The 116645-nt window shown below is 46.0% G+C and overlaps 1 protein-coding gene and 1 long non-coding RNA gene across 2 annotated transcripts; both read right to left on the reverse strand.

Annotated features, from left to right (window-relative positions):
* Window positions 1–31057: 31057 nt before the first annotated feature.
* Window positions 31058–43660, reverse strand: LOC142587668 (uncharacterized). The gene is made up of 5 exons (XR_012829607.1): window positions 43445–43660; window positions 41507–41717; window positions 34381–34517; window positions 33337–34317; window positions 31058–31414 (listed from the first exon to the last, which is right to left on the reverse strand). It is a non-coding gene; the product is annotated as an uncharacterized LOC142587668 (long non-coding RNA).
* A 5560-nt stretch (window positions 43661–49220) lies between these two features.
* On the reverse strand, window positions 49221–80307 carry LOC142588745 (uncharacterized). Its single transcript, XM_075700564.1, has 8 exons — window positions 80250–80307; window positions 78675–78897; window positions 71255–71405; window positions 63915–64033; window positions 62107–62218; window positions 57210–57380; window positions 53481–53597; window positions 49221–50298 (listed from the first exon to the last, which is right to left on the reverse strand). Exons 1-8 carry the CDS (start codon window positions 80305–80307, stop codon window positions 50131–50133), a joined length of 1119 nt encoding a protein of 372 aa, XP_075556679.1. The 3' UTR covers window positions 49221–50130.
* Between the last annotated feature and the right edge of the window lie 36338 nt (window positions 80308–116645).

The following is a 116645-nucleotide window of genomic DNA, read 5'->3' on the forward strand; positions in this document are numbered from 1 at the left end:
TTTGCTGCCAGATTTATCTCCGCGACGTTATATTTTAAATAGCACTATTTTCCGGTGACACGGGCTACTCTCTTGCTGTTGCTCGCATGGTTAATCCACCACAACGCTATGAGTACGAAGGACGCTTCAACAATCGCTATGGTGAGCGAGATAGGATATGAACGATAACCAGCCGCGGTGATAACGCTACACTGCGTAACATTGAAATTAGAGGAAAATGTAAAGTTGTGGAGATAAGACGAAAGTCAGGTGCGCTAGAGACGCAGATGAAAAGAAGTGCTCAACGGTATCTTAAACTATCACACAGGCGCAAAAAATAGATCCAGGAAAAGTCACACAGCGCCCGGACACTAAATCCCCTGTGTCAGACCTTCTGCTTGGGCAACACCACACCGATACATAACTAATTGCATCTAACGAATTATTTTTATCAACTTTTTTCGAGTTTTGTAAGTAGCCCGATCACGTAATAAACCAGATAATCTGCACCGTAGTGGAAATACATTTTTCAGCAAACACTAACCTGAAAATTTTTATAATCGTCGAAACGTCCTGTCATGTGTGCTGTTCTTTTTACGCTTGCGCCGAATAAACAAACCTTAGGCACATACAATAGATGTTCCTATAGCTTTATCGTGACCCTTGTGCCATGACGCTCGTAGTCTGTCAAAAGCTAAATATTCTTGTATAAAAATGTTCTTTCTCTACCCCTACTTAGGCTTCCTTACCCAACTGATATTAATGTATATGACGTAATGTCTGTAAATTATTCAAGAAAAGAGGGCCACCTATCTGCCACTATCGGTCGTAATAACCAACAATCATCAGTCCAAATAATGATATGACCAGAAGAGTGCACAGTAATGAATTGCGTTGGTTTCTGTTTCCTACGTCTAATACAGTGACACACAGAGAGGTGAGACGACACAGTTCTAAGCTACAGTGCCTCGAAAGTACCTGATGACTTGCGTAGACTGGAAACCAAGAAATGCAAATTACGGAGAAGTAGACGGTTCACCGATTTTAGGCGCATTGCGTCAGCGGGAACGCTATCGCAGAGTGAGACTATTTGCTTTGCAAACCTCGATTTTTCAAAACCAGCGGCCGTTTCCCTTCTTTCCTCTAGACACAAGCCTACTTTTCTTTGAGCACTTCAGTGTTTTGGTTGCGTCGCGAAAAACCGCTCCTCGCAACATAGTCTACACGCTCAACTTTTTTCAGTAGTTAGTAGCCTCGTGTCACTTGCTTTGAACACGGTGATAGCACTACGTACTGTCACGGAGGCTGTCGCCGAAAGTCGACGCTTTTTCCGCAAAACAGTTTACGGCACTCAAATTAAGAATGCATCACCGTAGGTTACAGCCGGTGTCCGCACTTAACGGAGTTTATTGAATGACACAGGCGCTTCGTACGCAAATCTGCCTTATTGAACAAAAAATATACATTCACGAAGAATATATCGCTGAGTGGGCTCAAATTCAGCGAAAAGCGAGAGAATATTCAGTATGACGCCTCTATAAGCAAACGACAACCTAGGTCTCCCAAATCTACAAGTGAAGGTGAGGATGTTTCAGAGAGTGAAAGTAATGGGCAAGTGCAAGGGGATAAAATATCGGACGACGAAATACATTATTTGAATGTGCAATTCACTGCCCGATGAGAGTTTCAAAACCCAAATGTCCCGAGGCACCGTTCCCCACAGCATTCTCTACACTCTTGACCAGGGAAATTTTCAACGCCACAATTATGTTACCGTCAAGGCACGGCTGCAACAAAATCAGAAAACGTGTGTTCAGCGCCAACGATTCACAAATCGCGCTTGTTGAACTTTAATCAATGTATCCACGTCCTTCAACAACAAGCATTTTCCACATAGCACGATATCTACATCACATGAGCTTCAACAAGTCGTATGCTCTCCAGAAAAGGTCAGTTTTAACATCGTATTCTGTTCTCGCAGACCTTGCTTAGAAAGCGCGTATCGCTGCGACAGGGAGGAGGCGAAAGTGTGTATTGTTTGCAAATTCTGTGGCGTAGGTTCTCCAATTGCTATTTGTAGACCCATATGAGCCTTCGAGAGACTCTAAAGGAAACAGCAGGGCCTAGTGTAGAGGCGCTGCACTGAAGTGGTTACATTTGGAGAGACATTGTATCGTGTATTTGCGACGGAGGTACCTTTACGAAGTAATTGTTTCACCACAAGAAGCTCCGGAACTCAAACAGCAAAAACAGAAAAGGTTCATAAGAAGATGTAGACCTCAGCTGATAAGCAGTTTGGGAAAAAGGAAAGCTTCTGCGGGAGCCAATGGTTCATTAAAGTGCAACCATTGATTCCAGCCTGCGAGGCTTCGCTTACTTTTAATAGGTGTGTGGAGTTTGTCGTGTTTCAAAGCTTGTGGATGAAAGCCACGAACGTGCATTGCGATTGTCAAAGTAAACTTCTTTACTACATATTTAACAAGTCACGGGCCTCTACACCACACTTCATTTTCACTTTCACTCCGTGATAAAATATCAGTTCAAACGCTGCGACTGGTATCTATCACACAGTCAAGATGCGCCATCCAAGCATGCATTTTCTTGCTGATGACTGAGTCGCCAGAGAAATTCAGAAGCAAAGCCGTAAACGTGGGGCACATGGTACTTTTACGCGATTGAGCCCAATCTGCATTAGAATTGCCAATCGCGATTGGTTCTCATCTACAGCTTCAACAGAGCAGTCAATTTGACCACTGTCCTGCCCAATCGCAATTAAAAATGTCCCGTGGGACTGGCGTATTACGCACCCGATTCCACAGACAAGCTACAGCGGATAAAGTAACGTTGATATGAGAGGGCTATCCAAAAGGTGACACTGACCTGAGTGTTTCAATTCAAAAGCAAACATAACCTAATTCCGCTCATCATAAATTGGATGTTTTAAGCTCGATCACTTTCCAGAACGCTGCTTTTTTTTAATGGTGCATACTTCTCGTTTTTTTACCAGTTCGTACCACATAGCTATATTGCTTCGTTTTGACCGATAACGTGATATCAAAAAACGCAGCACACGCAAATATATTGCACTGTAAATACAGCTAATGAACGTGTTACGCTAGCCCTTCGGAACGACTACCAACGCCTTCTCCTTCTGCTTTCGGATAAAAACAAAAAGACCTTTCCTTTTTGTTTCTATCCGAAATTTTAAACGGATCGTTGGAGGTGCAAGCACTATGCGTTCAAGACATGGCATGTTCAATATACGTACCGCGTACAAATTTAAACATCAATCGACGAGTTTAGGTGGCTCCAGCTCTCTCATGTTTGAAGGCAAAATTCTGAGAGAAATTTATTTTTTAGAAATCGCAAAGAGGTTGGCCTTAGCTTAACTCCTAAGGGCTGCTGTTCGGTGCCGGAATAATACGAAGGACTTAAAGCGGAATTTAGGCGGTGATGATTCTGGCAGAAGGCGTGAATAAATTATTTCGGGGAATTTTTAAAGAGGCACGTCAAGTCCCCTGCAGCGCGGGAATGCGCGAAGCGTATGTGTCGTTCTGCCACTGAATTTACATTTTAGTCATGATCCCAGTAAAAGTCTTTCTCCATAGGCGCTCACTCGCCTATTGTTAACAGAGAATCAGCCGGCATCCCCTGTTCCCGCGCAAACCTGGGGCATACGCAGATGATATGACGCACTGTTTCTGAAATGAACAACGCTGACGACAGGCAAAGAGCACCAACGCAGCACCGTTTCCAGCATGTCTGCGTCTACGTGCTCAGCGTGCACGTGCTGCTGAGGTCACGTATGACCGAGCCAGCGCACTAACAAATACCTACGCCTCTAAACGCCTAACAAACTTGGAAGTTCATAATGAAGGTATAATCTGAGGAATCAAGTGGTCACAGAGGTTGTTCATACAATCATATTGAGGCAAACGCGAGCTCTAGTTACTCTTTCGATCATTTATAAGAAGTAAGGAGCAAACACTTTGTTGACCTGTAGAAAATAGACTAGAGATCTTTTTGGTAGAAAATCCGATGACTTGAGAGTTCTTTTCCCCATAGTTTGCCATGCAATAGCGTGTCATCAGCAGTAGTTTTTGAATTGGCTGCAATTGTACTATGAAAGTGAAACTAAATACCTTCTGGAAAGAGTACCGCCTATATGTTGCTCCAAACTGTCCGCAGTGGTGTAAACTAATAGAAAATTTTCGTTCGTTATCAGCTTTCCTTAAATAGACGCGCAACGGAAAAGTAATTTGCAGGGTCTTGGTCCTTAAACCAAAATTTTCTGCTAAGCAGTCAAAAAATCTCAACCTCAGGACAAATTTTCTCCGCCGAAGAGCGAAACTTACTATACTTCCGTTTTCTTACTGATGTTTTGCAGCTAGACGGCGTTCATTGTTTCCATATATATTCTAGTGTCCAGCCATGTAGTTCAGATCCTACCGTCGGTAAATTTTGATAACATTTGCCTTGTTATGTCTTACGCAGCGCCTCGTTGAAAATGACGAGTTTACAAAATCGCGAAGTGGCGTGAAGCCAGAAGGGTGAAGTTTAAGGCAAATCGATGTCCCGTCCATTCTCTCGCTGGCTTGCCCATGCTCAGCTTGCAGCTCCCGTACACACTAGCGCCTGAGCTTCCTCTGGTCATTATTCTACGAAACTCTCCGATCTAGTATGGCCAAAATGGCCTCGAAAACGATGAAGCATTCATCTACCACGATCAGACATTGTCGCGCTCGTCTTTTCCCGGCGTATAGCACTTGGCTCAAGAAGCGTGACTCCTGTCGAAGAATGACGCTGCTCACTACGACAGTGCCAGCTGTAGCTGATAAGTGTGAAAAAGAGAAAGATAAATACCGATGAGTGCGTGAAAACATTCTTCTATTTATATACAGGGTGAGCCACGTAAATTGAGACAAGAATGTAAAAATTAAAGTCGCGTCGGAAGCGAATTGAACCGAGCGCATACTATTCGCACTAGCCTGCGGTAACTCAGACAATGCTTTGTTTGTCCGATAACTCTCTAAATAATTGAGTTTAATTACCCAACTATTTAATTGTTCGCTGAGGAGCCCAAGTATTAGGCGCAGATTTGTAGAGGACCTTTAAAAACACCGATCGAGTTGTTTCCTTTACGATACGTCTCAAGTATTCCTTTTTTCCGAGTTGCAAAGAGGACTCGCGAAATCTGAAGAAAGCAACGTGATGGAGTGCTTGCGCAGTGGTATCATGCTGCTCTCAAGCGTGCGTTTGTTGAACAAGGTCGGCTCCCGCCGGATGACTGCGAAAACGCATGCTGTTGGCTGAGCGCTGCCGATGAGATAAAGAACGCCCTGCCACTTCGTCGGCATGGATGATGCAGCCGACCTTTTTCACCGAGCGCATGCTTGAAAGCAGCGCAATACCACTGCGCAAACGGTCCCGCCACGTGGCTCTTTTCATATTTCGCGGGCTTTCTTTGCAACCCAGTAAAAAGAACTACGGGAGACGTACCATAAAGGAAACAACTGGGTCGGTGTTTTTTGAAGGTGCTCTACAAATCTGCGTATCATACTTGGGGCCTCAGCCAATAATTAAGAAGGTTGGTAATTAAATTCTGAGTTAATATGGTCTGAGTTAATATAGGCTATTCCAAATATTATGCGTTCGCTTTAATTCGCTCCCGACGCGCCTTTCATTTTTAAATTTTTCACTCAGGTTATGTTGAGCACCCTGTATATGCACATGCAAACTGAAATTTCGGGGGTGGGAGCCCTGTCCCCCCTCCGGCTACGCCAATGTGTCGAGCGTAGCCTGCATTAAAAAGTGCCATCTTGCTCGGGGCTTGCGAACGATTGCCGCATGTAGCTCATGATCAGCACAGAAAGAAAGCAGCTGGAACACCAGCGCGGCATTTGCCTCCTGCGCGCTCAAGGAGTGGCTTCACAGCAAAGCTATAACGCAACGGTGGACCGATGCGCGATTCCGCTCCCTGGAAGAGCACATACAGGGACACTAATCTTTCTGGACACGCCGCGCCCTCTAGTGGCGCCATCAAGAAGTACGCGCGTGGGCTCCACGACGAGGAGCGGGGCCCGCCGATGCCCGTGAACTCTTGTTCTCTCGCTTGCCTCGCCGCTACCGGCGCATACACGTTGACGCAAGTCGGCGAGAGGTTCATTCAAGGGCGACACGTACCCAGTGCATGCGGGACGCCGCTCGGTATAGCGTTGGCACGAAAGAGGTTCATTGAAACGCCCCCACATAGTACTTCGTACATTTGGGGCACAGGGGGCTAAAGCGTCGTGTTGCTCTCCCCGAGGAACCCGTGTCACGTGGGCTCGACTTGCCCCACTATTAAAGAAATTTGAGTGACGCGTTTTTCGTCGTTGTAGAGCTCCACATACCTACTGGCGTGGTGCTACAGAGTGTGAGACAGGTTGGCGTGAAAACGGTTGGATACAAACATACATCGATACAAACGTGGATAGACACATAGCCCCCCGAAAGTGCGTGAAGTACCCTGGGAATGCTAACGCATTGTTGCCTCACAACGTTCCTCTTCACATTTACAATTTATCTGACAGAAATTACATTGAGAGGGTTCATTCCTACGCATAAATATCGTAAAAAGACCGCCATACAAGCTCGTAATTGGGTAAAAATGTGTTACTTCTCATGTTCTAGGCAGAAAACTTGGGCACCATTGCACTTCAACTTTCAGAAACATTGAATTAGAGCAGCGTAGTAGTCCAGCATAAGACAGATATTAAACTGATTACTAAACACTGCTGCACAGTGGCCCCTAGATGGCAACTGCACTGGTGGTAGTTTTAACCACCTCAGAGAGCGCTTGCATTAGCTTTTTGTTTCTCCTCATACATCTCGACTCTTTTTCCCGGAATAGCAGGGGTAACCTTAAATACATGAATTAAACGTCGCATCAAAAGTGAACTTCAACCGTTACACTCAGGCGTTCGCTGTTCTTGACGTCAGTGGAGGAATCGGAGTTCTCCTTAACGTCACTCAGACAGCAGGGTTTTGACAAACAGAAAGACAAATTGGATTTCTTCGTAAGGCTTCGACTATATAGAGATAACACCAGGCGCATGAAAAAATCGTCGCGAATTTAAAGTTCAAGTGACGTCTTCACAGCGCAGTTTTGAACTCGTTTATTGCTGCAGGAGCACGTTCTCACAACGGCTTCCCGCCTCCTTAGGCACAACGTCATCTGCTTAGACGCGAGGGTTGCCGTCTTGCGGTTGATTTGAAAGGAGTGTGTTGCTGCGTCTTTTTCAAGCCTAAAAATGTAGTTTACATGCACATTTCGCGTTTTCTACTCTTGCAGTCGCTTCAGTCTACACCGTGGCCATAGCTCTAGTGCAATGAGACGAGCGCAGTACAGCGCTGGTAGTAATTACTTTTCGTGCGCCATAGAAACACCTGCTCACCAATTCTCATGTCGGAACCCTTACGTGCCCCATCGGCAGCTGATCTCTCGACATTGTTAACATTTGTCGCGATATTTCTCACCCTCCGACTTCTTACGTTCAGCCTCGCTATGCTCCCAAAAAAGTCCGCGGTTATTGAAAGTCTTGCAAATAAACTGTTTCCTCAACGCGTTCCCTCACAGGCACGCGCTAATGCACACCTACAGACAACTACAGCCTCGGCCTAGTCGAAAGCTGCAGCAGAAGTGTGCTTTTGTGCAAAAAAAAAAACAAAGACGTGTCCATGCCTTGCATCTGTGTATTTATTTTTGCAGGTTCACAGACTGCCGCGTAAGATCGCCTATTCAAGGTAAGTCCTATATAAAGACATGCCTCAACTCTTCCCGATTACTTCTTATTACAAGCTAATCAAATCCGTCATCCGAGCTGCATCACTCGCACCTTCTATGTAGAAAAAGCAAAGACCGCTCTCTGCTATTGTGCACAAGCGTCACAGTCGGTGCAGTTTCCCTAGAGGCGTTTGCAGACGCGTGTATGACTCTTACTCGTACGTAACGCACGATGTGTCGCAACAGCTTAAGTGTTGCACCTTGTCTGATGTAACTGTTGATTATCGTGCATCTTGTATTACCACGTAGGCGCACTTTAGTGATATCTATGGGATGACTATTCAAAATGTAGGTATTTCTAGAGCTTTTTTATGGAAAATTCAGCACAGGTACAGCCTCGCTTACAGTATTATATTGGCCAGTTGCCGTTTTTCCAGTCACTGTTCCAGTCACCGGCTAGGGCTTTACGAAGCCCTAGCCGGTTCAAGCGGGGCATGGGCTGTCGCACTCCGATGGAGACGGGATGAACAACGGCTGGTGTACCGTGCATTGCTTCACGTTGCAGAACGCCGGGATGTGAAACTTATTCTTAAAGCTAGCACTACGGCGTCACCCGCCGTGCAGTTTTCTCTGCGTTAACCTTTGCAGTTTTATTGTGGAACGCCCTTCTGCATAATCCGGCTCTCTACACCTTGGTCGGGTCGGTTAGTAGTGCTACTACTCTTGCGGCGGTTGCCGATAATGTTTTTCAGTGCGCACACCCTCCGGGCTACTACCCTATTCCTTCACCTTCCTCCTGGGAGACTGCGCTGACCAGCTCAGACCCGCAAGAGCAGCGACGGCTCCAATGGGGCCCGGAACTAAGGGCTCCACCCTGCGAGGAAGTGGCCCAATCTCATGACAAATAAATGTTTTCTCTCTCTCTCTCTCTTTCCGCCTGTTGAGATTGTGCGACTGATACTGAAGAGACGGCGTGACGACGGCACAATAACGTCGATGGTCACCACGGTCATGCTCAGTGAAACGCAATGAAGGGACGGTCCAGACAAACCCAGTTTCGAGCACATAAATGTCGCAGAAACTTGGCTCCAGCCCTCGAGACAGGTCATACGCAGAAATGCACTTCCGAAAGTAGGGCACGTCTTCTGAAGACCGCATGTTACTCTATAAGAAAGCAAGTTACACTTTCTACTTTTTTGTGTGTGTGTGAATAAAGGCCCTGTGGGGCACGCTCGTAATTCTTTTTATGAGGGCTACGTTCTGTGTTTCCCCTACATGGGCCAATGAGAATTCCGCAGAATGAATAAACGAATAAGAAAGTAATAAATTGCCCGTAAAAAAGAAGCGTTCTAGTGATTTAGTTCTCAATCTTGTTTCGAGGACTTTGGACCTATGTATCGGGTATATTGCTACCCTATGTTGTATGTTCTTCCGAGTTGATTATGTTGCACAGCTTTTAGCTTCAATGCATGCACTCGTATTTGCGAATATATTTTTGAAGATAATTTGTTTAGTTTGCTCGTATAAACATTCTCCTCTTTGCTGTTTAGTGTTGTTGTTGCCGTGGTGCTATCTATGTGCTATTGGAAATTTGGTTCGTTGGTAGCTCTAGAAGCTTAGCTTGCATTGTTTGCAGAAGATTTGCATGTCAGCAAGTCGTAAATTACTCTTTCAGAATGCACTCACAATTATGTTGAAGTTACCACGATAAACGTTGTTAAAGCAAATGCACGGCGCTGTAATAAATAAATTATTATCAATCTACGTTAGCATTCATGGCTCGCACTAAGGGCTCAGCTGCTCATTACATTATAAGGACAAGCTAACTTCACCGTCAGCGATAATATGAGCAGTCAGAAGTCAGAAGTCAGAATCCCGATTATGTCATTCAGTGTGCTCAGGGATACTTCGCTTCTTAACATGGCGAATGTTAGGGATGATAACTTAAATTGTTTGTACCCTCCGTCCATCGCTGCTTTTCGCGCTTCACTTGCAGAATTTAGCATTCGGATGATGAAGTATTCATAATCAATAATAAGCGCTGGGCTTCTTAGAGCGAAAAACTGCCAGAAAAGCTGCGAGATTTGCCCGCCAATGAACTGTCGACGCTGTGCGCCGAAACATTTCACACCTACCACCAACCGGGCTCAACCAAAAGAAAAAAAATATATTCAGAACCATTCCTCTCTGTGAAGACGGATGAGCAGTGGAGCTGTATATAACTATAACGAAACGAAAATAAAACCGCAACGCATCACAATACAGAGGTGCACGTCGTTGTGTTTATTTGTATTATGCGTTTATTTCATGACCCCAGTAACTTCGGCTTTACGGTTGCTATAGACAATAGACCACCATGGGCTCTGTGACGACACTGGAGATGTTCTGAGAGAACATTAGGCCTATGCACGACCGAAGGCGCGTCGTGGGGACATTGGTCTTGGCGTAACATCGAAGGTCGAGCCTTTCCAAGAGAAACCCCAACGATCCACTTTCCGTCGGGGCGAGACGCATAGATGTTAAAGTCACCCACAACTACGACGGCATCGGAGTCCGCCGGGACGATCCGCTCAAATTTCTCGATCATAAGGTCTTCGAAGCCCTACCTCGACTTTCCGAGATCAACGTATACGGTGGCGACAACGATTCTGTCTCCAGCTGTACGGCACACGCGTCGGCACATTCCACGGCAACGCTGCAAGCCGTCATCCGTCACCGGTTTTGACATATCTGGCCTCAGGCGCAGCTGTAACACGTGGGCTGATACGATTTTGCCTTATATATGCTTTAGCTATTTTAGCTCTATAGACTCCGCCATCGTTTTTGCCTAAGACGCATCACGAAATTCTGGGAACTAGCCTAAGACAGCTCCGCTGTAAAAAATTCGCCTCGTAAATTTCGTCGCTGGCAGTTTCGTCGCAAATTTCGTCGCTGGAGACGCGTTCGCTAGGCGTTGCGAGGTGCGATCGGCGTCTGACTTCCGTCGGTGCGTTGGGAGCCATCGCAGGTTTTCTTTCTTTTTTCGTTTCTAGCCGCAGGTATTAAATTGTTGTGTCAAATTGGCTGGCCACCGAGAGAAAATAATAGAAACCGCATCATTTTTACTATTTTCTTGGCTTTACGAAATACATTCATTGTGTATGGTAATGTACTTTGGTCAGGCTGTTGGCGGCTACTCTATGAATGAGTGATGTACGTGCGACATCTAAGTTGCGTTGGGAGATGTGTTCGACGACTGCAACGCAAGCAACAAGAAGAAGAAACAAGCAGCGGTCACAACAAGAGGCGTCTGGTAGCAAAAAAAAATGATACGGGTGCAAAAACGACAACGATGAAGGCGCGATGCTCCACGAAACCGGAATTCGCTAAATTTGGCCTTCGCATATCATTTGTTGTTCTGCCACGGTAGCCTGACGTACTTTAGGTCACTCTTAAATATCAAGACGTATGCTCAGCAATGCTTCAATACGTAATTCATTACACAGGCACCAACTGCCACCAAAACTTGTCATTTTGCTTACACCCAACCCTCAAAGTGACCCAATTCTTCGCCAGATATGAAGTTCCCTCTGGACACTGAGAAACATAGCGTACAATGGCAATATAATCCGTTAAGGCGTTCACTTAAGAAGCTTTTACAAAGGATGTATTCGTACCACGTGTATATTATCACAAATTTGCCATGACGCTGCCCCTGTGCTCGCTAAATGTGATCGCACTGACATATGTATTGTAGCTCCAGGGCAAGGAGCTAAATCTTGTGGGGCTCTTAACATAAGTCTCATAACCATCCGGAGCACTTGCAATTGAAACTTCTTGCAACGACCGCAATCAGCGCACGCCCTCCGAAACGCGTGCACATCACACACGTTACCTGGTCCTTACGTTCACCAACCATAAAGAAGGCGCATTTAGGTCCATCGAGGACACCTGTAAAATTTTACATAACGCATGAGGAAAAACTTAAAGACGAAGGTTCGAAACTTATTGAAAAAGGTTCTAATTGAGCCCGAAAAAATAAAATTTCGACAGACGCTGCACTCAGGGCGGCCCCGATTACGGCTGAACATGAAAATTGTGCAATGCAAACTTCTCTCGGAACGGTAGTGGGACACTCTGTACTTCTTGCTTAAAGAATTTTTTTTTCCAAAAGCTGTATTTAACCCACAGGCATGAAACTTGCACGCAAGAAATAGGTCTGTGACCTACTTCCTCTCGGCGGGTTTATTTGGTAGCATTTGCAGTGATGGCCGGGCAACATACGCAAATTCGCAGCTCTCACAAAACAAGCAAGCAATCATTAGTACCTGAGAGAGTTTATGAGCCAAAAGTTCCCGATTGGTGTCTTTTCTGATAAATGTTATGCTTCCGATTGTTGTCCTTAAGTTCTTCGTGGGCGATTACGTGGATCTGAATGTTTCGGTGGTGAGGTCCGTCAAGTGGTACTTTAACGCTGCTTCTATCTCGCCGACGTCCGCTTCTCTTCTTTTGTAACGAAGAACTGAAAAAATGAGCTTGATTGATCGATTGGCTGCTAGGTTAAATAAACACCTTAGACTTCATTGGCAGACCGAGACTTCCTTGTCCGCGCCCAATAATTTACCACCACCAGTAATCTAAGCTCGAACACAAAACTACCTTTACAATTTGTTGGGTAGCTACTGAAGTTGTAAATTGCTCTCTTTACCACTTCGTCCCAGGCGGCCACATTTTATATCAAGTAAGGTCCGTTGGAGAGCTTGAGTGTCACCAACAATTTATATTAGCGATGTGCAAGATACACGCAGCTACTTGACTATTGTTACCTGCGTAGAATTTCATGGCTAAAGGCCACAAAACTGCTTTATAAAGGAACAGAACAAACTACGAATGAACAGGCGTATGAGCACAAAACACGTCACGACCATGCTGTTCACTATTGTTATTATTTCTACAGCCATTATATTGCCACGGGGCAGAATCTGTGAATCGTAGGTGTATTTACAAGCATATACAAGTCGCAGCAACACTGCGTGCGCATTATGGCTGCCCTAACCAACCGCACGCTCTTGTCGACAAACCATTGTCTTTTTTCATAGTCATACTATGACTACGTCCCACTGCTCCGTAACAATATGTAAGGGCCCGCATAAATAAAGTACAGCAACTGCCCAACAAGAAAACGCGATGACAGCTTACTTCAAAAAAAAATTTTTTTTACACATCGTCATTTCTCAACTTCTATGAGCTAAAAACTTCAGCACGTCGCTGTTGAATTTCCAGCAGCATAGCAGTACTCCCCTAAAGTGGTATTAAGCTGATTACAAAATGGAGCTGCCTCAGTTGCTGCGTGACAGCAACTGCTTTGGTGATTAGTGTCACGATCTCAGACAGAGCTTGCATTGATTTGGTTGTTGTTGTTGTTGTTGTTGTTGTTGTTGTTGTTGTTGTTGTTGTTGTTGTTGTTGTTGTTGTTGTTGTTGTTGTTGTTGTTGTTGTTGTTGTTGTTGTTGTTGTTGTTGTTGTTGTTGTTGTTGTTGTTGTTGTTGTTGTTGTTGTTGTTGTTGTTGTTGTTGTTGTTGTTGTTGTTTCTCATCATAGCTCATAAGTTATTTCGCACAAATTGCAGGAGGAATTTCAGTAAAATAAGTATAGTCCCAATAACATGAGCCTGAGACGTGACGCTTGCGTGGCGGCTGCTTTTAACGTCAGGAGATGAATTCTGTTTAAACACATGCTGAGGGCTCGTTTCTCAGAACTGGAGAGACACAAGTAATTTCTCTGTATGGCCGTAGCGACAGAGCAGATGCCAACACCCGCGTTGCTCTAGTCGAGCATTTGTTCCCTCTTTTTACTGAGTGCTCACGAGCAGCTTCACTCGCCTTCCGCTTCGGCCTCGCCTTCCTGGTTCTGTTGCGCCATGCATGGTGTTTCCTGCCACAGATTTCCTGCGGTAGAATCAACAAGCGCTTCAAGTTCATAGAGCTAACACAGCGTGCATGACAAAAATAGGTTCGAACTACAATGTACTGTAACTCTGAATACATTCGCCGAGTACATCCTTGTCACACTATCCACAAAAAAATGAACGGATTTTCTTTAGTCCAAATTGACGGGCTCTATGAAAGGTGCTTGCAGTTCTACGGGCAAACCAGTATGCTTTCTTTTTTGGGGCTCTCCAATACATTTATTATTTCGTAGGGCATGATGTGCAATTTTCTATATGTTTTGAGCAGCATAACGTTGCTTTGTAGAAATTATAATTGACTTTGAGGGATTGCATAATACAATCATAAAACGCGGTATCATCATATAGGAAGACAACCTTGAAGTGCATATGACGCGCCGGTAGCGGCACACATGGAGCGATGAAAATTACTTAAAATATAGCGTTACCTTGCACCATTTTAGTTATGTGTGTTTGCGGGAGTTCATGCTTACGTCGCTGGTGATGACGCAGGTGCTCTGGTAAAAGTTTTGGCTTCTGACCTGCGAGGTTTCAGCATAGAAAATTTCTACCTTACATTCGTATGTTAACGCAATTTTTCAGTGCTGCAGATATAGCTCGCATGTATTCAGTGAACAGTGTGAGCTAAAACATCTGAGGCGCTGTCATTGGATATCAATGCTGAAGACGCAACGGGTGTTTTAATCGTTTTCTATCAACTGTCTATCGCAACCTTTGCCAACTGTTTATCAAGACGTTGTCAAGACGTTTTCAAGACATTCTGAGCTGTTTTCCATCAGCTGTCTTATCGGAATGTCCAGTGTCGAATTGTGCCATAGTTAAGGCTGATCATCATTCTCAGGTATGAACCGTTTTTTCCGTTAACGCTGTGTTGAAGGTCACAACGATTAATAAGTGACTGCCGAGACATCACTACATTCTAAAAAAAAGTGAGGACACCTAAGTACTTCTTATGAGTTGTGAATGCGAAAGCATTATGTCCAATTGAGCGCCGGTCAGCAGTCCTTCTAGTTATGAACTCCTCTTGGGAAAGCCAGCGCATCGAGGAGCTTAGAAAGTTTTTATTTGACCTTTCCGAGGCGCTGTTATACCGCAGGTGAGAGCTCGCGCTGACAAGGAACGCGCCGAAACGCAGCCTTCCGAAAGCGAGAGCGAGGGCGACATAGCACTGTGGCGATGCGCTCGCCCCTCACGAACAAATAACAAAAAACGCGGACGCTCCGTTTCACCCACTCTGCCGTGACATCGTAGCCAATCAAAACTCCGTTGCTGCACGCTCCTGACATGGTGTCGCACACAATGGGAATTTGGGCTCCTACAAACGCCGGAGATTGGCTTTTTCGCTCAATGAATTACCTGACGCTTTTATGAACACTTCACACGACGTAATGGTTGTATGCTCTGTATTGCCTATTATGGCCTTCAATGTACGTGCACGGACGCCAACCGCTTTTAGACTTCGTGTGTAGTGCGAAACTTTGCACTAATTGCCAGGAGCTGAAGTTGCATGATACCGCAGTTAACATGTCCAGCTCCTAAGGGCACATTATGTCTGCATCGTCAGTGGAAATTCTTGCGGCAGTCGTATTTAATTTTGTTCTGAATGGCCCTTGACAAAATGTTTTCATACCTAAATGTTCTGCCAAACATAAAGAATTATCGCTGACGGAATCCTTCCTCGCATAAATTTCAGAACCATGCGCTAAAAGAGCTGCAAGAGGTTAAACAATATTCTCTCAAACCGCTGCGTTTCCCCACAACATTTATTCTGTGTCGCAATGGCTATGTCCCGCATCCTCGGGCACAAGGTAGTGGGACGACGGGAAGTTTGTTAAGGTTTGCTATAGGAGCTTGCTTGTACGGCATATCTTATTTTGTTGTAGCGTAAGCTGTACGACAAGGATAACAGAAACGCACATTTTACACACACAGCACTATGTGTCTGTCAAATGTGCTTTTCTGTTGTCCTTGTCGTTCCGCTTGCGCTACAACAAAATATGGGAAGGTTGTCTTCTTCCAGTAAACTTGAAATCAAGTGCGTTCCTGCGTGTTTCCCACTTACCATTTTCTCGTTACTAGAGCCTTAAACGAAAGTTAACACGCAGCTTTCGCGTTTTCTACTTGTCCAGATGCTGCAGTTTACTCCCTGATGTTAGCTACAGTGCAAGGCGAGCGCAATACAGAGCACGTAGCGTTTATGTCTCAGCGCCAATGAAAATGTCCGCACACCAAAGATAATGCGACAGCCCCTAGGATTACATCGGCGACTGTTCCCCACTGTAGTGTAAACCTTTCTCGGAATATTTCTCACCTTTCGACTTCCCGTGCGCAGCCTAGCAAAGCTTCCAAGATGGTATGCTTCTTGGAAGTCTTGAAAATAAACTATTTATACCAACTCGTTCCCTCTCATCCGCGCACTAATGCACGTGTGCAGACAGCACCTGCAGTAACCGAATTGAGGGTTGAGGCAGAAGTGCGGTATCTGTTTCAAAACATGGGCCAATTTGTTGCTTTTGTTAATTGATTGTTACAGATACGCATACTACCGCGTAAAATATTTTGTTGCAGAAAAGCCTTCTTGAGCGGCATGCTTCAAGTATTTCTGGGGACATCACGCGAGACGCCAAGGGAATCTGTCCTCCCAGTGTCACCACTCACACATTCCCTATAGAACGGGCAAAGGCGGCTGAAAACACAATGAGTGAAGCCGCATCTCTCTTCAGCAATGAGTATGTTTAAAACAATAAAAATTGCAGGTTCTACCCAAAGTGACTAAATCGCTCCCTTGACGAGTAGAAGGACCTGCTGAACTGGCCCTCTACTATTGTACACAACAGTAAAAGTCTTTGCAGTGTACCTATGGATCTTCATACTGTATAAGAGTGTGTGCATGAACGCTTATGTAACACCCGATGTGTCTCAACAGCTTAAGTGTTATGCCCCTCGTACGTAACTATTGAATATCATGCAATCTTTTATGACCATGACGACGTACTCTCGATACCTATCAAATGATCATTTACCATATAAGTATAATTCTTTTTTTTCATGTATTATAAAGCACAGATATTCCCTCACAAACATCGCAACACTATGTTGGCCAAACATTTTTTAAACAGTTACTGTGGCTCATTGGATATGGGTTTGAGAGGCTCAAGACGAGGCGGCTCGTCGCACAAACGTGGCTCCAAACCACGGTGTTTATGCCCCCGAATGACCGCAAATGCAGGCTGTGCGGTGGCTGACACTTCACCGCTGCCAAGGAGTGCAAGCAGAGGTACCAGACGGCGTACGTCGTGAGACGCAGGCGCTGGGAGCAATCGTGAGCCAGTAGAAGCAAGTCTCCGGCCTTAGCTATTGGCGAGCGACAGCTACCGGCCACCGCCGGTCGCTCCGGGGCCCGCGGGAGCTCCTGATCCAGGAGCCCCTCTCCGCCGGTTACCCCTGGACCTTGCGTACGCCGTTCCAGGTCCAGGAGCAAATCCGGGTCCAGGGGCAGATCCAGGAGCCGCTCCAAGAGCCACTCCATCTCCAGGGCCCGGTCCAGATTTAGCGCTGGCCAGCAGAGGAAGAGGAAGTCGACGCTATCCTGGGCCGATATGGTCAGTGGCGGCGGCTAAGCGGGACCCTCCCGGGGCCCACGTGACCCGCTCCCAGAACAAGCAAGGGATGTCGAGGTAGCGCGCGTTCGGAAGGAAAAAGAGCACTTAAAGGAAATGTTCAGAAAGATGGCTAGAGAAATGACAGAGATTAAGAAATTCGTAATCAGTCAGAGTGATTCCGCCAAATCGTTAGCGCGACTACCACCGAAGCACCGGTTCCGGCTAGAGACTCGGCCGGGGCCGCAGTTTCCAGTAAGCAAGAATCAGGTTCGCAAACAAATGAGATCAAGGGCATGTTGGCCACGCTCACTAAGAGCGTGCAGCAGCCACAGCAATGCTTAGTCTTAGGGGACCCGAAGAGACGCCTAGGCGCGCTGGTCGATCGCGTGGGCGCCCTCGAGTGTCCGGTGATCCCATGTACACCGTCGGCAATTCCGATGCAGGTTGTTGTTCTGAACGCGTCGGGGACTATAATCAGAGCTACATCGGAAGTTCAGACTGGGGGACACTTTTGACGTGCGGCGTTCCTTACAGCGGGTGGTACAGATAATTTGTTCAATCATATATAGTTCCTACGAAGAGCTCAGAATTTAACAATTGAACTTCAGGGGGTACTCCAATAAGAGAGCTCCGTTGCAGCATTATTTTAGATCGCTACTTAACCAACCACATGTAATGGCATTACAGAAAACCATCGTTTCTGCCGCAACCCGCCCCGCTTATCGGGCTGCCTCCGGTCAGTCCAGAGATCGGGGAGTATGCACGTTAGTTTACAGGAGGCCTACGCACTTGTCTCACGACCTGGAGCTGGCGATTTGGAAGGCCAAATACGTTATGGAGGAGCTTCTGTAGCAGGCCATGTCTGTATCGACCGGGTCCCGGTCGAAGAAACCAACAGCAGGCGTGTCAAGACAACAGTGAACCCTTATGTTTATTGCGATGGGCATTTTATACCAGAGCGAGGGAAAGGGGGTAGTGGAAATAGAGGGCAAGGAAAGGCACGTGTCGTTCCAGCGTGCCAAGATAGGTTGTGCTCGTTGAACTGATACGATACAATGTCCTCGACGCAAAACAGGCTTGGTCGATGGCTGGGGACGAGGTTCCAGGCTACTGCATTCCTCAAGCACGGATAGACACGCTTTCCTTGTGTGACAGTTTCATAAGGACGTCCATGCGGCCCTTATGAGAGCAAATTTGTACCTCTTAAACAGCCGTCTCACGCTGCAACTCAGCATTAAAATTTGAAAATATCTCAAGTGACAGACACATGTCCCACATCACCGCTCATACGAGCCGCTTGCGAATTTCTTCTATACGTTTGGAAAATATATTGGTTGTAAGCGGGATACACGATTTCACTGAACTGACAAAATGTATTTCTTATTTCTTTTAATTCTTTGTGAGCAGCTACGTTTTACTGTGCTCGGTCTGCCACAAATTATAAAGAAAGGAAGCATATCGTTAAAAGTCGTAGATACCACTCTGAATTCAAACAATGTACATAACTGCAGGATTAACTATGCCACTTTCAATATAAAAGTACCGCAACTATACACGTTCTCAAATTTGGCAGCTTCCTCAAACAACTAGGTGATCACAGCCGGAAAACTGAATCCCCGCCGCGTTGCCGTAAGTACTGTTGCATGTCCCAATACAGCAGTTGTTGCCAATTCGACTCGGACCCATGCTGACACAAAAAAAAAAATTAAGAGCACTCTTTCTAAAAAGAAAGCTGCGCATGGCAGTACCCTCTCCACCGTGCTAGTACTGTCAACGCTACCAGGGCAGCCATTTTCCCGACGTGGACCCAATCATAACCGCTGGAAGCGTTCGCTCGGAGTCGGAGCTGCAGGGTGCCTTAGACCCGGACCAGACGCCCGACGCGTCCTCCTCAGACAAACCGCAGTGCGTCGTAGTCTTCTGAGCAGACCTGTTCCAAAGCTGCACGTCTTCCAGACGCCGCTTCCAAAGACAATGGTGAGACGAAGGTGAGCACCTTTTCTGGCTATGTAAATCTAACTTATTCTGTAGGAAAAAAAATGTGGGAGGGGGGGGCGAGCAAAGAACGATTGCCTTTTGTTTAAAAGCGATCTGCCATTTCGATTAACTGTGTAAGGTACCAGCTGCGTCGCTAACCAGCGACTGATTGAAATCACAGCGCTGTAATCGCTTTCAGTGTTCTTTGAGCACGCGTCATGCACGCTTCTGAAAAAACGTATCGCGTTTTCCGTTGACATAAACGCGGACGCTAAGTAGTTGTAGTGCACTGCAATAAAGAGCGATAAAGCGTGTGCTATGCAGCGCATACCAATTTACGGCAGGTAATCATCCTCGATGAAAGCTTCGGAGGCGCGAGGAACACAAATATTGTGGCTGCAGTTTATTCGAGTGGTTCTTCAATATTGATTCGTGTCCGCTCCTAGCGTGTTGTAAGTGTTGGTAAGCAGCTCCAATTGCTCAAAACAAACTCGAAACTTGGAAAGGACGTACGCAATACGTAGTAATGTGCGCCGTTTCTTTGTCTACATGCTTCTGTCGAAATATACTTTGACGAGCGTTGTTAAGGAGTAGTTCATCTATGCATGGAATCTGAACATTGGGACATATTCTAGTGTGATCACTCTCGGTGATATCAGCGAGCGCTTAGTGGCTGATTGAGCAAAATGAGACGAGCCGATTGGCTGATCGAGCACTGTGCGTCACGCTACAGCGATAGTATCGCCGAAAGTAATCGTCCCGAGAATACGACCCTTGCGGACTGTAGCCAAAAGAGGACAGTAACGTTCAGACGCTTGACATTTTATTGCGACGGCACTTGTATACGGTGACCCGAGGTGGCCGTAGACGTCGTCGTGCTGTCCTGCTATCGACTACGCGCATGCGCGGCACGTGCGCGGGGTATCCACAGACACGCAGTGCGTTTGGCTGCACAAGCGACGAAGTCAAGTGGACGTGCCATAACGCGCTGATCAATCTGCTCGGCTTCCACTGCTAGCATGAGCGTTGTGCGCCACGCGCTGGCCTTCCTCCTGAGTGTGGCTACGGTCACGTGGCGTCGTCTGAGCGGACGCGCACGTTAAACGGGATCCTTTCTTTGGACGCCGACCAGCACGCGACGGTTCTCTTTCGATCTCATCTCGGCCGCCATCGAGGTGCGATGCCTGCAACCCCGCTGGCCAGCTCATCATCACGCTTTCTCATACCGCCATAAGTTTCGCTTTTGAAAAGCGATATTAAAGCGACGTGGCGCGGGAAGTTCGATGTCGTCGACGTTGTTTGTGAGTTGACCGTGAGCGAAAGCTTTCTACCAATCACAGCCATCAAAGTAAGATCAAGGTACATAAAGTAAGCAGCAATGCGATGAGAAGCAAATGGTGCTAAGGAGTAAACAATGTCCCTGCGGTGAGAAGCAAGTGATTGTGCGAAATAAAGAAGTTGATGTGCGATGCGAAGCAGCTCCTTGTCGGCGTCGAGAGCGTGAGAAGGTTGTCGTGGTGAGAAGCGAGAACAGGAGACGCAGTCGGAGACTAATGCTATCGTGTTATACTCTTGAGGCCCCAAGCCACGTTGTGTTGGTTGCTCTTGGATTCAAAGGAGCTTCCGAGTTTTAGAATTGAGACAAGAGCATAGTTGGGTTGCGCGCTCGGGACGCCACAGTGGTGAGAATAGAAGGCGCATGAAAGCGAAAAAGCAAGAACAAGAACGAATCTTTTTACACGCGAGACCTAAATGAATGGGTTTGAAGAAATGCATTCAATAAAAGAAACAGAATGGCTTGGAATAGTATGTAATAAAAATAATGACTATATTATTATTCCTTCGACTTGTTCATGCCCCATTTAAGCCGAGGGTGATCAAATGACGCCAGCCCCAGCTCAGCTAGCGTCTCCTTGCGTTGCCCTTGAGTCTCTCGCCTCTAAATATGCTGAAGATCACCCAGAACACGGCAAGTTTGCTCTGCAACCAGCTTGGCTGAGCGATACGAGATTAGGATGGCAGCGGCTCGTATCTCTCTCTCAGATATCTCGCAGTTTCTCGTCGTAGGCGAGGACGGCACGAGACGGTTTGGGGACGCACTCTAGTTTTCGGTTTTCGGTGTATCGGGTCAACGCAAACGCAAGAACCCAATACTTTCTTGGGTTCTGTGCATGCCCACATGGGGCCCAAAATTTTCTTGGGTCCGCATTTCTGAAACAGTCTATTGTCTCGTTGCTTGCATTTTTCGCGCGTACGTTTCCCACGCACCCTCTTGCCTGCGATCTAACACCGCCCCGACAAGGCCAAATCGAAACCCACCAAGCGTCTCAACGTGCTCGTTTGCCTGCGAGAAATGCACAAGGATGTCCTATGCTGCTTTTCGATGCACGCTTCTGTGGCCTAAGTAGTTCAATATCGGGCTTGTTCATTCGACGCCCTGTGTTGAAAACGTGCCGTCTGCCTATTTCCAATCAGTGTTTATGCAATTACTTGCAAAAGAGCAGTGAGTTTAAAATGACGAATTTACGGAGCCGTTTGAAGCCAGCAGGATGTAGTTGCGGCAAATTCATGCACAACCCATCATTCCCACGCTGGCTGAACGGCTACGCTTGTAGCTACCGTAGGCAGTCGAGTTCCCACGAGCAATTACTGTACGAAACTATGGTTTGTTCATCGCGCGAATGTCGGCTGAATCCTGGTGGCTTTCTTACAAAATGTTTACGCCATAGGTCGGTACGCCCACAAGTATGTGGTGATAGGCGTACAGAAGGTTGTATTGTGTTTTCGCGGAAAAGCGCGTGATCAAACCTAGATGGCGCTACGGGTTTTTTGGAACATGAATTAGAAGGACGAACGGAACGGAACAGAAAATGACCCCGGGAAACTAGCCAATGAAAGCTACGCATTATTAAACAAGTCATTCCTCCTATGCTTTCCTCGTAGTTGTCTGTTGGCTTTATGTGGTTGTCTTACGAAAATGAGGCCTCCCGGGATTCCCTTTCAAAGGGTGTTAGCATACTTCAGATTGTTTTACCACTGCCGCGTGCACAGCGTACCAGGTCGTGGCGAAGGTTGGTTGGTTGGTTTTTCTTTTGTGTATGGTTTAATTTTCTTCAAGTAAGAAGACTAGGTCCTCACTAATCACCGTCGTGCTGCTATAATTGTTCTGTGGCATCCCCTCCCTCACCGCTAACTTTCTCGATGTGTCACGCCGCTCACGCGTGCGTCGTATGACGGTCACTGCATAATTTGGTGACTTGCCTTTCAGGAATGGAGCTCCGCCGAGGAGGGCGCTTCTTGAGAATATTGTGGCTGACTTGGAAACACTCGAGGTGAGATATTCTGGTTACGCTGCTCGCGTATCTCTGAGAGTTTTAATGAGTGCGAAAACGCATTGCAATGTCTCGAGCAAGACAACTGGGCAAAATATCCTGCCGATGAACTCTTTGGAAGTCAGACGTGCTTACTTAACGTTTGCAGCTCGTGCACCAGCCTTCGTCGCAGTACAGCCTTCCTCCGTCTAAATGCATACATAGGAGGAGGTAGAAGATCAGTGGGCCAGTTGTTAATTTTAGAGATGATGGCACAATGGGAGACGTTGTGGTAACCGGAAACTTCAAATTTATTTATGCCAACAGTTTCGAGTGTGGAACTCTCGTCGGGCTTGTCGAACTGGTCTGACGAAGAAAGTTCCACTCTCGCAAATGTTGGCATAAACTTTAACTTTTCGGTGACCACCTTCTATAAAGTTTGTGTGCGTGCGTGCGTGCGTGCGTGCGTGCGTGGGCGTGCGCGCGCGCGTGTTTGTGTGTGTGTGTGTTTACTGGGTCCTTTCTGTTCACACAAAAAGCATCAAATATGTTTCATTATTATTATTATTATTATTATTATTATTATTATTATTATTATTATTATTATTATTATTATTATTATTATTATTATTATTATTATTATTATTATTATTATTATTATTATTGTCGTTACTGCTGCTGTTCTTGTTTCTACAACTTTTTTCGGGTTTCCGTTGCAGCATATGCTCGTCTTCATCCTACAGGCTTTGTTGGACCTGGAGCGGCTCTTCCTCGATCTGTGCCACAATCTGCGGAGAACGCTTTAAACGCTGCGCTGCCACGGGGACGCCATTTCTATTGCTTTATTCAATTTTGATGAAGCAGTACATCTTGCTCACATGAATATACGCTGCATTTCTCTTTCGTTCACTATTAGTGGCCAAATTGACAACGACCGGGGAAAGTATTCTGCTGGTCCCGTAAAACAATATTCACAACAGCATTTCATAAGAAAATAGGTAACCAAAAGGTGCAGAGCGGACCCTGAATTTCACGCGAGAATGCGGCAGCAATGTCACACACGAACACTGCAATTTGCAACTAGAACGAAGCTGTTCAACAGTTTACGTTAAAACGAGAAAGGGTGAGGACGGAGGCTGGGGGTAGGGGAGGGGGGGAGTAGCGGTAAAAGCATGCCGATTGGCTGGCAGCTAGAGTTGTTTTACGTTTACCGACACCTTCAAGGTCGGGAATGAGTCTGGATGCCTCGTGACAGACAGAAACCAATCGGAGGGCAAGGCTGGCCTAGCGTCTGGCCCGCAGAGGTTGGCCACATCAGCTACACAGCTCCCCAGAGAGGTTTAACCTTTCGTAGGTTGAAATTATGTCATGTAAGCACGCTCCCACTCCCTCCTCTTTCTCTTTTTTTTATTGTTCTCTATTAGGTTGATTTTTTAACTCAACATAGAACATCAGTATAATAAATGGTTTCGAGAGCAGTTTCGAAGCAAGAACTACTCTCTATCAGGAGCGGCATCTGCCAAGTCGCTTATCCAGTGGTTAGCGGTCACTGGTGAGCGTCCTTTGCAAATACCAGCCACCATTTCGCTCGGGAAGCCCCGTGCGTATGAGTGCGTGCAGAAGTCAGCTGGAAAGCACCGGCAAGCGTACGTAATGCAGACTTGGCTTTCCATCAATACACAAGTGCCCCAAAATTATGGCCGCCAGCACATTCTTAATGTGACACTTACGGCCGCAACTGGTACATCTTGTAGTCTTTTCCTTCGTTTGATATTGTTAAAGTGATTTGCGACAAAAATAGAGTCACCAGAAAAAGCAACAATGTTGTTTAACCTTGTCATTATTTATCTTTTCTCGGTGGTTGTTTCTAGCCGTATGAAATGTTATTGGAACGAATGAATGAAAGCAAGAACGATGTATCAGGCACGCACGTCAACCTGTGTTTTGGCATTGCGTTAACCGGGGTAAAACTAGCTCGGCACTTTCTCTACACAATCAAATTCTCCCCGATGTCTTTTTGCGTTCCGTGTACGCCAATGAGTCCAGGAGAGAGCGTTACCAAGTGCTATGTGGACGTCAACCACACATTTCCCCAGAAAAACCCTTAACTTCATGAAACCAATGCAGTCGCTGTTAATAGCGACTTTGTACCTCTGTACGATTTCATTCATAGCCTACATTGCTACTGTTCAAGCTTACCGGTGTGAATAACGACACATTGTGGGCTTAGCAGGGTCGTGAATCCGGACCCATACATTGGTGCCCTTCCGTGAAGTCGGGAGTTACGAACCTTTCCCAAGGGTTGTTATATATGTTTAGCTGCACTGTCAGTCCTGTGCTCCCAAATTAGGCGTGATGTTTGCGTGATGTACATACCATCTGGCCTTGTTCTGCACCTTCGACACGCTGCTCCATTGTCTGCGCTTACAAAATGTAACAGACACGCCGTTCTTCTGGGCCGACATAATGTAAAACTACTCCAATCTGTTTTTATTGCAACCTGACCATTAGCCCTCCGTTACAGGTCAGACTGGTTAGGGCCCAGTCCATATGAAATATCAAGGAGGGCTAATGAGCAATTTCGAATATAAACAGATTGGAAAGGCTTTACGTTATACAGACCTTGGTGTCGCGAAGAGTAATGAGTATGACTCCTACGCTTCAGTGTGACATAACAGGAGTTAATGGGCCGATGCCTTGGTGTTGCTCTGCTGACTGCGATGGAGCTTGCGTGAGGGCACTGCCTTTTGATGCGGGCAGTTGGTTAGTAAAGCGACTTTTTCGTTTTTCGCGGGCTTTCCACATCAGCTGGAAAAAAAACGGGCAAAAGTACCTAGCTGAAAACATGCCATCCTTAAGTGTCACTCAATTTTCTACAATTTCTTTATTGACGGTGAGGCATTCACAGCAGTAATTTAAAAATGGTTATTGCAACAAGTATTAAAATGACTGCCATCAACAACAAACTTACTGGCGGTTGCTCTACTTGAGTCTGAATAATGCGCACTTGGTTATCTTCGCGCAGAATGGACTGCCTTTTCTAAAGAACGTCATCACGGTAGCTGCAATACCCTGTACACTTTTCGACGCTCATCAATCAGCGCTCTTTTGGCCTAGGCCCGTTCACCTTCCTGATCGCAAAGGAACCGTTATTCCAGTGCTAAATCTCTTTAACTCCTAATTAAATGGCACCCGAAAACTGACGTAACAAACGCAATCTGCCATCTGCGGACGCTGCCAGACAAATGCATGACTTGACAATAACTGCCTTTCACACATTTGTTCTGTTTTTTGCATACACATTTCTTATGATAATTCTTAACGGCTAGAAAAGTCTAACTAACGATCAAGTTCTTCAGCAAAGTGTTGGCTGTATTGCTTCTAAACTAATGCCCTGATGTTTAGGATTTTTCTTTTTCTTTTCTTTCCCGTAGAACAGCGTTCCATTCTTTCCTATTCTGTGATTTTTAAGGTATTTGCGTGGATGTTGTTGCGTTACGCTGACGTATACGGAACGCTGGCTTACACAGGAACGCATCGCTTGGCCGGATTGACGCGTTCATACTTCAGTTCTTTTTAGAGCGCAGCTCTTTGGCGTCCGTTCCTGGGTTTCGCGTCGTCGTCGGCGTTGTCGTCGGCCTCGTAACCAGCTCCGCCCCCCTTTCATCCCCCCAGCGCTAGCAGCGACCGACTGATACCGCTGGATGCCGCTGACGCCGCTAGAGAGTCAAGATAACGTGACTGCATAGAACACCGTCGCCGCCATGCAGAAAGAGGAGGAAAGGGTCCCCCCCCCCCCTGTTCTTGTGTGGCGGATAGGGTGCTCTTCAGTTGCCGACGCGCCGGTTATTTCACGTAGGCCCCGGCACGTCGACGAATACGTGACCACCTTCCCACGGCTAGACCTGGTTCTTAGCGCTGCGGAAGCGAGGGTATCATATTGTTTGTGTCGGCATCGGCGGCGTTGTCCCTGAAACCAACTCCGCAGCTGGGGTTGACTCACTATCGGCGTCAGCGGCATCAGTCAGTCGCTGCTATCTCTTCCCTCCTCCCTTTATCGTGTTGTCCGCTTGCTGCGCGCGCTTCTGCCCCCATCGTTTGCCGCTGGGTGTACACGCCGCCCCCCTCCCCCCTCTTCCTGCGAGTCTCCGGTTGTCAAAGCGCCGGCTCGAACTTAATTCCTTTCTTCGCTCCTCCTCCAATGCAACCCCGTGCGGTGGCAATCACAGAGCCAGATCGGTGGCGGCGGATCTGTATATGTGCACCGCCCGAGCCGAAATTGCCGCTGCCGTTCGCCCTGTGCGGTGGCAATCAGAGAGCCAGATCGGTGGCGGCTTGACATAAAGACAAACAGCAATTTCCTAACACTTATGCACGAGAACATCCCGTTCCTCTCGCTCGTAACGCGTCCCACGGCTGTGACAACCTCGCGAGGCACTTGTATAGATCTCGTCTTTGAGAATCAAGCATTGGTGTACCAAGTCGAACATAAAGAATAAAGGGAAAATCAGACATCCACCCGTTCGTAGCAATTGCTACAAAGGAAACCCATACGGGTTCCTCGAAAGAAAACGCCTCATTGTTGAAGAAAAATTCGTCCTGGTCCGGGACTCGAACCCGGGACCACCGCCTTTCCGGGGCAGCCGCTCTACCATCTAAGCTAACCAGGCGGCTAGCAGATGGCAGGGCGAAGTCGAATTTGTCGACAACACGAAGCAAAGGCAAGTGTTTGACGTAGTAGTTCTGCTGAAACCCGCAAGGTGGAGAGAAGTAATAAGAGAAGTAAGAGAAGAAGAGAAGAACTACTACGTCAAGTCGAACATATATCAGTCTATTTCTCCGACCACAAAGCTTCCTTCATGACTGTCAAGAACTGTTAGTGGAGTCTTTGTTAAAGGAATACGTGTGAAAAATAAAAAAAAATTCTGTGATAGCGCATACATGTGTTGCTCGATTTCTTTGCCTCAATCTATCGAAAAGGTGAAACAGCTTATTTGCTGCGCTCAAATTTCGCATTAGGAAGTAACGTAATCGTCGGTAATTTTTTTTTTCTCTCTTCTTTTTTTATATATTTTCTGTATTGCGCTTGAGTGACACCAGACTATCACGTGAGCGCATTGCACTGTGTGCGCCGAGCTCGAGATGCGCCAAAGGATCACAATGTACACCCAGTGTAGTATCTAAGGAAAGCTTCACTTTAACGGAAGATTTGCATATGTTGCGTTGATGATCTAATATTTTTGCCCCATACGTTTGACGAGTACTACACTGGCCTTCGCCTCGTTTTCGACTACATCGACAAAGGTGGCCTGGTTATTGGTATATTGCAGGATGGCGCGGCAGAGAGAATGCGGAAGCATGAAATGTGACTCAGCACAACAGCCGATGCAGTATTCACCAAAGCTGACGCGGTGCACAGTGTTGGTGAGCTTGAGATGTGGAAGTGAAAAAAAAAACAAGCAATACTAACCTATTTATTTCCGCCCTCGGAAAATAATGTAGGATGTATTGATATGTTAATACTATCCTAAAGGAAAAAAAACATTCTGTCACAGTACTGCTCTCAGAACACAGAAAGGGTGGGCGATTAAAATATGCAAAGATTGTATTGCATTGTAAAGCAAGGGCTTAAGTCCGCTGTAAAAGATACATGGCATGATAAAATAACGTATTCTAGAGCTGAATGCCCCAAGTGAAGAAACGACGTTTATAAGCTTTGGCTGAAGTTTAGCATGTACGGTTTGTAACACTGCCAATCAGTAGTACTTCTGGTCCTCAGGTGCTGCATCCGTCTTGTTACTGCTACTAGCTCGAGAGCGACAGGATGCTCCTGCCCAGCAGGTGCCGGGACGGCAGAGCGAAAGTGCTCTGATATGCGCCAGCTCTATAGGCAGCTTCGGGTCCGCGGCCGCTGCGTGATGTCAGTAGTTGAGTAGTTCAGGCTCTCCCAGCTATGAGAGTGCTCGCAGGAACCATAGCTTGAATGCGCTCCGTGTTCTTCCGTGATGGCGACGAAATGAAGACGATCCTTGTTGGTCGATAACATTGCGTAAGCCGATGACTAACAGGTCACATTTGTGAGTAATTGTAAGCGTCTTCGTACGAACGGAATCACCGACAGAAGTATCCGGCACCTTTGCAGCTCTTCGAGCATTCGTTTGCTTTTTGCTGTATTCTTGGCTGTACCTCCCCCGCTCAAGGAGGCGCAGTAGCCCAGCAGAAGGCCGTTGAAGAACGTTGGCGACGATACACCTGCAACATCAATAGATGTTCGGTGCAGTTTTCGTTGTGGTTTTTCAGTATCCTAGCGTGCGGCGTTTAGTGTTGTATGCCGAGATATTCCGCTACAGCTTAAAGTAGAGAGTGTTGCTTGCTCCAGTAAGAGAGGGAGAGCTGTGCAACTTGCAATAAAGATTGACGGCACTGTTGAGTTGCGTGATAACAGCATTGACTTCGCGATAATTGACCGAAGAGCTTTTCATGCAGATACTATGTTCCTAAATGAAATCTACGAACTCTCGCCTGTCGCGCGTTGTCGCAAACAAGCCTGTAAGGATAACCTTCATGTTCCCGCCATTCATGTTCTCAGGCCATTTAGAAAGATAGTCGTGTGTAGTGTAGTGTAGTGTAGTAGTGTGTGTGTGTGTGTGTGTGTGTGTGTGTGTGTGTGTGTGTGTGTGTGTGTGTGTGTGTGTGTGTGTGTGTGTGTGTGTGTGTGTGTGTGTGTGTGTGTGTGTGTGTGTGTGTGTGCGTGTGCGTGCGTGCGTGCGTGTGCGTGTGCGTGTGCGTGTGTGTGTGTGTGTGTGTGTGTGTGTGTGTGTGTTAATGAAATTAATGAAATTGGTTTGTTTCGTTTACTAATGTTTAGAAAATGCGTGTTCTTAACTGTTAAATTTACCATCTGAAGTTAAAGTGTATATACATTTTCCTATAATAAATCATTACGTTTTTTGTTATTGGCGAATATGCAGTATAACTGTTGGTAACTGTGACTGTCATTGGTGCTAGGGACGTGGCCAGTGTAATTACTATTGGGCTTTGCCTCGGCAACGGCAATGGCGTATTTTCAAATAAATAAATGGTTGTAGGGACAAAAATCGTCACGCGTAGTTTGCCAGGTGCGGGTTAGAATGCAGTTTGAAAGTGCAGTAAAATGTTACAGTATAATGCAATATACGGAAATCAATATGTGCAAATAAAGCTGGAAAGCCACATGAGGACGTGATCGAGGTTATTGTGGTATTTACCTGCGTAACCCTCTCCCTTCGCCAATGACGATTGAAGCGTCGAATTCCATCATACGGGTGTAAGGCAGTGATTGCTGTAAGTAGTGTGAAAAACTCGACATACCGCATGCCAAACTTGGAATTCACGAGCTGCTTTCAATATTAAACCATAAAATTATGATGTGATAATTTTTGTCATGAATGCTCCGAATTGCCCGGTGTTCTTGTCCAGAAAATAAGGCCCTTTTGTTTCGATCTCCCGAAATAAGAACACTCGAAATAATGCCCTCTACAAATAAAAAGACAAGCATAAAAAGATATTTGAAGCAATGTCTGAGAACGACATCGTGCCAATTTTTACATTTTTCTTGTGTGTCTCATCTACCTCGATGTGCCAAGAGCGCCATTTTTGGCCGTTCCAAAACAAAGAAGGCTAAATATAAGTAGCATCAGGAGGTTACACGGGAAGACCTCAGTTACATTTCCGTAAGCATAGACTTTCTTAGACCTGACATAGCACTGTACTCTTATAAAGACCACACCTCCGGACAAAAACATTTCAAGCAGCTTCTACTTCTGCCACAGCACTCAGCAGCAAAATCGTGTGAAGAGTCTTCCTGTGGCAAGAGACCTCCCATTCCAATATTATTATCCCGTTGCAGCCCTTATAAGCTTATCGCAATCAGCTGCTCACTACCATTTTGCTCCCGAATACAGAAATCCATGTGAATGTGCAGTAGCAGAGTGCTGCATTCACGACTACTGTCAGCAATATTAATAAACATTGAAGATCTTCGCTGCTCGAGATCTGAGCTCTAAAACCCCTAAACACATTTTCTGTGGAACTGAACAAGTTGAGTGCGCTTATGAGTGGCAACACTGATGGCGAAATAGCATTCAATATGTTGATAATTAAACTTCAAACGTGGGCACGAAGGAAATACAAGGTTTTACCAGCACCCGAAGGACTCATGGCATATAACATATAGCTATAGCTATAATGTCAAAAATGAAGCAAGCAATGCCTGTAAAGATTATTCGAAGTCTCAACTTTTACATCATCACTCCGGTAACTTCATCGTACTGTCTCAGCAGTGAACGTTACTGGAGTCACAAACTCGTCAATAGACTGGTTATTCTTCACCTGCGCGTGAAGATAAACCTGTTTTACAATGCTAGTTACACCACATATAAGGAACCTTTGTGTTAACGCTACGCCCCAAAAGCTGAAATAATAGACGCAAAAACTGATGCACATATAAGAAATAGTTTATTAGGAAGTGATTGTTTCTTTTTCCAAACTAGTTCTCTCAAAAAAGTCCATTTCTTTAACTTTATTCACACCAATGGCACAAAAAAAACCATATACCATATGCCCGAGTCCAACCTTGTTCATGATTTTGTCGCACTTTGGCATTCGCTGCGTTTACATCTTTCCCGGCATGCAGGCGCGTACACATATTTTTCGGGTACTGTAGGATCTTTTTCTCTCGTCAGAAGGTCCATGATCTCATTGAGACATGTTGGCACGGTCTCTGCTCTTATAACCGAATCCCACACTCGGAACTCCCGAATCACTTTCGGGCGTCTGTTTCCTGAAAGATTTCCTGAATGAAAGGCAAGAAAAAGCAGCACGTAAAAACAGCAAAAAAAGCACACACACAAGCAAGGATTGTAAAACAAAACTACAAGCATTGTCATAAGATACTGTCAACAAACGCCGCGAGATCAACTACAGAACTTGTATTCTTGGACAAGTGTTCGCCTCAGTGAACGAGCTGAATCTTGTAAACCGATGCAAAAGCTGTTCGTAAATGTCCTCGATTGATTGAGTCTAACGCGTGCATTTCCCCGCATGAAGTGACTCTACATCCTCTGAACCATTTGCGAAGGTTATCATATGCCGTCCCCTGAGTGCATTCTTGATCACTAAATCACTTGAGCACTTGAGCCTAAATTCTAAGCCAGTAACGTTCGCAGTAAATTGAGTAGCCGTCACACATGCATACATGGAACCAAGAGACGAAGACTCAGACGCTATAGCAGATACATCCAAGAGTCACCCCACTTTTTTATGTTCAACTAGCTATTCAAACGTATATTGCATGCTACAATAGTGTTGTCATTTCTATTGAAACGCTGCTGTTTAGGTGAAAGTATTTTTATGGCACTATATCAGAGGCGACGGGTGCGTACGTGTTAATCAGGGAGTAGCTAAACGACAGACTCGCTCATTAGTTTTTTTTATTATTACTGCGAAAGCATTGTATGGCTCATGAAGCGGGAAATCCGACGCTGGTGTGACCGCACGATGATCCGAAAAGGCTGCAAACTCACGACCTTTAGGGTAATTGAGCCCACGACCTTCGGCGGTAATTAAGGTGAAGCTAAGGCACCATTAATTGAGATAGAGTTAAGGCAATCGAGCCCAAGACCTTTAGCGGGAATCAGACCCTCGACCTTTGGTGTTAATTAAGGCACACTTAAGTAAGATATAGTTAATTGAGTCCTTCAAACCAATGACCTTTGTGGGACTTGAAATCACGACCTTTGCGCCTAATTAGGGCGAAGTTAGATTACGTGTTCTAAAAGAACAAAGGCATCGCGTGGTTTGGCTCATTTATACCATTTTTAAATCCACTAGATGTGAGAATTGACTGAAAATCTGTGCGAATTGACTAAAAAACAAGGTAAAGATCAAGGTATAAGTGGGAGCCAGCGTTTCGTCAAGTAGACTTCTCTTTTTCAAGGCTTAAAAAAAGAACATTGGCTCCCGCTTTTACCTTGTTCTCGTTTTGCTCATCGTCTTGAATTTCCACCTCCTACCTCGCCCTTTATGTTTTCTTCTACTTCACGCAACACATATGTTTCCTTGCCCACGCGCTATCACTGACGCGGCCGGTGTACGTCAGTTTCTCTCTCTCTCTCTCTCACTCTTTCTTTTCGCGTACGCAATTCAGGCACCTTTCGAGAAAACAGTTAAAGACATAATCCAAGCTTTCGCAGAAGAGATCTCGATTATACAGTAGAAGCGCTTCTTCTGAAGAGTTCGTGGTGCCACTTCCTTGTCGATGCGTACAGTTCAGTAAACGATAAGCACTTCTTTATCAAGCAGCTTATCTATGTTTCGCTTACAGTGAGGGTATTCTAGAGGCCCTCAATGGACCCGAGTGCCACGAAGCTGGAGAAATTAACTCTGCTCCTCGGTAATGGGCTTAACAAATGCCATCTATATATCTGAATGCCGTGAGCAAAATACCGCTCAGTTATCGCTAGTCACTGAGTCACGCCAAGTTGCTGTCACTATAGGACAGGATTGGCGGTGGCGTTCGCCGACGTGTCGAACAACTAGTGCGTTATGTGCATAGAAAACCTGCGGAAATGTAACTCCTTCCCTCATTTGTAATACATTTTTATGCAAACCAAAGCTATACGATTTTCTTGTTCCTACTGGCAGTTTTATTTTCGTACTTCAGTATACTTATTGGGCGTGACGCATGTCGATTGCGAGCGCTGAAGCACCACATACCTTTCCTCGGCTTCTTTTTGGGGTTACTGACCGGCTTTACCGAAAACAGGGCGCACTTTCGGTCTTTGCTTTCGTATTCTATCGTTTCCGTGGTGATCGTACGGCATCCTGCTGCAGAGAGAACACAAACAGTGTACTAGTAATTTTTTAAACGAAGTGTAATGCACTATCTCAATGCTTAGCATGAATCGGCACGACAGCTTGAAAGGACGTTTAAAAATGCTTTTCGCTGAAAGGTCGCCCATAATTTCCTTTATGAACGGCGTGTCCGGCTCATCGCAACGCTTAGGTGGGTGTTTCTGTTCTCACGCGCTGTGTGAACAGCCATATATGGTCACACTTCGTGCGATAGTTATTTCGGGTGGCCGAATTAGCGAAGCCATATTACTCCAATGAACGCCCCCGTCTCCAAGAATAGCAACATTCTAAATTAGCAACAATGAACCTAATTTTTTTATTAGATCTCAAAGAAAGAAGAGAGAAATGCCCAGGTCTAACACAGCATTGTGATCTGAATGACGTGAATTTTGTTAGAGCTGGCGAGCTGGCAGAACTATATGCACCCGAGCTTTCGTTTGCCTTTACACATCTTTCTCATCTCTCTCATTCGACTGCAGATGTACACTTAAGCGATGACAGGCCAGTGAACCACTAGATTCCTAAGATTAATTATCTCTCTCTCTCTCTCGGTTGTCGTTTTTTCGGGTAGTTTCACATACGTTGGGTTCACAGATTCGACCACTTTGGGAAGCTCCCTGAAAACACTTATATTCGTTGAACACTGGAGGCTTTGGTTATTTGTTATGGCTACCGGCATAGAAAAAGCTGATTGTAAGTAACATTGTGTGGTTACTAAGGAGAATGGAAAGGAAAATTCTGCACAACAACTTGCCTTGGCGGGAAACATCCATAGTATCAAGTGGGCTTCCTTCTTTGTAACGGGAAGTTCTAAAGTTTCCTTTGAGTCTGGTTTCAGGCGACCTAATGCAGTTGACGGAAGACTTTATTTCCGAACTAAATAAATCGACACAATTTAAACTGTACCTTCTTCTTTCTTGCAGATATAGCCTGTCGAACAATGTCGAGCTGTCAGATGTGTCGTAGAAGAAGTCCACTTTGCACGGTTTATTTCCCGGTTCGGTGCTCTTGTACGTCCATATAGGTTCGCTAGTATTCACAAACTGGAAAATTAAACGAGATCTCTTCAGTCAGAATGTCCCGAAAACAGTGGTAAAAGAGGGAGTCCAGCTTCTAATATTTTTCAAAATTTTGTCATCCGGTGGCTGAAGCCCCGCTGAGCCCCTTATAAGCGTAACACTGGTTCCGATACGTTATTTTGCTTGCTGACTGGGTCGAACGAAACCACACTCGACATTGGCGGAGTTTGCGCTTCGTAATTTCGCTATTACATTTTCGTATTGTATCTTCTAATGGAATCTTACTGAAGACTAAACGCGCCATCAGAAACGTACTTTTCTGCAAGAAGCATGATGGTTATACGTTTACAAAGGTGTTCACGCATAATAGCGAGAACTCGTAATAGAAAAACAGAAGGTCATGAATTACACGTCTTACCTTAACCGTCATAACACCGTCCATTGAAGCGGCACACCACATCTACGCAATTAAATAACTAGGAAGTTTGAGAACAGCTGCATCAATATTTTTAATTCAACTTTAAATGCAGTAATATATATATATATATATATATATATATGTATATATATATGATCAACGAGGTAAATACAAGAAAATATAAGAAATATGCCAGTGTTACTTCGTAAATATCGTATAATGACTCTCCTCAAGGTCGAATACATGCTTCTTTGTTTTAGTATCATACATCTTGCGAATTTCCTCCTCAACGCTATTTAAGTAGACTGTTACAGAGGAGCACGCGTAAAGTGCAAAAAAAGGATAAGCCGGGATAGAAACATTAAAACGACGCCCTTCGGGGACAAGAGCAGTGTGGGCATGGTGGCAGTGCGTCAGCAAACGTGTTGTACAATCTTAATGATTAAAGGAAAACGAGACATCCACCCAATCGTAGCGATTGCTGCGATTGGGTGGTTGTTTCATATTTCTTTAATTAATTATTTATCTCCATCTTGCGGGTTTCCGCAGAACTATTACGTCATTGCTACGATTGGGTGAATGTGTCATTTTTCTTTAACTAGTTAGTTCTCTGCAACTAGCGGGTTTTCGCCGAACTATCGCGTCACGTTGTACAAACCTCTGATATTCCTCGTGCAGGTCACGAAGAGCTTGTTTTCGAAGCGTGCGCAGTCACAAGGGAGCTGGTAGGATCACGGATCCACGTCGGCCCGGCCGGTCAGTTCCCGGCAGACAGTATCGAGGCACCGAAAAGCTGGACTACCTACAGAATCATCGAGCTACCATCTCTCAATTTCGTCGCCAATCCGCACATGCGCACCCGCGCACGTGTGACGTCATCGACCAAAGAACATTTAAACCTGCACCCTGTGCTCTGGCGCTTCAGTGGGCACGGCGGCGGCGCATCTGCACACATGCTTTACAAGCCTTTTATCTTCCCTGTGCAGGTTACTTATCTGCCAGGTACTAAATCATTCAGTAGTAACGATGTAACGATGTTTCTCTGTTGCTTCGGCCATGCCGGCGTTCTCTGAGGGATAACTTGGAGAAAGCTGTTGGTTCTTTGTGTTACTTTGTCAAACTGTTTCCACATTGTGGCGACGTGGAATAACATCCTGGTCCTAATGGTTCTGACGGACGTAATAATGGCGATCGAAATTTCACAGCGCCTAGAAATGACGTGAATGAACAGGGTTCTTTCAGAGATGGTTTATTTGATCGTGAGCTAATTCTTGCAGTTTTTGACGGTCAAAAAAGATGTTATAAGGCGTTCGAATGAGTTCGGTGTGGCTCAAACTGTCATAACCGATGTGCTAACGCAATTTCAGAGCAGGCTCGATTTCTTGGCATCGTGTCTTACACATCTAGCTTCGACCCACGAGAACAAAGAAAATACGTGAAATGACACGGGTACCAAATTCCTCTTCTGCTGATGACGTTGCTATCTTAGATATAGATTAGAGTTAGCTTATGATGAACTCCATTACAATACTCAGAACGCCTTGCGTGAAGTTAGTGTGATGTGGTTAAGATTTAAATGTACGGTGCATGCGGGTATCCTGCTTTTTGTAACATTTAATCAAGAGAAAGTAAATGACCCGAATCCTTGGATAACTCGAAAAATAATACATCTCAAAAGAAATATCAATTGCCTCAAAAAGTCAGGCAAGAAAAATTGTTGAGGGAACATACTTGAACGAATTTCCGTGCTACTCCGCCACATCAAAGATAAAACGAAAGAAGAACGGTGAAATTTTTACGACGTTCGTTTACGCACTCTTCTGATAGAATCTCCAATGCGGGTTTACCTTGCTATAACTCTTGGGACATCAAGTACTGACACCTTTAATATAAATGACACGTGCACCTCGGATGCTAGCGTTACCTGTGATGTTTTTAACGAACATTCCGAATCCGCCTACACTTGCGATGATGGAGAAAGACCGGTATTTCTTAAATATAAGACACGCACTCCCATCGAGGAGTTAGAAATCTCGGAAGCCGGTGTTCTCGATCTTCTTCTACAAATAAATGAGCCGAAGCCTGTTGGCGCTGACAACATACCCAACGCTCTTCTGAAGCGTTATGCAGAATGGACCGCAAGAATTCTGGTTCTCACATTTCACGAATCGCTTTCCTCTGGTACTTTAAGACTGGATTCAATCTAAAATGAAACATCTATTGAAACAAGGTAACAAGCAGATGATCGAGAACTACCATCCAATAGCTCTGACGTGTACATGGTGTAAATTGCTTGAACACACCATTCATAAACGTACAAAAACTTTTCTAGATAAGCAATCATTCCTGTCCCCGTCATAAAATGGCTATAGAATAGGTTTTTCTGCCACAACTCAGCTCATTGAAATATTTGATGACTTCGCTCTGACTATTAATAACAGAACGCAAATGGATGCAATCTCCTAAGACTTGGCCAAAGTCTTCGATAAGCTCATCCATTCCAAAGGGTTTGGAAGTTACGTCTTACGTCAAAAAATACACAGCTCTATAACGGGGCCAAGTCTTATACTGCTTCAAGACAGCAGTACGTCCTTTTTGTATAACACAACCTAGAAAATGCTCCAGGTGGTCTCAGCCGTACCACAGGGTTCAGTGCTTAGCCCATTGTTATTGTTGCTTTGCATTAATGACATACTTGACAATATAACAGACCCTATCTGATAGTGTGCGGACGATTGCATCGTGTATTAAGAGGTTTCTGTTAATCTTCAGCAAAAGCTCCAATAAGAAGCAGACAAATTGATGCATTGGTGTGGGGCTAAGCAGACGTTTGTTAATTACCAGAAACGTGCAATTATGCTTGTGAATAATAAGAAACAACCTTTAACTTTTTCTCACAGAGCGAATGGCAGCGTACTGCGTCGTATTGGGGATTTTAAATACCTCGAGCTGCAATTCTGTGACGATCAAATGGGATCACCAACTTACTCGCATGTGTGATAAGGCAGTGACTAAACTTTATTTCTTGAAAGGTTCTCTTCATAACGCTTCAAGCCGCACTAATCTTCTTGCATTCAAATATTTACATTATGCAAACGGGACCCCGTTACAAAAGTCGATGTAAACAAATTAGACAGCGTACAAAATAAGGCATTACTCATTTTTCATAGCTATGGACGAGCATTGTTTTCACAACTAATGGTGAAAACTCAGACGGCTATGAGAGATGAATCGCGCGGGCCATTTGACTTTTATGTTTAAGATAGTCAAGGGACTGCTGAATAGCCAGAGAATGAAATATGTTAAATTTTCTTCAGGATACACTGCTCGGCACGGACATCAATTCACATTAGCTACCTTTAAATACCAAAACAACACCCTTATGTCCTTTTTCTTTCCACAAGCAGTAATGGAGTGAAGTAATCTTAATGCTCATATAACCGAGCAAAATGAATTAAAGAAATTTGAGGATATTTGGGAAATATCAGGTGCTTTTCCTATGTGTACCAGTTTTTTGGTTTCTATTGTTATTTATATTGATTTTTTTCCTTTACGGGGATGGTATCTTATTAATATATACATATATATTTACTGTTCGAGAAAAGTTCAATTTGCATATTCCTAATGTATTCATTATGTTCTTTGTACCACCCTGCCACAACCCCTATCATTGAAGTTAGCAGCAGTTGAAATAAATAAATAAATTGCCATGAAGGTAGAGCCATCTCCGTGAGAGTAACCCTGAGAGCCTTTATAAGATCCCTCGTTACGCATACGTCACGAGCTCGTTCTTATACTTGATCTGCCTCTCTAATGCGCATTGGCATTTCCCTAGTAAGTATATCGTATAGTGTAACAGCAATAAAAAATAGAACACGAAGGCAGAAAAACCTATGGGACTTGAATATGTTGACTTGAAAAGTAGACTGAATATGTATGCGCGCAGAGCACCTGGGGCGGCGAAGGGGAACCGGTCTCTGTGGCCGGTTTCCAACGGTCCTTGTGGGAAGCTGGAAACGGGTTGGTGGGAAGTTGGTGGGAAGTGGTCCCTGCGGCCGCCCTAGGGGCTGTGCAAGCGAACATATTCAACTGCTACAGTAAAAAGTACAGCGTCGAATTACTCACACAAGGTAGCTTCGAGTTTGATCTGCACATCAAGCAACATAGTCTACTGTCTAGAATGCGCCGCTTGTAGCAAAGGAATACATACGTGAGACTGGACAGCAAATTCATACAAGACTCAACGGTCGCCACGTGAATACAACACAGAATTTACCTAAAGCAGTAGCCGGCCACTTCAATGAACATGGTGAGATATTCGACAAAGCCAAGGCGCTATACGCTACAAACAGATTTCCGTTCACCTCGCGAAAGCAAATATACGGAATCATTTCTCATACACAAGTTTAATTTCCTACACCCAACGGAAATTAATTTGGTACCTGGTGACTTAGAATCTTCAAAAGCGGTAACTTAAATCTGAAATTCTCGTATCGTCAACCAAGACACAAAATTCATTGTGCCACCAGCTAACCTTAATTCTTAACCTCACCTATTCCTCCATATCGATTTTTTTTCCTACATAGTTTTCAATTTATTATACTCTTTCATGCTTTTACGTTTATATCAACTATACGACCTCTTTTTGCCAAGTACTCCTGCCACCGCCCGCATCTGCTCACGTCACCCTCCTATTTGTTGTTCCGGTCTCGGTTCCCCCTTTTTTTGTCTGTTTTTTATTATATACTCTTTTTGAAACACCCTCACCAACACGTTCCAAAGTCCCAGACTTTTTCGGCGCCTCCGTAACGGCGCCTCCGTATACCTCCGTAACGACACCTACGTCGAGCAGCTACTGAGGATAACGTCCCTTGAAAGACCGTGCCGCTTGCCTTCCATTTACCCCCTGCATTGCACCCCAGACTCCTTGACGCCATCTTAACTCCTTCAAAATTACTCGACGCATTGCTGCTACGCTAGTAAAGTCAATTTTTTCAAATGAAGTCTTTTTGGGTATTTTTTTTTGTTACTCGCGCACTGACTGCCTGACCGGCTCTTCTGAAGCCACAGAAACATGCCACCAACGCCACCTCTGAATGCTCCCTAACTTCTCGTTTTCTCAACACCCTCCCATGTCCTCCTTTTTCTTGTTCGTCTTTTTTTCCTTTTGGTGTCTTCTTTTTTCTCTCTCTCCTTTTCTTCCTTCTTTTTCTCCCACCTTCCCACTCTCCCGCTCTTGTTCCCTCCTGTTAGGAACCACGCTCATAGACGCTAAGCGACAGTGCTCATTCTCTTTGAAGTCTTTCCCTTTTGCAAACAGCCGCCACCGACAGCAACCGAACGTGACGTCGCTGTGCTAACCCTTTAGAGCTAACATGCTGAAGAGGACGAGTCCGCCTTTGGCAAAGATAGGTCCTCCTATCGAAACGTTGGCCAGCCTTTCTGAGGCACCTTATCGCTGCTTATAACCTTTATCCTACAGTGTACTATTCCATCAGTCAGGCCCTTTCTTGATTTTAGATATTATGGATGGATATCATGGAAGCGGTGCTCTATTCTGAGTATTTCTGCTAAGCAGACAAATATTTCGCTACTGCTTGGCTTAAATTTTGCAATTGCAAAATGTGTCCTGAAGTTAATAGTATAAAAAAGGTAATTAGCTAAACTATTTACTAAGTGAACAAGACTGTGCAGTTTATCGCGAGGTTAACGTTCGCTTCTTCGGGTTACTCACCTAAACGGGCTGCATCGCGCTGCATGCTTCATGCGATATTTAAAAGAAATGTGTTCTTAAAAAACAAAAGAAAGAACACCTGCTATATCTTGATGAATCATGCGATCTCCAGACATGAAATTCTGTGTGCTGTGTTTATTCGAAAGCATTCCGTTGCAAACATGTTTTCGTATACTTATCTTAATTTAAATATGGGGCAGCAAATAGATGGCGGCACACTTTTGTTCCACCGTAAATGAAAATGACCATACGAAATTAAGAAAGGCACCCCGCAGCGCCAGGCTAGTTGACGGCTCGTCATTCAGAGTACAAGCACAAGACAACAGACCGATGATTGGCTGATTAACGACACTTAGCTAATGCAGCAAAGCAACGCAGGGTCTACGAGAGACACCGTATTGGAGGACCCCCCAGTATTATTCCGACCAGCTGGAGTTATTCAACGGGCACCTAAATGTAACCGCACGAGCATTTCTGAATTTCGCCGTTACTGAAATGCGGCCGCCGCGTCAGCGATTGAGCCCGTGACCCTGTGCACAGCAGCAGAGGGCCGTAGCCATTCCGCCGCATCAGCCGTTCACACGAAGAGGCGAATAGTCGGAGCATGTGGCTGGTTGCTTGGGCGTCGTTGGCTTCATACGCGCTCAATTCGGACGCTAAATATGAACAGGAAAAACGTGGGACGACGCACACGTACGCCGCGCTTTGTGCCTTAAAACGATAATCTTAATGCCGGCGTGCGTAAAAGGACCTGCTATACACTGCGTACCGTGCGTGTATACAGATGCTGCTGCACAATCTGATATGTCACTCGCAAACCTCTCGTTCGCGCTGTCCGAGCCAACAACAAGGCAAATTTACCGCGGCAATGTCGATGTCACTAGCTTTCGCCTCCTCCTGCGCATCACTCAAAACGCACCAGTGGCTTGCGGCGACCACCAGCAGACAGAAGGCCATAAGCGGCACGTTTCGCCTCTCCGCCATGTTTACTGTTTCAAAAGTCGTTCCCACGGTGTACGAGCAAATGAAGGCTTCCTATTGCGGGTAGCGGTTCAGGGATCGTTTTCACAATCTGCAAGAAGAATGTGCGCATACGGGTAACGAAATAAAGACTGCACTTTCTTTTGGTGGACATATTAGAAGTTATCATGTGGTTTCACTCCTAAATTACTCGTTACACTAAGGACACACGTCGTTGTGCTTCTAATGATTTCGCAGCGCTTGTATCTTACCATAGCGACAAATGAGTTTTTATCCGTGCCATATGCACTGCAAATGCCTTCGAAGCAGATGTTTGGTTGAATTTCTTTGTACCTCTTCTTACCCGGGTACACCTCCGTGCCCTAAGCGAATTTTCTCGTGTGCCCTTAACCGTGCTCTAAAAGCTAATTGTTCAAAAATAATTACCTTACAGGCGTTTCACCTTACATTTTCTAGTAAATCAACGCGTTTTTGTTGGATTAGTGCACAAATTATATTTCCGGACTTCTTCGCAGTTACATCGTCGTTGGTGGCTTTAGGAATTCTGATAATTGTCTTTGAAATTCGTCAAGTTGTTCTGGAGTATCTGAACCTTTAACCACTTTACTTTTGACGCACATAAGTTTCGGAGAGTTTAAATTACAGTACGTGCTTGTACTACGTCAAGTCAGGCTATGGAAAAGGGCACCCAGGCGCAGAGTATCAAGTTAATGACCTGCGCCTCAGGAACGAACACATTCGCAAATAAAAGAAGGTCAACACAAAGAATTAAATTAGTGCTCTTGAGTTGCTTTTTGGAAAAGATGCCCAAGTGCCTCACTTAGCATTGGAGAAATGCGTATAAACTACACATACAAAGTTAATAAACCTCACAGATTTTGAAGCATCTCTATACAAGTTACAATTTACGTCAAATACCTTTTACACTGGTACCGCACGCTTCTTTAAAGTGGTCGTGAGGATCTGCTCATTGTAACCTTCCTGCACCATGCACATTCTATCTCTCTGAAAGATTGAGTCTAGTACGCTTTTACCAAACTGGGCAAGAAATACTGAGCGAGGTGTCCCTGGAGCCTGCTGTGACCTAAAGAGTTATTACAGTTGCAATGGGAATGGAGTTACAGCAATGGGATTTATCTAACCATAATGCGCATGTCGGCTGGTTTGCAAGTTTCTTCCAGCTTCTAGTTTGGTCAGCACTCGAAAACACTTGGACAAAGCAAACTCCGAGAACCTCGACGGTTATGTCGTCTCTGGTACGCGGAATCCAAGTTCTCGAAATGAACAAATTCAATTTGCTTCCAATCTCGTTGGGGTATTTACCTTTTCTTAACTATAATTGTATATACTTCTACTACAAATATCTTTTCGCACTCCTATCTTTCTCGAGTGCCTATGTTTTCTGCAATATCTCCTTTTGTTATGTTCAGCCCTTAATGAATCTATCATTGTATTCCTTCTCTTCGAAAGCTGGCAATTCCTCGGCGCAATTCTGCATCCCCTCCCTTTTCACCATAGAGCATATGTATCTTTTTTTTTCTACCTCATCTTCTCACCTTTTCTCTTACTTCTCTTTACTTTGACCCCCCCCCCCCCCCCGGTTCGTGACCTGTCTCCCTCCGTTTAGTTTACGCCTGCGTCTCGGTACAACACCACCACCACCATCACGACTAACATGGCCCAACATTATCGCTGGTGTGAGCGTTAAGTGGTCATATATACATTAACCTTAACAACGATATACTAACATAGAGAAAGAGAGCGCAGGACACAGGGTCCAAATCCGCTTAAACGACGGCCTGTGCGCTTTCCACTCACCAATCGTCCACAGGGACCGCAGGCTTGCTGCTGCAGCCCGGCGATTCGCGCGGTCCACAAAGAACGGCGCTTTATTAAACGCACGCAAAACAAACTCGGAGTTCTCCGGGATGTACGTCTGCAGCCACGCACTTGACTCTCGAGCATTTGAGGCACCGCATTCATCCAGCTCCCACTGCAATTATCGATGTCCTGTCCGTGACTCTAGCTCCGCTGCAAGCAACAACCTTCCTGACAGCCATTCACCCACCGTTTACATTCTTGCCGCTTGTAGTTTCCCCAAGCTTATTAAAGGTCGCTTAAACTGCCGCCATATACCTCTGACAAGGATAATGCTCCTCATCGCCTTTGGTATTTCCATGACCGTGCCAATTTGTTTTAATGCGAAAGCCTTAAATCGCTACGTTTGAGGGTCGCGTTGTGAGGTACAGAAAACGTCACGGGACCCAAGGAAGGCCAGAAGCGAATCAAACCATGTCCAGTCGTGTACAAGATATGAGTAATGATTGGATAGTTAATTCATTATTGATTGGTGGTTGGATTAAGGTGTATTAGCGTGGATTAGAAGGATGAAGGTGGATTAAGGTGATCAGGGTGTATTAAGGTAGATTAACGATGATTAAGGTTGATTGAGGTTGACTAAGGTCGATTATGGTTGCTGAAGGTGGACTAAGCAGAATAAAGGTGAATTCAGGCGGATCACAGCAGGCTTTACAAGGCTTGCGCCTTCGCGTCCCTCAGTCAATGGCTAAACACAAACGAGCTTTTTTTTTCTTCTTTCGTTTCTGTGTCTTTCATTTTCCTAATTTGGTTACCTTCGGATGGAAATGTGCCTGTCTGCTGAACTTAAGCAAAAGCGCACTACTGTGACATCGCTCTGAGGCCGTTACTGACGCCATGTGCTCACGTAGCACCAGCAAGCTTACACGCTTGGAAACGATTGCAGCGAAGCAAGCCGAGATATGACCTCTTTTGTTGTCATCAATAGCCATTTGTAAAACCATGGCTTTCCCCTGTCACTGCGAATGCGTGCGAGTTCCGTTTGCTTCCTTGTCCGAGCGCCATGTGCATCGGCATTTCCTTCAGGAAATCACGGCTCCCAGCCCACGACCAACGTTATCCAAGCGACCACAAGTTACACTTTTCGCCGAGATCAGCCCAGTGTACTATTGCATATTGTATGTATGTATGTATGTATGTATGTATGTATGTATGTATGTATGTATGTATGTATGTATGTATGTACCTTATATATATATATATATATATATATATATATATATATATATATATATATATATATATATAACGATAAGAATGGCGACTGAGGGGCCCGAATCTTAATAATCGCAATTACCCACTCTATTCATACGAATTCAACAGTTATTGAAGCCGAGGAAATCATCGGAGAAATCGTTTTTGTTTTGAACTGAAGTGTAGGTAAAGGGAATTGAAAATGTCAAAAAAAAACTTGGCACTGGTGGTAGCCAATCCCACCGGCGGCAAGTTCTTTTTCTGCCAGACAAGTACCACTTTTGAGTCACTGTTGAGGTCTGAATCTATCTGCTACCGGTACCAGATTGCTCGGATGGTACGCTTCGACAAGCACTCTCATCTCTTACGTGCGCGCCGGACTCATGGCATGTGTTGGTGAAGGCTGTCCCCAGTGCGCAACAGAAATTGAACCGCCTTCTGTAATTTTCTCGCAGCTAAAAGCGTGCAAAGCGATCTATCGTTCATTTTTGTTGAAAGTTCAGATGCCTTGTATACGAAGCAAATTGAGCTTGCAGAAGCGATGCACAGTAAGCAAATTACGTTTAAGCTCAGAACTAGCATTAGAAAACATGAATTTTCCAATGAAAAAGTCAGCTTTACTGCAGTTGTATTCGACAATGAAGATTCCACTTCTGTGTTTATCGCATTGTTAGGATCTCTCTAACTTGTTCTACTGCTTGATCAGATGGAGCCCTAAACTCTAGCAGCATTGCATATGGAGACATCGAAGGAAAAGAGGCGCTAGTTTTAATAAACTCCATGAAGTTTAGTATACCCGAAGGTTCGAGGCCTGTCGATTAAAACTTGAAATGCTTACGCGTTAGCTCGATGGATAAAACCACAATAATTTGGTCTATTTTATTGGCACCTGACTACAAGAATTCACAAAAAAACTTTACAGACATGCAAGTGCGGACAGCTTGACATCACTCTTGTCAATTTCCGTCGGACAGTGTACAGGATTTGAATTTACAAGATGTGGCTCAAAAATTGACTTTCAAGTTGAAAGAGCGTGAGAATTTTTTTTGTTCGTGCGAGATGTTTGACTACATTAAAAAAGCTCGGACTTTGTACGTTGAAGTTCAAGTGTATTTCTTTCGCGCAGAAAGTTGTAGAAATGATTGCACGTGGTGTTAGCCGTCGCGAACATGGCAAACACGTCCCACCCAAGGTCAACTAGCTCTAGCTCGCAGTGCATTCTCTAACATACACCAAGCCTCAATAAGCAAAAGAGACTTGTGGATTTGGACGATTTTCTCGCATACATTTGCTTTAACTACATCTGCAAGAAAAGATGTCGCGGTTTGTTTGGCTTCTTCGCCTTGTATATTAATGTGTTTTGACAGCAGAACATTTTTTTTTCTTTACACTGACATCCAAAGTCGCTGTTGCGGCTCCTGCCTCTAGTGCAGTATTTCTTTCACATATGTCTATTTCTTTCCAAACAGTCCCTCGATGAGATAAGTCTTGAATCTTCTATTCAGTGCATAGTTGACGCCTCTCCTGAGCAGAAATTTGACTGCCTCAGCTGTGACTATTGCGGTGAGAAGCGGTGATGTGTGATGTTTCCTTGGTGATGCTTCGAACACCCTCGTCAACGAAAGCCGAATTATATATTCGGCTTTCGTTGCGCAGCTGTAAAATTCATTTTGCAGCGGCAGTACTCGGCCGTCCTGCTGCTAGATACTACGTCAGACATCAGGTCGTAGATGCGCCTCGGTGCGCAGGTTTTTTCTCACGCAGCAAACTTGTCGGTGTGATTCATACACCGCTAAAGAAAGGCGCAATCTTCAAAAACCACTCACGCGCGTTTCCGCCTCGCCGCATCATTACACGGCAGAAGATGGGGACAGCAAGGACAAGGAGAGAGGGGGAGGGGTAAATCCATAAATATACCTATGAGGAGACATTGTACGTTTGGTTTGGTTATTCTTCGTAGCTTGTTTAGCACTCAGTTTTGTTTGCAACAATGAATGTAGGAATTTTGTTTTATCAGGCGAAACAGAAATGCCATCAAGAAATACTGACCTCGCAGCAGCCAGATTCAGCAATCAACCACCAGCGAGTGGTCTATTCGACCGCATGCCCAGTGGCTCATGTTGCAGGCTAGGTAGGACGCGCTCAGGTTTTATATGTTGTTGCTGTGCGACAGAGCCGAACGCTGCTTACCTTGTGTGATCGGACGGGAACCGGCTCACTCGGCATGTTATGGTCGACGTTTAAGGCCTAAAGACGCACATATTTCTGCGACTTTCGTGTTATGGTGCAACCATGGAGACAGTCATGAAGAAAATTAAACAAATACTGCCATGCGCTCAACAATTTGAGCATCGGGCTTCTGCGCAGGGGGCAACCGGGTTCGAAACCAAGTATCAAAAATGTGATTGCTTATATATATATATATATATATATATATATACATATATATATATATATATATATATATAATGTCAAAGTTACATATGTTGTGGCAGGATTTCTTCTAGTTGGGGGATCGCGGAGAGAGAGATAATCAACTTTTGTTGCTGAGCCCTTAGTGACGGTTGGTGCGCGCTGGCACCAGATGGGGTGGAACCTTCTTCTCAGGTCCCATATGCGTCCAGCAGTTCCTGGCCCCTAGCCGCCAGCGCGAGCTGGGTCGGTAGGTCGGGGCTGGACAACAAGGTCTCCCATCGCTCGTGGGGGTTGGGGCTGGGGAGGGTGGGGGGTAGGGATGGTGGGGGGGGGGGTTTCTTGAGCTTAGTGCACTCTGCAAGGATCTTTGCTAGAGTGCCTTTTGACCGTCTGCAAAAAGGGCATGAAGTGTCATGCTCTGTTGGGAACATCTTGTGCAAGAGCACGGGATGCGCTAGCGACCCCGCTTGCGTGCGTCGCACGATCGTTTGCTGCATTCGGTTGAGTTGCGGATGCGGACGGGGAAGCCTACATCTGCCGCTTCTGTACATTTGCGTGATTTCTTTGTAGCTTGTCACGGGGTGCGGTAGCTCTGGCTCGTCCTCGGCCCGGACTGACAGTTCTCGGGCATAGTCGTCGGCGAGTGCGTTGCCTTCCACTTGTGAGTGAGCCGAGACCCACACGAGCTCAACGGCCCGTCCCCGCGACTTGCATTTGGTGAGGATCGCTAGTGCCACGGGAGAGATGTTCCCCTTGCGGTAGCTTGCGTAGGCGGTCTGGGAGTCTGTGACCACGGTCCTCACTCCCGGTTGTGCGAGTGCGAGGGCCACGGCCACTTCTTCTGCTTCGGCTGTATTCGTCGTCCGTATCGACGCGCCTGTGACCAGTTTATCGATGGTGGTGACGACCACCGTTGCTCTGGTTCCGTGCTTGGGAAGCGAGGCGTCCGCGTAGAGGACCTCGGGGTCCTCTTCCAGCTGTCGAGCCAGTGCCCTGGCCCGCGCAGAGCGTCTCTGGTTGTTTCTCCCCGGCTGCATGTTCCGGGGGAGGGGCTTGGTCTTAATGTCTCTCCACGTTGTGGGGAGTGGCTCCGTTGTCGGTAGCTGTTCAATTTGCTATCATATCTTGCGTAGGACGGCCCGACCGCGCTCTGTCCGGCTCAACCTTACTCTCTGGTGGGATAGGTGTGCTTCCACCAGCTCTTCCACCGTGTTGTGGGCACCCATTTTCAGCAGCTTCTGCGTTGACGAGTAGACTGGGATGCCCATGGCGAGTTTGACTGCTCTCCTTATCGTCGTGTTCAGCGTCTCGCGGTTCACCTTCGCAAGCTGGAGGTACGGGGTGGAGTACGTGACACGACGAATGACTGCACAAGGCGCAGTGCGTCTTCTTCTTTGATTCCTCTATTCCGGTTGGTGACTCTCCGGATCATGCTCAAGACTTGCTCGGATGTGGTCTTGATTTTGTTCACGGCTGCGTGCGCCTTGCCGTCGCTGCACAACAGCAGGCCCAGTATCCGGATCTGCTGCGTTGGTTTGATCTCTGTGCCATCGATGGTGATGATTATGTTCGGCGGCGGCTCTTTCTTTGGTCTTCCGGGCTGTACCATAAGCAGCTCCGATTTCTGTGGAGCGCAGCTCAGGCCGCAGGTCCTGGCATGCGGCGTTCTGGCTTCACTGTGCGCCCGCGCAGTCGATAGCGGTTAGGACAAACAGACATCAAAGTGGCGAGAGTGACACTAAAGATCTTTCGCTTTAAAATTCAATGTTTTATGCTTTGGTAGTCCGCCGTGATGGCAGCAACGCTTTCTCTTGAGGCACTACTATGTCTTCGCCGCAATTCAAGAAAGCAGTACTGGGAGAAGTCCTCTTGTGAGAACAGCCTCGCAGTCAGGGCCATTCGCGCTATGAAGACTGGATGAACGGGTCTGCCTTAGTCGTATTGCTGGAACAACAGTCTCATCCTTACTGACTGTTCTACAGGGCACCTCCGTGTGTCGTAAAATGGCGACTTTTAACTGCGCCTCATTGTATCGATTTCATTGTTTCCTTTGCACAGGTCGCACAAACCCGCCATAGGATATCGCCAATAATTCGATGGATTTCCCAAAGTGCGTTCGAGAGCTTTAGCAAATAACAGAAACTGATCTGCTGGGGAAAGAAGATTTAATGAACATTCAGACTATAATCGAATACCTTAGTGGAGATATCTTACTGATTTCTTACATATCGGTGTAGCATTCCCGCGTGGTCATCTAGCACGCCCGTAGCGTTAACTCGCAAGCGCGATGAAGTATTTGGTCACATGATCTAGCAACGTTGTCGCAGCCACCACTCTCAGAAATTTCAAACTTGGCGCTACAAACATTACAGGTGTTGCCTACGTGGCTTCAGTAGAGTGATGCCGCTCATAGCGAGCATGCTGTAGCTAACGAGTGCAGAAAGCGGTCTTGTGTGCGCTGTATACATTTCCTTGTACATGTATAGCCTGAAAGGTGATTCAAAGCTAGCTGTAGCACATAAGTGTTTAAAATTAGTGTCAAATATAAGCAAATGATGTGCCTTACCACGCAGCGTCCAAATTCTTAGGGGAGATTGATGCGAAAACATCTTAAGTACCTTACGACTGGGACTGTCCACTCACAGGCATTCGTTACCTAGCGGCAAGCAGCAGTAAATTCTTCATTTCCGAACGCATTTGACCGCGTCTGTAGCCTGAATCATGCCGGTAACTGCTCTTTGTCAGTCTTTAACTAAATGAACAAAAATTTTTAGGGACAAGACATACATGCACCAGATGACGCAGAACAACTGTGCGCCAAAAACTAACACCGCAAAACTGTAACACCTAGTGTTCTTGGTAGAAAACAAGAAAAATTAACGCAATATTGCTAAATTCTGCTAGTAAAATACTGCCCAGAACCGGGCACACCCCACAAAGCACAACGGGTGGAGCAACCCACAGCAATGCGGCGCTCTTGTGATCGTTCAGAGGTCGGCGATGAGGAGCGCTGGGTCTCATACTGGAGGTCGCTTGCTGATAGTATCGTATAACTTTCTGAATTTCTTGAGACGCACGAATGGTCCGTCGGTGTAGCACTTCTTCGAGATGTCCGTCAGGTGCACGTTGAACAGGAACCACGTGAACTTGGCCCGCCTGTTTTTCGCCGCCATGACGTACTCGGCCTTGTCAAGGGTGGAGGGAGAAAGAAGAGGTCCCGCAATGTTACGATAATCAGCACAAGAACGGCCGCTCCGGAATTCGTGATTTAAGCTGCACATTGATATTGTAAGCGCCAAGACACATTTTCGCAACACCGCTTATTGGGCACATCGCCGGCATACTTCATAACAACCATGACCTGTAAGTGCATTTGCAATGGCGTTCTTTTACCTACAGAGAAACTGAAGTGACAAATTTCGCCAGTGCACTCAAATCAGTGTTCAAAAAAGTTTAAGCATCCCTGATTCAGCTAAACTACGTGTTTTCGACCCGCTGCGGTAGTCGATTCGTCACGGCGTTGCGTTAGTGAGTTCAAGGTCGCGGTTTGGATCTTGACCGCGGCGGTCGCATTTTAATGGGGGCAAAATGCAAAAAGCGCCAACATTCTCTATTTCGCTGCACATTGAACAGTCCCAGGAAGTCTAAACTAATGCGAAGTCGCCAACGACGCCGTGCGTCATAATCATATCGTGGTTTTGGCATGTTAAGCCCCATAATTTTTTTTGCACGCTAATAATAATAATATTTGGGGTTTTACGTGCCAAAACCACTTTCTGATTATGAGGCACGCCGTAGTGGAGGACTCCGGAAATTTTGACCACCTGGGGTTCTTTAACGTGCACCTAAATCTAAGCACACGGGTGTTTTCGCATTTCGCCCCCATCGAAATGCGGCCGCCGTGGCCGGGATTCGATCCCGCGACCTTTTGCACGCTAAGCAACCATACTCAGCTGAGATGATGTGTCCTAGTAAAGCAGAGATTAAGTGTGACTTTGTCTACAGCTGCAATGACTTGCCGAATACAATATCACAAAGCACAACCAATAGAAGCATAGAGAAGCGAACAGAATTGCATTGTCGGACGTCCATCAATAAATATACAAGTGTTGAAATAAAAGTGTTTAATTTCAACTAAGCCACAGCCGGTCACAGTAAAGCAAATTATATGGCAAACGCAGCTCAGTATAATTGCGTATATTAATTGATCTATGATACAAACACATACAAAGAAAAATACGAAGAAATATAACAAATTGTAAATGTAACGCGAGACGAGGTATATGAAAAGCGATCCATGTCGCGTTAGGCTGCTCTGTCCTGTGGCCAAAATTTGAAAGAGCAGTCCTGAGTGGGCATGATCCAATGGGTTCCTGAAAAATTAGCATTGGGTGCGCATGAAAAAATTGCTAATGAGCGCTACCAAGTGTCATGGGTTAGAAATTCATCGAAGTGCGCGAGGTTGAAACTAAAATTTGCTGCTCAAAAGGACATAGTCATACAGCAAGAAAAATAGATGTCCAGATAGGAGTATTCATATTCCTGTATATGAAAAGAAAACGGGCTGCTCACTAGTGCAAAAAATTTTGCAAGCTATTAACCTGTACGTGTGAATGGTGATAAAAAAAGGATTCAGCGTTATGTACAGAGATTCAGGACCGCCATACTGGATATCCACCATTTAAAAGAAGACGCCAGGCCTTGAACTATATTGAACGACAGTGATTAGAATAAGCAGAGAAATGCTATATAGTCTAAAGCGCAATGCACTACTCTATGTACCCGAAGTCGAATGGCCTCTCAGTATGCGGTTTCAATCTTTTCAAAAAATGGCACGGGGCATACCCCCCCCCCCCCCCCCCCGAAAGAAAAGGTCTTTATCACAAAAAATGCTCTTCATTAGAGGCTAATAAAAGGAAGTATTGTTCCCAGCCATGAAATTAATAAAGAATCTGTACTCGCGCTTCCTACATGGCGGCAATGGGCGGGGCCGGGGAGGGGGGGGGGCACACTTCTTTGCAGGAGTGCAGACTATGTACAAAAGATTTTCCTTGAAAAACAGCCTTGCATGACAGGAGACCTACGTATTTTCGCATATGGGCTTTGCTGAATATGCGGCACTAAGTCGGCAGCATGTTCTATTTGTGCAAATTGGATTGGTAACGGGAATTTATCCATCTACGATGTACCTCGCAGGCGAACGTGCTAATAAGAGACTGTAAAGTCACCAGCTGTCTCGTCGCGATTCTCGCCAGAAGTCATTTGCAGGTTAAATAAGTATAGAAAAGAAACAAGCAATCAAGTTCGCAAACGAGAGTTCCTAAAAGAACCGTCAGCGCCGCAGATGAGAAACAAACACTTTGAAGGCCGACCGCAATGAAATCTAAATTTTACTAAGTTTATCAATGAGGGACACTAGATTTCAAATACATGCGTCAACCACAGTCTAAGGAAACTGTGCGTTCTTATGCAGGTTCACTCGCAGCAATCGCTAGGATTGGCCGGATGTCTTATTTTCCCTTTATTAGTTCTGTAAAAGTGCATCACGAGTTTATTCCCAACGCCTGAGCTTTGGTGGCGTCATTTGACCCCCATACCCGTAATCTTGATAAAAGTTGTCAGATTATTATTTTTTTGTATCATGCTTCTGACAGCTTTTTTTAAGAAAAAAAAGATATGTCAAGCAAAATAGCCTCCTCGTAAAAAGCACAAAACTTCAGGGCCGAAAAGGTTAGGTTTCCGGTTCTGAGCCGCCCCTCCCACCTGCAACCGGATAGCGTGTGTGACATAGAGAAGTGCGGGGCCAATGCTGTGTCACTTGCTGTGTCACTAGTTTCTATCGATATCGCTACCTGTCGGTCTTTACAGACTGCTGCATGGTTCAACAGCGATACTAAAAAAAGAATTACCCATGAATTTTCTACCCTCCAGCATACACTCAAAGCTTTTGGTGTCATGGCCCCTGTGATGAAGCTCCGTGGAGCTTCGTGGAGCTTTTTACAGATTCAGTAAGGAAAGCGTGTACTTCGGGGGGTACATTCTAACACGACATTGAGCACTTGCTCGTAAAATTTGACGCTGAGCCTTCCGTTGTGACTGCAGCATAACAATGCAAGTATTCCGTACAGATCGCGAAATTTCCCCGCGGTTGGCCTTTAAACGACTGAGTCCTACGCTGGGAGCGATCTTGCCGAAGCCATAGACCACGTGTCCATGAGCGTGTATTTTGTCTCCTTGCGGTTTTATATTTACCTTTAAGATGAATAAATAAACGCGCAAATAAACAAATAAATAAATCAGGCAGGAAAGTTTGTGCGCACCTGCTGTGTAATATCAGCACAGCAAAAAATAAAGAAGCGCATGTTACCTTCTTCTTCATCGTCTCCGGAGTGTCGTATGAGTAAAACAGTGTTCTTCGTTGAGCACTGTTGATTCCGATCGGTGTGACTTCGTTGGTCGGCGTGGTTTCGGGACTTTCACACGTCTAGGAAGAAAAGAGAAAGCGAGTGAGAGAATTTGTCCACCTGAATAAATGCAACCGGGCGTTCTTCTTTTAGGTGCTTCGCTACATAAGTTCCTACTTCCCTTGAATAGAGTTCAGTTGGCGGCCAGTGGTGTTCTTGCTGCTTTCTTTTCTGTAGCGCTCGTGTAAACGTTATGCTGGCCGTACCTGTCAATCTGCATTGATCTAATGTCGCATTGAGTTCTTTCAACGAGCCCTACAATGTCCGACGTGCATATGATTACGTTCTGTTCCTTTATGTCATTCCTGTCATTGGACACAGTGCACCAGACACCCTCACCTTCCTTTGTTTCTAATTTAGAAGCTCCTAAGCCGACCGTGCATCCAGTTGTTAACAGTTTCAGATGAATCACATAACGCAAACAACATTTTTGTTTAGACAGACTTTATGTTTGGTTTTCGTTAAGAATTACAAATATTCGATATTCCATTCGATATTCGAAGGTTGCCTTTGACGATAATTCATATGGATTCGATTCGAAAATTTCGCTATTCCAACACGCCTTTTAAGTGTGCTAGATCGAGCCCATTCATTCTTATTCATCGGCAATCACAGTCATATATAGCGGCGGATATTAGGCATCCTTTGAACCGCAGGCGTGAGTGAATGCTTAAAGGGCCCCTGAAACGGTTCGGACAAATTTTGTAGACGCGTAGGGTACAGCTTAAGTAGAACATTCGCACCACAATTTAAGTGAAGCGTTACGTATTAATGGAGCTACAAGCGATTAGAAGCTACCCTCCTCCCTAGCTATGCTTTTCCTCCTCAACTCGTTCGCCGAGCGAGTGGGGCTAAGCTCCGCCTTCACTGGTTCAGCGTCACGATGCCACGTCACATCGTCCACTTCCGGTTGTTTTGGAGCCCGCCCCCCCCGCGCGAGACCGCTCCGCTAGCCGCTTGGCCGTCGACCCCAAGCGAGAGCTATCGAAGCAGCGTGCGTTGCGAGCATTCTGTCGTAGCGCCAAACGTGTCTTGTATTCCGGTAACCACAGGCAAGCTGGTCATTTCGGCAAATGACTGTAGGCATAAACTCAAGCTGATGAAGGAACTTTAGCGTAGACGTACGTGAGCGGCCTGATTGGTCTGCACGGTCTATACACTTGTTGGTGCAGCGTTTAAGCAGCCAAGCAAAGCGCTAATATTGCTCTAACCAAGTGTAAAACATTTTAAACATTTATAAAAACAACGTGTTCATGATTACACTCCTGCGAAAAATACACACCAGCAGCAAAGAATAACACACTTCGTTGCTGCTGCTGTGTATGGTTGAGCTCTGTGCCACCAGGTGGCTGCACCGTGCAGACCATTCGCATTTGCCCTTCTGCTCATCTCATAGCTCATCCCGTTACGGCAAAGTCAAGCGGCCAGACTCTGTCCCCTTGTGATTGCGTTTTCCCTAATACCGGACTCGGGAAGCGCTATTGCATTAGTAATCTTCCGGTGTAAAGTGACGGCCACAAACGCGCAAATCCTGGCGCCGATCGGATAGCGGCAGTCCGATGCGCAGCAGCCAGTTCGCTCGTACGCTGCCTTGCAGAAGGACACGATGTCGCAGCTTGACACATTGCCAGTCGCTACGTTTGCAGTCCACAAGGCAACAAAGTCGAATCATAGTGCTCGCGAAAAGACTGAGACCGACGCTGACCGCGGAGCTCTCTTCAAAATGGAGTACGTTGTAACACAAGCAGACGACACATGCTGTGTGCCGGAAGTGCTTAAGTGTACTGAAAAATTATTCTTGTGCATTCTCTTTATGTTACTTTCTTTTCATAAAAACAAATTAACTAACATTCCAACTATTACGAAGATCATTTGTTTACCATAAAGTTGGAAAAATTATCGATCACGCGCCCTTGTCAGCCAATCGGATAGCTCGCCCCACTGACGTCGTATGGGTGATTTCGGTCATATGGGTAGGGGCGGCTTCATTCTTATTCATCGGCACTCACAGTCATATATAGCGGCGGATATCAGGCATCCTTTGAACTGCTGGCGTGAGTGAATGCTTAAAGTAAGTAAATGGCGAGTTATATGATGTAACTTAATTACGTAAAGTAAGTAACTGGTCGATAAGTCCTCGCATCTGACAAACACTCACAGAATTAGGTAAGGCCACATGCTCGGTTACGGTGACATGCTTTACAAGAATAGCTGCTATGGTATGCCTTAATTCTTAGTCGATTTCATAACCTCCAGGGTCAGCACAAGGGTGCTTTGGGAGAAGTTTACCAAAAAATAAATCGATAGATCCGCCATAACCCGAAATATTTTTAAGTCCAGGCTCGCAGACGATACCGCTATATACCGCTATTTGAAGAAACTCTTTTACGTCGACTTTCAGTAAAGCGTGTGCGCCACTGTTCTAAATGAACCTGTTTGATGCCAACTTGGATCCTTGGGTGTGTAATAATCGGGCAATCGCTGGTCACAGCTTTAGGTGTACACTTTTTTGAGGTGATGCTTGATGCTCATCAGCACCCTTTCGTAGATGAAACTGCAACGTTATATAACATTCAGCGTTCTTTAACCGCCGTGATCGCCTGACGCTCGAGGGAATTTTTTAATGTTGACGGGACATTGCGGGTAGCTTTGGCTTGGAGTACCCAATTAAAAGCTGCTATATTTCAGCAACCGCTTTGACTGGGCTTCCATTGTACCTCGTTTTTCCGCTATCCGTTTGGGCTTCCGCCCACGCGGTTATATGAACGGTTATAACAGCCTCCAGCAGTGACAGTTTCCTCGCACCTACTGAAAATCACGTCATGAAGTCTGCATAACTGAACACCGAACCCACTGCGATGGTCTCGTGCACCTCGCTTGCTCTCTCATAATTGTAAAAAACGCTTTTTTCTTTTTCTTGTCTTTCCTTGATGACGTGTGTATACTCATTCGGCTTTAACAAGTGGTTACTTTTTCCACATTGCCATGATGTCGCTAATCAACAACGTTCAAAGCAGAGTAGAATGGGCCTCCTGAATGCTAACCGATGAAACATTTCGACCAATTTGCAAGTGATTCAGACGATTCTTCCTTATATGCACTTACTTTATCGGCAAAGTCGTAGCGGTTTTAGATGCGGACGGCTCCGTTTTACGATAAGTTCGAAAAGACAATTGGTGGTGACAGCAACGAGCACGCACTGAGTCCGGGTGAATGCCTTCGCATTTCTTTTGCAAAATGCCTTTACAAGACGAGTATAGCGAGCGCCGGCTTAGTTTGAAGAAACGGGCAGGGCGGGGGGGGGGGGGGCGGGGTTCTTTAAGCATACTCACAGCGCGTTTCGGTAAAAAGCGCGTCTCGCACGTTATTTATCTAAAGATGAGATACACTCGCTAATAATGCCTCCACCTCTTCATTCTTTGTGAGACCTAAGTCATTAGAGCCACTTCCTTACTTTATGGAACCGTGAACGTTCGGCAGAAGAGCGTGATCCAGACAAGGCAAGTTCACGGTGACTCAATTTGCTCACCGTACTACTTAATTTGCTTTTAAGAAAGCAGCATTGTTTCTTGTTAATGCGGAAAACTCCGTTGCTTTAAAATGGGATGTAGTATTTCTTATAGGAGGCTCACTTGCGATTGGTCCCCGAGGATAAAGCTGTTGCAATTCTTGTAAAGGGCATCGGTCGCTTTGCCGTGTTTTTCCGTCATGTTGTAGATGACGGTGGCCATTTGGAACGAGAACGCCACAACAACCTTGCTCGAAACCTGCAATTTGTTGGTGGCCAGCGGCAAAGCTTTTTCCTGCATAGATTGCAGATGAAGAAGTGAAAGGAGGAAAGCGAAAGGGCAACACTCTCACTAAGGCGAAAGCCCTAGGCGTCTATCTTGGCGGTGCCCTTGTCCGCGGAACTGTGCCGTGACGAAAAATGGTCGACGCCGCAAAGAGTAAAAGCACGTCGAAAAAAATTCCTCGGATGGACGTCACATTCCTCAGGGAGATTCCTATAAACAAAGTAAATTAGTGGCTTTCAAAAGAACAAAATCGTCCATTGTGAGATCGGTGGGAATCGAACCCGGGCCTCCAATATGCGAGGTGAGCACGCCTTGCTGAAGCCACGGCGGCTTTTCATTTTTCATCATTGCCACAATGAACAGCACAAGCACCGAATCAAAAACATTTGGCGAGCCAGTCTCTAAGAACTGGCCTAATTGGGCGGAGGCGTTAATATTCGCACATGTTTAACAATGCTTCAATTCAGGCTCTGGGGTTCGAAAGTGGTGCACAGCTGTAATTGTACTGATGCTTTCCTTGAAATATAGCCGTATCGGCTTCGCGTCTATGTCAGCGATCCGAACTGCCATCCTAGACAGCGAAATTCTATGGAGGCTTTCAAGGGCATAAGGTGGTCGAACGGAATGCCATCCTAGTTTTCAACTGTTCAAAAATGTTATGCCGAAAGCGTCCGCCGGCAGGTCTTTGTTGATGGCACGTTGTAAGATATCGCAGAAGAAAAATACTTCACAACAATTCAGAAATACATGCTCGATCATTTCTGGCTTCCGATAAAAGAAACGGTGGGTCCTCGAATGGTACGAAAATTCCCTTTTCATCCAGATAAGTCTTCACATTTAATGTGTTTGTGCGCAATTTGAAGAAAAAAATGTTTTAACCCCTCCTGGTACATTAATACCTTTAACTCGTTTAAGATCATTTGCCCATGGTCCGGCACAAAACTGGGATATATACAGAGGAACGGGTAACACCACATCGTACAGATCGTTATACAGTTTCTTCCCCGACACAGTTCAATGGTAGGCCGATGAAAAACGAGCCTGCAGGAAAGTACACGAAAGGTGGATCTCTTTTAGGCATCCACCGAGGGCCTTCGGCATACGTTCGCACGTGACTACTAAACTAGGCAATGGTCTTCCCAGTCTAATTTGACAAACAGCCCGGAGAAACGTGTCTCATACATCTCGAGGAAACATGAATCTGTTCACTAGCTGTCGTATGTAGACGTGCGACAAACCCAATCCCCCGTAGCGCACACGGCGAAATATGTTGGTTCGCCGTTTGCGCTCACACGTAGATCCCCAAATAAAAACGGCGAAAACGCTATGCACCTTTGGCACATTCACACGTGAACAATGAATTATTTGCATTATATACCAGAATTTTCATATTAAAAACAAATTACACATAGTTGCTCTCGCAAAAAGAAGTCAGCAATAAAAGCATTCGAGGTTGTCTGCTTTCTCACGCACTTCAGCGACTTTGCGCCGCCAGAAAGACTCGCTATCTTTATCATTTTCCATCGGCACTCCCAAATACGTTGGCGGAGTCGTATCCAACCATATATTGCAGAAAATGTTTGGGGACGCTGGCCAGTATCCGCGCTGAAATCCCAAACACTTTTCCCACTTGATTTCACTGCCACTAGCCTCACAAAAATCTTTGACAAGTTTTACAGCGTTGAGGATGTTTTCATGATAAGCACAAGAAAAGTGCTATGTCGTCTGCATATGCAAAAAGACGTACTTCCGCTGCATGGAGACGAAATCCTCGTGTGCTGGTGCTATTGATTATGCTCAAACAAAAAGATACAATGTACAAGGAAAAAAAGGGCTACCCTAACACACCGATCATTCCACTTTGATGCGCGCGCCTACCACCTTATCCATAGTGTCGTGCAGCCTCTGCATGCCATGGCTGCAGAGGCTGCAATTTTTAAGGCGTCTACATTGACTTCAGTACACGAATATAAGGAACTGTGGTATTCATAAAACGCTCTTTGGATGCCTTCCTTTTCTGTGAGCACAGCGTGTTTTCCCTCTACTTCTGCTGTTTCGTTCAGGTGCGCGCAACTTTTTTCCAATCCTCGTGCTCGCTTGCTAGGAAACTCTCCGCCCATCAAGCGGGCGCACCGAGCTCTGATTACTGCGCCTTCGTATTTCTCCTTATATATAATTTCTAATTTCTGCTTTATGGAACGCATGTCTTCTTTATAAGTTCGAGGCTGACTGCACTCTTCCTAAACGAATGCGCTTAGGTTTGCGCAGAGAGCATTTTCTATAATTTCTTGGGCGTTATGGCGCCTGACTTTTCAATGGCTTTGAATTTAACTTGCTTAAACACCTCCCAGTGCTCCCCTGCCAACCTTTTGTCAAGTTTTACGATTGCGTCCATGACATAGCTCGTAAAAACATCGTCCTTTGAAAGATTATCATTAAGTTTCAAATTTTCCCCAAACAAATCTACACTTTTTATCTTTTCTTTTCCCGACACGATACATTACGAGACAGTGATCGCTAAATGACACTGGTTCAACCCGATACTCTCATATCAACGGTACTAAATCTGCAGATAAATAGGCGCGATCCAACCGCGCGTGACTACGACCTCGAAAATGGGTAAAGCGAATATCAGTCCAAAGCCCACAACATTCCCCGATGTCTCCCAAACAATGCTGACTGATGATATTATTTAAGGAAAGAACACTGACATCCATATGAGGAGTCGAGCCGGTTTTGTCCTTTGCCATGCATACACAGTTGAAGACACCAATCACAATTACAAATACACCCTTAACACAGTAGTTACTGACAGTTTCAAACATGTGTTTCCTCTGTTCTGCATTTGAATATGCATAAACACATATTATGCGCCAACAGCATTTAAATATCGTAACTTCACAAACTATGAAATTGGTGGAATTACATGTCACTATTTCTAGAACTGTACCCAATGTCCTACGTATCATCAACGCACACTCTGCCGATTTGCCCACTGCGTGACAAACACATACATCGTACACATATTCGTAAAGAGTCGCACCATACTTTCCGTCTCTTCTTGACCCTCTATAGTAGTTTCTCGAATTGCTACAACGTCCGAGTCTTTTTTCGGTAATTAACCTGTAACGCTGATTTTGCCTCCTCCTTGAGGCCAGCCCTCTGATGTTTAACGTCACCACAAACACGAGCTTTTCAAAGGTAGCTATCTCTAGTTCTGTTATTGTTACGAGAAAAACCGTACGGTGCCCTTCATAACATGCACGCTGACATCCCGACTGATCCTGATGAAACAGTCTTTACGACTTCTAAGTGTCGTAGCGGGGAAGGGCATCCCGTTCTGTAGACACGGTGTTTTTTCCCATCGACACGCCACGAACTCCGGCTGGCTAGTGCTTGCGTCATTGGGCGGTGGGCGTGACGGTGCGGAGGAGGTGGAACCACGTCACGAGTGTGGAAAATGAGTGCGTTGATGACGTCATGAGGTCCACAAACGGTGCAATGCTTTCGCACTCCCCCCACGTAAGCAGTCTTAAGTGTCTGCCATTTTTTTTTCACATCGCAGAATACAAGGTTTATTAATCCCAGAACAAAAGAAAGCCGAATGTCGAACCTCCCTTTCTATTATTTCGGGCCATAGAATGGGTGCTGACACGTCTTCAGTGTATCTTCTCGCACTTCGGTCGTTTGGGGTAGGTAATGTTTTGGTAACTTGACATCACCAGTGTCTTTTTTTCTGAGAGCAGTGTTATGCTTTTATTGTCTGTATGTTTACAGATGAATGATTACCTATGTAGACCCTAGTGGACGATGTCAATTATCATGAAGTGACATCTTAGTGACAGAGGAATGTTCAGGGAGGCTTCTCTCTGTACCCGTCTTTGGCCAATGTGTCTTGCACGAGAACGGAGCCTCGTGTTACGGCAAGTGTGGTCAATCTGGCGCTGCAGAGGTGTACTCTTCCATTACCACTTAACTTAAAGGAATTCCTCAGTTTGTTCTACTTGCTAGAGCGTTGATCAACACCAGCTGTCACCGGTTCGCTTCCCCCAACCAGTGGCAAACTTCCAATCGTGTGTATACAGCGGCAGGCGGTGAAGGGCTGGACCACCATGTACGTGGCCCCCACCCTCCTAAATAACACCGTCTGTGTGCCAGAAATACTTCACACAAAAAGACGTGCGCCAACATCCGCTTGCCCTGCCCCCGTCCCGTGATTGAGTACGTCTTTCCAATTGCACCTTCCTAATCACATTGTGTACGTTGCCATTTATTCTAGAGTATTGGGGTATGTATTCCCCCATCATTTCTGTAGGTATGCTTTCACTTTAACGACATCGCATGACTCTCACCGCTTCATCAACTGGCACTAACCGACGGCATAGCACCTTCATAAAAAAACTGTGCATTACACTAACTACAACGTGTTATAAAAGTTACATAAACAAAGATAAGGAGCGTCACAAAGGCTGGCCTACATTTCGACAGGTGGATCTTTGTAAAATTAAAACGTGTAGTGTATATTGCTGCTCCAATATTTATTGTAAGTACCTGCATTTGGCCATGTTCACCGTTCAGCGACGCGATCCTACTCTCACGCATCTAGATACCTTCTAATGAACAGGACGGGTTAACATTCTGGTTAACGCCACATTATAACTACGACCTGTAACGTTCCATGGCATATTGGGACAATATTTACGGTTAACGCGAAATCGCATAACCGCTCACTCACGAACGTGGGCGGATACTTGCTGGTGCTCCTCATGGCCGTGGGTGGCATTGCGATGCAGTCCTGCGAGCTGGGCACGGTCAAGACACAGGTGATGACGACCAGGATGTCCCTCCTGAATGCAGAGCGGAGTTGCGAAAAGGCCACAAGGACAATTGAAGCAGCCGCGAACAAAACAAGAAAAAAATTCGCAGCATCGCATTACGCATGCACAAGTGGAGGGGAGGATTGTGCGTTAGAGATAGAAATTGCAAACTGCACCAGGAATCATTAAAGACAACCAGGGAAACAATGTGATGTTCACGAAGAACTATTAACAACTGAAAGCCCAATTATCGAGGAGGGAGAAAAAATGCAGGCTCACAAGAAATAAATTGATCGCAATCATCATCACGAAATCCCAAAGAAAGGAAGAAAGTCACAACTAAATTATGTTCAGGTGTGGCATTGATACACGGAAGATATCCGTCGCTGTCAACATATTCGAACACACGCTGTCCCAAGGATTCCTCAACGCTTCATTCTATCCTGTTTCCATACTTTATATTTTCAGCCGATGACCGTATTTGCACAGAACGCTAGTGCTTTTTTTGTTTTCTCTATCTCTATCTCTTATCTCTATATTTCTCTATCTTGACGCGTCGCAAAGCTACGCAAGACACGAGTCCTCTGAAAGCTAGAGAAATATTGGAGGCTTCGTGCGTTAGCAACGAAGCTGATAAATGGGTGAGTAAACCTTCGGTGGCCTTGTATGCAAAATAAGATGGCGTACCTCAAGCGGCTCTGGAATATTACAGAGTGAGAACTGTGCCTTCTGCTTCTTTTTGTAGGTTTCTGCTTAAGTATGTATGTTTCTGTTGTTTTGTCTTCTTTTTTTTGTCATTAAACCTTCCTTTGACGTCAAGCGCCAGTCCAGTACATACGTATGCGTCTTCTTTGTGTTCGCATTATTTAGCGCTTCTTATGGCGTACTATTCCTCTATAACCAACTAACCCAAACTTCTGCGATGAAATAGAGCACTCCCTTTTCTTTACGTCCAACAAAGCTATCGAAGTGCTGCATCACGGACTGAGGATTTGCCCCTTTTTCGTATTTGTTATCCTCTACAGATTCGCAGGAATTTACACGTCGGAAAAACCACCCTGACGCCGCCACTTCTACTCAGCTATTCTTAATGAACTGCGTAGATTTAAGGAATGACACACGGATCTCCTTTTTTTACCGTTATCCTCGGCAGCACAGTCAAAGATTACAAATTTCGTGAGTTTCCTGAGAATTCCTGCAACAGCAGCTATAATGATTCGTGGGTACTCAGCTTCCGGAAGGCGACTGGCTTGCTCGTCAGAACTGCCTTGCAGTTTGTGAGCACTGGAGTTGAGATCCTCGTAATTCAACTCTTGTCAACTCCTGAGAATGCTGAGAATAGAACCATTCCGACTTTAGAGTGGCTGAATCAACCAATTCCGTCTCTCTAGTTCCACTAAATTATATCTTTCTCTATATTTATCGAATATGTACGGTTGTGCTTCTGGTAACGCAAAACTTATTTTTGAAGACCTAATTGTGCACAAGTAATGTTACCTACCATTTCCCGCACAAGAGCATACATGACCGGTTATCTTTACACTACGCTGCTTCTTGTAATCTTTCCAATATTAATGTTTTAAGCACTACATACATACGTTAGCTCAGCTAACGTATCCTCCCAATGAGAGTGGTTCCCTTACTGTCAAAATGGAACCTAGCAAGCCGGACCTCGGCTGTACAACTAGCTGTTACCAGTGCCAGGGCTTTGAGCTGTGAAACTTACGGATTCGCCGCAAGCACCACTTGCTCTATTGTAGACCAGGACTTGTCCTCGTGGTAGTCAAAGAAGCCTACGCCCAAAATAATCCTTGTCTTTGTTCCCGCCGTAAGATTCTCTAGTTTCTGGAACAAACAAAAATGCAGTAACCGGTTATTAGTATGGGTAAGCTTCGTTCTTCAAAAATATTCTAAGCCACAGATGGTGAGAGATCGAAGCCTGTCTCTGGTATAGGACGGCACATAATATAAGCAAAAACTATGCCAGTCTATTGCACCAATAAAATCATTCTCTCGATCGAAGGCTCCTTTGCAATACAACGTAGCTAGCGACACCGAGAGCCCTGCGACCGAGCAGGACGATATCTTCTGCTAGGATGGAGAATTCCAACAACAGGACCCCCCTCCTCAGAACGACATCCTTTACTAGGATCAAGGCTTCCAACAACAAAGCAGAATCACATCCTCTGCTAGGATGGAGAATTTCAACAACACGACACAACATCCTTTACTATGATCAAGACTTCCAAGAACAAATCAGGATGACATCCTCTGCTAAGAAAGAGAATTCCAACAACAAGACAGAACGACATCCATTACTAGGACCAAGACTCCCAACAACAAAGCAGAATGACATCCTCTGTTAGGATGGAAAATTCCAAACAGGGCAGAACGACATCCCTTACTAGGATCAAGACTTCGAACGACAAATCAGGACAACGTCCTCTGCTAAGAAAGAGAACTCCAACAACACGAAAAGAACGACATACTTTACTAGAATCATGACTTCCAACAAATGAGGATGACAACCTCTGCTAAGAAAAAGAATTTCAACAACAGGACCCCCCCCCCAGAACGACATCCATTACTAGGATCAAGACAGCCAACAACAAAGCAGAACGACATCCTCTGCTAGGATGGAGAATTCCAACAACAGGGCAGAACGACATCCTTCACTAGGATCAAGACTTCCAACAACAAAGCAGGATGACATCCTCTGCTAAGAAAGAGAAATCCAATGACAGTGCAGATGGACATACTGTGCTAGCATCGAGAATTGCAACCTCAGAGCAGGACGACCTCCTGTGCTAGGATCGTGACAATCTCGATAATTGCAGAGACGGAGAGTTTGGAACCAAACGGAACCAGGGCAACAGGGGAACAGAGGGCGGCGGACAAAAGGCACATGACGTGTGGTTAGATTTAACTACAAATAACGATTTTCTGGCTAGTTACGCGAAGCTTTCTCACATAGAGTGGTGCTCTTGCAAAACCAGTTAGCTGCTAGATAGCTAGCCAATTGGCAGAATAATACTGCCCCGGAATTTTTACCTGCGCACAAACTTAATATTGGCCTAATGGTTTTGTGCCAAGCAGCCCTAAAACGGCAATCTGTGTGGCCCATCGCGAGTAGTACCCAGACGTCACCAGAAGATTTAAAAAAGAGTTCGCCGTTTCCATTATTTGGTAAAGGAGGTGAATTTTCAAAGAGAAAATGTCAATTTATGGTGCACGTTTCCTCCATATAAACTTTGAGCGTTCTCTGTCCGGTTTAGTCATGCCGAATCCACGCTGGTTTATTCGTGAAACGAAACGCCCGCCGTTTTCGGTTGCATAAAAAAAGTGAAGATGTGTTAAAGGGAGAGAATGTAAAATGAACAGACACCGCACATACAGACGGGAACAAGCGTCAGCAGAACCAAGGGCCCATAGCCGAAAATAAGTAAAATTCTGATGCGGCTTCCTCATCTCATTCTTGATGAAGAAGTCGGAGTGACCCCGACACTGTGTTAATTACGGTAAACCTTCCTGGATGGCGAATGGTCTATTTGCATTATTTTATGTGCGCCCCAGTCAGATTAACTGTAGTCGAACTGATACGCAATTGTTTGCCCACCTTGTGCACAGCCGCCATATCTCCAAAAAAGTGGCAGGACCGTGAACTCGAAACAAATTCCGCTTCATTACATGCCACTCTTACAATCAACCGTTCCAACTTCACCTTTATATCACAAGGCCAGTTCACTCTCATCCACGAAGTCGTGCCACTGGCTCAAAATTTCGATTACCAAGGCTGGCGTGACGAAAGCCGTGATGTCAAAACTGTGACGTCACCGCGTTCGTCACCGCTTGCGTCACGCCAGCCTTGGCAATGGAAATTTCGGGCCAGGTAGCACGGACGTCGTGGGTCGGAGCGAGCAGGCCTCGTGCTATCTAGATGAGGTTGACCGTTCACGGCCGGCTCGTAGCTCATTGATAAATGCCGGAGCTGTGTCGCTCTCACCCCTGACGAAGCGCGATAAGAAACTGCGAAAAGGCGCACGTGACCTCCGCAACACGCATGCTCGTCACGTGTGCGCGGAGCGTCGTCAGTTTGCTTATTCGAGGCACCCGCTGTTTCTGGAGTTCCTGCACCCACGCGCTACGCGACGCCGAGCGATGCGCGCGACACGCCACCTGCGGCCAGTGTTTGCGATATTTTTCTTTTTTTTACAGATTCCTCAGCAAGAACTTCTGGCCGCGATTTTGTAGCAATGTCTCTTCCGATGCCGTTTCCTATAGCGCGTAGCCAGTGATCATATCGATGCTCCGTTCACGTTATCAGTGGGATAGGCCAGTCGAGAACGGCGGGAGAAAGAATTGCATATATTCGAGCAGAAAGCGTGGCTGCAAGATGGCAGCCTCAGGGGTCGCGCTACTGCGGGCTGATTACTCCTTTGGGATACAACCACTTTCGCGATATTTCGCTTGACACGGCTTCATAAAAGTGTTTTGAATGCGTGCCAGTTAAAAATGTTTTTCAAAGCACGAAAGAAGCACGCGTATATGGGCAAGGTTCCTGGCCAGTCGCGCGGCAATCTTTGCGTGTAATCGCGGGCTTCTCTCTTGCTTGGAAAAACAATCAGCATGCATTGAGCAAGAGAAAGCTGTACCGGCAGTTTTTCATGTTGCTCTGCAATTTTCTCTGTGGCACTCTTAATCTAACTATAATATTTATTAATTCGAATATATATATATATATATATATATATATATATATATATATATATATATATATATATATATATATATATATATACGGCGTGATCATTTTACTTTTACGAACTTTTTACACATCGCCTGCGGCACACGGCATAATTCTTATCCTTAAGCCGGAATATTAGGACCCGGACATTTCTAGCACACGAAATCGAAACACATATTGAAAAAATTACCAAAAATTCACTACTTGATGCCTTACGTACTAACTTTACGGATCATTGCAAAGTATGAATTCTATCCGATTAGCTCGTAAGGCGCGTACACTTGAAATGAATTGTCAGGACGACAACAGTTTCGAGATATTTCCCAAAGTGTAGAACGAAATACCTGGGCGTTCCAGTTACTTTCGTGCTTCAATGCATAAACGACACTTTTCTTTACAGAAAGATATGTAAATGGAACAAATATGCATTTTTAGGGCAAGTTTGATAGCGCATATCTCCAAACTGGCGTCATCCTTTAAATTCTAGAAATTTATGCTGAGTGGACATGCCTTGAATTCTCAGCGTCCGCAATTAGTCTGTTGCAATATGTGTCGCAAAGTAATGAATACAAAAAATAATTGGTGGCCTCTTGATAATTTGTTGAATAAAAAATTTAATTAAGGGGTTTAACGTGCCAAAACCTCTTTCTCATTATGAGGAACGCCGTAGTGGAGGACTCCGGAAATTTCGACCGCCAGGGTTTATTCAACGTGCACCTAAATCTAAGTACACGGGTGTTTTCGCATTTCGTCATCATCATCATCATCATCATCATCATCATCAGCCTGGTTACGCCCACTGTAGGGCAAAGGCCTCTCATACTTCAACTACCCCGGTCATGTACTAACTGTGGCCATGTTGTCCCTGCAAACTTCTTAATCTCATCCGCCCACCTAACTTTCTGCCACCCTATGCTGCGCTTCCCTTCCCTTGGAATCCATTCCGTAACTCTTAATGACCATCTGTTATCTTCACTCCTCATTACGTGTCCTGCCCATGCCCCCCCCCCCATTTCTTTTTCTTGATTTCAACTAAGATATCATTAACTCGCGTTTGTTCCCTCACCCAATCTGCTCTTTTCTTATCCCTTAACGTTACACCTATCATTCTTGTTTCCATAGCTCGTTGCGTCGTCCTCAATTTGAGTAGAACCCTTTTCGTAAGCCTCGAGGTTTCTGCCCCGTACGTGAGTACTGGTAAGACACAGCTGTTATAAACTTTTCTCTTGAGGGATAATGGCAACCTGCTGTTCATGATCTGAGAATGCCTGCCAAACGCACCCCAGCCCATTCTTATTCTTCTGATTGTTTCAGTCTCATGATCCGGATCCGCCGGCACTACCTGTCCTAAGTAGATGTATTCCGTTACCACTTCCAGTGCCTCACTACCTATCGTAAACTGCTGTTCTCTTCCGAGACTGTTAAACATTACTTTAGTTTTCTGCAGATTAATTTTTAGACCCACTCTCCTGCTTTGCCTCTCCAGGTCAGTGAGCATGCATTGGAATTGGTCCCCTGAGTTACTAAGCACGGCAATATCATCAGCGAGTCGTAAGTTACTAAGGTATTCTCCATTAACTCTTATCCCCAATTCTCCCCAATCCAGGTCTCTGAATACCTCCTGTAAACACGCTGTGAATGGCAATGGAGAGATCGTATCTCCCTGCCTGACGATTTCTTTATTGGGATTTTGTTGCTTTCTTTACGGTGGCTGTGGAGGCGCTATAGATATCTTCCAGTATTTTTACATATGGCTCATCTACACCCTGATTCCGTAATGCCTCCATGACTGCTGAGGTTTCGACTGAATCAAAGGCTTTCTCGTAATCAATGAAAGCTATATATAAAGGTTGGTTATATTCCGCACATTTTTCTATCACCTGATTGATAGTGTGAATATGGTCTATTGTTGAGTAGCCTTTACGGAATCGTGCCTGGTCCTTTGGTTGACTGAAGTCTAAGATGTTCCTGATTCTATTTGCAATTACCTTAGTAAATACAGTGTTGGCAACGGACACTAAGCTGATCGGTCTATAATTTTTCAAGTCTTTGGCGTCCCCTTTCTTATGGATTAGGATTACGTTAGCGTTTTTCCAAGATTCCGGTACGCTCGAAGTCATGAGGCATTGCGTATATAGGGTGGCCAGTTTCTCTAGAACAATCTGCCCACCATCCTTCAACAAATCTGCTGTAACCTGATCATCCCCAGCTGCCTTCCCCCTTTGCATAGCTCCCAAGGCTTTCTTTAGTTCTTCCGGCATTACCTGTGGGATTTCGAATTCCTCTAGACTACTCTCTCTTCCAATATCATCGTGGGTGCCACTGATACTGTATAAATCTCTATAGAACTCCTCAGCCATTGCGCTATCTCATCCATATTAGTAATGATATTGCCGGCTTTGTCACTTAACGCATACGTCTGATTCTTGCCAATTCCTAGTTTCTTCTTCACTGCTTTTAGGCTTCCTCCGTTCCTGAGAGCATGTTCAATTCTATCCATATTATACTTGCTTATGTCAGCTGTCTTACGCTTGTGGATTAACTTCGAAAGTTCTGCCAGTTCTATTCTAGCTGTAAAGTTAGAGGCTTTCATACATTGACGTTTCTTGATCAGATCTTTTGTCTCCTTCGATAGCTTACAGGTATCCTGTCTAACGGAGTTACCACCAACTTCTGTTGTACACTCCTTAATGACGCCCACAAGATTGTCGTTCATTGCTTCAACACTAAGGTCCTCGTCCTGAGTTAAAGCCGAATACCTGTTCTGTAGCTTGATCAGGAATTCTCCTACTTTCCCTCTTACCGCTAATTCATTGATCGCTTCTTATGTACCAGCTTCTTCCGTTCCCTCCTCAGGTCTAGGCTAATTCGGGTTCTTACGATCCTATGGTCACTGCAGCGCACCTTGCTGAGCACGTGCACATCTTGTATGATGCCAGGGTTAGCGCAGAGTATGAAGTCGATTTCATTTCTAGTCTCGCCGTTCGGGCTCCTCCACGTCTACTCTCGGCTATCCCGCTTGCGGAAGAAGGTATTCATTATCCGCAAATTATTCTGTTCCGCAAACTCTACTAATAACTCTTCCCTGCTATTCCTAGTGCCTATGCCATATTCCCCCACTGCCTTGTCTCCAGCCTGCTTCTTGCCTACCTTGGCATTGAAGTCGCCCATCAGCATAGTGTATTTTGTTGGGACTTTTCCCATCGCCGATTCCACGTCTTCATAGAAGCTTTCGACTTCCTGTTCATCCTGACTGGATGTGGGGGCGTAGACCTGTACAACCTTCATTTTGTACCTCTTATTAGGTTTCACAGCAAGACCTGCCACTCTCTCGTTAATGCTATGGAATTCCTGTATGTTACCAGCTATATTCTTATTAATCAGGAATCCGACTCCTAGTTCTCGTCTCTCTGCTAAGCCCCGGTAGCACAGGACGTGCCCACTTCGCATTTAGCCCCCATCGATATGCGGCCGCTGTGTCCAGGATTCAATCCCGCGACCTCGTGCTCAGCAGCCCAACAAATTTGTTGAATATGTGTTTCCATTTCTCGTGCAAGAAATAACCGCCTCTGAATAATCCAGATCAAGGAATAGAATTACGTTATCTGCAACATGCTACCCTTAAACACTCCATACGACTTAAAATTGATCGTCTTGTAACAAGCACATACATACATACATACATACATACATACATACATACATACATACATACATACATACATACATACATACATACATACATACATACATACATACATACATACATACATACATACACACACACATACATACAAACAAACATACATACATGCATACATACATACATACATGCATACATATATACATACATACATACATACATACATACACATACATACATACATACATACATACATACATACATACATACATACATACATACATACATACATACATACATACATAGATGCATGCATACATACATACATACATACATACATACATACATACATACATGCATACATACATACATTACATACATACATACATACATACATACATACATACATACATACATACATACATACATACATACATACATACATACATACATACATACATACATACATACATACATACATACATACATACATACATACATACATACATACATACATACATACATACATACATACATACATACATACATACATAGACCCTGTTCTGAGTTCCTTCATGCTGTATTGACCTCTACAAAGTGAACGGCTTCCCACACTTAACACAGTTATCTCCGCTTCGACACCCAAAGAGTTAACGCATCAATAAAAGATATTTCATACCTTGAGAACTTCGTCCACGTTGGCAGCATAGCCGCGGACGGTGCCGGGTTTGTCGTACATATTGAGGATGCCCAAATGCATGACGTTCGACTTCCGTAAGCGGACAACCTCCCTCCATAGCTCGGTCGTCAACTTCGCCGGCGTGATGAAGCTGCAAGGACAGACAGCGCTCAAGTCACCACATATCTCCAAGTCACCGCTTGAGGAGAAGTGTGAATTTCGATCGGCATCTCTCTGCACGCCCTCGTGCACTTTTTTTTGTATCTCACCTAGAAGCTGTGATAATGTATTCTAAGCAGTAGCGGCATTTCGCATAGTAGTTGAGTTACGCAGTAGGCCATCTTTAGTAAAAAAGGAATAATTCGCTTCAACAGCAAGCCTGATACAATTGTATGGAGAGATGTATTGAATGCGGTAACAACCACTATACCATTTCAGCCGCGATAGACCTTTCATTACGTACCCGCACACACATTGAACCTGGCCATATGGCCTGGAATCTGTAAAAACATAATCTAGGCAGTCGGCCATTCGTTCCAATAGTACAATTATATGTAATTTCCGTAAGTACTCGGCATCCACTGTCGGTCTATAGCCATTTTGTGAAGAGTCATTTGATATGACATGTCATTCGCAATTGCTACACCAATCACATGGTCGCTCCCGAAGCGTTCCCGCCGTCGGCGGCGCCACCGCCGTCGTAGTGGTGTCACAGTATCGAGGGTGTATGCGTGGCCCGGGTGCGTGCTGTTCGAATGGTTAGAATGTCACCACATTTTTTTTTCTTTTTTTTCCTTGCCAAGAATTCTTTTCGGCAGTGCGTCTGGAATGCAGAAGCTATTGGGTTGTCGCAACCGTCAGTCAGTCACATCATTACGGTTGAAGGAAGAGAAACACAGGTACGTGATTTCTCTCCATGGTGCAGGAGAAAGCCGCAGTCGGGAACGTTTCCTTGACCGCGACAAGAACTGTCATAGCAATCAGCCGCCCTAAGCTCAACTCTAGAAATAGTGAAACTCGCAAACTAAGACATGTTTTAGTAATCGTAAACGACACGTGACCTCAAGTGCCTTTGCTGAACATGCAAAATATACAGGCCACAATATATATATATATATATATATATATATATATATATATATATATATATATTGCATATTGTTATCTCAGTAGCTGAAAGAGCCTAGAAATGCTTCTGTGAGTTATATTTAACAGCCAGGGACCAATGTGTCTATCACACGCTGTGAACCATGGGGCGGCAAAAATTATATGAATTTGCCTTTATCTGTTGCAACTATATAAAGTCTCGAAATGATGCAGGCACAAAAGGAAATGAGTGCCTCAAAGTGCTCCTGGATCTTGCCCAGTAGCAGCAGTACAGTGCATATAAAATGCGCATTTGCTGCAAAGAATTTGAATAATTCAACAAAGCCTTCTACTCGTAAGTCTGCAGCATAAATGTATCACTCGTTTAGGTAATAGCATTGTCGAGGCTATGCGCAACGACGTAAAAAACTTGCAATATTCCCCCAAAAATATATCGAATCGCCATCCCGGCCCTTATGAAATGCATGTCCAGTGAATCTGATCAAAATCGCAACTACACTTGGTGAATGGGTTACGCAATGCTTTATTGCTTTATGACCCCCCCCCCCCCCAGCTCAATTTCCTCTTTATTTGAAAAAGCTCGATTTCGCAGTTCTTCCAGGGCAACAGGTAAATTCTTCGTTCACAAAACACATTCATAAAGTTCGGGATAGCCTACATGCGTAATTTGCTTCAAATGTCATAATTATTCCCCTATCTTCGAAGTCTATCTACATATTTCCCATAACGCGCCCTTTATTTTCACCTACTATAAGAAAAATGTCTGGTTTAGTTCACCGAGGACATCCCTGAATCTAAGCGCGAGCGTGTTATGACGCCTGAAAATACGGAAAGAAAAACGACGGCTCATTAATTATTTGCAACACATCTAACCAGACCAGAAACGTAAAAATTTTGTCGCACATTGCATTTAACCAGTCGCCTCTCCCCTTTCCACAACATATAAACCTCTTGTACACTATATATAGCTAAGACACTTGGAAGCAACGCTAATAGCGGCCATATCGCACGCTCTAACGCTTGAACAAGAAATTTTTTGAGAGACTGTGTTTTATCCGACCGCATTTAACCTCGCCCAAAAAGTTCCCATAGTGTACCTCCAATTTACGCTAAATTTGGTCTTGGCGGCTTTTATAGTTCTGCCAGGGCTGCGGGCTCAATTCTTCCCGGCATCCCGCCGTGGCCGACGCGGTATTTCGCTGTTGGCTGATCCCGTTCACGAATGCCAGGTCGTACCTCCTTTGGTAGCGCTGCCCGGTCGCCTCTGAATACACAGCTGCGTCCGTGTAGTACGTGTTGTACCTATGGTTATTAGAGTACGCTGATTTAATGTGTTGTGCGCGCGCTTTGCGCCTTTCTTTGTTGTACTCGGGATGCATACTCTCTTGAATTGGGGCCACTGTAATTGGGGCCACCCTGATGCGACAGACGGAGCGCCTCAGCTTCACAAAAACCGGTAGGGCAATATTGGCCAGACTCAATACCCCAGCATACCCCATTTATCTCACAAAGCAAGCTGCCTCCATAAGTTCAGCGAGGACACCACGCGAAACTAATATATCATGCACAAAAAAAACGAAGAAAAAAGATGAGGGTTCAATAATCATTCGTAACACTTCACAATAAACCAGAAAGGTTAAAACTACGTGACACCATTGCACTTAAAATGCTGCCTACTTCTTCAAAGTATAAAATATCTCAGACGCAGAGTTCTTCTGGGACACTGGGAAATCCAGCTAATAGGAGCAGCATGGTAATTTCGAACACTCGCTTACAATAATTTTACACTGTATTTGATGAACACGTATTTACCATATCGCACATAAACTTGGCGTATTGGTCCCTTTGTGTTCGCAAAATTTGGCCTTTGTTGTAATTATGCCAGCGTGGCCGTCTAAGTCTTACACCGCTTATAAAGACTAATAACGCGATGGGCCACTTGCATACGCATTCTATGCTGACAAATGTGTATTTAACCCATCCATTTGAAACACTGCCTACATTTTATTCCTAATAAGCCCCTGATTTTTACAAGATATAAACAAGGTACCTTGCTTAGCTCACCGGGGTCAACGGCGAGACAAACTACGAATCTTGTAATGTCCCTTCAGTCACAGCGTAGACATTTGTGAACGCGACATATTTTTGCCCTTACTGTGCAGTTGTTGCAAGCAATAGAGAAATGAACATTAAGATTTTAGTAAATTCAACATTCTTCATTCTTGAAGTACGCCCATCTCACTTCTGAGTGAAACGTGTCGCTTCAAACGACCGATTTCGTGAAGGCATTACCGTCTTTGGCGGGACGTTTGAAGGGGGGCGTTTCGGTAGTAATCGCGAAAGATTACTTCTTCCCTGGTTGTAAAGCTTGCGTTCAATAATTAACCTGTGCATGAAGTTCAGGGGTGCGACTGAATACATTTAATGAAGAAACGTAGCATGACTGACTGTAGGATAAATGAATACTTAATTACTATGTAATTATGATGTGTCACTATAGATTGCACTCGTTATTTCACCTTGACTTGCTTTCGATATGGAGTCTCGAGCACCTTGGGATAAATTATTTAAATTTCACACTCTTACGGACAGTCGATCGTAATTCAAGACTGAAAGTTTTTCACGAGAACACAAGAAAAAAACGAAGGTTTAGTAATTATCTGCGACACTTGCACATAAAGCAGGAAAGTGAAAATTTCGCAACGCATTGACCTTAACATTTTCCCATTTTCACGGAATTTCACATCGGTATCTCGTCCGTTGTTTTAGGAGTCTAGGAAACACTTAGATTACCGGCAGTATGAGGCCCTATAACACTTAAATTAGTAACTATCTACAAAGCCTGCAATAAACCTACACAGAATAATCATAGATCGTTCGTCACTCGCAAAATTTTGTACGTCGAATAAACACAAACGCCGTGCCCTGTATATATTACCGAGGATACCGGAGCAAAGCAGCCAAACACTGTGTATAACACTTAAAAAGTTCGATAAAGCGACCAGTCAGTTACTGTTTTCAGAGTATATAAGCAACCTATACAGTGGAAATTTTCGGTGCATATCACCCAAAAGTGCCCCTCATTTTCTCAAAATATGAAATATCTGCTCTGTTTGCTCCTGCCGGGAAACAACTAATAGCGCAGCTCCCATTTATAAGCAGCCTGAAAATGAAATCGTCAATCAGAAGTGACACGTGTTTAGAAATAACTCGTCATTGTTCTATAGAAATTGAAATGGCTCTGCGAGTCCGACCAAGGTCATTGTCACGAGCATTTCTACGATAAGTCGTCATTAAACAATGCAATTCGACAATTATACCTGTAGGAGGTTTGATTATATTTCTGATGGTGATAAGGTACTGCGACTTCAACGCTGCAACGGACAGATCCGATTGTTCCAGCATTTGATGATCCAACCATTTCCGGCCGTAAGGCACAGCAGTCGTTGCGCCCCATCACTGAAACTTATATCACCGGCAAACCTTTTACGACCTGGCGCAACACTGCTGTGTCGGCTGTGGGTAGGAGTAGCATTCACTAACTTCTACAGCTATCCTATGGGATGGGCGGACTCACCAATGTGCGCTAAGTGCAAATGTGAAGAGACCATCAGTCATTCTCTGTGCCACTGTTCTCGCTTTGATAACCAACGTAAGACTCTCCAGTGTGCCTTGAATAGACTGTATGACAGGCCATTTAGTGAAGCGAAGATCTTGGGAGCCTGGCCTTACAGTTCATTAGCCCAGAAAGCAGTTCGAGCGCTTCTTCACTACCTGAAGGCAACAGACTTGAGTGCCCGATTATAGACATCCTACACCTAACTTGGTGCATGTGAAAGCGCGGTATAGACTCATGTTCTCTCTCTCTCTCTCTCTCTCTCTCTCTCTCTCTCTCTCTCTCTCTCTCTCTCTCTCTCTCTCTCTCTCTCCCTCTCTCTCACTCACTCACTCCGCATTCCCCTCCCAACGTGTAGGGTGGAAAACTGGACTCAGTCGGGTTAAACTCCCTGCCTTTCTTTCTTCCCTTCTCTCTCTCTCTCTGGGCGTGGCTCATTATCATACTTTGTCCGGAGCTACCCCTCCGGCACAGATTAAACGTAACAAGCTGATTGTGTTTCAGAATACAGATATACCGGTCCTCAAAAAGTGGCCATGATGCAAGTTGCGCAAGCTGACAAGTTTGTTAGGGCGGGAAATGGCCAGCGCCAGGCGTTATCCGCAACGCGAGCTTCTACGGCGAATCCCACGCTTCGTTCGCTACAGGGCGTCCCAAGAAGGCCCAAATGACAATCGTTCTTGTTAATATTTAAATGTGGTTTAATGGCGCTAAAGTGGCGAAGGCTATGCTTCGCCAAACACGAGGTGCGTTAAAATCCCATTAAAGAAGAAAAATGCTGCGTTTATCGATATTTTATGTAAAATGCCAGTGTCATCGAGAAATCTACGCACGTCAGGTAATGGGACTATCGGATCAACTCCTAAAGTAAACGCAGAGTGTAAGGTTATGTGTAGCTTATATAAATTGTGCAAGAGGTTTTGTCTGTATACTTCAATATGTCTACGTGTCAGTGATATACGCATAACTTTTAGTGATTCTTGGCATTTCTCGCATATTGGGGCGTCTCCTTTCGTAAGTAAATAATTGTCTGTGAGGTGTGTGTGCTCAGTGGCGTAGTCGGCATAAAAGCACTTCGAAGAACCGCTCCTGGTGGTTGCACGACTTCCAGTCACCAAGTACGCGTTTAGTAAGATGTAGCTTGTCTGAACAATGGTCCCATTCGTGTTGCCATTTTTACGTTAAGGCCTTCCTAATTGCCGGGATACTATCTTTATATGGAAGTGTTGTGTTTGTTAGGCCTTTGTCAGCTGCCATCGATGCACATCTATCAGCTGCTTCATTTCCCGGTATCCCAGCATGGCTTGCGACCCAGCAGAAACGAATTGAACTCAATTTTTTTAAGAGCAACCATGTTTCAAATGCCAACTTTCAGCGGTTCACACTCGTATTTTAGATGTACAGACTAGTGTACTTGAGGAATCAGTGTATATGACGGTATTTCTGTGACTGTCAGTGATAATCTTTTTAACTACAACCCATATAGCATAAACTCCTACAAGGAAATCAGAGGCATGCTTTGGTAATCGAATACTTGTTTCCCAATTTCCTGTTACGGCCCCCAAACCCCCGTGTTGTTTTCTTTTAGAGTCGTCAGTCTAAAATTCCGTGTAATATTGATATTTGTCTTGAAGAGAGCGGAATTCTTGTATACTCGGTTAGTGTGGGGTGCCTCTTTTCTTTAGATGTGTTAATGTCCCGTCACATACCTGTGTGAAATCGTACCACGGGCGCACGAGGTTGTGGTTTTTTTGGCAACCTAGGGGAATTCATCAGGAATATCATAATCCTGACAACATTCCTCATATGGCAGGACAAGAGGCCTAATCATTTTCGGTTTATTTGTATCGTGTAATCGTCGTTGTCCCAGCAGGGATATGGGTAGTAAAAAAAGGCATTACTTATGTGTTCACTCTACTAAAAAAAAAAATATAGATTTAGCTGTAGTTTTAGTGGACTTTTGGCCGAAAGTGCCAGTACGCGCTTTCAAAAGTGTGCGTGGGGGGGGGGGGGGGGGGGGCACATATGAAATACTTGCCTCGTTTTGACAGGGGGGAGGGTTGAAGTGCCGCCCTTGCTCCCCTGCCCCTCCCCCCCCCCCCGCTAGATACGCCTATGTTAGTCGGGCTGGCACACACAAGTGAGCGCCGATTAAAGCCTACAGAGAAGCAAGCACATGTGAGCCTATTCCGTCGAGCGCAGGCTCACTTGTTGGACAGACTTTTTGAGGAAGCGAAAGCAAAGGCAATTCGCTTCGCGCAGAGTTGGCTGGGGCTGAGTGGCGTAATGCTCCCCCCCCCATTTTATTTCTTTTTTTACGATAATTTATTAACACCCCCATTGAAACGGGGGAGGGAGGGTGACAGATAGTCACCTAGCCTGCTGGAGTTAATCAAGTAAGCCATAGATATTTACCAGCCAAGCATTTTTTCTGTGTCTCCCTAACCTTTTCTACCGTATTTAAAACCTCTATAGCTACCTTGTACAGTTACCTAGGCAGGTAACGGAACCGGTCCCACCAATTTCTCTCCCGATTCTTTCCACCAATTCTCTGATCGCCTCTCGCTTATCTCAACTGCCGATCGATCGGTGCTTCCATCAACTTTAAATCCCGGTGCACTTCAGGAACGTGTACGCTTCCTCCATGGTGTTAGCGGCGCTACGCGGCTTTTGGCTTTGCCGAAATGGAGGACTCACCGCGAGTCGAACGAAAGGCCACAGGTGGTCTTCGAATATCGTGAGCGGCACACCGAGGTGAACGTTTCGAAGCTCACGATGTCGTCAACCGCCTCAACCAGGTTGTCCACGGCGTGAACGTGTGTGTACATGAGGATGTCGCACAGGTTGTCGTCCGGATACTGTATGACCAGCGTGGCCGTCTCAGACACCGAGCACATGAGAGGAGCAGGCGTGGTCGTGGCTGCGCATAGAAGCAAAGTTGTGGAAAGGGTCGCCGCGTTCTATTGCCACTCTGTCGTAGAGTGTGGGGATCCCCGTAATTCCACTACATTAAACTCCTCGGACTGGCTTAGGGTTTCAGCATTGTCACTCCTGGAATGGACCCGCTGATCCAGTACACTTCCATAGTTCAATGAAAAAAACGCTGTCTTCATAATTATTTAGTATTTCACCTCCCCTCCCCCGAAAACGCACACACACTATATACATAATTTCGAAGTCTTAACAACGCCGCAATACAATTCTTTCCCACTAGGACAAACAATGTGATCTGCGATTTGTGGAAGCCGTCGTTGCATGTAATCTCTGTAATATCGTTTTTTTTTCTACAGAAGCACTTTACAATTTCAGATTTCCCAAACATCCCTCTGCCACTCTGTGGAGACAGCCATAGCATTAGGCCTAAAATAAGCATTGCGCGAGCACTCTGATGGTAGCGCACCTGCTTGGTCAGTACAGGACCTAGACATTAGAAACTTTATTTCATTGACACGTGAACAAGATAGAGTAGACTTTCCTATTTCATGATACGTTCGATGTGCAAAATGAGTACGTTACTATACCAGTCCTTTAATTTTCTATGAAGTGTTTATTTTTCTTGAAGATGTCATTGCATTGCTCTTCAGACTGCGTCGGTGTTTTTAGAAGTCGCTTATGTAGGACGTTACTGAAAAAACACGTACAATCCCTGCAATTAAACTCTCTGCAAAACATGCCAATTTTTGGTGAAATTCATCCACGTGGTCTCCTTTTCCAAAGCCCCTCCCGAGTTTCTATATAAAGAAAAACCAAGAGACAGAACAAGATCTCTGTTTTGCTTGAAAGTCAAACGTGACGCTAACTTTAGACAACATTGTGCGTCGATTTTCCAAGCACTGGCGAACAGCCTTCTGCTCGTAACCGCTGCAGTTCGCTTCACTTCAGCTGCCCCCGCGTCAGGTGCTTCACTGAATCGCACGCTTCGATGCAAACAAGGCTTGTCTTTTCAATAAAAAAGGCCATATAAATAAACTTTATTTTTTGGAAACTATTTCTATTCCAGTAACCAAAAGCACAAAATATTCCTACATTGCTCGGCATGTCATGCATCCATTAGCTTATTCCGTCGCTTTTGTCACTAAGATAAAAACGAAACGCATTGCTCCGTTTGGAAAGGCGATCTTTTTGTTTCTCATTTAGTGACACATTTACGGGTCCATTCTTTTTTCGGGAAAACATCTCTGATCATCTGTTAACGAGTGTGCTGGACACTCGACGGTGCGAAAAAAATCAAGAACAAAGCGTGTCGCGGGCTCCATGCCCCCGGGGACTCACTCAGCAGGAAACTGTTCACGACGTTGAAATCGACGTCCATACTTGAGTCGTAGGCCATGCGCGCTCTTGCTAAATCGGAGAGTTATTTCAAAGATAGGTGGCTGCTATTAAATTTATACTTCTACCATGTAACGCGGAAAGGTTTCTGGGTCTTACAAGTAATAACGTGCGTATACCACCGTGTTATCTTCAATTACCGCAGCAGATACACTCACCGATACGTAGTTGGTCAAAGGCAAGGTATCGAGAAAAAAAATTTCGAACCCAATACAATCGCCATTTTTGTTCTAACTAGTATATTCACCGCATTTGTAGCCTCGCTTAAACTCAGAATTTACCGTTCCAGGACTGGGTGCCCGTTCCACTCCTACTTCGTTTCTCGGGCTGCCATTTTATCCCCCATTCCACTTCTCGCGGAACCGCTCACTTGGGACGATTCCGGAATATTTCCAAGTCTGATGCCGTCACTCCGCAGGTGTAGAGCACAGCAGCGTAAACACTGGTAGTGACATCTTGTGACACGAAGTTTAACCACAGAGCAGACGGCACGACACCCTAGATCGCGTGGCACACGCACTGCCCGATTCCGGAGACCAGGTGCACAAAGTAAATGGGCGATACAGCTAATATGCTCTACCAAAATAGTGGCTTAGAGTTGGTAGCGAGCTAATGGTTAGCATGCAGTCCTTTCTCGATTTCTTGTTCGACGGGAGCACTCTCGCAACACAAACATTTTGCATAAGATATCTCGCGGCGAATGTCGACGTTATTGCGATTAGGCATGAAAACACTGTAGCGACACGCCTCATTGCCACCGCTGAGAAGCGTCGTGTAGAGGCGCTTATGCCAGCGGGCTCCTCTCGTGCTTCCCTCAGGACGTCGCTGTGCCACGTAGGGACCCCACCGCGAAGACCGTGCGTAGCGCCTGCCTGAAGAAATATCAGGAAATGCGGCAGAACCCATCATACGATGACTGTCGATGCTAATGCGCTTAGCATTGAAGCAATACAGTGGGATAGCGTATAGCCACCATCGAAGTACATTCTGCATGAAGCGTGTGCTGCAGCGCGCTTCCCTAAGAACACCCGGCGCCATCTTGCGCTGCCGCTGCGAAGCCTGCGCGGGGCCTTCGAAATGTACAGCACGGTAGGTATTTGCCTCCAAGAGTGTGCCGCTCCACAATGACGAAAAAGATCGCTCAAGCCTCTCCGATTATGAACGTCATCAAACCTACGTCACAAGGCTTCCTCGGGGGCGGCAACTTGCCACATTAGCAGGCTGCGCAACAAATGTGCTGCGTTTGTGCCGCTTTTCAAAAAACGCCTTTCACGCCAACGCTCTAGCGAGCAGCGCCATGAAGGCACTAGTCTCGGCAATTTTAATTACTGAGTATTGTTGGGAGTCAGATGACGGCGACCGGCGTTGGTTGCAGGTTGCATCCCACCCCTGCCACCAGTTGTTGAGACTCGGGGTAGTGTTAGAGCAAATAATCCTTCGAGCACATGGGTGAGTATATCCGGAAGTAGGAGTAAAAGGTGTTTATTTTACCTAATTTATATATTAAAACGAGTACTCAGATTCTAGTCAGGATACAGACGTCTGCAAGCATGCGTCTCCTGACTAGAATCTGACTGCGTCTTTCAATATGTAAATATAAAATTAACCCCTCTTTCAATAATACTCCCGGACCTACTGATCCCTGTGCCCAAAGGATTCCTTGCCTAAGCGCTACCCCGAGTCCCAACAGTATGTGCCACTGAGAGGGCGGCAGCAAGGGAACAATTCTCAGCGTTTGAAGACGCCGGCGCGTCACGCTTCTTGTCTTGGAGGTCATGAGTGAATTTCGAGGCAGTGCCACTCGATGGCGCAGCGTCCCCAGAATGAAGCGCATTAGCGAAGCCTGGTTGCTACATGACGTGTTTTTCAAGTACCATGCATTTCGGGGGCCATGCGCCGTCTACTTGGTGGTGACTCTAGGTCGCGGTGCGTGTTCTTAGGGTAGCGCGAAAGACAAGTTACGCTGGAGCACACGCTGCACATCTACCGCGTCTTGACGGTGGCAATTAACCGTGTCGCTACTATTCAATGGTAACGAATAACCGTCGACAGTCATCATGAAATTGGTGCTGTCGTAATTTTTTGTAATTGAAGGGTGGCACACAACTTGTGGCACATAACCACTGACCCAAGTTGGTGTTACCAGCTGACACTGACCCAAGAGGTTTACTAAGGATAGGCGCACACGCAGCCGCACATACCTACTCACCAAAGTGGACCAGAAAGACGTTAATTGAAGAGTGGCACTTACCCAGAGGCAGTTGCCTAATAACAGAAGTTGTCATTATAGAAATTCATTCAAGAGCGGCAAATACCCAATAAAACATACCCAGTGACCCAACTTGGCATGAAATAGAGTCTTTGAGGAGCCGCACATAGCCGGTGTTGCATGCCCAGTTACCGAATTAAATTACTCCGACAGTTGGTTCCGAGCCCACGACTCTGAGCTCGGCAGCCCGATGGTCGGCCCAAGTTAACTTAGCGGGAAATAATGATTGGATGCGGATAAACAGATAAACAGACCGGCACACAAGCATTCCGCGAACTGGGGGAAGTTCCTAAAGAATGCTAATTGCAATAAATATGTTTCGAGCGCACTGTAGTTGGACCAAATGTCTCAAGATGTCGCTACCAGCTCTAATATTACCCTCCCCGTATCCGCAATCCGGTGTACCACACCGGCTAACATGTTTCCGGGGAAGCCGGAACCCTATTATAAATATCATTCGTCGCCATGTGACGCTAGCCATTATCGCGACGTTTCTTACTGGCAGAAATAGCGGGCGGGGCGGGAGGTGGCGTAGGCTGGGCCACTGGAGCTGGGGCTCGAGTGCTTTGAGTAGGAGGTGGCGTAGGTGGGGACACTGGAGCTGGGGATCGAGAGCGCTGGGTAGGACGAGGCGTGGGTTTGGCGGCTGGAGCTGGGGCTCGAGGGCTTTGAGGAGGAGGGGCCGGGGGTTGGGCCACTGGAGCTGGAGATCGAGAGCGTTGGGTAGGAGGGGGCGTGGGTTTGGCGGCTGGAGCTGGGGCTCGGGGGCTTTGAGGAGGAGGGGCCGTGGGTTGGGCCACTGGAGCTGGAGATCGAGAGCGTTGGGTAGGAGGGGGCGTGGGTTTGGCGGCTGGAGCTGGGGCTCGGGGGCTTTGGGTAGGAGGGGGCACTGGCTGAGGCACGGGGCTTGGGGCTTGTGAGCCTTCGGTAGGAAGGGGTGTGGGCTGGGCCACGGGGCCGGCGGCAGGAGGCGCGCTGGGCCTCTGGGCTTCCGGTTGGCGTGTCGGTATAATCTGTAAAAATGCCAGCACCAAAACAGACGCTAAATATAGAGGTATCTAATATTTCAAAATAAATTCAAATATTCCAATTCATTCCTTTACAAACATGACACTAACAGTGTTTTACAAACGACGATAACACTTTAGAATCACATTACAAGTGGAGGGGTGTTGGCCCCGTGTGTCGCCTGAAGGTACGGCGAATATAGATTCTCTATAGACCTTTCTGTCGACCAGGAAGAAAAGATACAAAAGGAAAATATTAGGCTGAGATAGGTTCGGCTCTATTCAAACGTAATTTACCTGCATAAATATATAGGTTGTTGATTACCTTGGAAAGAAAGCTGTCTGAAACATCTTGACGGGGCCGAGGAGCCACTTGCTGATGTAAATGTTATTTGTCTAGAAGCATGTCAGTTTTTCTGTGCACCAACATACGACCTTTTTTCGTGGGAAATTGTGACTGAATGTCCCCCTGATCCCGCCCAATTCGAATCACCCGCACCGATACGGACGAGCTTATGTAATCCCCAAGCTGCCCCTTGGGACACTGCGGGGAAGTTCGAGCTTGTAACATGATTTGAAACAAAATTCCAAGAATAAATTGTCCTATAAGCAGAGTCAGCAGAAGTGAAAGCGCCAAGAAGAGGAAATTGCAGGAGCGGAACTCGCATAAGCGACGAATCAAGGACCAGGGGTGCACAACAGAGGTTGGTGCTACTTTGAAGAAGTACCAGTAGTGCGAATGAACCACTCTCATAGTGATGGGTTGACGACGACGACGAAGTGTCCTGTGTGGAACGCTGCCTTTTTGTCTCTGAGAATTTAAAGCTACTTTGTGGGAGACGCCACTCCCTTAACTACGGCGATGGACGTGGAGTCTCCTGGAGAGGTTCCTGGTCCCTCTACGTCAACAGCGACCGCCCCGAGAAAGCGGTCTAGTCGCCCGAGTGACACCTACAGCGAGGACACTGTGATCTACTCAGGGACCAGTGATGAAACCTCGGATGACAGCGACTTCGTGCCCGTAGCGAAGCACAAAGCAAAGAGAAGGCTCGTCAGGACGTCTCCTTCCACAAGTAAGGCAACTGTGATCCCGATGCGAAAGCCATCAGACCTCACCATTTTATATGTGCCTGTGGCTGCTAGCGACAATCTGAACCGGATCAACCGCCAAGCCACATCTGTATCGCTCGAGGCACTTGTTCCGGGTCAGATCAAAGATATAAGGATCAACGGCCGTAAGAACATCCTCGCTATAGATGTCACAAACCGCAGCGCGCTAGACATTCTGAGCAACGTTAAGGTGCTGGATAGCATCAACGTACGCTGCTATAAACAAGACCATCATGACTCTACGGCCGGCGTTGTGTATGACGTAGATAATTCCATAAGCGATGCTGACCTGCATATACTCATCAAGCCGGCGACAGAGGGAATTGCCATATTGCAAGCCCGCCGCCTGGGAAACTCGCAGTGTGTCAAGTTAACTTTCAAAGGAGACAGCCTACCGTCCCACGTCAAGGTCGGTCACTTCCGACACATTGTACGGCCTTTTGTGCCAAAGCCGCTTCAGTGCAGGAAGTGTCAAAGGATAGGGCACGTTAGTGCGGTTTGCACAAACGCTGCCGTATGCTCACGGTGCTCTGGGTCGCACAGCTCCGACGCCTGTCGTGCAGAATACCAAAAGTGCGCTAATTGTCAGGGCTCTCACGATGCAACTTCGAAGAATTGCCCACATGTGAAAAATGAGGCGAAAGTCTTGAGGCAAATGGTCAGGGATGGTTCCTCGCGCAGGGAGGCTGCCGCTAAGGTGCGACGTCGACGTTCACGTCGCCGGAGATCTAGGAAACCCACTGCTATTGCTAAGGATGCACCGCGTCCACTGACAGTCCAGCAACTTCTGCATACAACTAGCAATAGCAGCAATGAGATTCCTCAGCAGAATGTCTCCCATATCATTGCCTCAAGCGAGGAGTGGCCGCCATTGCCACGGCTAGATCCACCAGCGGAGCGACAAGATGTAGCACGCTTGCCGAATCATGCTTCACCTTCTGGCAGCAACCAAGACAACGACAAACAAGTTGTCACCATGATAAGGGCCCTTATGAACACGCTACGAGCACTGCTGACCGCCATACACACTCCGGCGGCTCGAGGCGCACTTCAAATACTGGATGCCCTGTATCCGGTACTGTCCGGTCTTGAGAAGCACCATGGCTGCTCCTCTACATTCGTTCCTTAAAGAGGTCAAGGAAGCGTCTATCTTCCAATGGAATGTCAGAGGCATTAAATCGCGTATTTCGGACTTTCGTCCGTTTGTTTTTAAGAACAAATTTACAATCATCGTCATTTGTGAACCCAACGTTGAGAGCGCCATCCGCCTATCAGGATATGAAGCTTTCATTTCTGCCACCTGTACCGACCGCAACAAAGTCATCGTTTATATCAGATGCGATTTCACATATGTTTTACACCCAGTGGCACCTGATGACGACAATCAGTATGAATGTTTGACTATAAAATGCAAGAACGTCGCACTCACGCTCATAGGTGCCTACATTTCACCTAATAGTCGATTTGACAACGCACGACTAGGTGCAATTTTAACAGCGACACCTGGACCATGCGTTATTACCGGCGACTTCAATGCGCATCATCCGCTATGGGGAAGCTTAAAGATGGACTGTCGAGGCAGACGTGTACTATCCTTCGCGTCGGACCATGAGCTCTGCTGCCTAAATGATGGCAGTCCCACTTTTCTGCGGGGATTGACATACAGCAGCTGCTTGGACTTGACATTTGTTTCAAGATGCCTCAGTGCCAGTGTGAAATGGTTCACGGACAACGAAACGCATGGTAGTGACCACGTTCCAACATATGTCAAAATCGACGGCATACGCAAGTCACACTCTACTACAGTTCTTCATCACATCGACTGGCCTAAATACACATTGCTCATGGAGAAGAATTGCCAAGAGATCCAGGACTGTCTGCCTGGCAACATCGAGAAGCTAATTAACGCTGCTGCTTAAGAATCCACAAGATCTTTCAGGCCTATTCCTAAATTTTCTGAATTGGAAGCAGCATTGGAGCGGCTTCGAGCAATCCGCCGTCGCGCGGAAAGAAGGTACAGGCGCACCAAGTCCATCTACGACCTAAGGGAGGCGAGACGCATACAGAAGAAGATCCAGCGTCGGATCAACTCCCTGCAGTCTCTAAGATGGAAGACCTTCTGTGATACCCTTGATCCACGTAAACCCCTGTCACATATATGGAGAACAGTGCGTGGTCTTCGAACATCACCGCAACAACGCCACCCCTTCAAATGCCTGGCTCTCTACCAAGGTCGCAGAGAGATCGACGAAGCGGAGGACTTCTGTTTCAAAGTTGCTGGTTTACCGCCATCGTTCGCTATCCGTGATCCCCGTGATGTTCCAATCTCGCGGGATTCTCGTATGGACAATCTGTTTTCCATCGAGGAGTTGAGGCGGCGTTGGCAGCGTGCAGACGTTCCTCATCGCCTGGGCCTGACGGGGTGACATACGCAGCTCTTGGAAACCTCGGTCACACAGCCCGGCATGTACTTCTAGACGTGTACAATAATTCATGGCGTGATGGAGAAGTTCCAGCTGCATGGAAGTCCAGCCGCCTTGTGCCTTTGCTCAAGCCAGGTAAATCACCCCTAGATGTGGCGTCTTATTGTCCCATTGCTCTGGCCAGTTGTCTAGGAAAGGTGATGGAGAGGATGGTGCTGACGCGTCTAGAGTGGTATCTAGAACACTACCGGTTATATCCTGACGCTATGGCAGGCTTTCGACGCGGACGCTCTTCTATAGACAACGTTATAGATCTTGTCTCGTCTGTTCAGCACGAAAAAAGCCTCAGGAGACTGTCAGTGGCGATGTTCCTGGATGTCAAAGGCGCATATGACAACGTAACCCATCAAGCCATCCTGGACGCCTTGGGTGAGGTCGGCCTAGGCGGCCTTGTTTTTCGGTGGATATCCAGCTTCTTGAAGGACAGGTCATTCTTTGTGCAAACAGAGGACGGTGCGTCATCACAACGCAACACCTACCGAGGCGTACCACAAGGCGGAGTTTTGAGCCCCACTCTATTTAACCTGGTGCTCATCGACCTGGTCCATACCCTTCCGGAATCCGTCCATGTGTCGATCTATGCAGACGATATATGCCTTTGGTCATCAGGAGCGACGCGTCCTCAGGTGCGCGCCAGACTTCAAAACGCGGCCACACTAACATCAGGTTATCTTCGAGCACGAGGTCTGGAGCTGTCCTGCGAGAAGTGCTCTATAGTCGCTTTCACGCGTAAAGCAATGAAACCGTACGTTATCAGAATTAATGGACAGCCAATTGCCTACGAGAAGACGCACCGGTTTCTAGGAGTGATAATAGATCGCGACCTTTCCTGGAGTCCTCAAATATCCTACCTAAAAAGGAAATTAGTCATGATAACCCACGTGCTCAGATTTCTTGCGGGAAAGTCATGGGGTGCGTCCGTGAGTGCGATGCTCCAACTCTATAACGCACTGTTCCTCGGCCTCCTGCGCTATAGCTTACCTGTACTGGGTGGGACCGGCAAGACCAACCTCCGTGCCCTCTAATCTGTACAAGCGCAAGCTCTGCGAATTTGCCTTGGTCTTCCCAGATGTGCGTCCACGGCAGCAACAATAGCCATCGCGCATGACCACCCCATCAACACGTATCTTCAAGTCGACTCTTTAAGGGTGCATATCAGGCACGTCGCCCGCCTTCCATCGCATCATCTCGCCTCCCTTCCTGCCGCTCGACCTCGTTCAGCGTTTAGCAAGATTATTGCCGCCAACCATGAAATTTTACCGTCAAACTTCACGCCTGCAGCACGACCACCTCAACCGCTGTGGTGCCTCCATCCACTCCACGCTCTTCTTGCTATTCCCGGTATCAAAAGGAAAACGGAGATGTCCACTTTCGCCCTCAAACAAACCGTGCTTTCAGTGCTACATGAACAGCACAGAGGACGCATCCATGTTTACACAGACGGTTCTGTATCCTCTAATAGTTCAGCTGGAGCAGTGGTGATTCCCGCAGAGTGCGTCACCCTCAAGTTCAAGACATCTCACATTACGTCATCGACGGCTGCAGAACTCGCAGCTATCCGTGCTGCTCTGGAGTTTATAGTTCACAAATCATCACATTCATGGTCCATCTTATGTGACTCAAAGGCAGCTCTTCAGTGTCTGATGTCTCCTTTCAACCATGGACCAAATGAGCACCTAGTCGCAGACATCCGACTGCTCCACCATCACGCAATCAGCAAGGGACACAACATCATCTACCAGTGGATACCGGGACACAGTGGAATTTCAGGAAATGACAGTGCGGATGACGCTGCCCGGTCGGCTCATGATGGTGCCCAGATTATACCCATACCGCTGTCAAGAACAGATGCAGCCACAAGTCTTCGCTCCCTCGCCCGCGAGCTTACGCAGAATCTGTGGAACACCAGTGATTTCACGAACGCACGTCTCCACAAATTGGATCCACGTCTTCAACTCCGCCTACCACCAGGGTTGCCACGAGCGGAAGCAACACTTCTGTGCCGCCTGTGGCTCGGCGTGGCATTCACGAACTCATATTCATTCCGCATTGGCATGGCCGACAGCCCTACTTGTGACACCTGCGGCTGCGAGGAGACGATTCAACACCTCCTATGTGACTGTCCCCGTTACGCAGTGCGAAGAAAAGTGCTCGTGACCGCTCTCGCAAAACTGGACAATCGCCCCTTTACAGAGGAAAAAGCTCTAGGACATTGGTCCAGACGGGCTTCGGCACTCAAGGCCTTAAGGGCTTTGTTGAAGTTTTTAAGGAACTGCGAATTGTGCGACCGCCTTTGAACGGTGTAGCGCGTAGTTTCGCGTTACTGTGTGAATTTTCTCTTTTTTTTCCATTTTTTTCCCTCTTCTTCTTTCTCCTTTTATTCTCTTTCCCCCTTTCCCCAGCACAGGGTAGCCAGCCGGTACTTACACTGGCTAACCTCCCTGTCTTTCCTCTCCTTTGTCTCCTCCTCCTCATAGTGATGTCTCGGAATCGCTGACAATGATGATGACACTGGTGATGATGATTTATTGACATTTCTGTTGAAACGAGGTGGTAAGAAGTAGTCACCTAGCCTGGTTGACTGAACTTGGTGGGCTACACATGTTTTCACTCCAGCATTTTCATATGCTTCTCATTTGTTTCCGCCTCAAACATCATAGGCGCCGCTTACGGGAAGGGGGGGAGGGGGGTTTAGCCCAGCTCCCCGCTATGCCGAAGCCAACCCCTCCCCCCCCCTAACGTGTGAGAATGCCAGAGTTTTTCCACCCACATCGTCTGAGGTTTGTTTTGACTTGTTTCGACCTCGTCACTTAAAATATTATTGTGCTTAATAGCTTACTGCATCATTGTTCGTGCGATCGATGCGGTGCGAACAAAGCCGGGATTTTGAAACATGCTATGCCTATTGCATTGATTTTCGCGTTTCCTGCATGGTCAGCGCGGCGCTTTGGCCGCGTTGTCAAGGGCCTTTTGTTATTAATGTTATCAGTCTGCTTTGAGAGGTGGATAATAAGCGGGACGTAGAGAGGGAGAAATAGCTGCAAAGCCGTGAAACCTGATGTTGGTGCTCCTTCCGTACCATGGTGAAGGTGATGCGCTGACTCTTCGGGTTTCCGACCGGCAATGCAGTTGCTTTCAATCAGCTTATTTGAGGGTGGCGCTTTATAATGCGGGTGGCAGCGCAGTCACGCGGTATGTTACATATTTCAATCAATCAATCAATCAGTCTTTATTTCGGACATAAATACAATGTAGTAGGTATGTCCCCGAGGCGTGACAAAAGGAAACACGTATGTTTGCTGACAGGGCCTTTGCCTCCGGAGTACACATCAGACAGCATTTGCACTAAATGAAACACAGTGTAATCATGTAATACCAAATAAAAGAAATTGTAGGGTTTTACGTGCCAAAACCACTTTCTGATTATGAGGCACGCCCTAGTGGAGGACTCCGGAAATTTTGAGCACCTGGGTTTCTTAAGCGTGCACCTAAATCTAAGTACACGGGTGTTTTCACATTTCGCCAACATCTAAATGCGGCTGCCGTGGCCGGGAGTCGATCCCGCGACCTCGTGTTCAGGAACCTAACGCCATAGCCACTGAGCAACCACGGCGGGTTAATAGCAAATAAGTAAAACAAAACATATTGCAACGAGGTTTATTGCACAAGCCCAACAAACAGGCGGTAGCTCGGAACAGTACGTCGGGAGAACAAGATGGTGGTGTTCGAGCGCCGATCTCGTGCCCTCCGCTCTTGATGAGGATCGGGATGTCATTCTCTTCCTTTCTTCATTACAATTGCCCCCTTCGAGAAAGGTGTAGCCATCCTGGCGATCTAACAGGTGGGGACAAGAGGGTCGAAGTGCGGCTTGAGGCGGTCTACGCGAACAACGTCACGTCCACGTCGACGACGGTCGCCGTGCACCGTAAGAGGTTCAATGTCATAGTTTACGGGGGAAGTACGCTCGACGACGCGGTAGGGACCATGATAATTTGGGAGTTGTTTGGACGACAAGGCAGGGGCGCAAGGTGGTACGAGCAGCCACACGATTGATCCAGGAGCGAATGTTGTGGCAGGAAAGTGGTCATCATCGCGGGCGTTTTTCTGGCGTTGTTGGTCGGCTCTAATAAAGCGTTGGCTAGTTGTCGGCAATCTTCAGCGTAACGGGCGGCTGCTGAGACGGGCGTGCACTCTGAGGCATCTGATGCGTAAGGCAGCAACGTGTCGAGAGTGTGCGTCGGCTGGCGACCGTACAGAAGGAAGAAGGGGGAAAGCCCGGTTTTGACTTGCGTAGCGCTGTTATGCTCGCATGTCGCAAATGTAAGAACCAGGTCCCAGTTTGACTGATCAGATGCAACATGTGTCGCAAGCATGTCGCCCAGTGTCCCATTAAACTGCTCAGTGAGACCGTTCGTCTGAGGGTGGTAGGCAGTACACGTCCGATGTACAATGTTGCACTAGTGGAGAAGTGCTTGAATTACATCGGAGAGAAATACGTGGCCACCGTCACTGAGGAGTTTGCGAGGAAGACCGTGTCGAAGCACAAAACACTTGAGGACGAAAGAGGCGACGTCTTGTGCTGTCGCCGTGGGAAGAGCAGCGGTTTCGGCGTATCGTGTAAGGCGGTCAACAGCAATGATAGTCCATCGGCTTTCCGCCGTGGCCAAAGGTAAAGGTCCATAAAGGTCAATTCAAACTCGGTCGAATGGGTGGTCTGGGCATGGAAGGGGCTGTAATGAACCTGCGGCAGGATGCCGTGGTTTTTCTTTTTTTTTTGGCGCTGACACTCGCGGCAGCCGTGAATGAACTTGCGGACAAAGCGAAACATTCCGCGCCAGTAGTACCTTTTCCGTAAGCGTTCATAGGTCTTGAAGACACCGCCGTGAGCGCACTGCGGGTCGGAGTGAAAGGACGCGCAGATTGTAGAGCGCAGCGTTCTGGGGATAACTAGGACCCACTTCCTACCATCTGGCGAGTAGTTCCGCCGGTACATGAGGCCATCACGGATGCTGAAGTGCGAAGTTTGGCGTCGCAGTGTTCGAGTGGTCGAAAGGGTGGGTGCATTGGATAAAACGTCAAGAACCGAAGCGATCCAGGGCTCGTGGTGCTGTGCGGAAGAGACGGTGGTGACGTCAAGAGCTGACAGTGGGTTGTCTATAGTGGACATGGACGCAGTTTCGATGGATAGTGGTGACCGTGACAGTGCATCAGCATCGGCAGGCTTGCGTCCGGAACGATACATAACGCGGATGTCAAACTCATGAAGTCGAAGAGCCCAGCGGGCAAGGCGACCTGACGGATCCTTCAACGAAGACAACCAACATAATGCATGATGGTCCATAAATACATCAAACGTGCGGCCATATAAGTAAGGGCGGAACTTGGCAAGCCCCCAGACTATCGCCAAGCATTCTTTCTCGGTGACGCTATAGTTTGACTCAGCCTTGGTCACCGTTCTGCTGGCGTATGCGACGACATACTCTGCGAACACAAGCTTTCGTTGCGCGAGAACAGCACCGAGGCCGACACCGCTGGCGTCTGTGTACACCTCAGTTGCGGCCGTAGGATCGTAGTGGCGCAGTATAGGTGGTGACGTCAGGAGACGGCGAAGGGTGGAGAAGGCTTGGTCCCACTCAGAAGACCATGACGAGATATTGGAGGCGCTGATTAGAAGTTGGGTCAAAGGCGCAATTATAGAGGCGCAGTCGCGCACAAACCGACGAAAGCAGTAGCATAACCCTATGAAGCTTCGTAACTGCTTTAGAGTCGTCGGCTTGGGGAAGTCGGCCACGGCACGTAGTTTCGCCGGATCCGGAAGCACACCGTCCTTTGATACGACCTACCCATAATTGTAAGTTCTAGCGCAGCAAAGCGGCACTTGTTGAGATTTAGTTGCAGCTGAGAGGTCTTCAGACACGTCAGGACATTGGTGAGGTGTTCGAAATGGGTTGCAAAATCTGGCGCAAAGACAACAATTTTGTCGAGGTAGAAGGGACACATGTGCCACTTCAAACCCGGCAGTACCGAGTCCATTATGCGCTAAAAGGTGGCGGGCGCATTGCAGAGGCCGGAGGGCATGACATTGAATTCTTATAGAGTGTTAGGCGTGACGAAGGCTATCTTTGAACGGTCGTCCTCTGCTAAAGGCACCTGCCAATACCCGGAACGCAAATCTAATGACGAAAATAACTCGGCACCTTGTAGGCAATCAAGGGCATCGACAGTTCTGGGTAATGGGTACACGTCTTTTCGAGTGACCTTGTTTACGCGCCGGTAATCCACGCAGAAGCGAATTGATCCATCCTTTTTTTTAACGAGAACCACAGGGGATGCCCACGGACTTTGTGAAGGGCGAATAACGTCGCATTTAAGCATATCGTCAACCTGTTCGGCAATAACTTGACGTTCTGCGGTGGAGACACGGTAAGGGCGTTGTCGCACTGGTGAGTTGGAGCCGGTGTCGATGTATTGAACAATAGTAGAAGTTCGGCCAAGGGCACGTTGGGCAACATCGAAATAGTCGCGTAACCGTTAGAGCAGCTGGAGAAGAGCAGAGCGTTCAAATAGTGACAGTCCATCTGCGATCGACGAATCGAATAGGCCGGCAGCTGGTACATCAGAAGGATTAAGAGCACTGACGACGTCGAGGTCGCGTCGAGCTGAATCTTGCGAGCTGAAGTTGAATCTTACGGAAAAAATTACGCCGATATCAATGGGTTGCACGCATCCAAGGGATTTACCTTTAAGCAGTTTGATGGGATACGGTAGAGGATTTGTGAGGCAGAGAGCGCTTGTTCCATTCGAAATAGAGAGGGTCGAATAAGGCAGAAGAAGTGGCTTCCGACTTAGAAGGAGGCGTGATGGTTCAAAGAATGCAGCTTCATTACATATGCTGTTGCAGAACAGGGGGAGCAATACAGCTGCTGTCGGCGGAATTTCTTTGTCTTCTGTTACGACTAGTTTGTGTGCGGCTTGATTAGCGGGGTTGTAGGACTGGGCACACAACAGGAAGAGCTCAAGTTCAAATCTGGCCCAATCAATAACGGCGTGATTATACTATAGAAAGTCCCAGCCAAGTATGATGTCGTGCGAGCAGGATGAAAGGACGATAAACTCAACAATGTAGTGCCCTTTAGCGATGATAAGTCAAGCAGTGCGGGCAGCTATAGGCCGGACAAGGTCCCCGTTCGCTGTACGTAAGGGCATCATCTCAAGAGGCATGGTCACTTTCCGAAGCTTGCGGCAAAGTGTGGCGTCTATAACAGAAACGGAAGCACCGCTATCGGCAAGAGCATATACACGGGTGCCTTCTACAAAAACTTCGACAATATTTGACGGCAAAGTTCGAGGACTTGAGCATTTCGACAGCGCAGTTCTTGCCTCACGAACGGCGGAGGCTAGTTTCCCTCATTATCAGGGCTGGTCGACGACGCATGGGCGACAAGGAGCTGCGACGGGGTGAAGGTGAGCGACGAGACGTGGGTTGCGGATAGTCACGTGAAGACGTGCTTGTTTAGGGACCCGGACCTTCATAACGAGAGCGGGGACGATCCATGTAGTTCGGTGAATGGGCGTCTGAGTATCCTGGCGCGCGAGGGCGGCGGAATCGCGCGATATGACCAGGGCCACCGCATGCAAAACAGATCGGCCGGTTGTCGCGCGATCGCCAGGGGTTTGCAGTGATGGCAGCAACCCATGTCACGGACGGCTGAATCGGGGCTGCAGCATACGACACACCATGGGCCGGTGAGGGCTGTTGAAGCTGCTGCCGCTTTACTACCTCGGCGTAACTAAGAGGCGCGGCGACAGGTTGCTGCTGAATGGGCACCGGCATGGCCTCGGAAATCTGTTCTTGGATGACGTGTCGAAGCAGGGGAGCCAACGGGATTGGTCGCTGCAGTTACTGCTGCTGTGGGAGCTCTTGACGCTGAGCAAACGGCAGGAGAGACAACTGACCGGCCACCTCCTCACGCACAAATTCTTTCATTTGTGCGAGAAGGTATGTTAGTCAGGCACGATGTCCAGTGCAGTGAGTGGTTGATTGTACGTGTGAGATGAACGTCGGGTGAGAGCCCGCTGCCTTCTCAATTTGTCATAGCTGTGGCACAAAGTTACCACTTCAGACACAGTGCCAGGAGAATTCGCAAGAAGCATTTGAAAGACATCGTCGTCGATACCCTTATAATATGCTGTATTTTGGCACTTTCGCTCATTGAGGCATCGGCGCGCCTGCAGAGATAGATTATGTCCTCAAAATAGGCTGTAAAAGTTTCATTCGGTTCCTGTGCCCATGTGCACAGCCGTTGCTCGGCGCGTAACTTCCGCACGGCAGGGCGACCGAAAACGGCAAATATTGCCTCCCTGAAAGCGGACCATTTCTCAAATTCCGATTCTTGGTTCTTACACCACAGCTTCGCCGCGCCAGGCAGATAAAAGTTCGCGGTACTCAACTTAGCAGCGTCATCCCACTTGTTGAGTCCGCTAACTTTTTCGTAGGCCGACAGCCAGTCCTCGACGTCCTGGTCTACCGTACCCGAAAATAACGGGGGGTCCCACTGGCGAACCGGGTCGGGGCAAACGGCGGCCGGGTGAGGTGGCGGCGGTTGGGCAGCGTCAGCTTGCATGGTCAAGTGTAACGTGTGGGATCGGAGCTCCAGGGTGCCGGCGATGTGCGTACCCAGCACGATCCACCAAATGTAAGGAGGTTTATTGGACGAGTCCAACAAACAGGCGGTAGCTCGGAACAGTACGTCGGGAGAACAATACGGTGGTGTTCGAGCGCCGATCTCGTGCCATCCGCTTTTGATGATGATCGGGATGTCATTCTCTTCCTTTCTTCATTGCAATATTATAATACATAGGGAACACAAGCAAATGTACACTTGACATAAGTTATAATGAACGGAATAACAGACAAATAGTAACAGGTCATACAAAGTTGTCGAATACGATTGTGTTACCATATAAATATGAATATAAAGGGATGAACGCACTACATATATGCACTACACACAACGATGAATTTCATTACCTATTACACACAGGTCAAGCACCAAATAATATCAGATAGGATCGGGTATTTTCAACAACAGTATTTTTATTTTTATTTTGTAATGCGAAATAGTTCTACTGTTGAGAGCGTGATCAATTATAAAACGATGTCTGTTGCAAGGGGATATTATTTGATTATCTATTGTTTGGCTACCGCAGTTGGTCCGGGATCTATGTCCAACTGAAATATTCGTACGTAAATTATATACTACATCCTGCTTTAAATATTTTTCGAAGAAAAGTGTGTAGATATTCTTGATTTGACAATAAACAAAAATTCCTAGGAAGAAACTGTGAGGTTTTTCGTGAGGTTTATTTGACAGTCTTGTACGTCGCTGAAAACAGAGCAGTTAGATGTTATTTGGGGGTGCCTGTGGGTGCCTACAAATGCCTCATTGACACTTTGATAATTAGTACAGTAATTCTTGAATTAGATAATTAATTGCAATTGTCGAAATGAATTTCAGGAGCGGAATAATTACTGGCGGCTACTCCACTATACTGGAAACACTATGCACTAGGTTACGTTCGAGTAATGCTACTGCTCTTTCTTTAAGTCTTGGTGAAAGATAGTTGGGGAATCAATCAGTAACCGAAATGGGGCCAAGTTGGATTCACTTGAAATCAGAATCAACAGCAGTCATGCGCAAGAGCGGTTATGCTCGAACTCACAGAAAAACAAAAAAAGAGACAGAGAGAGGCAGCATTTCCGCCGGAAAGGCGAAGCAGTATTAATGATAGCGAAGTATACCACAATTACACGCAGGAAGTTTACACCACCGATACACCCCACATTCTGCGTGCTGAGCGAGGACTCAGGCTGTAAAATTGAACCGTCTCCTATTATGAGGGCTTGTAAATTCTCATATATCATGTAAGGCCGTTTGTTCAAGTGCCAGAAATGACTTTTGCTTGCCTGTATGCACTTACAATTACCCTGAACGTGGTTGCCAACTTTCTTGACCTCTTTCTCCATTTTGTGTCCACGCTTTTCAGGTACAGATATTTGTGCGATTTAGCTGCTCATTATTATGATCCATGTTCCTGAGTATTTCAGCAAAGTTAAGGTTACGCTTCTCTGACATCAAAGCAGGTTCAAATTGTTACCCTATACTGCCTCCTTCGTGGTTCTACCGTGGGCTCCCCAAGGCAGCCCTCACCGATCATTCGTTAACTTCCAACCCCGACAAGATATCTGATTCAAGCACGGAGTGGTATTTGCGAACGTTAGTGCTGGCATTATTATTCATTTCCAAATTGAACACAACACCTCATTTATTGTGGCCGCGAGGTGCACTATATTTCAGTTGCTGCGAGAACTCTAAAAGCAACGCCATCTCTCGGCAATAACAACAACGGCAGCGGATTCATTTTCCCAATACAGTGCGAACAAACGAGGCATTGTGTCCTTAATATATGTATGTACAGGCACGTACCCAGGAGGGGCCCAGGGGAAAAGGGGGCGGCCCCCCTCCCCACCCACACCACCACTCCTCACACACATTCCTAAAGCGCTGACAAATCAATCTATTCAACAGTCAACGTTTTGATGTCTTTCACAGCGAGAGCTAGTATATGCTGACCTTACATAGTTTTTTCGTCATCGGTCAACAGAGAAAATCAACACATGGGCCGATCCTAGTGATAGTGTAAAAAGGGTCCAACCTCAATGGCACAAACCACTGTGGGCTCGGGAACCTGCAACGTGCCCTTCGATATCTTCGGCACGGGCCCACGTGTGGCGAGCGCTTAACGCCTCCTTCTCCTCTGCCGCGGGTGGGCCCTGTACTGTGCTATCTTCGGGATCGGCCCACGCATGAGGAGTGCTTAAAGCCTGCTTCACCTCCACCCGGCATTGCACTACCGTAGGGTCGATCCACGGCATGCGTGAAGCAGGCATTAAGCACTCCCAATACGTGGGCAAAGCATTTTGCTTTTCGTTTGAGAGCTTTGACTGTCGTCAGCTCTTGCTGGCATTCCGTCTTCAGAGCTGAATGGGTGTGAATTTTGTAGAATAAAGCTACACTACGCAGGTTGGAGCCGAGCTTCGCGTGCTTCTGCGCCTGCCATACTGCGCATGCGCGAGAGCCGTGTGACGTCACGAGAGGCGCAGCTGCGTCGCCCTCGCTGCCGCCGACTACAGCGCATTCCAGAGGTGTGACGTCGCAGTCTCCACAGTCGCGCCGGAGCCCTGTGCGCCCGCTGCTGCATTGAAGGCCTAAATATAGTACGACGTAGAGCGAACGCGCGCCCATGTTACGTCACGTTGGCGAGAACAACAGCGCCTATTGTTCGACCCATGGTTCGATGCACTGGCGCCGCCAACGTAACCAGACGCGGCCAACTAGACGCCCACGGCGCCTAACGACGCTCGCCCGCGCGGCGATAACGTTGGACAACGCGCCTTTACGATTGCGGGACCGCAAGCCCTGCGCATGCGTGAGGAGGGCTCACCGTGCGTATAAATGTGCGGGAGCGACGGTTGATGCAGCGCGCTCGACATGGAGGTTAACGAGAGTCGAGCTGCTGCCAGTCGGCGCAAAAGACTGGAAAATTAACCAAACAGAACCGCACCTTTACGCTACGTATATATCCCTGGCATAGCTGAGCTAAGCCAAGGCCATTTTTTTTTTGCTCCTTTTAAATGGCGGCAGTTATCGGCATCTCCTGTGGCGTGAAGGCCAGTTTTCTCATCGATTCGGTGCCCTTGCGATTAACACGAGTTGAGTTCAGTTGTCACCATCTATTTAACGATCACGCGCATCGCTGTTGCTTTGTTAGTTCAACCTTCTTTGTTTAGACTGATCCAGGGACCAGGGAAGGGATACGATTCGTAGTCAGCTGGTCTGTATGCTTGAGGAACGAGTTGCGGCCGCATAAAGCGCCAGTTGAGTTTATCGTTTCGTTTGCTTACTGATTCCTTCGAGTGACGGCTCCCCGCGACGCAAGCAGATCCTCGAAAGAATATGCACGCGATATGGGTTAGATAACAGGAAAATAAAATAATGCGAGACCGCGTCCTTCATTAAACCCTGCAATAACCGGTAAAACCGTAAATACTATCACTGTCAACCATTACCTCGTCTCGCTTTCCCCTACCTGTACAGCACTTTTGGTACAAAATTGGCAACTGGAAAGCAGTGTTGCAAAGCGTTGAGAAAACAAGCGCTCTACTAAGAGAGAGAGTCGAAGCAACAGCCAAACAGGAAGGAAAAGCGAAAATTAACGAATTTAACTGTTGTTTGCGAAAATATTTAGGGATCGATATCTCTTTACTTTATAAGGAAGTAGAGAAGAGGCCGTCGGAAGTGGAGAATATTTCCACGTGTTTTGAATCACGTTTCTACAGTTATCAGTGGAGCTGCCGGACGTAGCCACTTCCCTGCTGTGCTAATGAGGGGCGGGGGGTTATAACCTTCCGCGGTGGGCGTAGCACGGCTAGAACCGCAGCGTCCTACGCTCTACGTGGTTGTACGGGACTGGTGACCACGCATCCTTACGCAACCTCGCAAATAGCAACACGGATCGGTTTTGGCACTGAAACTGGTAGAGCAGTAAACGAAGGATCCAAAAGAACTGTGATTGTTCCGCAAACATATATATATCTAATTCTTCCAGGCCTAATTCAAAAAACGCTACTAGAAATCTTTATTTTTTACTTTCGCTTGTTTACTGGTTCTTGCCAGCGTTCTCCCTCCGCTTCTGTCATGCGCGAGTCCATTTGATATGCTTCCTTGTTAGCCAAGCAAATGAGTGGTGTATCCCACAGGCGTACCTGTGAGCTACACCTTATCTCAATTCCATTTTGCGCATTTACGGGTCCTTATGGCGAATGGTGGCATTATTCACATTTGTACCAGTAAAGCTACTTCCCTTCCCCCTCATTTACATAGAAAGGGTTACCTTAGGTTGCCCCCCCCCGAAAAAAATCCTGGGAACGTGCCTGTGTATGCGTATATATATATATATATATATAAACAAGCCTGCAAACACGGACGCCTAGGTTAACAGGGGGGAAGGCAGTTGAACTACGAAATGAATACAAAAAAACCAAATAAATTGTAATGAAAGTAGATGAAAACATGGCAGCAGTTTGGATACGAACCCGTGCCTTCCGATTAACGCCTTCGATGCTCTTACCACTAGAGCTACTGCGGCGCCATTTTCCCGCCCACATTCTGGCGTGTTTATTTTTTATCTGCTAGAAATAACCGTTGTAGACAAGCACGTACGTCAAAGCCAGCCAGTAAGCCCGTGTTTATTCTAGTTACGGAGCCCTCTGAGTGGGGCCTCATGGATAGTTTACGTGAATAAAATTGAATCCCAGGCGATGGTATGCAACGGAAAACAGCCACGGAGCAAAGATATGCAATCTCCTTCAATAAATACAACTTACGTGCGGAACCTATTGTTGGGCGATTTTACTGCATTAACATGTTATGAGCTAGATATCAGGCTATCTCTGTACCATGACCTAATATGGTGTTCGAAAACATCGAGAAGGACTTAACGAGAAAAAGAAATGCTCCAGCGATCCTGATTAAAATAATTTATGTATCTCAGACACCAGACAGATTTCAATTTCACCACATAAATGATTTTATACTGCATGATTTTACTCCGCTAAGCAGTTACCAGTCTATACCACCGTGTAACATCATGCTTTAACGATTTTATCAACTTAGAAAGGAAAAAATTGTCCGCATTATTTCGGTTTGCTCCAAGAATCTGTCTTTGAAAAGGCGGTGTAACGCAATACTACATAACAGCTTTGGAGAACTACAGGTTTCAACCCATCACCGCCAACGGTAACTGTGCCTTGGTGGATGAATTTGACCGCTAGCAGAGAAAAACGATAACTATTGTATCGAGCCGTGTACAGCGGCGTTCAAGGACAAAGCAGCAGCACTTCTGTTAAAAGGATCGCTCTGTCACATGATTTGGGTTGCGAGGCCCATCGACAGTGTGAACGGCTTCAACTGGAGCTGCTTATAGCACAGTCAGTGATCCACTTCTACGTAGTCTGCGGGGACATTGCACAATTTTGTTTTGGTATTTGAGGTGCTACGATTAAGCGTCTAAGCTGACACGGGCGTCACTTGGGCACAGTGCTCGATGCAAAGATATGCGCGCATTGGAACGCTCGGAAGTACGTGGCAGCTGTGGGCATGTGGTATGTCTCTGTACACTTTGCTTTTTGCAAGTTCTTTTATTTTTTTCTCCGGGCATTTTTCTTATCGGCGTCGTTTTCCTGCGCTGGAGTTTTCCCGCTAATTGCTTATAGTACCCAATCATTTTCTTGCTGATCTTCGGCGGAACTCTATGGTAAGCTAGACCTTTCTTCGGCTCGACCCGCCAGCGTTTACATGAACTCGACGACCGCTTCTCCATTCTACAAAACATTTGACTCTACCTGAATGCTTAAGGTTCGTGTAACGTTAGCTATACAGGTGAGTAGTACTTACGGGAGTAGAGCCATTAGACGCTGGCGCTGTTGGAACAACGATGACAGGGGGATCGGAGGAGATACCGCCACCACCACCGCCGCCACCACCGCCACCAGCGCCGCCGCCGCCGCCGCCGCCTCCTCCTCCGGAGGAGACATCTCCCTCGTTCTCTTCCAAGTTCACTTGAAGGAAAGGAGACATAAAGTTGGCCATATGCCTGTTGAAGCGCGCCTTCGTTGCCATAGCGTTTCGAAAAAATTTCTTAAAAAGAACCTTCTAAAAAATGCTCCGTTGTAGCTACGGGCCCATAAAAAGACAAGATGCGGGTATAGCAAGCTTAAACGCTGGGCGCGTTGCTAAATCGACTCAGGCAGAAAGACACCGAAAACGATGCTCACAGAACATACACTAAGTACGCAGGACGAATGGCGGACGAACAAGTGTATTTTACTGTCGACACAATCCGCCAACATCCCACCAAGCGCATGCGCGAGAACACAGTCGTGGACACACAGTTCCCATGCCTTTTACAACACCCAGTGATAGGTCACGGTGTCGAATCCCGGCCAGGGCAGCGTAATGGGATGGGGACGAAATGGGGAAGCACCCGTGTACTTAGACTTAGGTTCACGTTAAGGAACCGCAGATGGTCCAAATTATCCCGGAGTCCGCCACTACGACGTGCCTCATAATCAGACAGTGGCTTTGGCACGTAAAACCCCGTAATTTGTTTTACTCAGCACACAGCAGTGAAACCTAATATCTTAACAAAGCTTACAGTGTGGAAACACTTCCTTTTAGTTAGGGCGAGTGACGATACGCTGACGCATATGTCATTTTGTATCTTGAACAGGCTGATGTGCTTATAAGACCTTGCGGGCTTATGTCAACGATAAGATTGACTTACGCCCACATTTGTCCGGCGTATTTCTTGCATCTTGCGTAGGCGACTTTTTTCTTTATTTTCATCTTAGTGTTGCGGTTGTCCTGTAGCTAGTTCTGTTTTTCTCATATAATGTTGTTCAACAAACTAGCGCAACTTTTCTAGACGAATTTTCGCGCAGCGGTCGTTCTGCTTGGATGAAAATAATTTGTAGTACTGGAATCTGTCGAGAGTCCTTCTGCTTGCGATTTCAAACTTTCTTTCGACTTTTGAACACACGTCCCATGTTCGCAGCTTACGACATGTTATGTTTAGCGGGAACAAGATGAGCAGTAGGCATGTTTGTTAGGACTTGATAGGGTTGTCTTTCATCGGGCAAATACGAACCAGTTATGATACTTGCGGGGGCACTTTAGTGGTCATCGCGAAATTATCAAGGCGACACCAGCGGTTGTACGTGATTTTAAGGACCGTGTGCGGAATGGTGACACCATGCGTATGCGTGACGTCTGGGATTGGAGTAACCACATAGTCACCATGAGGCACAGCCGGCGAGGAGCCCAAACAGACGTGTGTCACAGCTTTGGATTGCTGAAGAATGAAGTCAATGCAATTGAAGCGGCTCCGAGACGGGTCACTGGCATCAGAGACAAGAGACAAGGCGAAGATAGCCGGTCTAACAGTCTACGAGAGCAGAATGGGCGAAAAAAAAATCGAGAGCAAGTATGAGTCGGTGAGGGCATTGGGATATGATGGTAAAAACGGGCGGCAGTGTTGTCGATCATCGACGGTTACCCAGGAGCCAGGGGGCATGCCATTAGCCGCAAGTGTCGATCCTTCCTCGGTGACTCTTAGACGAGTTCTGAGCAGCTGGCGACGATGAATGGCGGTAATAATAGACAACTGTGCCCCAGTGTTGATCAACCAACTTTCACGAATCAAGTCAAAATTAGTGTCGAAGATGTTCTTCTTAGTGAGGAATGTCTAGCGACGATTCGCTGCAAAAATTATCTATCACAGCTCCGCCTTCAGAAGCTTCACTGTCTAGTTTTCCGCTTTTGGGTGGTCCGAAGAGGCCGGAGAGGCAGTTGTGCAGAACAGGGACGAACGACATTGACGGCGAAGCGGGGAACCAGACCGGACGTTGCGGTGTCAAGCCATGGGAGACTCAGCTGCAGGCTCAGCTGCAGGCGAATTCTTTGGCGTAGGGCAGGTGAACCAGAAGGAAATGCTTCAGGTACTGAAGCGGTCGGTGAAAAAAGAGCGCGTCGGAGAGGTCGAACGGCTGCGGCCGTGGCTAGTCATGTGACCTATGGGTTTGCATTGGTAGCATATGGGCTTCGTGTCGAGGGTGCGCCACTTATTCGAACAGGTTATGTTGTCGAGAAGAGTGGCAAACGGAACGGGATGCGGGCAAGGGAGTACAATTGGGTACAGCTCGGCAGAGTGGCCGTACAGACTCAAGGCCGCAGTTTACAAAATTTCGCCGGCGACGGTATGCATCAGGAAGATTGCGGCCACAGACTGATCACGTATTTGGGAGCAAGTGGGTGCCGGATATGGAGCTTCTAGCTCACGACGAACGATGCAGCTGAGGTTGTCGCTTGAACAGGGCTGGTTTGAGAGCTCGTGACGACACGATGTCACAGCTGTGTTCTTAAGGTGCGTGAAGTGCTGAGTGACTAGGTGGCTTTTCACTTGTTTCAGGTGGTGGAATTCTTTGTGGATGCTGTCAATGCTGGTAACCTTGTTGAATACCAGTAAATTGAAGGCGTCATCAGCATACCCTTTGACGAAGTAAGCAACGTGATCCTGCTCGGACATGTTCTGATCGGCCTTGCGACAAAGAGCCAATACGCCGAGAATGTAAGGGATGGTTGACATCAGTACCCGGGCAGCAAGGGCCTTCTTCGAAGCTACCCGATGACCAAACGGATTACCGAAAAGACCACGGAGCTTCTTGTTGAACACATGCTACCCAGGGATCTCTTTCTCATGAGCCTGAAAACTGAGAAAACATGGGTCTGAGTGCGGCCGAGGTAAAGAGACAACATTGGCGAGCATAAACGTCACATCCCACCTGTTATTGGTGGTGACTCGTTCATGTATGTTCAGCAAATTCTCAGCATGAAGACCGTCCACGCAGAACATTCCAGCATCCCGAGGATGTGAAACTCTGACGAAGGTAGTAGCCGCAGGCGAAGTGGCTGGCGTAGATGATGATCCGTCACGAAGGGTCAAAGGGGGATGGTCGGCGCTGCTATTGCTGTGAAGTTCGATGGCGGGGCCAAAGGACGCTTCTTCACCCATACCGTGGAGTAATATATAGATCTAAAAGCTATGTTTAACTTATATTGGCAGTGTTTGTGCAAGCGCGATGAATGTGGCGATCGACAAAGATCAGCACGACTTCGTTTGCTTCATCTTCACTGTAGCCACACACACACACACACACACACACACACACACACACACACACACATGCCGATTCGTCATCTGTGTGGTATTCGGCAGGAACGCAGCGGACGCTATCAAAGTTCGAGAGAGACGCCTGCAGTGGTGGCTTCGTGGCTATGGCATCGACACTCTGAGCACCAGACCCCGGGACCAAATCCCAGCCACGGCAGCCGCATTTTGACGGGGGCAAAATGCAAAAACACCCTTTTACCGTAAATTGGATGCACGTTAACGAATCCCAGCTGGGCAGGGCTAATCCGCAGGCGCCCACTATAAATGGCGTCTCTCATTCATATCCATATATTTAGCGTTGCGCACCAAACACGGGGTCGGAGCTGATGACTATACGACAAATGTGTTTTGTGTGCAACCAAAATGATGAACATAAACAAAGTACCAACTCGCCAGGCTTTTAGGTCCTCTTGCGTGCTTTACAATCAGATCGTGGTTTTGGCACGTAGAGCCCCGGAATTTGTTATACATTTGTTTTTTCGAAACACCAAGAGAGTGTGAAAAGAAAACATTCCTTTAAGAACGCACACTCACCATCAACGCCGGAACTGATGAAATAAATGACCAGAAGGATGAGTACTCCGGCTACAAGGCACACGCAAACGGCGACCAACAACGTGTTTTCGCTAAGAGGGTGAGGAGAAAAAGAAGAAAGCAGTGTTTATTCAGAACTCATGCAATACACAATTGTTGATAGAGCTGAAGAAAACGTAGAGAAGTCTGAACGCGCAAAAACAAATTATGAGGCATGCCAGTAATGCCAGTAATGGTAGACGTATGCTGGCTAGGTATGAAGCATAATACTATGCAGCGAACGTTTTCTGAAATGAAACAGTAAAATAGGAAAATAAAGCAGGATCCAGGGGCATCGGTACACATGTTTTCCGGGTGTACACATGTAATCGAAAACTTCCAACGCAGCTGCGATGCGATGCAATTTTTAAAATGTCCAGTTTTCCCCTGGGCTTCAAGGGTTAAAATTCAACCTAGTGTACCTATATTCACGAACATTTTGACTATGTGCACAAACGTTCGAATACGTGAGAGGAAGCTACACAAAGCACGACGCAATTGCGAAACAAATTTTTTTATTTGTCTGACGAACACACTTTCCTAACGGTGTCACCTAGTCTGAAGATGCCTGCGTCCACACCATAAGGTAGCTCGTCAGTTGATGATTCAGTTTGCACATGTGAAGACTGAGATGCCGCCAACGGTAGCTGCGTTCATTCCTTTTAGAAGCACGGTGCAGACTAACGGAGGTGGCGTTATTAAATGGTTTAGGGTTAGCGTGGCGCCTGTTTCGTTTCTGTGGTAGGTTGTATGTTATGCGCACTCGACATGCGCCTCCATTCCTTGGTAGCACAGTAGAGAAGGCGAGGGATCAGCGTCTAGGGCATTCCATTATCGCTTAATGTGCTGTGTAAAATTGGATGGGTGCATGCCGTAAGAGAAATTTGGAGGACGCTTAAGCTTCGCCTTTAAGAGTGGAAGGCGGTAACATTCAAAGACCACTGACCGCTCCTCGCGGTTCCCGTCAACTGCAGCTTATGTAAGCGTAGTGGTTACCGGGAAACGCTGGCGGCGAACGCTGTGCACTGAGGCGAGCTTTCTGGTAGTAATGCAGCCTCTTGTATGGGCCGATCCCGAAGGTTGTGCCACAAGAGTGCCAAGAAATTACATCATTTTCAGGTTTCTGTCATTGTTTCGAACTTTTAATATTTAAGTCTTAGTAGATTTAACATAAGAAGCATACGCTGTCGATGTTTGTCTCGTGACATTTGCTTGTCGGCTGTCATTCTCAAACCTCCCAGGAATAACTTTGTCAAGAATATAACGCAAGGTATGAACAACTGTAATGATAGAATGGTGCTACAATATAAGCCGTATATACCGCATCTCATATAGCAAGGTGTGCCATATACATATACTGAAACATATAGGGCAATTTTCGCTCACGGTCAACATCGCAGACGCCGACACCTCAAATTCTATGACACGGGGTCCTTCACTTCCAGAGCATTCCGCATCATCAATTAATCACCAAAGCTAATACTGTCGCGCCATCTACTATGATGAAATAAAATCACTTTCTGGGCTCAGTACCTTTTCTCCGGGCTTAGCAGCATCGAACCTAACAGTTCGTATAAATAATAACAGTAAACTAAGCGGTAGCGTGACGTGCCACCGCTACGTTTTAGAGCTTAGTGATAAAGCTTCGGTGCGTATGTATATGCGACTCAAAGCAGGCCATGGAATTGGAGCCATAACACGGTAGTACACACGCGTGAGAGAGAGTCGTCGAGCTATGAATGCACGCGCGAAGAGGTTCAGCGGTCACCATTCCGCGCCACTCGTAACGTAATAGCTGGAACGAACCGTTCTAGCAGAGTTGCCCTAACATTACACCTACCACTAAAGCATCGGTTTGAAAGCTTTAATTCTCCAGATATTCGTTGACACTTGAACGGGTCCTCGCAGGGTGCCTGCGGGACCACTTCGGGTTTTCTCAGCAGCTCAAACCTAAGGTATATTTTGTATTATGCATGTGGATGACAAAAACAGACTTTAATCCAATGCGTCTAGCTCTCCAGCGCTGTAGACAAAGAGAGATTACAAAGACGGCGCCGAATAAAAGAACACACGAAGAAGGGGGACACAAGGCAGCACGTCTTGCTCGTCTTGCTCGTCTCGAATTGCTTCAATCGTATATATATATATATATATATATATATATATATATATATATATATATATATATATTTGCTGAAACGGAGGTGCACAGTTACGAAAATTGCATCTTTAATATGTTTAACGTTTGGGCCGTGGCATGGCCTTCGTCAGAATAAACACTGATACAAGTACGCAGCCGCTTTTATGCGCATGCGCACGTGGGCATAATCAGCAGTACATGCACGTGCACACTTGAAAATATAGAAAGAAAAAAGTGCAGCAGCAAATATATCTTAAGCACGATAAATGATATGCATGAAATGTCACTAAGGTGTCACGACGATTGCACATGAAATACATAATAATATCAATTGCGACATGGCAAAACTGATTTGGCATGCTTTGTCAATTCTGTACAAGAACATACACATCAATATATGGCAGAAAGCTACCACATTTTTCCTACGCTCTCGTTGATACCGGATGACACAGTGTTACATTTATTGACGAGAAAGGATTCTCGTACTTCTTGATCATGGTGCGATTTGAAACCTGATGGGATTATGGATACACTGATATTGCCAAACGTATGGCCTGGCAGTAGAACAAGTTTAGATATTGGAAGGTGTGGCAAGCTGTTAACATGTGCTTTGTGGTTGTTGAATCTGACACGAAAAGATGTTTATGTCTGACCGATATACTGCATATGACACACTGAACATTCAAGCCGATAGATGATGCTTGTGCTGTCGCAAGTGAAGTCGCCGTTAGTTTTAACAGAAAAATTGGACGCTGTGCTTCTAGCAGTCTTTGATGTGGTCATTTGTGTACAGACTTTACAACTGGGCTTATTGCAGGGATAACAACCAGCAGGAGCAATCGTTTTAGTCTTGGAAGAGATTACTAGGTCACGCAGATTCCTGCAGCGACGATAGACAACTCTTGGCGATTCTGTGAAAATCTGTTTAAGACGGTTGCTTTCTGTCAGTAAGTTATAAAGCTTCCTGAGAATGTAGGACACGTTAGGTAAAGATGCAGAGTGTGTTAAGATAACGTTAGTTCATCAAATCGGCGCGGATCGCTTGTCCGTGCAGATGAGTTCTTTCCGGTCGAGACAGTCGGCCCGTTTAAGGGCGTCGTAAATTATTTGTAAAGGGTATTTCTGTACAGTTTGTATGTTACGAAGCTGGTTACAGTTGCGAGTGAATTCACTATTGTCCGAGCAAATTCTTTTGAATCGGATAGCTTTGGCTGTAGGGAATGCTCGTTTTGCATTGTTTGACATGGCTGCATTCGAAATGCAGATATCGCTGTCGGTCAGTCGGCTTTCTGTAAAGATTTGTCCTTAAGTTACCATTGCACAGAGATACCGAGACGTCAAGAAAGCTTATACTGAGTGATGAATAGGAATGGGAAAAGGAAATTGACAGTGCGGCGTTCTTAAAGTCGGTAATGAAGGAAACTAATACAGCTTCACCATGGTGCCAAATTAAGAAAATGTCATCGGTGAAGCGTTTGTAATAGAATGGTTTGAGGTCACGAGTAGCGAGGAAATTCTTTTCTAGCATGCCAATGAAAATGTTAGCATAATTGGGACCTATTTTTGTGCCCATGGAGGTACAACTGGTTTGAACGTAATGTTCGCCGTCGAATTCAAAGTTGTTGAGTCCAAGGATTAGTGTTAGAATTTTGTCATGGGTAGAATCGTCGATTGCTTTGTCATCTACCGTATCGTTATTGCACAGAGTAGAGATTGAATCTCATCTGTATGGGGAATGTCCGTGTACAGCGACGCCACGTCCAGTGTGACTAGAAGAGCATCGCTTGGAACAAGCAAGCCAGCGATATCAGACAGCAAGTGGTTAGTACCTTTGATATAAGAAGAAAATTTAGGAGGAATTGAACTGATAAGGTTATTTACATAGCGGGACAAATTCTCCGTGACGGTACCTATTCCTGAAACTGTTGCTCGCCCTGGGTTGTTTTCCTTATGGGTTTTAGGAAGCAGATAAAATCTACCAGCTACAAGGCTTAAGGGGGACTGATCACTTCACTACAGATTTTTCTATCTTGTTTTCATTCGCCAGATTGTCTAAGGTTTCCTTTGCCATGGTTTTGAACTGTTCGGTCGGGTCGTAACTCAGGTGGCTGTAGTGCCTCAGGTGCCTGCCTGTGACTGGTCATTATGTTGTCTGTGAGCCTCACTAATGTAACTGGCTTTGGCCATAATGACGACTGCACCACCTTTATCAGCGGGTTTAATGATGATGTCGTCACGGTTAGCCAACGTTTCAATTGCGTCCCTTTCCTTAGGGCTAAGGTTTCGACGGAATGGTAATTTCATTTTGTATGCTTCAAGTACATCTCGCTGCAGAGCTCTGATGTATATATCGAGGCATTTCTCTCTTTGAGAAGGAGAAGTCCACCGCTTAGTCGAAAATACAGATGTCTTGTTAGAGGGGAACCGATCGCGGAAGTACTCGCGTAACCTCAAGTTTCTTTGAAGAATGTGTAAATCATTTATCAGTTGAAATTTATTGTATCCGCAAGTTGCGGGATAAAAGTTTAAAACCCCGTGAGACGACACTATATTCTTCGCTCGATAATGTGCTACAAGAAATATTGACTATAATTCCCGTTTCTTCGGAGCTCAAATGTGTCGATGTCGTTGCATCTGCAGGGGTGCTAACACTAGGGTAGACCTTGTCACGTATTAACTTCATATATTTCTTCTGGTTAAGTTCGCGCGTTTTATCTTGCCTGTAATTATCCAGTGATGCCTTCTCTCCGGTGGTGAAGTAATGAGTCGCAAAATGTTGCTTCTCTTTGTTAGTTAACTGTGTCGCGGATTACACATAATCGTTAACAACTATGCGCGTTAGGTTCAGTGAAGCTTGTTTGAGGGTCATTCATATTTAAAACAGCGCCAAAAAACACAGATAAAGGAGCACACAGGACGAGCACTGTCCTGTGTCCTGTGTCCAGCGCTCGTCCTGTGTCCTCCCTTGTCCGTGTTAGCTGGTAGCTAACACGGACAAGGGTAGCTGGTAGATATATTGGTAGCTGGTAGCCGTGGTAGCTGGTAGATTTTATCTCCTTCCTAAAACCCATAAGGAAAACAACCCAGGGCGACCAATAGTTTCAGGAATAGGTACCGTCACGGAGAATTTGTCCCGCTATGTAGATAACCTTATCAGTTCAATTCCTCCTAAATTTTCTTCTTATATCAAAGGTACTAACCACTTGCTGTCTGATATCGCTGGCTTGCTTGTTCCAAGCGATGCTCTTCTAGTCACACTGGACGTGGCGTCCCTGTACACGGACATTCCCCATACAGATGGGATTCAACTCTACTCTGTGCAATAACGATACGGTAGATGACAAAGCAATCGACGATTCTACACATGGCAAAATTCTAACACTAATCCTTATACTCAACAACTTAGAATTTGACCGCGAACATTACGTTCAAACCAGTGGTACCTCCATGGGCGCAAAATAGGTCCCAATTATGCTAACATTTTCATCGCATGCTAGAAAAGAATTTCCTCGCTACTCGTGACCTCAAACCATTCTATTACAAACGCTTCATCGATGACATTTTCTGAATTTGGCACCATGGTGAAGCGGTATTACTTTCCTTGATTACCGACTTTAACAACGCCGCACCGGAAATTTCCATTTCCCATTCCTATTCATCACACAGAATAAACTTTCTTGACGTCTCGGTATCTCTGTGCAATATTAACGACAAATCTTTACAGAAAGCCCACTGACCGACAGCGATATCTGCATTTCAAATGCAGCCATGTCAAACATTGCAAAACGAGCATTCCCTACAGCCAAGCTATCCGATTCAAAATAATTTGTTCGGACAGTAGCGAATTCACTCGCAACTGTAACCAGCTTCGTAACGCATTAACCGTACAGAAATACCCTTCACAAATACTTTATGACCCCCTTCAACGGGCCGACTGTCTCGACCGGAAAGAACTCATCTGCACGGACAAGCGATCCGCGCCGATTTGATGAACTAACGTTATCTTAACACACTCTGCATCTTTTCCTAACGTGTCCTACATTCTCAGGAAGCTTTATAACTTACGGGCACAACGCGACCCTCTTAAACACATTTTCACGGAATCGCCAACAGTTGTCTATCATCGCTTTAGGAATTTGCGTGACCTAGTAACGTCTTCCAAGACTGAAGCGATTGCTCCTGCTGGTTGTCATCCCTGCAATAAGCCCCGTTGTAAAGTCTGTACACAAATGACCACATCAAAGACTGCTAGAAGCACAGCGTCCAATTTTTCTGTTAAAACTAACGGCGACTTCACTTGCGACAGCACAAGCATCATCTATCCGCTTGAATGTTCAGTGTGTCATATGCAGTATATCGGTCAGACCGAAACATCTTTTCGCGTCAGAGTCAACAACCACAAAGCACACGTTAACAGCTTGCCACACCTTCCATTATCTAAACATGTTCTACTGCCAGGCCATAAGTTTGACATTATCGGTGTAACCATAATCCGATCAGGTGTCAAATCGCTCCATGATCGAGAAGTACGAGAATCCTTTCTCGTCCATAAATTTAACACTGTGTCATCGGGTATCAACGAGAGCGTAGAAAAATTTCGTGCCTTTCCGCCAGATATTGATGTGTATGTTCTTGTACAGAATTGACAAAGCATGCCAAATCAGTTTTGCCACGTCGCAACTGATATTATGCTGTATTTCATGTGCAATCGTCGTGACACCTTAATGATATTTCATGCATATCAGTTATCGTGCTTAAGATATATTTCCAGCTGCACTTTTTTTTCTTTTAATACTTTCAAGTGCGCACGTGCATGTACTGCTGATTATGCTAACGAGCGCGTGCGCATAAAAGCGGCTGCGTGCTTTCATCTGTGTTTTGAAAAATAATAAAGATGGATGCAATTTTCGTAGGTGTGCACACCGTCGTTTCTTCAACTCCTTTTGCACCGGACCTACAGAGCATTTCATTGGATTATATATATATATATATATATATATATATATATATATATATATATATATATATATATATATATATATATATATATATATATATATATATACCAGGTGCGCGTTTTTAAGTTTTAGAGCATTCACCGAGACATCCTGTTGGAGATCACAGAATTCTAGTCCTTGAACTGGATGATTCAGAGAAGCGCAGATTAGTCGTAGGAGAAATAGAAACACATAGTGGACTAATTAACATAAATCTGCTAATTATCTTTTGCATTGATTATTTTATGGCACGTACCGTAATTTACGAATTTTAGCCGGTGAGTTTGGAAGATGTATCCACTTGGAATGATTTTCCAGAGAGACGCCAGTTTGAAGCTACTCGCCATCAAGCTTGTCGTAAAAATCCTACGTTTTATGCATTAAACGCTGTTTTATGTATTGAAGCACGAAATCAACTGAAGCGCCCATGTATTTCTTTCTACAATTTGTGAAATAATGGCTTGAAAATTTGTCGTCCTGGAAATTCAGTAGCACGGCGTAAGTATGGTCCAACCTTGACGTTTATTGCCTCACTACATCATTTTGTCTAGGTTAGTGTAACGCTTTCACCTTTGTGCCTCTATCGCGCGCTCAAGAGGACTTTGAAAGTGCCTACACAGACCGCATTTGCAGTGGAATCCACGGAAGCAGAATACAAAAACACTGCTTGCTTACCTTCTGTCTTCTGCGAAAAGAAGTGAAGAGCGAATTTTCGATAAAGCTGTTAAAGGCAGTTAGGGAGTTTTACAAGCAGCGCAATAAGGTTAGTTTATGCTATCCGCTTTGCCATCAAAAATGCAGCGTCGAGCTCCACTTACGAGTACGTCCAGTGGCGTCGACGTTACACTAACGGGCGCAAGGCGCCTGCGTGCACATTTTCTAAAAACTCGATAAGTAGGAATCACTAATAGCTATGACTCTCGTACTCGACACATGGACGGAGTTATTTGCCGGGACGTACGACCATTCGAATTTTTTCAGCACGACATAGAAACTGTCATATTGAATCGGAGCATCGCATTCTAGAAATGAGCATTAGACCTTTTCCGAGATATTCGATTAGAGTTTTATATTAGGAGCTGCTGCTCTACTGTGAGCACTGAATGGTAACGAGGAAAGTGCCAAGCTAATTTTGGCTGATTGACAAGTTGCTCAGTGTAAACGTTCTCTACGTTTGATTGCGGGTAACGACGAAGTACACGATGCTTCTTGAGCCCTAATCTCGCGATGTTCCTCTTCCTAAATTTAGGAACAGAATGATACCTAGCATTCGGAATCAACATTCGTATTCCGGATATTAAAACTATTTTTGTTGGAAAATATTCCGAAACTTCACTATATTCCTCATAATTTTTGTTGCATATGAGCAATGAGCACTATCTAGAAGCCCAGAAAAATATATGTTCGCCTTGTTTTTTCATAGACCTTGTGGGTATTGTCCGCGCATTGTAATCTATTTGTCCGTTTCATACATTCAGTACACACGAATTGGAGCAAAATCACGGGAAGCAAGGGAGATTACGAATGATACAAAATGTAGCAACGCTAACTTAGACCAGGATACAAACCAAGGAGTAGGCCAGCCTGTGACGTTAAAAAGGTAGAAGCCGAACGCCGGCTTTGTTGTACTATATGCATTTCTAAAAGCCACGGAATACATATTCGGTAAAAGAAACAAACACAGCCATTTGCAATATGCAATTGATTCAGCAAATTTCAAACTGAGATAGGGAAACTAAGCCCACATAACCTGTTCGCTTAACGGACTGTTTTTCTTGCAACACTTATTCGGACGATCGGACCCGAACCAGCATAGTCGGTGGGGCCATATTTTTGTATATATAGCATTATAGGAACTCTTGTGACTCTAATCGCTGCAGATGAAAGTGAGAAGCGTAGAATGCATTCAACAAGCATAAGACAGAAGAGCGATACACGGACAGCGCCCACTTCCTCGCAAAGCGCACACGCATAGCGTGCTACACTTTCAACTGCTGTGGATGTCCACTGGCCTGCAATTTCAACCCGCCCCCTTACCTTGCTGGGTTGCTACAACTGCACAGAAAGAAAAGAGAGAGGAATTGGGAAGGTTTCAAAGATGCAAATTGGCAGCGAAATTAAACAGCTGGTACGCAGTGCAGAAATCATGGATTCACTTACATGACGCGTCGGACTCCAGCCCGGACATTTCGCCAGATGGGAACATACTTGACTCCCACGTTTCTGCAAGAAGAGAAGAAGGTAGAAACGCCATCCGCTGCCTTGCACTAAGCCATCCCCCATAACCAATTTTGCAGTTTCTAGGACGTTCAACCTTTCCAATTATTTTTTAGTTATCGCGAGAAAGGCTAGCTGCGGCACCATTCAGTCAAATGTTCTAATGACTAAGCAGCAAAGAACACCTTGATATAAATATCAACTTTTGCGAAATGCTTACAAACAGTTTGTGGTAAAGCTTACAGTAACAAATTGTGTGAGCACTATTATATACACAATTTAGTGACAAATCGTATAAGCAAAGTCACGTTCACTTAAAATCGGTAGTGGCCGTCCTGAGAGTAGCGTTGCTTAGGTTATATGCGACGTATGCCGGCTCCAGCATCGTTCCACTTTACTATGGCACTCATTCGCTAAGACCACTCACGAGCATGGCACCATCACGACGGCGTAGGGTGAACGACGGAAAGACGAAGTATGAATGACTTTGACAGATATACAAAGGTGATATGACAACGGCGGCATGACGATGAGGTGGCGATTCTAAAATGATGATGATTGTATAACGACGACAGCGAGACGACGCCATCACGTCAACGGCACGACAGCAGGTGCATGACGATGATGGCAGGATGACGATGGTATGACGCACCCTGCATGACGATGATAATATGACTACGATGGCCCGAGGACAACTGTACTACAATGTGTGCATGATGGCGCATTTCCGAGTACGATGGCATGGCAAAGACGGCATAATCACAATTAAATGTCGACAGCATGAGTAATCTATAATGAAGAATTGACGTCGATGGATCGATGAAAGCGACATGACGACGACGGCATAACGAACACGCTCGCTTTTATGAAGTCACGACGATACTCTAACGACAGCGTGAAGACGAAGGCTGTGCTACATCGAAGCAAGTGTAGTGACGACGAGTTGCCGCCGACTGCGTGAAAAATCGGACGACAAAATCAAAATGGCGAAGATGGAATGGCCGCGACGGCATCATGCCGATGGTATGACAACGAACGCGTGACGACGACTGTATGACGATGATCATGCGAGGACGGCAGCACGACGAGATTCGGATGGCCAATCTGGAATAACGACGATGGAACGACCACGATGACATCAGGAGAAACAGCTCATACGTAGTCGTCCAAGCTGTTCGACAACCCATTCCACTTTGTCGGTGTAAGAGGCTAGGCTAGGCGAGGCTAGGCTAGGCTAGGCTAGGCTAGGCTAGGCTAGGCTAGACAGACAGACAGACAGACAGACAGACAGACAGACAGACAGACAGACAGACAGACAGACAGACAGACAGACAGACAGACAGACAGACAGACAGACAGACAGACAGACAGACAGACAGACAGACAGACAGACAGACAGACAGACAGACAGACAGACAGACAGACAGATAGATAGATAGATAGATAGATAGATAGATAGATAGATAGATAGATAGATAGATAGATAGATAGATAGATAGATAGATAGATAGATAGATAGATAGATAGATAGATAGATAGATAGATAGATAGATAGATAGATAGATAGATAGATAGATAGATAGATAGATAGATAGATAGATAGATAGATAGATAGATAGACAGACAGACAGACAGACAGACAGACAGACAGACAGACAGACAGACAGACAGACAGACAGACAGACAGACAGAC

Source organism: Dermacentor variabilis, chromosome 7, assembly GCF_050947875.1.
Source record: "Dermacentor variabilis isolate Ectoservices chromosome 7, ASM5094787v1, whole genome shotgun sequence".
Lineage (NCBI taxonomy): Eukaryota > Metazoa > Arthropoda > Arachnida > Ixodida > Ixodidae > Dermacentor > Dermacentor variabilis.

Coding starts and splice junctions, on each gene's coding strand:
- LOC142588745 (XM_075700564.1), bottom strand. CDS start 80,307: ATGGCCTACGACTCAAGTATGGACGTCGATTTCAACGTCGTGAACAGT. Junction 78,898..80,249: donor CGTGAACAGTTTCCTGCTGA/GTGAGTCCCCGG, acceptor TTCTATGCGCAG/CCACGACCACGCCTGCTCCT. Junction 71,406..78,674: donor GGCCTTTCGTTCGACTCGCG/GTGAGTCCTCCA, acceptor CTGTCCTTGCAG/CTTCATCACGCCGGCGAAGT.